This window comes from Mesoplodon mirus, assembly GCF_964341445.2.
Source record: "Mesoplodon mirus genome assembly, chromosome: 1".
NCBI classification, from domain to species: domain Eukaryota; kingdom Metazoa; phylum Chordata; class Mammalia; order Artiodactyla; family Ziphiidae; genus Mesoplodon; species Mesoplodon mirus.
Genome location: NC_138976.1, coordinates 97,455,286 through 97,598,764, shown reverse-complemented (window position 1 = coordinate 97,598,764; position 143,479 = coordinate 97,455,286).

Sequence of the window (143,479 nt, the reverse complement as noted above, 5' to 3'; positions counted from 1 at the left end):
GCCACCTGCTAAAGAAGAGGATGTGTCACCCATACCTTCCGTTGGAATTTCTCCCCGGGCAGAGGTGAGGAAGGAAAAAAGCAGTGGGGGCCGGGACAGGAGGAGTATCTCAGGCAGGGAAATGGAAAGCTTCCAGAAGAGCGCCCGGGGCCAGGACCATCCTGGCTGGCCTGCAGGCACCAAGTCGGCCTGCGTGCTGTCGCTGCTGTGGCGCCACGGCCCTTCCTCTAGGCTTTCAAGTCCTTGGACATATTCAGGTGTTTTACCTGGGAAGGGTGGGAACAGTTCAGCAGCAGCTGGCCTGGGGCTCGGCTCACGTTTACTCACAGACGCCTCGGCACGGTCCCCCAGCTTTGCAATGAGGACGCTCCTTGTGGGGGTGTGGGGGCTGCTGGCTGCACGGGAGATGATTCCCCACCTCTGACCAACTTCAGAATTGTTTTGCTGCTGGAGCCAGTGCCCTGATAGGGTTTTCCTGTGTATAACTGGTGGGTTCTGTTTTTTTTTTTTTTTTCTTTTTTGGTTCAAGTTAGATTTTATTCCTCTTCTATGTATTTATAGATATAAGCATGGAAATAATTCATTCCTATAAATACATCTGTGTGAAGGGAAGAACTTTTTTTTCCGTTTTATTTTAAAATTTTATTTATTTTTAAAAATTTTGAAATTTAAGTTTATTTTTTTATTCAGCAGGATTATTATTAGTTATCTATTTTATGCATATACATGTATACAGGACAATCCCAATCTCCCGACTCATCCCACCACCAACAACCCATGGCTTCCCCCCTCTTGGTGTCCATACGTTTGTTCTCTACCTCTGTGTCTCTATTTCTGCCCTGCAAACCGGGTCATCTGTACCATCTTTCTAGGTTCCACATATATGCATTAATATACAATATTTGTTTTTCTCCTTCTGACTTACTTCACTCTGTATGACAGTCTCTAGATCCGTCGACGTCTCCACAGATGACCCAGTTTCGTTCCTTTTTATGGCTGAGTAATATTCCGTTTTATAGATGGACCACATCATTATCCGTTCGTCTGTCTGTGGGCATTTAGGTTGCTTCCATTACCTGGCTATTGTAAATAGTGCTGCAATGAACATTGTGGTGAATGTGTCTTTTTGATTTATGGTTTTCTCTGGCTATATGCCCAGAAGTGGGATTGCTGGATCCTATGGTAATTCTAGTTTTAGTTTTTTAAGGAACCTCCATGCTGTTCTCCATAGTGACTGTATCAATTTACATTCCCACCAATAGTGGAAGAGGGTTCCTTTGGTCCACACCCTCCCCAGCATTTGTTGTTTGTACATTTTCTGATGATGCCCATTCTAACAGGTGTGAGGTGATACCTCACTGTAGTTTTGATGTGCATTTCTCTAATGATGAGTGATGTTGAGCAGCTTTTCATGTGCGTCTTGGCCATCTCTGTGTCTTCTTTGAAGAAACGTCTATTTAGATCTTCTGCCCATTTTTGTATTGGGTTGTTTGTTTTTTTTTAATATTAAGCTGCATGAGCTGTTATATATATTGGAGATTAAACCTTTGTCCGTGGATTCGTTTGCAAATATTTTCTCCCATTCTGAGGGTTGCCTTTTACCATTCCCGTTTTTTTTTTTAACAATGAAAGAAAGAAAGAAAAAGAAGCAGAACCCTAATGTGCAGAACAAATATGCAGATCAAAATATGCCTCTTGAAAGTGTCGTTTTGAAATATGGACGTCTTTTGAATTTTTTGGTCGATATATGACCCCAGGATTTGTTTTCAGGGCAGGTGTCATTTACAGGCCTGCAATGATTTTGAATATCAACTGACCATTAGCGCTGGGATTAAAGGTGCTGTTGTGTGAAACGGCCACAAGGGGGCAGCCGTTCTCCCTTACCAAATCTGGTTACTAGGGCAGCAGAGCCTCAATGGAAGTCGTGTTCTAGGTTGTAATTTAGAATGGAATGTGCCAGGAGAAGGCCCCTTAAGTTTGTCTCACTACTTCTTGTTCGTTTTTTTAATTTAATTTTTTTTTATTTTTTTTTTATCACAGCGTGTTTGATTACAATGTTTGGCTTGTTGCAGGTGTGCAAGATGTGGTTCTTTTACACATATACATATGTCTGTTCTTGCTGGGATCCTTTTCCCATGTACGTTATGACAGAATGTTGAGTAGTCTTCTCTTGGTATTCTGTAGGTCTTTGGTGATTATATATTTCACCTGTGTTTGTATATGTCTGTTCACCCCAATCTCGTAATGTATCCAATCCTCACACCTTTCCGTTGGTGAACCATAAGTTTGTTTAATGAATCTGGGATTGCCCTTCTCTGTGGAAATATCTTCACTGGTATCAATTTCTAGGTAACACCTATAAGTGATATCATACGATACGTGTCTTTCTCTTTCTGACTTACTACAAGTCACGTGATCACCTCTAGACTCATCTACGGTGCTGCAAATGGCATGGTGTCCTTTTCTTCCTTGGCTAATATTCTGTCTGTACATGTACCAGTTCTTCTTTGTCCACTCATCTGTTGATGGACTTTGTGGTTGCTTCCACGTCATGGCTATTGTAATGCTGCGGCAATGCACATTTGCCTGCCTGTGTCTTTCCAATTCTGTCTTCTTAGGTTATAGGCCCAGGAGTGGGCCTGCTGGATCATATGGTAGCGGAATGTTTACCTTGTAGAGGCACCTCCAGTCTGTTCTCATTAGTGGCTCTTACCAGGTTACGTCCCGCTTAAAGTTGAGGGTATGCACTTCTCCACAACACCTTCAGCATTTTTTGTTTGTAGTTTTTTTGCTGATGTGTGTTCTGACTAGTGTGAGCCGATACCACTTTGTGGCTGCATTTGCATGCGTCTCATAATCCCTTGAAATTGAGCTTTCTGGCATGTCCTTCTTTTCTTCAACTGTGAGTACAGCTTACCTCTTCAAATTGTCTTCGTGAAGTGTGTGTGACATTTAGAAATATTTTGGCCATTACCTCCCTCAAGACGTTTTGAGGGCAGGTTTCATTCACAGCCCACCAGTACTGCTGCACATGAAGTGACCCTTAGCACAGGTCTTAAAGCTGCTGTTGCAGGTAACGGCCAGAGGGCGGCAGCATTTCTGCTTTTCCCAACCTGGGAACTAGGGAAACAGACCATCCGGGCAGTGGTGTTCCTCGGTTATATATTAGAGTGGAATGTGCCCCCAAAAGCTGATGTCTCCTTACTTATGTTTGTTTTATAAATTGTATTTATATATACTTTATATTGGAGTCATATTCCATTGTGTACATGGACCACTTCTTCTTTGTGCATTCCTCTGATGATGGACATTTTCGTAGCTTCCAAGTGTTGGCTATGGTAAATATTGCTGGAGTGGAGGATTGCCAGCCTGTGATTTTTTTGTGTTTTTTTTTTTTTTTTTGTGGTACGTGGGCCTCTCACTGCGGTGGACCCTCCCATTTCAGAGCACAGGCTCCGGACGCGCAGGCCCAGCAGCCCTAGCTCACGGGACAAGCCGCTCCGCGGCACGTGGGATCTTCCCGACCCGGAGCATGAACGCGTGTCCCCTGCATTGGCAGGCGGGCTCTCAACCACTGCGCCACCAGTAAAGCCCAGCCTGTGTTTTTTTGATTCTCATCCCCTCAGGCGATAGGCCCAGCAGTGGGTATGCTTGATTGAATGGTAGCTCAGTATTTACCTTTACAAGGCACCTCATTTTTGTTTTCATTACTGGCTCTTACCATGTCCCACTTTGGACCAAGGGTAGGCATTTCTCTAAAACCCCTTCAGCATTTACTTTGTGCAGAATTCTTGCTGATGGCCATTCTGACTGGTGTGAGCGGATAGGTTTTTGTAATTTGGATTTGAATATCTTTAATTATTCCTAATGTTCAGCATTTTTCCATGCCGTTTTAAATTTCTTTTTTTTGCCATTACACTATGCTTTTATTAGAAAAATATATATATGTATTGGGGAACATTAAATATCTTGGATGTGCTAATGAGGAAATCATTTTCTCTACATGGACTGAATTTTTACTTGGAGACATGTTTTCCTACTAAAGGGAAGAGTAAAGAAGGATTTTACTGTCGACCACGCAAGACACCTCCCCAAAGATGACAATGCCTTGGACAGTGTTTATGGCGGGCTGGGGCACCTGGAATCCTTGGCCCATACTGGCAGGTACTAACTGGAAACACACTCTTCCTGGGGGACAAGGATGGGAGGCACCTTAGGCCCAGCTGCTCATCGTCGAACCTTACACTTTTCAAACTATGTTGGTGTCTGACTTCCCTTTCCCTGACAGAACAACTCTGGCCCTTGGAGGTGGCTTTATGACTGCAGGCTGTAGAACCCATCATTCTCCCTTGCTCTGGGTAGGAGGTAAGCCTATGGTAGCAGAAACCCCCACATACTGGGACTTGGAATTCCACTCTGTGCTCATTTAACTTTGTGGCATGAAGTCCATGGTGAATTGCTCTTTTTTCTTCTACGATCTGTCCAACAGCTGTCATGAGTGCCTGACCCTCAGCAGTCTCACTCTTCTAGATTGATCTGTTTTTGACTGATCCGTGACTCCGGGCAGTGGCTGATATGGGCTTTTTTTTTTTTCTTTGCAGAGCATCTCGACCATTGACTTTTTTATTGGGGAAAATCCACTTTAAAAATAGCCTCATCCTTTTTCTGAAGAGGCTTTCTGGAGGGCTCTATTTCTTCTCTGGCATGAGCTGGAGACATCTGCTCCCAATAGAGTCTGTTATTCCCCTGACCTGGGCAGGGCGGCTCATACTTCCAGCTTGAGGGGTCCCTCATTCTTTAAACCTCTCTTCATGCTCTCCTGGTTTATGCCTCCTACGGTCCTCTCTTTTGTAAGTAGGGGCAATCATCTTGCTCTGGCTCTTCCATGAGGCTTGGAGTTTTGAAGTTTGGGGCTCCTGCTGCCCTAGGTTGCTCCTTTGGCCTTCCATAAGGCCACTTGGCTCCTGGGAAGCTAACGTGTCTCTGGTGGGGACTCTCTGGGGATGGCACTGAGGCACCTGAGAAGCCAAGTTGTCTGCAGCAAGGAACCTGTGTTTGAGAAAGTCCTGAAGCTGGTTGTCTGACTGTTCCTTTACTTTGGAGTTAAACTCACTAGCAACCTCCATGTTAAGGCATGGCTCACCTAGATGTTGGAAAACAGACATTCTAGGTAGTAGGAAACTTTTACTGGCCCCTGGCACCTCTGAACTCCTCATAGGTACGTTTGTGGTTTGGGATTTTGTCAACACTTTGGTTTCCAAGATAACACTAGACTGTGGTTGAAGAGCAGGAGACTCCTTGGCCTCCACAGCCTCCCTGGCCTCTTCACCTCTCAAAGATTGGGATCCTAAGTTCACCTCCATCACTGTTACCCTATGGCAGGGGTCTCCTGAGGCCTGACCACCACTCTCCTCTCTTGGCTCGTTCCTGACCATTGCTGAACTTGGACCTGGCTCTAGGCTGTCCCTCTTGACCCATTCCACAGTCTCACTCTTCCAGGTTCTGCCCACAAGGCTGAGTGTGAGGGACTGAGAAGGTGGCCTGCCCTGCTGTGCAGTCAGAGAAGCCTTTGAGGGCCCATGGTGGTCACCAGGTGGAACCGCTCCCAGGGCACTCTGGATTTCCTTACCCACAGTGGAGGGGACAAGGAGAGGCCTCTTCAGGGCAGGAACGGACCCTTCTGTTCTCACCTTCTCTCCTGAATGAGCCTGAGGAGGTTTCTCCGGGAACTCAGCAAACGTGACTGTTGAGTGGGACCCAGATACACAGGTGGCTGAAGGGGACGAGGCTAACCGCAGGGTGGTGGAGGGTTGGAACTTTGTCGACTTCAAGAGATTGATGGGCTTGAGGACCTTGAGGGGTAGGGTCCACCCGTGCTTTACCCAAAACCTTGTAATATGTGCTTCCAGCACCTCTCGAGTGTCTTGAACCAGGAAGGAAACCCTACAGGAGGTGTTCCTGCAGGGTTCCCAACCCTTCAAGCAGTATCCTCCACAGGCTCCAGCAGGCACTGCTTTGCACATCTCACCAGGAGGGTCTTGCCATGAGAGCTGATGAAAGTTGCCCTTGCCAGGAAGCCTCCCCAGGCAGCTCCGCAGAGGTGAAGCCAGGTTGTGAGTCCCCTCCAGTTCTTCCAGGCAATCTCTGCAAGCTTTCAAAGATCGACTTTTCTTCCTACTCCTGCTCCTCCCCTTCAGCTCTACTTGATGCTTCCTGATGTTTCTAGGTTTCCTAGGTGGTGCTAAGAATGGATTACTCTGGAAGCAGGGGAGTAACACGAGGAAGAGCCCCAGTCCACACAGGAAGCCAAGGATGATATCAATCACCCAGGAAGTTGGGCTGGATCTCAGCCAGATAGCAACAGTGTTTTTCAAAGAAAAGAGATTCTCCGTCTTCTGAACTGCATTGCCGCCCTCAGGCAACAGAGCCCTGGGAGTTCACTTGATGGCAGAACCCCAGGCCTGCATCACAGAGCTGTGGCCTTGTCACAAAGGGCTCCTGAGTGTGGGGGAGGGGCACTAAGAGCAATAGGCTGAATCACTGCCCCTCCTTCCCATCCAGACCTTTATCCAGCTTTATCCGGAGAGAGCTGCGGAGAGCCACACTGGCGGACAGGTGGCGGCACCGCGGCTGGGCGCCGGTGGGGCCGGCCAGGTGCAGGTGGAGGGGCTCGCGGGCCGCACGGACGGCCCCCGGGCCCGCGGCGGAGTCTGGGTCCGGGCCAGCCACCCCCGGAGCGTCGGGTGTGCCGCTGCCTTCCAGGGCCGCCTTCGGGCCGCATGGAGCGGCCCCTCTGGCGCTCTGTGGTGGTGGTGGGGGGGCGCGGAGGAGGTGGGGCCTGCAGTGGTGCCCGGCGGGGGGCGGAGCTGGTGGCCACCGCCGCGGGCGACTAAAGGAGAAGGCGGAGCCGCAGCGGGAGGCCAAAAGCCTACAGCACCCGGTATTCCCAGGCGGTCTCCCATCCAAGTACTAACCAGGCCCGACCCTGCTTAGCTTCCGAGATCAGACGAGATCGGGTGCGTTCAGGGTGGTATGGCCGTAGACGGGGGCGGGGACCGCGGGCTGCCTCTTGAGGCCCAGCTTCGCTTGTCCTTGCGCCTTACCGCCATCCCCGCGGCCAGCCCGCCCCGGCAGCGCCCCGCCGCCCGCCCAGGCAGGGCAACGGAGGCCTCGGGTACCACGGCGTGGCGGAGGGGCCGTTTTAAATTTCTGGTACAGAAAAACAGAAAAAAACGGAGAGTACAATTAACCTCTTGAAATTGTCCTCTTGCATGGTTGCCCTCTTTAGAAGTTTTGGGTCCATTTTCGACCCCAGGATTGTTTTTCAGGGCAGGTGCCATTTACAGGCTGCAATGAGTGTGGATATTTAGCGACCATGAGCACTGGGTTTAAAGCTGCTGTTGTGGCAAACGGCCACAAGGCGGCAGCATTTCTCCATTCCCAAATCTGGTTACTAGGGCAGCAGAGTCTTTCGGGGACCAATGCAATAAAGAAGAAGGCATCACTGAAGTCTAATACAGAATACCGTGTCCTGGTGGATGGTAGAATGACCAGCAGGGTGTAGGAATTAGGAACTACCGGATGTATATCCTCGGTGGCTTCACTGACTGTCCCGACATCGTTTACCAGGTCCCCAGCAGCCCACGGGGTCCTCGTGGTCAGGGCAATCCCAGGATATGGAGCTCACCTGGGCAGGCCCCCCTCCCCAGCAGCCCATGGCGCTCTCGTGGTCAGGGCCCTCCCAGGATACGGAGCTGCCCTGGGCAGGTACCCCGGCAGGGCTGGGCACACAGGTACCGTGCACGTAGCCCTCATTGCAGAGCAGCCCAGATCACCTGTCACTCAGAGCTGACACAGAGCACCTCAGAGCAGGACTTGAGCTAACAAACAGCAGCTCCGACAGGTCTGTGACCCTGGGCATCACTCTGTGCGGCCTCCCTCTGCCTGGTCTTCCAGAGGCTTCCACCGCAGCCGGGGCACCAGGCCTCTGTCTCCACCCATCACCCCTCCTCTCCCTGACTCCTGGGTTCCTCTCATTACGAGAGGGTCTTCTTGAAGTTGTCTCCCACTCATGGGCCAGATAAAAGGATTAGAAAACAAGCCGGAGCTGCAGCCCCTTGTCTATCCAGACTCTCAGGAGCCCACACCTGTTCCTTGGACCTGGCCGGTTCAGCGAGGTCCATTTTCTGCAATGTGAGTCCCTGAGGGGTGAGGATGGGCTGACCTGGGCAGCCTGACCCTGCCGGCCAGCCCTCCCCAGGTGTGCCTGGCTTGAGGTCCATATAAACACGGCTCCAGGCAGCAAGAGCCCCTGCAGCTGTGCCTGACGCCATATTCTCTGCCCTGTCAGCAGTCTCGGGGCTGTGCTGGTGGGAGGGAGTGAGGGGCCACGGCTCTGTGGGTGGCCCGGTGTGAGTGGGGCTCTGCTGGACTTTCTGCAGGAGTTGCCGGGCTGCCACCTGCTAAAGAAGAGGATGTGTCACCCATACCTTCCGTTGGAATTTCTCCCCGGGCAGAGGTGAGGAAGGAAAAAAGCAGTGGGGGCCGGGACAGGAGGAGTATCTCAGGCAGGGAAATGGAAAGCTTCCAGAAGAGCGCCCGGGGCCAGGACCATCCTGGCTGGCCTGCAGGCACCAAGTCGGCCTGCGTGCTGTCGCTGCTGTGGCGCCACGGCCCTTCCTCTAGGCTTTCAAGTCCTTGGACATATTCAGGTGTTTTACCTGGGAAGGGTGGGAACAGTTCAGCAGCAGCTGGCCTGGGGCTCGGCTCACGTTTACTCACAGACGCCTCGGCACGGTCCCCCAGCTTTGCAATGAGGACGCTCCTTGTGGGGGTGTGGGGGCTGCTGGCTGCACGGGAGATGATTCCCCACCTCTGACCAACTTCAGAATTGTTTTGCTGCTGGAGCCAGTGCCCTGATAGGGTTTTCCTGTGTATAACTGGTGGGTTCTGTTTTTTTTTTTTTTTCTTTTTTGGTTCAAGTTAGATTTTAATCCTCTTCTATGTATTTATAGATATAAGCATGGAAATAATTCATTCCTATAAATACATCTGTGTGAAGGGAAGAACTTTTTTTCCGTTTTATTTTAAAATTTTATTTATTTTTAAAAATTTTGAAATTTAAGTTTATTTTTTTATTCAGCAGGATTATTATTAGTTATCTATTTTATGCATATACATGTATACAGGACAATCCCAATCTCCCGACTCATCCCACCACCAACAACCCATGGCTTCCCCCCTCTTGGTGTCCATACGTTTGTTCTCTACCTCTGTGTCTCTATTTCTGCCCTGCAAACCGGGTCATCTGTACCATCTTTCTAGGTTCCACATATATGCATTAATATACAATATTTGTTTTTCTCCTTCTGACTTACTTCACTCTGTATGACAGTCTCTAGATCCGTCGACGTCTCCACAGATGACCCAGTTTCGTTCCTTTTTATGGCTGAGTAATATTCCGTTTTATAGATGGACCACATCATTATCCGTTCGTCTGTCTGTGGGCATTTAGGTTGCTTCCATTACCTGGCTATTGTAAATAGTGCTGCAATGAACATTGTGGTGAATGTGTCTTTTTGATTTATGGTTTTCTCTGGCTATATGCCCAGAAGTGGGATTGCTGGATCCTATGGTAATTCTAGTTTTAGTTTTTTAAGGAACCCCCATGCTGTTCTCCATAGTGACTGTATCAATTTACATTCCCACCAATAGTGGAAGAGGGTTCCTTTGGTCCACACCCTCCCCAGCATTTGTTGTTTGTACATTTTCTGATGATGCCCATTCTAACAGGTGTGAGGTGATACCTCACTGTAGTTTTGATGTGCATTTCTCTAATGATGAGTGATGTTGAGCAGCTTTTCATGTGCGTCTTGGCCATCTCTGTGTCTTCTTTGAAGAAACGTCTATTTAGATCTTCTGCCCATTTTTGTATTGGGTTGTTTGTTTTTTTTTAATATTAAGCTGCATGAGCTGTTATATATATTGGAGATTAAACCTTTGTCCGTGGATTCGTTTGCAAATATTTTCTCCCATTCTGAGGGTTGCCTTTTACCATTCCCGTTTTTTTTTTTAACAATGAAAGAAAGAAAGAAAAAGAAGCAGAACCCTAATGTGCAGAACAAATATGCAGATCAAAATATGCCTCTTGAAAGTGTCGTTTTGAAATATGGACGTCTTTTGAATTTTTTGGTCGATATATGACCCCAGGATTTGTTTTCAGGGCAGGTGTCATTTACAGGCCTGCAATGATTTTGAATATCAACTGACCATTAGCGCTGGGATTAAAGGTGCTGTTGTGTGAAACGGCCACAAGGGGGCAGCCGTTCTCCCTTACCAAATCTGGTTACTAGGGCAGCAGAGCCTCAATGGAAGTCGTGTTCTAGGTTGTAATTTAGAATGGAATGTGCCAGGAGAAGGCCCCTTAAGTTTGTCTCACTACTTCTTGTTCGTTTTTTTAATTTAATTTTTTTAATTTTTTTTTTATCACAGCGTGTTTGATTACAATGTTTGGCTTGTTGCAGGTGTGCAAGATGTGGTTCTTTTACACATATACATATGTCTGTTCTTGCTGGGATCCTTTTCCCATGTACGTTATGACAGAATGTTGAGTAGTCTTCTCTTGGTATTCTGTAGGCCTTTGGTGATTATATATTTCACCTGTGTTTGTATATGTCTGTTCACCCCAATCTCGTAATGTATCCAATCCTCACACCTTTCCGTTGGTGAACCATAAGTTTGTTTAATGAATCTGGGATTGCCCTTCTCTGTGGAAATATCTTCACTGGTATCAATTTTTAGGTAACACCTATAAGTGATATCATACGATACGTGTCTTTCTCTTTCTGACTTACTACAAGTCACGTGATCACCTCTAGACTCATCTACGGTGCTGCAAATGGCATGGTGTCCTTTTCTTCCTTGGCTAATATTCTGTCTGTACATGTACCAGTTCTTCTTTGTCCCCTCATCTGTTGATGGACTTTTTGGTTGCTTCCACGTCATGGCTATTGTAATGCTGCGGCAATGCACATTTGCCTGCCTGTGTCTTTCCAATTCTGTCTTCTTAGGTTATAGGCCCAGGAGTGGGCCTGCTGGATCATATGGTAGCGGAATGTTTACCTTGTAGAGGCACCTCCAGTCTGTTCTCATTAGTGGCTCTTACCAGGTTACGTCCCGCTTAAAGTTGAGGGTATGCACTTCTCCACAACACCTTCAGCATTTTTTGTTTGTAGTTTTTTTGCTGATGTGTGTTCTGACTAGTGTGAGCCGATACCACTTTGTGGCTGCATTTGCATGCGTCTCATAATCCCTTGAAATTGAGCTTTCTGGCATGTCCTTCTTTTCTTCAACTGTGAGTACAGCTTACCTCTTCAAATTGTCTTCGTGAAGTGTGTGTGACATTTAGAAATATTTTGGCCATTACCTCCCTCAAGACGTTTTGAGGGCAGGTTTCATTCACAGCCCACCAGTACTGCTGCACATGAAGTGACCCTTAGCACAGGTCTTAAAGCTGCTGTTGCAGGTAACGGCCAGAGGGCGGCAGCATTTCTGCTTTTCCCAACCTGGGAACTAGGGAAACAGACCATCCGGGCAGTGGTGTTCCTCGGTTATATATTAGAGTGGAATGTGCCCCCAAAAGCTGATGTCTCCTTACTTATGTTTGTTTTATAAATTGTATTTATATATACTTTATATTGGAGTCATATTCCATTGTGTACATGGACCACTTCTTCTTTGTGCATTCCTCTGATGATGGACATTTTCGTAGCTTCCAAGTGTTGGCTATGGTAAATATTGCTGGAGTGGAGGATTGCCAGCCTGTGTTTTTTTTGTGTTTTTTTTTTTTTTGTGGTACGTGGGCCTCTCACTGCGGTGGACCCTCCCATTTCAGAGCACAGGCTCCGGACGCGCAGGCCCAGCAGCCCTAGCTCACGGGACAAGCCGCTCCGCGGCACGTGGGATCTTCCCGACCCGGAGCATGAACGCGTGTCCCCTGCATTGGCAGGCGGGCTCTCAACCACTGCGCCACCAGTAAAGCCCAGCCTGTGTTTTTTTGATTCTCATCCCCTCAGGCGATAGGCCCAGCAGTGGGTATGCTTGATTGAATGGTAGCTCAGTATTTACCTTTACAAGGCACCTCATTTTTGTTTTCATTACTGGCAATTACCATGTCCCACTTTGGACCAAGGGTAGGCATTTCTCTAAAACCCCTTCAGCATTTACTTTGTGCAGAATTCTTGCTGATGGCCATTCTGACTGGTGTGAGCGGATAGGTTTTTGTAATTTGGATTTGCATATCTTTAATTATTCCTAATGTTCAGCATTTTTCCATGCCGTTTTAAATTTCTTTTTTTTTTTGCCATTACACTATGCTTTTATTAGAAAAATATATATATGTATTGGGGAACATTAAATATCTTGGATGTGCTAATGAGGAAATCATTTTCTCTACATGGACTGAATTTTTACTTGGAGACATGTTTTCCTACTAAAGGGAAGAGTAAAGAAGGATTTTACTGTCGACCACGCAAGACACCTCCCCAAAGATGACAATGCCTTGGACAGTGTTTATGGCGGGCTGGGGCACCTGGAATCCTTGGCCCATACTGGCAGGTACTAACTGGAAACACACTCTTCCTGGGGGACAAGGATGGGAGGCACCTTAGGCCCAGCTGCTCATCGTCGAACCTTACACTTTTCAAACTATGTTGGTGTCTGACTTCCCTTTCCCTGACAGAACAACTCTGGCCCTTGGAGGTGGCTTTATGACTGCAGGCTGTAGAACCCATCATTCTCCCTTGCTCTGGGTAGGAGGTAAGCCTATGGTAGCAGAAACCCCCACATACTGGGACTTGGAATTCCACTCTGTGCTCATTTAACTTTGTGGCATGAAGTCCATGGTGAATTGCTCTTTTTTCTTCTACGATCTGTCCAACAGCTGTCATGAGTGCCTGACCCTCAGCAGTCTCACTCTTCTAGATTGATCTGTTTTTGACTGATCCGTGACTCCGGGCAGTGGCTGATATGGGCTTTTTTTTTTTTTCTTTGCAGAGCATCTCGACCATTGACTTTTTTATTGGGGAAAATCCACTTTAAAAATAGCCTCATCCTTTTTCTGAAGAGGCTTTCTGGAGGGCTCTATTTCTTCTCTGGCATGAGCTGGAGACATCTGCTCCCAATAGAGTCTGTTATTCCCCTGACCTGGGCAGGGCGGCTCATACTTCCAGCTTGAGGGGTCCCTCATTCTTTAAACCTCTCTTCATGCTCTCCTGGTTTATGCCTCCTACGGTCCTCTCTTTTGTAAGTAGGGGCAATCATCTTGCTCTGGCTCTTCCATGAGTCTTGGAGTTTTGAAGTTTGGGGCTCCTGCTGCCCTAGGTTGCTCCTTTGGCCTTCCATAAGGCCACTTGGCTCCTGGGAAGCTAACGTGTCTCTGGTGGGGACTCTCTGGGGATGGCACTGAGGCACCTGAGAAGCCAAGTTGTCTGCAGCAAGGAACCTGTGTTTGAGAAAGTCCTGAAGCTGGTTGTCTGACTGTTCCTTTACTTTGGAGTTAAACTCACTAGCAACCTCCATGTTAAGGCATGGCTCACCTAGATGTTGGAAAACAGACATTCTAGGTAGTAGGAAACTTTTACTGGCCCCTGGCACCTCTGAACTCCTCATAGGTACGTTTGTGGTTTGGGATTTTGTCAACACTTTGGTTTCCAAGATAACACTAGACTGTGGTTGAAGAGCAGGAGACTCCTTGGCCTCCACAGCCTCCCTGGCCTCTTCACCTCTCAAAGATTGGGATCCTAAGTTCACCTCCATCACTGTTACCCTATGGCAGGGGTCTCCTGAGGCCTGACCACCACTCTCCTCTCTTGGCTCGTTCCTGACCATTGCTGAACTTGGACCTGGCTCTAGGCTGTCCCTCTTGACCCATTCCACAGTCTCACTCTTCCAGGTTCTGCCCACAAGGCTGAGTGTGAGGGACTGAGAAGGTGGCCTGCCCTGCTGTGCAGTCAGAGAAGCCTTTGAGGGCCCATGGTGGTCACCAGGTGGAACCGCTCCCAGGGCACTCTGGATTTCCTTACACACAGTGGAGGGGACAAGGAGAGGCCTCTTCAGGGCAGGAACGGACCCTTCTGTTCTCACCTTCTCTCCTGAATGAGCCTGAGGAGGTTTCTCCGGGAACTCAGCAAACGTGACTGTTGAGTGGGACCCAGATACACAGGTGGCTGAAGGGGACGAGGCTAACCGCAGGGTGGTGGAGGGTTGGAACTTTGTCGACTTCAAGAGATTGATGGGCTTGAGGACCTTGAGGGGTAGGGTCCACCCGTGCTTTACCCAAAACCTTGTAATATGTGCTTCCAGCACCTCTCGAGTGTCTTGAACCAGGAAGGAAACCCTACAGGAGGTGTTCCTGCAGGGTTCCCAACCCTTCAAGCAGTATCCTCCACAGGCTCCAGCAGGCACTGCTTTGCACATCTCACCAGGAGGGTCTTGCCATGAGAGCTGATGAAAGTTGCCCTTGCCAGGAAGCCTCCCCAGGCAGCTCCGCAGAGGTGAAGCCAGGTTGTGAGTCCCCTCCAGTTCTTCCAGGCAATCTCTGCAAGCTTTCAAAGATCGACTTTTCTTCCTACTCCTGCTCCTCCCCTTCAGCTCTACTTGATGCTTCCTGATGTTTCTAGGTTTCCTAGGTGGTGCTAAGAATGGATTACTCTGGAAGCAGGGGAGTAACACGAGGAAGAGCCCCAGTCCACACAGGAAGCCAAGGATGATATCAATCACCCAGGAAGTTGGGCTGGATCTCAGCCAGATAGCAACAGTGTTTTTCAAAGAAAAGAGATTCTCCGTCTTCTGAACTGCATTGCCGCCCTCAGGCAACAGAGCCCTGGGAGTTCACTTGATGGCAGAACCCCAGGCCTGCATCACAGAGCTGTGGCCTTGTCACAAAGGGCTCCTGAGTGTGGGGGAGGGGCACTAAGAGCAATAGGCTGAATCACTGCCCCTCCTTCCCATCCAGACCTTTATCCAGCTTTATCCGGAGAGAGCTGCGGAGAGCCACACTGGCGGACAGGTGGCGGCGCCGGGGCTGGGCGCCGGTGGGGCCGGCCAGGTGCAGGTGGAGGGGCTCGCGGGCCGCACGGATGGCCCCCGGGCCTGCGGCGGAGTCTGGGTCCGGGCCAGCCACCCCCGGAGCGTCGGGTGTGCCGCTGCCTTCCAGGGCCGCCTTCGGGCCGCATGGAGCGGCCCCTCTGGCGCTCTGTGGTGGTGGTGGGGGGGCGCGGAGGAGGTGGGGCCTGCAGCGGTGCCCGGCGGGGGGCGGAGCTGGCGGCCACCGCCGCGGGCGACTAAAGGAGAAGGCGGAGCCGCAGCGGGAGGCCAAAAGCCTACAGCACCCGGTATTCCCAGGCGGTCTCCCATCCAAGTACTAACCAGGCCCGACCCTGCTTAGCTTCCGAGATCAGACGAGATCGGGCGCGTTCAGGGTGGTATGGCCGTAGACGGGGGCGGGGACCGCGGGCTGCCTCTTGAGGCCCAGCTTCGCTTGTCCTTGCGCCTTACCGCCATCCCCGCGGCCAGCCCGCCCCGGCAGCGCCCCGCCGCCCGCCCAGGCAGGGCAACGGAGGCCTCGGGTACCGGGGCGTGGCGGAGGGGCCTTTTTAAATTTCTGGTACAGAAAAACAGAAAAAAACGGAGAGTACAATTAACCTCTTGAAATTGTCCTCTTGCATGGTTGCCCTCTTTAGAAGTTTTGGGTCCATTTTCGACCCCAGGATTGTTTTTCAGGGCAGGTGCCATTTACAGGCTGCAATGAGTGTGGATATTTAGCGACCCTGAGCACTGGGTTTAAAGCTGCTGTTGTGGCAAACGGCCACAAGGCGGCAGCATTTCTCCATTCCCAAATCTGGTTACTAGGGCAGCAGAGTCTTTCGGGGACCAATGCAATAAAGAAGAAGGCATCACTGAAGTCTAATACAGAATACCGTGTCCTGGTGGATGGTAGAATGACCAGCAGGGTGTAGGAATTAGGAACTACCGGATGTATATCCTCAGTGGCTTCACTGACTGTCCCGACATCGTTTACCAGGTCCCCAGCAGCCCACGGGGTCCTCGTGGTCAGGGCAATCCCAGGATATGGAGCTCACCTGGGCAGGCCCCCCCTCCCCAGCAGCCCATGGCGCTCTCGTGGTCAGGGCCCTCCCAGGATACGGAGCTGCCCTGGGCAGGTACCCCGGCAGGGCTGGGCACACAGGTACCGTGCACGTAGCCCTCATTGCAGAGCAGCCCAGATCACCTGTCACTCAGAGCTGACACAGAGCACCTCAGAGCAGGACTTGAGCTAACAAACAGCAGCTCCGACAGGTCTGTGACCCTGGGCATCACTCTGTGCGGCCTCCCTCTGCCTGGTCTTCCAGAGGCTTCCACCGCAGCCGGGGCACCAGGCCTCTGTCTCCACCCATCACCCCTCCTCTCCCTGACTCCTGGGTTCCTCTCATTACGAGAGGGTCTTCTTGAAGTTGTCTCCCACTCATGGGCCAGATAAAAGGATTAGAAAACAAGCCGGAGCTGCAGCCCCTTGTCTATGCAGACTCTCAGGAGCCCACACCTGTTCCTTGGACCTGGCCGGTTCAGCGAGGTCCATTTTCTGCAATGTGAGTCCCTGAGGGGTGAGGATGGGCTGACCTGGGCAGCCTGACCCTGCCGGCCAGCCCTCCCCAGGTGTGCCTGGCTTGAGGTCCATATAAACACGGCTCCAGGCAGCAAGAGCCCCTGCAGCTGTGCCTGACGCCATATTCTCTGCCCTGTCAGCAGTCTCGGGGCTGTGCTGGTGGGAGGGAGTGAGGGGCCACGGCTCTGTGGGTGGCCCGGTGTGAGTGGGGCTCTGCTGGACTTTCTGCAGGAGTTGCCGGGCTGCCACCTGCTAAAGAAGAGGATGTGTCACCCATACCTTCCGTTGGAATTTCTCCCCGGGCAGAGGTGAGGAAGGAAAAAAGCAGTGGGGGCCGGGACAGGAGGAGTATCTCAGGCAGGGAAATGGAAAGCTTCCAGAAGAGCGCCCGGGGCCAGGACCATCCTGGCTGGCCTGCAGGCACCAAGTCGGCCTGCGTGCTGTCGCTGCTGTGGCTCCACGGCCCTTCCTCTAGGCTTTCAAGTCCTTGGACATATTCAGGTGTTTTACCTGGGAAGGGTGGGAACAGTTCAGCAGCAGCTGGCCTGGGGCTCGGCTCACGTTTACTCACAGACACCTCGGCACGGTCCCCCAGCTTTGCAATGAGGACGCTCCTTGTGGGGGTGTGGGGGCTGCTGGCTGCACGGGAGATGATTCCCCACCTCTGACCAACTTCAGAATTGTTTTGCTGCTGGAGCCAGTGCCCTGATAGGGTTTTCCTGTGTATAACTGGTGGGTTCTGTTTTTTTTTTTTTTCTTTTTTGGTTCAAGTTAGATTTTAATCCTCTTCTATGTATTTATAGATATAAGCATGGAAATAATTCATTCCTATAAATACATCTGTGTGAAGGGAAGAACTTTTTTTTCCGTTTTATTTTAAAATTTTATTTATTTTTAAAAATTTTGAAATTTAAGTTTATTTTTTTATTCAGCAGGATTATTATTAGTTATCTATTTTATGCATATACATGTATACAGGACAATCCCAATCTCCCGACTCATCCCACCACCAACAACCCATGGCTTCCCCCCTCTTGGTGTCCATACGTTTGTTCTCTACCTCTGTGTCTCTATTTCTGCCCTGCAAACCGGGTCATCTGTACCATCTTTCTAGGTTCCACATATATGCATTAATATACAATATTTGTTTTTCTCCTTCTGACTTACTTCACTCTGTATGACAGTCTCTAGATCCGTCGACGTCTCCACAGATGACCCAGTTTCGTTCCTTTTTATGGCTGAGTAATATTCCGTTTTATAGATGGACCACATCATTATCCGTTCGTCTGTCTGTGGGCATTTAGGTTGCTTCCATTACCTGGCTATTGTAAATAGTGCTGCAATGAACATTGTGGTGAATGTGTCTTTTTGATTTATGGTTTTCTCTGGCTATATGCCCAGAAGTGGGATTGCTGGATCCTATGGTAATTCTAGTTTTAGTTTTTTAAGGAACCTCCATGCTGTTCTCCATAGTGACTGTATCAATTTACATTCCCACCAATAGTGGAAGAGGGTTCCTTTGGTCCACACCCTCCCCAGCATTTGTTGTTTGTACATTTTCTGATGATGCCCATTCTAACAGGTGTGAGGTGATACCTCACTGTAGTTTTGATGTGCATTTCTCTAATGATGAGTGATGTTGAGCAGCTTTTCATGTGCGTCTTGGCCATCTCTGTGTCTTCTTTGAAGAAACGTCTATTTAGATCTTCTGCCCATTTTTGTATTGGGTTGTTTGTTTTTTTTTAATATTAAGCTGCATGAGCTGTTATATATATTGGAGATTAAACCTTTGTCCGTGGATTCGTTTGCAAATATTTTCTCCCATTCTGAGGGTTGCCTTTTACCATTCCCGTTTTTTTTTTTAACAATGAAAGAAAGAAAGAAAAAGAAGCAGAACCCTAATGTGCAGAACAAATATGCAGATCAAAATATGCCTCTTGAAAGTGTCGTTTTGAAATATGGACGTCTTTTGAATTTTTTGGTCGATATATGACCCCAGGATTTGTTTTCAGGGCAGGTGTCATTTACAGGCCTGCAATGATTTTGAATATCAACTGACCATTAGCGCTGGGATTAAAGGTGCTGTTGTGTGAAACGGCCACAAGGGGGCAGCCGTTCTCCCTTACCAAATCTGGTTACTAGGGCAGCAGAGCCTCAATGGAAGTCGTGTTCTAGGTTGTAATTTAGAATGGAATGTGCCAGGAGAAGGCCCCTTAAGTTTGTCTCACTACTTCTTGTTCGTTTTTTTAATTTAATTTTTTTTATTTTTTTTTTTATCACAGCGTGTTTGATTACAATGTTTGGCTTGTTGCAGGTGTGCAAGATGTGGTTCTTTTACACATATACATATGTCTGTTCTTGCTGGGATCCTTTTCCCATGTACGTTATGACAGAATGTTGAGTAGTCTTCTCTTGGTATTCTGTAGGTCTTTGGTGATTATATATTTCACCTGTGTTTGTATATGTCTGTTCACCCCAATCTCGTAATGTATCCAATCCTCACACCTTTCCGTTGGTGAACCATAAGTTTGTTTAATGAATCTGGGATTGCCCTTCTCTGTGGAAATATCTTCACTGGTATCAATTTCTAGGTAACACCTATAAGTGATATCATACGATACGTGTCTTTCTCTTTCTGACTTACTACAAGTCACGTGATCACCTCTAGACTCATCTACGGTGCTGCAAATGGCATGGTGTCCTTTTCTTCCTTGGCTAATATTCTGTCTGTACATGTACCAGTTCTTCTTTGTCCACTCATCTGTTGATGGACTTTGTGGTTGCTTCCACGTCATGGCTATTGTAATGCTGCGGCAATGCACATTTGCCTGCCTGTGTCTTTCCAATTCTGTCTTCTTAGGTTATAGGCCCAGGAGTGGGCCTGCTGGATCATATGGTAGCGGAATGTTTACCTTGTAGAGGCACCTCCAGTCTGTTCTCATTAGTGGCTCTTACCAGGTTACGTCCCGCTTAAAGTTGAGGGTATGCACTTCTCCACAACACCTTCAGCATTTTTTGTTTGTAGTTTTTTTGCTGATGTGTGTTCTGACTAGTGTGAGCCGATACCACTTTGTGGCTGCATTTGCATGCGTCTCATAATCCCTTGAAATTGAGCTTTCTGGCATGTCCTTCTTTTCTTCAACTGTGAGTACAGCTTACCTCTTCAAATTGTCTTCGTGAAGTGTGTGTGACATTTAGAAATATTTTGGCCATTACCTCCCTCAAGACGTTTTGAGGGCAGGTTTCATTCACAGCCCACCAGTACTGCTGCACATGAAGTGACCCTTAGCACAGGTCTTAAAGCTGCTGTTGCAGGTAACGGCCAGAGGGCGGCAGCATTTCTGCTTTTCCCAACCTGGGAACTAGGGAAACAGACCATCCGGGCAGTGGTGTTCCTCGGTTATATATTAGAGTGGAATGTGCCCCCAAAAGCTGATGTCTCCTTACTTATGTTTGTTTTATAAATTGTATTTATATATACTTTATATTGGAGTCATATTCCATTGTGTACATGGACCACTTCTTCTTTGTGCATTCCTCTGATGATGGACATTTTCGTAGCTTCCAAGTGTTGGCTATGGTAAATATTGCTGGAGTGGAGGATTGCCAGCCTGTGTTTTTTTTGTGTTTTTTTTTTTTTTTGTGGTACGTGGGCCTCTCACTGCGGTGGACCCTCCCATTTCAGAGCACAGGCTCCGGACGCGCAGGCCCAGCAGCCCTAGCTCACGGGACAAGCCGCTCCGCGGCACGTGGGATCTTCCCGACCCGGAGCATGAACGCGTGTCCCCTGCATTGGCAGGCGGGCTCTCAACCACTGCGCCACCAGTAAAGCCCAGCCTGTGTTTTTTTGATTCTCATCCCCTCAGGCGATAGGCCCAGCAGTGGGTATGCTTGATTGAATGGTAGCTCAGTATTTACCTTTACAAGGCACCTCATTTTTGTTTTCATTACTGGCAATTACCATGTCCCACTTTGGACCAAGGGTAGGCATTTCTCTAAAACCCCTTCAGCATTTACTTTGTGCAGAATTCTTGCTGATGGCCATTCTGACTGGTGTGAGCGGATAGGTTTTTGTAATTTGGATTTGCATATCTTTAATTATTCCTAATGTTCAGCATTTTTCCATGCCGTTTTAAATTTCTTTTTTTTTTGCCATTACACTATGCTTTTATTAGAAAAATATATATATGTATTGGGGAACATTAAATATCTTGGATGTGCTAATGAGGAAATCATTTTCTCTACATGGACTGAATTTTTACTTGGAGACATGTTTTCCTACTAAAGGGAAGAGTAAAGAAGGATTTTACTGTCGACCACGCAAGACACCTCCCCAAAGATGACAATGCCTTGGACAGTGTTTATGGCGGGCTGGGGCACCTGGAATCCTTGGCCCATACTGGCAGGTACTAACTGGAAACACACTCTTCCTGGGGGACAAGGATGGGAGGCACCTTAGGCCCAGCTGCTCATCGTCGAACCTTACACTTTTCAAACTATGTTGGTGTCTGACTTCCCTTTCCCTGACAGAACAACTCTGGCCCTTGGAGGTGGCTTTATGACTGCAGGCTGTAGAACCCATCATTCTCCCTTGCTCTGGGTAGGAGGTAAGCCTATGGTAGCAGAAACCCCCACATACTGGGACTTGGAATTCCACTCTGTGCTCATTTAACTTTGTGGCATGAAGTCCATGGTGAATTGCTCTTTTTTCTTCTACGATCTGTCCAACAGCTGTCATGAGTGCCTGACCCTCAGCAGTCTCACTCTTCTAGATTGATCTGTTTTTGACTGATCCGTGACTCCGGGCAGTGGCTGATATGGGCTTTTTTTTTTTTTCTTTGCAGAGCATCTCGACCATTGACTTTTTTATTGGGGAAAATCCACTTTAAAAATAGCCTCATCCTTTTTCTGAAGAGGCTTTCTGGAGGGCTCTATTTCTTCTCTGGCATGAGCTGGAGACATCTGCTCCCAATAGAGTCTGTTATTCCCCTGACCTGGGCAGGGCGGCTCATACTTCCAGCTTGAGGGGTCCCTCATTCTTTAAACCTCTCTTCATGCTCTCCTGGTTTATGCCTCCTACGGTCCTCTCTTTTGTAAGTAGGGGCAATCATCTTGCTCTGGCTCTTCCATGAGGCTTGGAGTTTTGAAGTTTGGGGCTCCTGCTGCCCTAGGTTGCTCCTTTGGCCTTCCATAAGGCCACTTGGCTCCTGGGAAGCTAACGTGTCTCTGGTGGGGACTCTCTGGGGATGGCACTGAGGCACCTGAGAAGCCAAGTTGTCTGCAGCAAGGAACCTGTGTTTGAGAAAGTCCTGAAGCTGGTTGTCTGACTGTTCCTTTACTTTGGAGTTAAACTCACTAGCAACCTCCATGTTAAGGCATGGCTCACCTAGATGTTGGAAAACAGACATTCTAGGTAGTAGGAAACTTTTACTGGCCCCTGGCACCTCTGAACTCCTCATAGGTACGTTTGTGGTTTGGGATTTTGTCAACACTTTGGTTTCCAAGATAACACTAGACTGTGGTTGAAGAGCAGGAGACTCCTTGGCCTCCACAGCCTCCCTGGCCTCTTCACCTCTCAAAGATTGGGATCCTAAGTTCACCTCCATCACTGTTACCCTATGGCAGGGGTCTCCTGAGGCCTGACCACCACTCTCCTCTCTTGGCTCGTTCCTGACCATTGCTGAACTTGGACCTGGCTCTAGGCTGTCCCTCTTGACCCATTCCACAGTCTCACTCTTCCAGGTTCTGCCCACAAGGCTGAGTGTGAGGGACTGAGAAGGTGGCCTGCCCTGCTGTGCAGTCAGAGAAGCCTTTGAGGGCCCATGGTGGTCACCAGGTGGAACCGCTCCCAGGGCACTCTGGATTTCCTTACACACAGTGGAGGGGACAAGGAGAGGCCTCTTCAGGGCAGGAACGGACCCTTCTGTTCTCACCTTCTCTCCTGAATGAGCCTGAGGAGGTTTCTCCGGGAACTCAGCAAACGTGACTGTTGAGTGGGACCCAGATACACAGGTGGCTGAAGGGGACGAGGCTAACCGCAGGGTGGTGGAGGGTTGGAACTTTGTCGACTTCAAGAGATTGATGGGCTTGAGGACCTTGAGGGGTAGGGTCCACCCGTGCTTTACCCAAAACCTTGTAATATGTGCTTCCAGCACCTCTCGAGTGTCTTGAACCAGGAAGGAAACCCTACAGGAGGTGTTCCTGCAGGGTTCCCAACCCTTCAAGCAGTATCCTCCACAGGCTCCAGCAGGCACTGCTTTGCACATCTCACCAGGAGGGTCTTGCCATGAGAGCTGATGAAAGTTGCCCTTGCCAGGAAGCCTCCCCAGGCAGCTCCGCAGAGGTGAAGCCAGGTTGTGAGTCCCCTCCAGTTCTTCCAGGCAATCTCTGCAAGCTTTCAAAGATCGACTTTTCTTCCTACTCCTGCTCCTCCCCTTCAGCTCTACTTGATGCTTCCTGATGTTTCTAGGTTTCCTAGGTGGTGCTAAGAATGGATTACTCTGGAAGCAGGGGAGTAACACGAGGAAGAGCCCCAGTCCACACAGGAAGCCAAGGATGATATCAATCACCCAGGAAGTTGGGCTGGATCTCAGCCAGATAGCAACAGTGTTTTTCAAAGAAAAGAGATTCTCCGTCTTCTGAACTGCATTGCCGCCCTCAGGCAACAGAGCCCTGGGAGTTCACTTGATGGCAGAACCCCAGGCCTGCATCACAGAGCTGTGGCCTTGTCACAAAGGGCTCCTGAGTGTGGGGGAGGGGCACTAAGAGCAATAGGCTGAATCACTGCCCCTCCTTCCCATCCAGACCTTTATCCAGCTTTATCCGGAGAGAGCTGCGGAGAGCCACACTGGCGGACAGGTGGCGGCGCCGGGGCTGGGCGCCGGTGGGGCCGGCCAGGTGCAGGTGGAGGGGCTCGCGGGCCGCACGGATGGCCCCCGGGCCTGCGGCGGAGTCTGGGTCCGGGCCAGCCACCCCCGGAGCGTCGGGTGTGCCGCTGCCTTCCAGGGCCGCCTTCGGGCCGCATGGAGCGGCCCCTCTGGCGCTCTGTGGTGGTGGGGGGGGGCGCGGAGGAGGTGGGGCCTGCAGCGGTGCCCGGCGGGGGGCGGAGCTGGCGGCCACCGCCGCGGGCGACTAAAGGAGAAGGCGGAGCCGCAGCGGGAGGCCAAAAGCCTACAGCACCCGGTATTCCCAGGCGGTCTCCCATCCAAGTACTAACCAGGCCCGACCCTGCTTAGCTTCCGAGATCAGACGAGATCGGGCGCGTTCAGGGTGGTATGGCCGTAGACGGGGGCGGGGACCGCGGGCTGCCTCTTGAGGCCCAGCTTCGCTTGTCCTTGCGCCTTACCGCCATCCCCGCGGCCAGCCCGCCCCGGCAGCGCCCCGCCGCCCGCCCAGGCAGGGCAACGGAGGCCTCGGGTACCGGGGCGTGGCGGAGGGGCCGTTTTAAATTTCTGGTACAGAAAAACAGAAAAAAACGGAGAGTACAATTAACCTCTTGAAATTGTCCTCTTGCATGGTTGCCCTCTTTAGAAGTTTTGGGTCCATTTTCGACCCCAGGATTGTTTTTCAGGGCAGGTGCCATTTACAGGCTGCAATGAGTGTGGATATTTAGCGACCCTGAGCACTGGGTTTAAAGCTGCTGTTGTGGCAAACGGCCACAAGGCGGCAGCATTTCTCCATTCCCAAATCTGGTTACTAGGGCAGCAGAGTCTTTCGGGGACCAATGCAATAAAGAAGAAGGCATCACTGAAGTCTAATACAGAATACCGTGTCCTGGTGGATGGTAGAATGACCAGCAGGGTGTAGGAATTAGGAACTACCGGATGTATATCCTCAGTGGCTTCACTGACTGTCCCGACATCGTTTACCAGGTCCCCAGCAGCCCACGGGGTCCTCGTGGTCAGGGCAATCCCAGGATATGGAGCTCACCTGGGCAGGCCCCCCCTCCCCAGCAGCCCATGGCGCTCTCGTGGTCAGGGCCCTCCCAGGATACGGAGCTGCCCTGGGCAGGTACCCCGGCAGGGCTGGGCACACAGGTACCGTGCACGTAGCCCTCATTGCAGAGCAGCCCAGATCACCTGTCACTCAGAGCTGACACAGAGCACCTCAGAGCAGGACTTGAGCTAACAAACAGCAGCTCCGACAGGTCTGTGACCCTGGGCATCACTCTGTGCGGCCTCCCTCTGCCTGGTCTTCCAGAGGCTTCCACCGCAGCCGGGGCACCAGGCCTCTGTCTCCACCCATCACCCCTCCTCTCCCTGACTCCTGGGTTCCTCTCATTACGAGAGGGTCTTCTTGAAGTTGTCTCCCACTCATGGGCCAGATAAAAGGATTAGAAAACAAGCCGGAGCTGCAGCCCCTTGTCTATGCAGACTCTCAGGAGCCCACACCTGTTCCTTGGACCTGGCCGGTTCAGCGAGGTCCATTTTCTGCAATGTGAGTCCCTGAGGGGTGAGGATGGGCTGACCTGGGCAGCCTGACCCTGCCGGCCAGCCCTCCCCAGGTGTGCCTGGCTTGAGGTCCATATAAACACGGCTCCAGGCAGCAAGAGCCCCTGCAGCTGTGCCTGACGCCATATTCTCTGCCCTGTCAGCAGTCTCGGGGCTGTGCTGGTGGGAGGGAGTGAGGGGCCACGGCTCTGTGGGTGGCCCGGTGTGAGTGGGGCTCTGCTGGACTTTCTGCAGGAGTTGCCGGGCTGCCACCTGCTAAAGAAGAGGATGTGTCACCCATACCTTCCGTTGGAATTTCTCCCCGGGCAGAGGTGAGGAAGGAAAAAAGCAGTGGGGGCCGGGACAGGAGGAGTATCTCAGGCAGGGAAATGGAAAGCTTCCAGAAGAGCGCCCGGGGCCAGGACCATCCTGGCTGGCCTGCAGGCACCAAGTCGGCCTGCGTGCTGTCGCTGCTGTGGCTCCACGGCCCTTCCTCTAGGCTTTCAAGTCCTTGGACATATTCAGGTGTTTTACCTGGGAAGGGTGGGAACAGTTCAGCAGCAGCTGGCCTGGGGCTCGGCTCACGTTTACTCACAGACGCCTCGGCACGGTCCCCCAGCTTTGCAATGAGGACGCTCCTTGTGGGGGTGTGGGGGCTGCTGGCTGCACGGGAGATGATTCCCCACCTCTGACCAACTTCAGAATTGTTTTGCTGCTGGAGCCAGTGCCCTGATAGGGTTTTCCTGTGTATAACTGGTGGGTTCTGTTTTTTTTTTTTTTTTCTTTTTTGGTTCAAGTTAGATTTTATTCCTCTTCTATGTATTTATAGATATAAGCATGGAAATAATTCATTCCTATAAATACATCTGTGTGAAGGGAAGAACTTTTTTTTCCGTTTTATTTTAAAATTTTATTTATTTTTAAAAATTTTGAAATTTAAGTTTATTTTTTTATTCAGCAGGATTATTATTAGTTATCTATTTTATGCATATACATGTATACAGGACAATCCCAATCTCCCAACTCATCCCACCACCAACAACCCATGGCTTCCCCCCTCTTGGTGTCCATACGTTTGTTCTCTACCTCTGTGTCTCTATTTCTGCCCTGCAAACCGGGTCATCTGTACCATCTTTCTAGGTTCCACATATATGCATTAATATACAATATTTGTTTTTCTCCTTCTGACTTACTTCACTCTGTATGACAGTCTCTAGATCCGTCGACGTCTCCACAGATGACCCAGTTTCGTTCCTTTTTATGGCTGAGTAATATTCCGTTTTATAGATGGACCACATCATTATCCGTTCGTCTGTCTGTGGGCATTTAGGTTGCTTCCATTACCTGGCTATTGTAAATAGTGCTGCAATGAACATTGTGGTGAATGTGTCTTTTTGATTTATGGTTTTCTCTGGCTATATGCCCAGAAGTGGGATTGCTGGATCCTATGGTAATTCTAGTTTTAGTTTTTTAAGGAACCTCCATGCTGTTCTCCATAGTGACTGTATCAATTTACATTCCCACCAATAGTGGAAGAGGGTTCCTTTGGTCCACACCCTCCCCAGCATTTGTTGTTTGTACATTTTCTGATGATGCCCATTCTAACAGGTGTGAGGTGATACCTCACTGTAGTTTTGATGTGCATTTCTCTAATGATGAGTGATGTTGAGCAGCTTTTCATGTGCGTCTTGGCCATCTCTGTGTCTTCTTTGAAGAAACGTCTATTTAGATCTTCTGCCCATTTTTGTATTGGGTTGTTTGTTTTTTTTTAATATTAAGCTGCATGAGCTGTTATATATATTGGAGATTAAACCTTTGTCCGTGGATTCGTTTGCAAATATTTTCTCCCATTCTGAGGGTTGCCTTTTACCATTCCCGTTTTTTTTTTTAACAATGAAAGAAAGAAAGAAAAAGAAGCAGAACCCTAATGTGCAGAACAAATATGCAGATCAAAATATGCCTCTTGAAAGTGTCGTTTTGAAATATGGACGTCTTTTGAATTTTTTGGTCGATATATGACCCCAGGATTTGTTTTCAGGGCAGGTGTCATTTACAGGCCTGCAATGATTTTGAATATCAACTGACCATTAGCGCTGGGATTAAAGGTGCTGTTGTGTGAAACGGCCACAAGGGGGCAGCCGTTCTCCCTTACCAAATCTGGTTACTAGGGCAGCAGAGCCTCAATGGAAGTCGTGTTCTAGGTTGTAATTTAGAATGGAATGTGCCAGGAGAAGGCCCCTTAAGTTTGTCTCACTACTTCTTGTTCGTTTTTTTAATTTAATTTTTTTAATTTTTTTTTTATCACAGCGTGTTTGATTACAATGTTTGGCTTGTTGCAGGTGTGCAAGATGTGGTTCTTTTACACATATACATATGTCTGTTCTTGCTGGGATCCTTTTCCCATGTACGTTATGACAGAATGTTGAGTAGTCTTCTCTTGGTATTCTGTAGGCCTTTGGTGATTATATATTTCACCTGTGTTTGTATATGTCTGTTCACCCCAATCTCGTAATGTATCCAATCCTCACACCTTTCCGTTGGTGAACCATAAGTTTGTTTAATGAATCTGGGATTGCCCTTCTCTGTGGAAATATCTTCACTGGTATCAATTTTTAGGTAACACCTATAAGTGATATCATACGATACGTGTCTTTCTCTTTCTGACTTACTACAAGTCACGTGATCACCTCTAGACTCATCTACGGTGCTGCAAATGGCATGGTGTCCTTTTCTTCCTTGGCTAATATTCTGTCTGTACATGTACCAGTTCTTCTTTGTCCCCTCATCTGTTGATGGACTTTTTGGTTGCTTCCACGTCATGGCTATTGTAATGCTGCGGCAATGCACATTTGCCTGCCTGTGTCTTTCCAATTCTGTCTTCTTAGGTTATAGGCCCAGGAGTGGGCCTGCTGGATCATATGGTAGCGGAATGTTTACCTTGTAGAGGCACCTCCAGTCTGTTCTCATTAGTGGCTCTTACCAGGTTACGTCCCGCTTAAAGTTGAGGGTGTGCACTTCTCCACAACACCTTCAGCATTTTTTGTTTGTAGTTTTTTTGCTGATGTGTGTTCTGACTAGTGTGAGCCGATACCACTTTGTGGCTGCATTTGCATGCGTCTCATAATCCCTTGAAATTGAGCTTTCTGGCATGTCCTTCTTTTCTTCAACTGTGAGTACAGCTTACCTCTTCAAATTGTCTTCGTGAAGTGTGTGTGACATTTAGAAATATTTTGGCCATTACCTCCCTCAAGACGTTTTGAGGGCAGGTTTCATTCACAGCCCACCAGTACTGCTGCATATGAAGTGACCCTTAGCACAGGTCTTAAAGCTGCTGTTGCAGGTAACGGCCAGAGGGCGGCAGCATTTCTGCTTTTCCCAACCTGGGAACTAGGGAAACAGACCATCCGGGCAGTGGTGTTCCTCGGTTATATATTAGAGTGGAATGTGCCCCCAAAAGCTGATGTCTCCTTACTTATGTTTGTTTTATAAATTGTATTTATATATACTTTATATTGGAGTCATATTCCATTGTGTACATGGACCACTTCTTCTTTGTGCATTCCTCTGATGATGGACATTTTCGTAGCTTCCAAGTGTTGGCTATGGTAAATATTGCTGGAGTGGAGGATTGCCAGCCTGTGTTTTTTTTGTGTTTTTTTTTTTTTTTTGTGGTACGTGGGCCTCTCACTGCGGTGGACCCTCCCATTTCAGAGCACAGGCTCCGGACGCGCAGGCCCAGCAGCCCTAGCTCACGGGACAAGCCGCTCCGCGGCACGTGGGATCTTCCCGACCCGGAGCATGAACGCGTGTCCCCTGCATTGGCAGACGGGCTCTCAACCACTGCGCCACCAGTAAAGCCCAGCCTGTGTTTTTTTGATTCTCATCCCCTCAGGCGATAGGCCCAGCAGTGGGTATGCTTGATTGAATGGTAGCTCAGTATTTACCTTTACAAGGCACCTCATTTTTGTTTTCATTACTGGCAATTACCATGTCCCACTTTGGACCAAGGGTAGGCATTTCTCTAAAACCCCTTCAGCATTTACTTTGTGCAGAATTCTTGCTGATGGCCATTCTGACTGGTGTGAGCGGATAGGTTTTTGTAATTTGGATTTGCATATCTTTAATTATTCCTAATGTTCAGCATTTTTCCATGCCGTTTTAAATTTCTTTTTTTTTTGCCATTACACTATGCTTTTATTAGAAAAATATATATATGTATTGGGGAACATTAAATATCTTGGATGTGCTAATGAGGAAATCATTTTCTCTACATGGACTGAATTTTTACTTGGAGACATGTTTTCCTACTAAAGGGAAGAGTAAAGAAGGATTTTACTGTCGACCACGCAAGACACCTCCCCAAAGATGACAATGCCTTGGACAGTGTTTATGGCGGGCTGGGGCACCTGGAATCCTTGGCCCATACTGGCAGGTACTAACTGGAAACACACTCTTCCTGGGGGACAAGGATGGGAGGCACCTTAGGCCCAGCTGCTCATCGTCGAACCTTACACTTTTCAAACTATGTTGGTGTCTGACTTCCCTTTCCCTGACAGAACAACTCTGGCCCTTGGAGGTGGCTTTATGACTGCAGGCTGTAGAACCCATCATTCTCCCTTGCTCTGGGTAGGAGGTAAGCCTATGGTAGCAGAAACCCCCACATACTGGGACTTGGAATTCCACTCTGTGCTCATTTAACTTTGTGGCATGAAGTCCATGGTGAATTGCTCTTTTTTCTTCTACGATCTGTCCAACAGCTGTCATGAGTGCCTGACCCTCAGCAGTCTCACTCTTCTAGATTGATCTGTTTTTGACTGATCCGTGACTCCGGGCAGTGGCTGATATGGGCTTTTTTTTTTTTTTTCTTTGCAGAGCATCTCGACCATTGACTTTTTTATTGGGGAAAATCCACTTTAAAAATAGCCTCATCCTTTTTCTGAAGAGGCTTTCTGGAGGGCTCTATTTCTTCTCTGGCATGAGCTGGAGACATCTGCTCCCAATAGAGTCTGTTATTCCCCTGACCTGGGCAGGGCGGCTCATACTTCCAGCTTGAGGGGTCCCTCATTCTTTAAACCTCTCTTCATGCTCTCCTGGTTTATGCCTCCTACGGTCCTCTCTTTTGTAAGTAGGGGCAATCATCTTGCTCTGGCTCTTCCATGAGGCTTGGAGTTTTGAAGTTTGGGGCTCCTGCTGCCCTAGGTTGCTCCTTTGGCCTTCCATAAGGCCACTTGGCTCCTGGGAAGCTAACGTGTCTCTGGTGGGGACTCTCTGGGGATGGCACTGAGGCACCTGAGAAGCCAAGTTGTCTGCAGCAAGGAACCTGTGTTTGAGAAAGTCCTGAAGCTGGTTGTCTGACTGTTCCTTTACTTTGGAGTTAAACTCACTAGCAACCTCCATATTAAGGCATGGCTCACCTAGATGTTGGAAAACAGACATTCTAGGTAGTAGGAAACTTTTACTGGCCCCTGGCACCTCTGAACTCCTCATAGGTACGTTTGTGGTTTGGGATTTTGTCAACACTTTGGTTTCCAAGATAACACTAGACTGTGGTTGAAGAGCAGGAGACTCCTTGGCCTCCACAGCCTCCCTGGCCTCTTCACCTCTCAAAGATTGGGATCCTAAGTTCACCTCCATCACTGTTACCCTATGGCAGGGGTCTCCTGAGGCCTGACCACCACTCTCCTCTCTTGGCTCGTTCCTGACCATTGCTGAACTTGGACCTGGCTCTAGGCTGTCCCTCTTGACCCATTCCACAGTCTCACTCTTCCAGGTTCTGCCCACAAGGCTGAGTGTGAGGGACTGAGAAGGTGGCCTGCCCTGCTGTGCAGTCAGAGAAGCCTTTGAGGGCCCATGGTGGTCACCAGGTGGAACCGCTCCCAGGGCACTCTGGATTTCCTTACCCACAGTGGAGGGGACAAGGAGAGGCCTCTTCAGGGCAGGAACGGACCCTTCTGTTCTCACCTTCTCTCCTGAATGAGCCTGAGGAGGTTTCTCCGGGAACTCAGCAAACGTGACTGTTGAGTGGGACCCAGATACACAGGTGGCTGAAGGGGACGAGGCTAACCGCAGGGTGGTGGAGGGTTGGAACTTTGTCGACTTCAAGAGATTGATGGGCTTGAGGACCTTGAGGGGTAGGGTCCACCCGTGCTTTACCCAAAACCTTGTAATATGTGCTTCCAGCACCTCTCGAGTGTCTTGAACCAGGAAGGAAACCCTACAGGAGGTGTTCCTGCAGGGTTCCCAACCCTTCAAGCAGTATCCTCCACAGGCTCCAGCAGGCACTGCTTTGCACATCTCACCAGGAGGGTCTTGCCATGAGAGCTGATGAAAGTTGCCCTTGCCAGGAAGCCTCCCCAGGCAGCTCCGCAGAGGTGAAGCCAGGTTGTGAGTCCCCTCCAGTTCTTCCAGGCAATCTCTGCAAGCTTTCAAAGATCGACTTTTCTTCCTACTCCTGCTCCTCCCCTTCAGCTCTACTTGATGCTTCCTGATGTTTCTAGGTTTCCTAGGTGGTGCTAAGAATGGATTACTCTGGAAGCAGGGGAGTAACACGAGGAAGAGCCCCAGTCCACACAGGAAGCCAAGGATGATATCAATCACCCAGGAAGTTGGGCTGGATCTCAGCCAGATAGCAACAGTGTTTTTCAAAGAAAAGAGATTCTCCGTCTTCTGAACTGCATTGCCGCCCTCAGGCAACAGAGCCCTGGGAGTTCACTTGATGGCAGAACCCCAGGCCTGCATCACAGAGCTGTGGCCTTGTCACAAAGGGCTCCTGAGTGTGGGGGAGGGGCACTAAGAGCAATAGGCTGAATCACTGCCCCTCCTTCCCATCCAGACCTTTATCCAGCTTTATCCGGAGAGAGCTGCGGAGAGCCACACTGGCGGACAGGTGGCGGCGCCGGGGCTGGGCGCCGGTGGGGCCGGCCAGGTGCAGGTGGAGGGGCTCGCGGGCCGCACGGATGGCCCCCGGGCCTGCGGCGGAGTCTGGGTCCGGGCCAGCCACCCCCGGAGCGTCGGGTGTGCCGCTGCCTTCCAGGGCCGCCTTCGGGCCGCATGGAGCGGCCCCTCTGGCGCTCTGTGGTGGTGGTGGGGGGGCGCGGAGGAGGTGGGGCCTGCAGCGGTGCCCGGCGGGGGGCGGAGCTGGCGGCCACCGCCGCGGGCGACTAAAGGAGAAGGCGGAGCCGCAGCGGGAGGCCAAAAGCCTACAGCACCCGGTATTCCCAGGCGGTCTCCCATCCAAGTACTAACCAGGCCCGACCCTGCTTAGCTTCCGAGATCAGACGAGATCGGGCGCGTTCAGGGTGGTATGGCCGTAGACAGGGGCGGGGACCGCGGGCTGCCTCTTGAGGCCCAGCTTCGCTTGTCCTTGCGCCTTACCGCCATCCCCGCGGCCAGCCCGCCCCGGCAGCGCCCCGCCGCCCGCCCAGGCAGGGCAACGGAGGCCTCGGGTACCGGGGCGTGGCGGAGGGGCCGTTTTAAATTTCTGGTACAGAAAAACAGAAAAAAACGGAGAGTACAATTAACCTCTTGAAATTGTCCTCTTGCATGGTTGCCCTCTTTAGAAGTTTTGGGTCCATTTTCGACCCCAGGATTGTTTTTCAGGGCAGGTGCCATTTACAGGCTGCAATGAGTGTGGATATTTAGCGACCCTGAGCACTGGGTTTAAAGCTGCTGTTGTGGCAAACGGCCACAAGGCGGCAGCATTTCTCCATTCCCAAATCTGGTTACTAGGGCAGCAGAGTCTTTCGGGGACCAATGCAATAAAGAAGAAGGCATCACTGAAGTCTAATACAGAATACCGTGTCCTGGTGGATGGTAGAATGACCAGCAGGGTGTAGGAATTAGGAACTACCGGATGTATATCCTCAGTGGCTTCACTGACTGTCCCGACATCGTTTACCAGGTCCCCAGCAGCCCACGGGGTCCTCGTGGTCAGGGCAATCCCAGGATATGGAGCTCACCTGGGCAGGCCCCCCCTCCCCAGCAGCCCATGGCGCTCTCGTGGTCAGGGCCCTCCCAGGATACGGAGCTGCCCTGGGCAGGTACCCCGGCAGGGCTGGGCACACAGGTACCGTGCACGTAGCCCTCATTGCAGAGCAGCCCAGATCACCTGTCACTCAGAGCTGACACAGAGCACCTCAGAGCAGGACTTGAGCTAACAAACAGCAGCTCCGACAGGTCTGTGACCCTGGGCATCACTCTGTGCGGCCTCCCTCTGCCTGGTCTTCCAGAGGCTTCCACCGCAGCCGGGGCACCAGGCCTCTGTCTCCACCCATCACCCCTCCTCTCCCTGACTCCTGGGTTCCTCTCATTACGAGAGGGTCTTCTTGAAGTTGTCTCCCACTCATGGGCCAGATAAAAGGATTAGAAAACAAGCCGGAGCTGCAGCCCCTTGTCTATGCAGACTCTCAGGAGCCCACACCTGTTCCTTGGACCTGGCCGGTTCAGCGAGGTCCATTTTCTGCAATGTGAGTCCCTGAGGGGTGAGGATGGGCTGACCTGGGCAGCCTGACCCTGCCGGCCAGCCCTCCCCAGGTGTGCCTGGCTTGAGGTCCATATAAACACGGCTCCAGGCAGCAAGAGCCCCTGCAGCTGTGCCTGACGCCATATTCTCTGCCCTGTCAGCAGTCTCGGGGCTGTGCTGGTGGGAGGGAGTGAGGGGCCACGGCTCTGTGGGTGGCCCGGTGTGAGTGGGGCTCTGCTGGACTTTCTGCAGGAGTTGCCGGGCTGCCACCTGCTAAAGAAGAGGATGTGTCACCCATACCTTCCGTTGGAATTTCTCCCCGGGCAGAGGTGAGGAAGGAAAAAAGCAGTGGGGGCCGGGACAGGAGGAGTATCTCAGGCAGGGAAATGGAAAGCTTCCAGAAGAGCGCCCGGGGCCAGGACCATCCTGGCTGGCCTGCAGGCACCAAGTCGGCCTGCGTGCTGTCGCTGCTGTGGCTCCACGGCCCTTCCTCTAGGCTTTCAAGTCCTTGGACATATTCAGGTGTTTTACCTGGGAAGGGTGGGAACAGTTCAGCAGCAGCTGGCCTGGGGCTCGGCTCACGTTTACTCACAGACGCCTCGGCACGGTCCCCCAGCTTTGCAATGAGGACGCTCCTTGTGGGGGTGTGGGGGCTGCTGGCTGCACGGGAGATGATTCCCCACCTCTGACCAACTTCAGAATTGTTTTGCTGCTGGAGCCAGTGCCCTGATAGGGTTTTCCTGTGTATAACTGGTGGGTTCTGTTTTTTTTTTTTTTTTCTTTTTTGGTTCAAGTTAGATTTTATTCCTCTTCTATGTATTTATAGATATAAGCATGGAAATAATTCATTCCTATAAATACATCTGTGTGAAGGGAAGAACTTTTTTTTCCGTTTTATTTTAAAATTTTATTTATTTTTAAAAATTTTGAAATTTAAGTTTATTTTTTTATTCAGCAGGATTATTATTAGTTATCTATTTTATGCATATACATGTATACAGGACAATCCCAATCTCCCGACTCATCCCACCACCAACAACCCATGGCTTCCCCCCTCTTGGTGTCCATACGTTTGTTCTCTACCTCTGTGTCTCTATTTCTGCCCTGCAAACCGGGTCATCTGTACCATCTTTCTAGGTTCCACATATATGCATTAATATACAATATTTGTTTTTCTCCTTCTGACTTACTTCACTCTGTATGACAGTCTCTAGATCCGTCGACGTCTCCACAGATGACCCAGTTTCGTTCCTTTTTATGGCTGAGTAATATTCCGTTTTATAGATGGACCACATCATTATCCGTTCGTCTGTCTGTGGGCATTTAGGTTGCTTCCATTACCTGGCTATTGTAAATAGTGCTGCAATGAACATTGTGGTGAATGTGTCTTTTTGATTTATGGTTTTCTCTGGCTATATGCCCAGAAGTGGGATTGCTGGATCCTATGGTAATTCTAGTTTTAGTTTTTTAAGGAACCTCCATGCTGTTCTCCATAGTGACTGTATCAATTTACATTCCCACCAATAGTGGAAGAGGGTTCCTTTGGTCCACACCCTCCCCAGCATTTGTTGTTTGTACATTTTCTGATGATGCCCATTCTAACAGGTGTGAGGTGATACCTCACTGTAGTTTTGATGTGCATTTCTCTAATGATGAGTGATGTTGAGCAGCTTTTCATGTGCGTCTTGGCCATCTCTGTGTCTTCTTTGAAGAAACGTCTATTTAGATCTTCTGCCCATTTTTGTATTGGGTTGTTTGTTTTTTTTTAATATTAAGCTGCATGAGCTGTTATATATATTGGAGATTAAACCTTTGTCCGTGGATTCGTTTGCAAATATTTTCTCCCATTCTGAGGGTTGCCTTTTACCATTCCCGTTTTTTTTTTTAACAATGAAAGAAAGAAAGAAAAAGAAGCAGAACCCTAATGTGCAGAACAAATATGCAGATCAAAATATGCCTCTTGAAAGTGTCGTTTTGAAATATGGACGTCTTTTGAATTTTTTGGTCGATATATGACCCCAGGATTTGTTTTCAGGGCAGGTGTCATTTACAGGCCTGCAATGATTTTGAATATCAACTGACCATTAGCGCTGGGATTAAAGGTGCTGTTGTGTGAAACGGCCACAAGGGGGCAGCCGTTCTCCCTTACCAAATCTGGTTACTAGGGCAGCAGAGCCTCAATGGAAGTCGTGTTCTAGGTTGTAATTTAGAATGGAATGTGCCAGGAGAAGGCCCCTTAAGTTTGTCTCACTACTTCTTGTTCGTTTTTTTAATTTAATTTTTTTAATTTTTTTTTTATCACAGCGTGTTTGATTACAATGTTTGGCTTGTTGCAGGTGTGCAAGATGTGGTTCTTTTACACATATACATATGTCTGTTCTTGCTGGGATCCTTTTCCCATGTACGTTATGACAGAATGTTGAGTAGTCTTCTCTTGGTATTCTGTAGGCCTTTGGTGATTATATATTTCACCTGTGTTTGTATATGTCTGTTCACCCCAATCTCGTAATGTATCCAATCCTCACACCTTTCTGTTGGTGAACCATAAGTTTGTTTAATGAATCTGGGATTGCCCTTCTCTGTGGAAATATCTTCACTGGTATCAATTTTTAGGTAACACCTATAAGTGATATCATACGATACGTGTCTTTCTCTTTCTGACTTACTACAAGTCACGTGATCACCTCTAGACTCATCTACGGTGCTGCAAATGGCATGGTGTCCTTTTCTTCCTTGGCTAATATTCTGTCTGTACATGTACCAGTTCTTCTTTGTCCCCTCATCTGTTGATGGACTTTTTGGTTGCTTCCACGTCATGGCTATTGTAATGCTGCGGCAATGCACATTTGCCTGCCTGTGTCTTTCCAATTCTGTCTTCTTAGGTTATAGGCCCAGGAGTGGGCCTGCTGGATCATATGGTAGCGGAATGTTTACCTTGTAGAGGCACCTCCAGTCTGTTCTCATTAGTGGCTCTTACCAGGTTACGTCCCGCTTAAAGTTGAGGGTGTGCACTTCTCCACAACACCTTCAGCATTTTTTGTTTGTAGTTTTTTTGCTGATGTGTGTTCTGACTAGTGTGAGCCGATACCACTTTGTGGCTGCATTTGCATGCGTCTCATAATCCCTTGAAATTGAGCTTTCTGGCATGTCCTTCTTTTCTTCAACTGTGAGTACAGCTTACCTCTTCAAATTGTCTTCGTGAAGTGTGTGTGACATTTAGAAATATTTTGGCCATTACCTCCCTCAAGACGTTTTGAGGGCAGGATTCATTCACAGCCCACCAGTACTGCTGCATATGAAGTGACCCTTAGCACAGGTCTTAAAGCTGCTGTTGCAGGTAACGGCCAGAGGGCGGCAGCATTTCTGCTTTTCCCAACCTGGGAACTAGGGAAACAGACCATCCGGGCAGTGGTGTTCCTCGGTTATATATTAGAGTGGAATGTGCCCCCAAAAGCTGATGTCTCCTTACTTATGTTTGTTTTATAAATTGTATTTATATATACTTTATATTGGAGTCATATTCCATTGTGTACATGGACCACTTCTTTGTGCATTCCTCTGATGATGGACATTTTCGTAGCTTCCAAGTGTTGGCTATGGTAAATATTGCTGGAGTGGAGGATTGCCAGCCTGTGTTTTTTTTGTGTTTTTTTTTTTTTTTTTTGTGGTACGTGGGCCTCTCACTGCGGTGGACCCTCCCATTTCAGAGCACAGGCTCCGGACGCGCAGGCCCAGCAGCCCTAGCTCACGGGACAAGCCGCTCCGCGGCACGTGGGATCTTCCCGACCCGGAGCATGAACGCATTTCCCCTGCATTGGCAGACGGGCTCTCAACCACTGCGCCACCAGTAAAGCCCAGCCTGTGTTTTCTTGATTCTCATCCCCTCAGGCGATAGGCCCAGCAGTGGGTATGCTTGATTGAATGGTAGCTCAGTATTTACCTTTACAAGGCACCTCATTTTTGTTTTCATTACTGGCAATTACCATGTCCCACTTTGGACCAAGGGTAGGCATTTCTCTAAAACCCCTTCAGCATTTACTTTGTGCAGAATTCTTGCTGATGGCCATTCTGACTGGTGTGAGCGGATAGGTTTTTGTAATTTGGATTTGAATATCTTTAATTATTCCTAATGTTCAGCATTTTTCCATGCCGTTTTAAATTTCTTTTTTTTGCCATTACACTATGCTTTTATTAGAAAAATATATATATGTATTGGGGAACATTAAATATCTTGGATGTGCTAATGAGGAAATCATTTTCTCTACATGGACTGAATTTTTACTTGGAGACATGTTTTCCTACTAAAGGGAAGAGTAAAGAAGGATTTTACTGTCGACCACGCAAGACACCTCCCCAAAGATGACAATGCCTTGGACAGTGTTTATGGCGGGCTGGGGCACCTGGAATCCTTGGCCCATACTGGCAGGTACTAACTGGAAACACACTCTTCCTGGGGGACAAGGATGGGAGGCACCTTAGGCCCAGCTGCTCATCGTCGAACCTTACACTTTTCAAACTATGTTGGTGTCTGACTTCCCTTTCCCTGACAGAACAACTCTGGCCCTTGGAGGTGGCTTTATGACTGCAGGCTGTAGAACCCATCATTCTCCCTTGCTCTGGGTAGGAGGTAAGCCTATGGTAGCAGAAACCCCCACATACTGGGACTTGGAATTCCACTCTGTGCTCATTTAACTTTGTGGCATGAAGTCCATGGTGAATTGCTCTTTTTTCTTCTACGATCTGTCCAACAGCTGTCATGAGTGCCTGACCCTCAGCAGTCTCACTCTTCTAGATTGATCTGTTTTTGACTGATCCGTGACTCCGGGCAGTGGCTGATATGGGCTTTTTTTTTTTTTCTTTGCAGAGCATCTCGACCATTGACTTTTTTATTGGGGAAAATCCACTTTAAAAATAGCCTCATCCTTTTTCTGAAGAGGCTTTCTGGAGGGCTCTATTTCTTCTCTGGCATGAGCTGGAGACATCTGCTCCCAATAGAGTCTGTTATTCCCCTGACCTGGGCAGGGCGGCTCATACTTCCAGCTTGAGGGGTCCCTCATTCTTTAAACCTCTCTTCATGCTCTCCTGGTTTATGCCTCCTACGGTCCTCTCTTTTGTAAGTAGGGGCAATCATCTTGCTCTGGCTCTTCCATGAGGCTTGGAGTTTTGAAGTTTGGGGCTCCTGCTGCCCTAGGTTGCTCCTTTGGCCTTCCATAAGGCCACTTGGCTCCTGGGAAGCTAACGTGTCTCTGGTGGGGACTCTCTGGGGATGGCACTGAGGCACCTGAGAAGCCAAGTTGTCTGCAGCAAGGAACCTGTGTTTGAGAAAGTCCTGAAGCTGGTTGTCTGACTGTTCCTTTACTTTGGAGTTAAACTCACTAGCAACCTCCATGTTAAGGCATGGCTCACCTAGATGTTGGAAAACAGACATTCTAGGTAGTAGGAAACTTTTACTGGCCCCTGGCACCTCTGAACTCCTCATAGGTACGTTTGTGGTTTGGGATTTTGTCAACACTTTGGTTTCCAAGATAACACTAGACTGTGGTTGAAGAGCAGGAGACTCCTTGGCCTCCACAGCCTCCCTGGCCTCTTCACCTCTCAAAGATTGGGATCCTAAGTTCACCTCCATCACTGTTACCCTATGGCAGGGGTCTCCTGAGGCCTGACCACCACTCTCCTCTCTTGGCTCGTTCCTGACCATTGCTGAACTTGGACCTGGCTCTAGGCTGTCCCTCTTGACCCATTCCACAGTCTCACTCTTCCAGGTTCTGCCCACAAGGCTGAGTGTGAGGGACTGAGAAGGTGGCCTGCCCTGCTGTGCAGTCAGAGAAGCCTTTGAGGGCCCATGGTGGTCACCAGGTGGAACCGCTCCCAGGGCACTCTGGATTTCCTTACCCACAGTGGAGGGGACAAGGAGAGGCCTCTTCAGGGCAGGAACGGACCCTTCTGTTCTCACCTTCTCTCCTGAATGAGCCTGAGGAGGTTTCTCCGGGAACTCAGCAAACGTGACTGTTGAGTGGGACCCAGATACACAGGTGGCTGAAGGGGACGAGGCTAACCGCAGGGTGGTGGAGGGTTGGAACTTTGTCGACTTCAAGAGATTGATGGGCTTGAGGACCTTGAGGGGTAGGGTCCACCCGTGCTTTACCCAAAACCTTGTAATATGTGCTTCCAGCACCTCTCGAGTGTCTTGAACCAGGAAGGAAACCCTACAGGAGGTGTTCCTGCAGGGTTCCCAACCCTTCAAGCAGTATCCTCCACAGGCTCCAGCAGGCACTGCTTTGCACATCTCACCAGGAGGGTCTTGCCATGAGAGCTGATGAAAGTTGCCCTTGCCAGGAAGCCTCCCCAGGCAGCTCCGCAGAGGTGAAGCCAGGTTGTGAGTCCCCTCCAGTTCTTCCAGGCAATCTCTGCAAGCTTTCAAAGATCGACTTTTCTTCCTACTCCTGCTCCTCCCCTTCAGCTCTACTTGATGCTTCCTGATGTTTCTAGGTTTCCTAGGTGGTGCTAAGAATGGATTACTCTGGAAGCAGGGGAGTAACACGAGGAAGAGCCCCAGTCCACACAGGAAGCCAAGGATGATATCAATCACCCAGGAAGTTGGGCTGGATCTCAGCCAGATAGCAACAGTGTTTTTCAAAGAAAAGAGATTCTCCGTCTTCTGAACTGCATTGCCGCCCTCAGGCAACAGAGCCCTGGGAGTTCACTTGATGGCAGAACCCCAGGCCTGCATCACAGAGCTGTGGCCTTGTCACAAAGGGCTCCTGAGTGTGGGGGAGGGGCACTAAGAGCAATAGGCTGAATCACTGCCCCTCCTTCCCATCCAGACCTTTATCCAGCTTTATCCGGAGAGAGCTGCGGAGAGCCACACTGGCGGACAGGTGGCGGCGCCGCGGCTGGGCGCCGGTGGGGCCGGCCAGGTGCAGGTGGAGGGGCTCGCGGGCCGCACGGACGGCCCCCGGGCCCGCGGCGGAGTCTGGGTCCGGGCCAGCCACCCCCGGAGCGTCGGGTGTGCCGCTGCCTTCCAGGGCCGCCTTCGGGCCGCATGGAGCGGCCCCTCTGGCGCTCTGTGGTGGTGGTGGGGGGGCGCGGAGGAGGTGGGGCCTGCAGCGGTGCCCGGCGGGGGGCGGAGCTGGTGGCCACCGCGGCGGGCGACTAAAGGAGAAGGCGGAGCCGCAGCGGGAGGCCAAAAGCCTACAGCACCCGGTATTCCCAGGCGGTCTCCCATCCAAGTACTAACCAGGCCCGACCCTGCTTAGCTTCCGAGATCAGACGAGATCGGGCGCGTTCAGGGTGGTATGGCCGTAGACGGGGGCGGGGACCGCGGGCTGCCTCTTGAGGCCCAGCTTCGCTTGTCCTTGCGCCTTACCGCCATCCCCGCGGCCAGCCCGCCCCGGCAGCGCCCCGCCGCCCGCCCAGGCAGGGCAACGGAGGCCTCGGGTACCGCGGCGTGGCGGAGGGGCCGTTTTAAATTTCTGGTACAGAAAAACAGAAAAAAACGGAGAGTACAATTAACCTCTTGAAATTGTCCTCTTGCATGGTTGCCCTCTTTAGAAGTTTTGGGTCCATTTTCGACCCCAGGATTGTTTTTCAGGGCAGGTGCCATTTACAGGCTGCAATGAGTGTGGATATTTAGCGACCATGAGCACTGGGTTTAAAGCTGCTGTTGTGGCAAACGGCCACAAGGCGGCAGCATTTCTCCATTCCCAAATCTGGTTACTAGGGCAGCAGAGTCTTTCGGGGACCAATGCAATAAAGAAGAAGGCATCACTGAAGTCTAATACAGAATACCGTGTCCTGGTGGATGGTAGAATGACCAGCAGGGTGTAGGAATTAGGAACTACCGGATGTATATCCTCGGTGGCTTCACTGACTGTCCCGACATCGTTTACCAGGTCCCCAGCAGCCCACGGGGTCCTCGTGGTCAGGGCAATCCCAGGATATGGAGCTCACCTGGGCAGGCCCCCCTCCCCAGCAGCCCATGGCGCTCTCGTGGTCAGGGCCCTCCCAGGATACGGAGCTGCCCTGGGCAGGTACCCCGGCAGGGCTGGGCACACAGGTACCGTGCACGTAGCCCTCATTGCAGAGCAGCCCAGATCACCTGTCACTCAGAGCTGACACAGAGCACCTCAGAGCAGGACTTGAGCTAACAAACAGCAGCTCCGACAGGTCTGTGACCCTGGGCATCACTCTGTGCGGCCTCCCTCTGCCTGGTCTTCCAGAGGCTTCCACCGCAGCCGGGGCACCAGGCCTCTGTCTCCACCCATCACCCCTCCTCTCCCTGACTCCTGGGTTCCTCTCATTACGAGAGGGTCTTCTTGAAGTTGTCTCCCACTCATGGGCCAGATAAAAGGATTAGAAAACAAGCCGGAGCTGCAGCCCCTTGTCTATGCAGACTCTCAGGAGCCCACACCTGTTCCTTGGACCTGGCCGGTTCAGCGAGGTCCATTTTCTGCAATGTGAGTCCCTGAGGGGTGAGGATGGGCTGACCTGGGCAGCCTGACCCTGCCGGCCAGCCCTCCCCAGGTGTGCCTGGCTTGAGGTCCATATAAACACGGCTCCAGGCAGCAAGAGCCCCTGCAGCTGTGCCTGACGCCATATTCTCTGCCCTGTCAGCAGTCTCGGGGCTGTGCTGGTGGGAGGGAGTGAGGGGCCACGGCTCTGTGGGTGGCCCGGTGTGAGTGGGGCTCTGCTGGACTTTCTGCAGGAGTTGCCGGGCTGCCACCTGCTAAAGAAGAGGATGTGTCACCCATACCTTCCGTTGGAATTTCTCCCCGGGCAGAGGTGAGGAAGGAAAAAAGCAGTGGGGGCCGGGACAGGAGGAGTATCTCAGGCAGGGAAATGGAAAGCTTCCAGAAGAGCGCCCGGGGCCAGGACCATCCTGGCTGGCCTGCAGGCACCAAGTCGGCCTGCGTGCTGTCGCTGCTGTGGCTCCACGGCCCTTCCTCTAGGCTTTCAAGTCCTTGGACATATTCAGGTGTTTTACCTGGGAAGGGTGGGAACAGTTCAGCAGCAGCTGGCCTGGGGCTCGGCTCACGTTTACTCACAGACGCCTCGGCACGGTCCCCCAGCTTTGCAATGAGGACGCTCCTTGTGGGGGTGTGGGGGCTGCTGGCTGCACGGGAGATGATTCCCCACCTCTGACCAACTTCAGAATTGTTTTGCTGCTGGAGCCAGTGCCCTGATAGGGTTTTCCTGTGTATAACTGGTGGGTTCTGTTTTTTTTTTTTTTTTCTTTTTTGGTTCAAGTTAGATTTTATTCCTCTTCTATGTATTTATAGATATAAGCATGGAAATAATTCATTCCTATAAATACATCTGTGTGAAGGGAAGAACTTTTTTTTCCGTTTTATTTTAAAATTTTATTTATTTTTAAAAATTTTGAAATTTAAGTTTATTTTTTTATTCAGCAGGATTATTATTAGTTATCTATTTTATGCATATACATGTATACAGGACAATCCCAATCTCCCGACTCATCCCACCACCAACAACCCATGGCTTCCCCCCTCTTGGTGTCCATACGTTTGTTCTCTACCTCTGTGTCTCTATTTCTGCCCTGCAAACCGGGTCATCTGTACCATCTTTCTAGGTTCCACATATATGCATTAATATACAATATTTGTTTTTCTCCTTCTGACTTACTTCACTCTGTATGACAGTCTCTAGATCCGTCGACGTCTCCACAGATGACCCAGTTTCGTTCCTTTTTATGGCTGAGTAATATTCCGTTTTATAGATGGACCACATCATTATCCGTTCGTCTGTCTGTGGGCATTTAGGTTGCTTCCATTACCTGGCTATTGTAAATAGTGCTGCAATGAACATTGTGGTGAATGTGTCTTTTTGATTTATGGTTTTCTCTGGCTATATGCCCAGAAGTGGGATTGCTGGATCCTATGGTAATTCTAGTTTTAGTTTTTTAAGGAACCTCCATGCTGTTCTCCATAGTGACTGTATCAATTTACATTCCCACCAATAGTGGAAGAGGGTTCCTTTGGTCCACACCCTCCCCAGCATTTGTTGTTTGTACATTTTCTGATGATGCCCATTCTAACAGGTGTGAGGTGATACCTCACTGTAGTTTTGATGTGCATTTCTCTAATGATGAGTGATGTTGAGCAGCTTTTCATGTGCGTCTTGGCCATCTCTGTGTCTTCTTTGAAGAAACGTCTATTTAGATCTTCTGCCCATTTTTGTATTGGGTTGTTTGTTTTTTTTTTAATATTAAGCTGCATGAGCTGTTATATATATTGGAGATTAAACCTTTGTCCGTGGATTCGTTTGCAAATATTTTCTCCCATTCTGAGGGTTGCCTTTTACCATTCCCGTTTTTTTTTTAACAATGAAAGAAAGAAAGAAAAAGAAGCAGAACCCTAATGTGCAGAACAAATATGCAGATCAAAATATGCCTCTTGAAAGTGTCGTTTTGAAATATGGACGTCTTTTGAATTTTTTGGTCGATATATGACCCCAGGATTTGTTTTCAGGGCAGGTGTCATTTACAGGCCTGCAATGATTTTGAATATCAACTGACCATTAGCGCTGGGATTAAAGGTGCTGTTGTGTGAAACGGCCACAAGGGGGCAGCCGTTCTCCCTTACCAAATCTGGTTACTAGGGCAGCAGAGCCTCAATGGAAGTCGTGTTCTAGGTTGTAATTTAGAATGGAATGTGCCAGGAGAAGGCCCCTTAAGTTTGTCTCACTACTTCTTGTTCGTTTTTTTAATTTAATTTTTTTAATTTTTTTTTTTATCACAGCGTGTTTGATTACAATGTTTGGCTTGTTGCAGGTGTGCAAGATGTGGTTCTTTTACACATATACATATGTCTGTTCTTGCTGGGATCCTTTTCCCATGTACGTTATGACAGAATGTTGAGTAGTCTTCTCTTGGTATTCTGTAGGCCTTTGGTGATTATATATTTCACCTGTGTTTGTATATGTCTGTTCACCCCAATCTCGTAATGTATCCAATCCTCACACCTTTCCGTTGGTGAACCATAAGTTTGTTTAATGAATCTGGGATTGCCCTTCTCTGTGGAAATATCTTCACTGGTATCAATTTTTAGGTAACACCTATAAGTGATATCATACGATACGTGTCTTTCTCTTTCTGACTTACTACAAGTCACGTGATCACCTCTAGACTCATCTACGGTGCTGCAAATGGCATGGTGTCCTTTTCTTCCTTGGCTAATATTCTGTCTGTACATGTACCAGTTCTTCTTTGTCCCCTCATCTGTTGATGGACTTTTTGGTTGCTTCCACGTCATGGCTATTGTAATGCTGCGGCAATGCACATTTGCCTGCCTGTGTCTTTCCAATTCTGTCTTCTTAGGTTATAGGCCCAGGAGTGGGCCTGCTGGATCATATGGTAGCGGAATGTTTACCTTGTAGAGGCACCTCCAGTCTGTTCTCATTAGTGGCTCTTACCAGGTTACGTCCCGCTTAAAGTTGAGGGTGTGCACTTCTCCACAACACCTTCAGCATTTTTTGTTTGTAGTTTTTTTGCTGATGTGTGTTCTGACTAGTGTGAGCCGATACCACTTTGTGGCTGCATTTGCATGCGTCTCATAATCCCTTGAAATTGAGCTTTCTGGCATGTCCTTCTTTTCTTCAACTGTGAGTACAGCTTACCTCTTCAAATTGTCTTCGTGAAGTGTGTGTGACATTTAGAAATATTTTGGCCATTACCTCCCTCAAGACGTTTTGAGGGCAGGATTCATTCACAGCCCACCAGTACTGCTGCATATGAAGTGACCCTTAGCACAGGTCTTAAAGCTGCTGTTGCAGGTAACGGCCAGAGGGCGGCAGCATTTCTGCTTTTCCCAACCTGGGAACTAGGGAAACAGACCATCCGGGCAGTGGTGTTCCTCGGTTATATATTAGAGTGGAATGTGCCCCCAAAAGCTGATGTCTCCTTACTTATGTTTGTTTTATAAATTGTATTTATATATACTTTATATTGGAGTCATATTCCATTGTGTACATGGACCACTTCTTTGTGCATTCCTCTGATGATGGACATTTTCGTAGCTTCCAAGTGTTGGCTATGGTAAATATTGCTGGAGTGGAGGATTGCCAGCCTGTGTTTTTTTTGTGTTTTTTTTTTTTTTTTGTGGTACGTGGGCCTCTCACTGCGGTGGACCCTCCCATTTCAGAGCACAGGCTCCGGACGCGCAGGCCCAGCAGCCCTAGCTCACGGGACAAGCCGCTCCGCGGCACGTGGGATCTTCCCGACCCGGAGCATGAACGCATTTCCCCTGCATTGGCAGACGGGCTCTCAACCACTGCGCCACCAGTAAAGCCCAGCCTGTGTTTTCTTGATTCTCATCCCCTCAGGCGATAGGCCCAGCAGTGGGTATGCTTGATTGAATGGTAGCTCAGTATTTACCTTTACAAGGCACCTCATTTTTGTTTTCATTACTGGCAATTACCATGTCCCACTTTGGACCAAGGGTAGGCATTTCTCTAAAACCCCTTCAGCATTTACTTTGTGCAGAATTCTTGCTGATGGCCATTCTGACTGGTGTGAGCGGATAGGTTTTTGTAATTTGGATTTGAATATCTTTAATTATTCCTAATGTTCAGCATTTTTCCATGCCGTTTTAAATTTCTTTTTTTTGCCATTACACTATGCTTTTATTAGAAAAATATATATATGTATTGGGGAACATTAAATATCTTGGATGTGCTAATGAGGAAATCATTTTCTCTACATGGACTGAATTTTTACTTGGAGACATGTTTTCCTACTAAAGGGAAGAGTAAAGAAGGATTTTACTGTCGACCACGCAAGACACCTCCCCAAAGATGACAATGCCTTGGACAGTGTTTATGGCGGGCTGGGGCACCTGGAATCCTTGGCCCATACTGGCAGGTACTAACTGGAAACACACTCTTCCTGGGGGACAAGGATGGGAGGCACCTTAGGCCCAGCTGCTCATCGTCGAACCTTACACTTTTCAAACTATGTTGGTGTCTGACTTCCCTTTCCCTGACAGAACAACTCTGGCCCTTGGAGGTGGCTTTATGACTGCAGGCTGTAGAACCCATCATTCTCCCTTGCTCTGGGTAGGAGGTAAGCCTATGGTAGCAGAAACCCCCACATACTGGGACTTGGAATTCCACTCTGTGCTCATTTAACTTTGTGGCATGAAGTCCATGGTGAATTGCTCTTTTTTCTTCTACGATCTGTCCAACAGCTGTCATGAGTGCCTGACCCTCAGCAGTCTCACTCTTCTAGATTGATCTGTTTTTGACTGATCCGTGACTCCGGGCAGTGGCTGATATGGGCTTTTTTTTTTTTTCTTTGCAGAGCATCTCGACCATTGACTTTTTTATTGGGGAAAATCCACTTTAAAAATAGCCTCATCCTTTTTCTGAAGAGGCTTTCTGGAGGGCTCTATTTCTTCTCTGGCATGAGCTGGAGACATCTGCTCCCAATAGAGTCTGTTATTCCCCTGACCTGGGCAGGGCGGCTCATACTTCCAGCTTGAGGGGTCCCTCATTCTTTAAACCTCTCTTCATGCTCTCCTGGTTTATGCCTCCTACGGTCCTCTCTTTTGTAAGTAGGGGCAATCATCTTGCTCTGGCTCTTCCATGAGGCTTGGAGTTTTGAAGTTTGGGGCTCCTGCTGCCCTAGGTTGCTCCTTTGGCCTTCCATAAGGCCACTTGGCTCCTGGGAAGCTAACGTGTCTCTGGTGGGGACTCTCTGGGGATGGCACTGAGGCACCTGAGAAGCCAAGTTGTCTGCAGCAAGGAACCTGTGTTTGAGAAAGTCCTGAAGCTGGTTGTCTGACTGTTCCTTTACTTTGGAGTTAAACTCACTAGCAACCTCCATGTTAAGGCATGGCTCACCTAGATGTTGGAAAACAGACATTCTAGGTAGTAGGAAACTTTTACTGGCCCCTGGCACCTCTGAACTCCTCATAGGTACGTTTGTGGTTTGGGATTTTGTCAACACTTTGGTTTCCAAGATAACACTAGACTGTGGTTGAAGAGCAGGAGACTCCTTGGCCTCCACAGCCTCCCTGGCCTCTTCACCTCTCAAAGATTGGGATCCTAAGTTCACCTCCATCACTGTTACCCTATGGCAGGGGTCTCCTGAGGCCTGACCACCACTCTCCTCTCTTGGCTCGTTCCTGACCATTGCTGAACTTGGACCTGGCTCTAGGCTGTCCCTCTTGACCCATTCCACAGTCTCACTCTTCCAGGTTCTGCCCACAAGGCTGAGTGTGAGGGACTGAGAAGGTGGCCTGCCCTGCTGTGCAGTCAGAGAAGCCTTTGAGGGCCCATGGTGGTCACCAGGTGGAACCGCTCCCAGGGCACTCTGGATTTCCTTACCCACAGTGGAGGGGACAAGGAGAGGCCTCTTCAGGGCAGGAACGGACCCTTCTGTTCTCACCTTCTCTCCTGAATGAGCCTGAGGAGGTTTCTCCGGGAACTCAGCAAACGTGACTGTTGAGTGGGACCCAGATACACAGGTGGCTGAAGGGGACGAGGCTAACCGCAGGGTGGTGGAGGGTTGGAACTTTGTCGACTTCAAGAGATTGATGGGCTTGAGGACCTTGAGGGGTAGGGTCCACCCGTGCTTTACCCAAAACCTTGTAATATGTGCTTCCAGCACCTCTCGAGTGTCTTGAACCAGGAAGGAAACCCTACAGGAGGTGTTCCTGCAGGGTTCCCAACCCTTCAAGCAGTATCCTCCACAGGCTCCAGCAGGCACTGCTTTGCACATCTCACCAGGAGGGTCTTGCCATGAGAGCTGATGAAAGTTGCCCTTGCCAGGAAGCCTCCCCAGGCAGCTCCGCAGAGGTGAAGCCAGGTTGTGAGTCCCCTCCAGTTCTTCCAGGCAATCTCTGCAAGCTTTCAAAGATCGACTTTTCTTCCTACTCCTGCTCCTCCCCTTCAGCTCTACTTGATGCTTCCTGATGTTTCTAGGTTTCCTAGGTGGTGCTAAGAATGGATTACTCTGGAAGCAGGGGAGTAACACGAGGAAGAGCCCCAGTCCACACAGGAAGCCAAGGATGATATCAATCACCCAGGAAGTTGGGCTGGATCTCAGCCAGATAGCAACAGTGTTTTTCAAAGAAAAGAGATTCTCCGTCTTCTGAACTGCATTGCCGCCCTCAGGCAACAGAGCCCTGGGAGTTCACTTGATGGCAGAACCCCAGGCCTGCATCACAGAGCTGTGGCCTTGTCACAAAGGGCTCCTGAGTGTGGGGGAGGGGCACTAAGAGCAATAGGCTGAATCACTGCCTCTCCTTCCCATCCAGACCTTTATCCAGCTTTATCCGGAGAGAGCTGCGGAGAGCCACACTGGCGGACAGGTGGCGGCGCCGCGGCTGGGCGCCGGTGGGGCCGGCCAGGTGCAGGTGGAGGGGCTCGCGGGCCGCACGGACGGCCCCCGGGCCCGCGGCGGAGTCTGGGTCCGGGCCAGCCACCCCCGGAGCGTCGGGTGTGCCGCTGCCTTCCAGGGCCGCCTTCGGGCCGCATGGAGCGGCCCCTCTGGCGCTCTGTGGTGGTGGTGGGGGGGCGCGGAGGAGGTGGGGCCTGCAGCGGTGCCCGGCGGGGGGCGGAGCTGGTGGCCACCGCGGCGGGCGACTAAAGGAGAAGGCGGAGCCGCAGCGGGAGGCCAAAAGCCTACAGCACCCGGTATTCCCAGGCGGTCTCCCATCCAAGTACTAACCAGGCCCGACCCTGCTTAGCTTCCGAGATCAGACGAGATCGGGCGCGTTCAGGGTGGTATGGCCGTAGACGGGGGCGGGGACCGCGGGCTGCCTCTTGAGGCCCAGCTTCGCTTGTCCTTGCGCCTTACCGCCATCCCCGCGGCCAGCCCGCCCCGGCAGCGCCCCGCCGCCCGCCCAGGCAGGGCAACGGAGGCCTCGGGTACCGGGGCGTGGCGGAGGGGCCGTTTTAAATTTCTGGTACAGAAAAACAGAAAAAAACGGAGAGTACAATTAACCTCTTGAAATTGTCCTCTTGCATGGTTGCCCTCTTTAGAAGTTTTGGGTCCATTTTCGACCCCAGGATTGTTTTTCAGGGCAGGTGCCATTTACAGGCTGCAATGAGTGTGGATATTTAGCGACCATGAGCACTGGGTTTAAAGCTGCTGTTGTGGCAAACGGCCACAAGGCGGCAGCATTTCTCCATTCCCAAATCTGGTTACTAGGGCAGCAGAGTCTTTCGGGGACCAATGCAATAAAGAAGAAGGCATCACTGAAGTCTAATACAGAATACCGTGTCCTGGTGGATGGTAGAATGACCAGCAGGGTGTAGGAATTAGGAACTACCGGATGTATATCCTCGGTGGCTTCACTGACTGTCCCGACATCGTTTACCAGGTCCCCAGCAGCCCACGGGGTCCTCGTGGTCAGGGCAATCCCAGGATATGGAGCTCACCTGGGCAGGCCCCCCTCCCCAGCAGCCCATGGCGCTCTCGTGGTCAGGGCCCTCCCAGGATACGGAGCTGCCCTGGGCAGGTACCCCGGCAGGGCTGGGCACACAGGTACCGTGCACGTAGCCCTCATTGCAGAGCAGCCCAGATCACCTGTCACTCAGAGCTGACACAGAGCACCTCAGAGCAGGACTTGAGCTAACAAACAGCAGCTCCGACAGGTCTGTGACCCTGGGCATCACTCTGTGCGGCCTCCCTCTGCCTGGTCTTCCAGAGGCTTCCACCGCAGCCGGGGCACCAGGCCTCTGTCTCCACCCATCACCCCTCCTCTCCCTGACTCCTGGGTTCCTCTCATTACGAGAGGGTCTTCTTGAAGTTGTCTCCCACTCATGGGCCAGATAAAAGGATTAGAAAACAAGCCGGAGCTGCAGCCCCTTGTCTATGCAGACTCTCAGGAGCCCACACCTGTTCCTTGGACCTGGCCGGTTCAGCGAGGTCCATTTTCTGCAATGTGAGTCCCTGAGGGGTGAGGATGGGCTGACCTGGGCAGCCTGACCCTGCCGGCCAGCCCTCCCCAGGTGTGCCTGGCTTGAGGTCCATATAAACACGGCTCCAGGCAGCAAGAGCCCCTGCAGCTGTGCCTGACGCCATATTCTCTGCCCTGTCAGCAGTCTCGGGGCTGTGCTGGTGGGAGGGAGTGAGGGGCCACGGCTCTGTGGGTGGCCCGGTGTGAGTGGGGCTCTGCTGGACTTTCTGCAGGAGTTGCCGGGCTGCCACCTGCTAAAGAAGAGGATGTGTCACCCATACCTTCCGTTGGAATTTCTCCCCGGGCAGAGGTGAGGAAGGAAAAAAGCAGTGGGGGCCGGGACAGGAGGAGTATCTCAGGCAGGGAAATGGAAAGCTTCCAGAAGAGCGCCCGGGGCCAGGACCATCCTGGCTGGCCTGCAGGCACCAAGTCGGCCTGCGTGCTGTCGCTGCTGTGGCTCCACGGCCCTTCCTCTAGGCTTTCAAGTCCTTGGACATATTCAGGTGTTTTACCTGGGAAGGGTGGGAACAGTTCAGCAGCAGCTGGCCTGGGGCTCGGCTCACGTTTACTCACAGACGCCTCGGCACGGTCCCCCAGCTTTGCAATGAGGACGCTCCTTGTGGGGGTGTGGGGGCTGCTGGCTGCACGGGAGATGATTCCCCACCTCTGACCAACTTCAGAATTGTTTTGCTGCTGGAGCCAGTGCCCTGATAGGGTTTTCCTGTGTATAACTGGTGGGTTCTGTTTTTTTTTTTTTTTTCTTTTTTGGTTCAAGTTAGATTTTATTCCTCTTCTATGTATTTATAGATATAAGCATGGAAATAATTCATTCCTATAAATACATCTGTGTGAAGGGAAGAACTTTTTTTTCCGTTTTATTTTAAAATTTTATTTATTTTTAAAAATTTTGAAATTTAAGTTTATTTTTTTATTCAGCAGGATTATTATTAGTTATCTATTTTATGCATATACATGTATACAGGACAATCCCAATCTCCCGACTCATCCCACCACCAACAACCCATGGCTTCCCCCCTCTTGGTGTCCATACGTTTGTTCTCTACCTCTGTGTCTCTATTTCTGCCCTGCAAACCGGGTCATCTGTACCATCTTTCTAGGTTCCACATATATGCATTAATATACAATATTTGTTTTTCTCCTTCTGACTTACTTCACTCTGTATGACAGTCTCTAGATCCGTCGACGTCTCCACAGATGACCCAGTTTCGTTCCTTTTTATGGCTGAGTAATATTCCGTTTTATAGATGGACCACATCATTATCCGTTCGTCTGTCTGTGGGCATTTAGGTTGCTTCCATTACCTGGCTATTGTAAATAGTGCTGCAATGAACATTGTGGTGAATGTGTCTTTTTGATTTATGGTTTTCTCTGGCTATATGCCCAGAAGTGGGATTGCTGGATCCTATGGTAATTCTAGTTTTAGTTTTTTAAGGAACCTCCATGCTGTTCTCCATAGTGACTGTATCAATTTACATTCCCACCAATAGTGGAAGAGGGTTCCTTTGGTCCACACCCTCCCCAGCATTTGTTGTTTGTACATTTTCTGATGATGCCCATTCTAACAGGTGTGAGGTGATACCTCACTGTAGTTTTGATGTGCATTTCTCTAATGATGAGTGATGTTGAGCAGCTTTTCATGTGCGTCTTGGCCATCTCTGTGTCTTCTTTGAAGAAACGTCTATTTAGATCTTCTGCCCATTTTTGTATTGGGTTGTTTGTTTTTTTTTAATATTAAGCTGCATGAGCTGTTATATATATTGGAGATTAAACCTTTGTCCGTGGATTCGTTTGCAAATATTTTCTCCCATTCTGAGGGTTGCCTTTTACCATTCCCGTTTTTTTTTTTAACAATGAAAGAAAGAAAGAAAAAGAAGCAGAACCCTAATGTGCAGAACAAATATGCAGATCAAAATATGCCTCTTGAAAGTGTCGTTTTGAAATATGGACGTCTTTTGAATTTTTTGGTCGATATATGACCCCAGGATTTGTTTTCAGGGCAGGTGTCATTTACAGGCCTGCAATGATTTTGAATATCAACTGACCATTAGCGCTGGGATTAAAGGTGCTGTTGTGTGAAACGGCCACAAGGGGGCAGCCGTTCTCCCTTACCAAATCTGGTTACTAGGGCAGCAGAGCCTCAATGGAAGTCGTGTTCTAGGTTGTAATTTAGAATGGAATGTGCCAGGAGAAGGCCCCTTAAGTTTGTCTCACTACTTCTTGTTCGTTTTTTTAATTTAATTTTTTTAATTTTTTTTTTATCACAGCGTGTTTGATTACAATGTTTGGCTTGTTGCAGGTGTGCAAGATGTGGTTCTTTTACACATATACATATGTCTGTTCTTGCTGGGATCCTTTTCCCATGTACGTTATGACAGAATGTTGAGTAGTCTTCTCTTGGTATTCTGTAGGCCTTTGGTGATTATATATTTCACCTGTGTTTGTATATGTCTGTTCACCCCAATCTCGTAATGTATCCAATCCTCACACCTTTCTGTTGGTGAACCATAAGTTTGTTTAATGAATCTGGGATTGCCCTTCTCTGTGGAAATATCTTCACTGGTATCAATTTTTAGGTAACACCTATAAGTGATATCATACGATACGTGTCTTTCTCTTTCTGACTTACTACAAGTCACGTGATCACCTCTAGACTCATCTACGGTGCTGCAAATGGCATGGTGTCCTTTTCTTCCTTGGCTAATATTCTGTCTGTACATGTACCAGTTCTTCTTTGTCCCCTCATCTGTTGATGGACTTTTTGGTTGCTTCCACGTCATGGCTATTGTAATGCTGCGGCAATGCACATTTGCCTGCCTGTGTCTTTCCAATTCTGTCTTCTTAGGTTATAGGCCCAGGAGTGGGCCTGCTGGATCATATGGTAGCGGAATGTTTACCTTGTAGAGGCACCTCCAGTCTGTTCTCATTAGTGGCTCTTACCAGGTTACGTCCCGCTTAAAGTTGAGGGTGTGCACTTCTCCACAACACCTTCAGCATTTTTTGTTTGTAGTTTTTTTGCTGATGTGTGTTCTGACTAGTGTGAGCCGATACCACTTTGTGGCTGCATTTGCATGCGTCTCATAATCCCTTGAAATTGAGCTTTCTGGCATGTCCTTCTTTTCTTCAACTGTGAGTACAGCTTACCTCTTCAAATTGTCTTCGTGAAGTGTGTGTGACATTTAGAAATATTTTGGCCATTACCTCCCTCAAGACGTTTTGAGGGCAGGATTCATTCACAGCCCACCAGTACTGCTGCATATGAAGTGACCCTTAGCACAGGTCTTAAAGCTGCTGTTGCAGGTAACGGCCAGAGGGCGGCAGCATTTCTGCTTTTCCCAACCTGGGAACTAGGGAAACAGACCATCCGGGCAGTGGTGTTCCTCGGTTATATATTAGAGTGGAATGTGCCCCCAAAAGCTGATGTCTCCTTACTTATGTTTGTTTTATAAATTGTATTTATATATACTTTATATTGGAGTCATATTCCATTGTGTACATGGACCACTTCTTTGTGCATTCCTCTGATGATGGACATTTTCGTAGCTTCCAAGTGTTGGCTATGGTAAATATTGCTGGAGTGGAGGATTGCCAGCCTGTGTTTTTTTTGTGTTTTTTTTTTTTTTTTTGTGGTACGTGGGCCTCTCACTGCGGTGGACCCTCCCATTTCAGAGCACAGGCTCCGGACGCGCAGGCCCAGCAGCCCTAGCTCACGGGACAAGCCGCTCCGCGGCACGTGGGATCTTCCCGACCCGGAGCATGAACGCATTTCCCCTGCATTGGCAGACGGGCTCTCAACCACTGCGCCACCAGTAAAGCCCAGCCTGTGTTTTCTTGATTCTCATCCCCTCAGGCGATAGGCCCAGCAGTGGGTATGCTTGATTGAATGGTAGCTCAGTATTTACCTTTACAAGGCACCTCATTTTTGTTTTCATTACTGGCAATTACCATGTCCCACTTTGGACCAAGGGTAGGCATTTCTCTAAAACCCCTTCAGCATTTACTTTGTGCAGAATTCTTGCTGATGGCCATTCTGACTGGTGTGAGCGGATAGGTTTTTGTAATTTGGATTTGAATATCTTTAATTATTCCTAATGTTCAGCATTTTTCCATGCCGTTTTAAATTTCTTTTTTTTGCCATTACACTATGCTTTTATTAGAAAAATATATATATGTATTGGGGAACATTAAATATCTTGGATGTGCTAATGAGGAAATCATTTTCTCTACATGGACTGAATTTTTACTTGGAGACATGTTTTCCTACTAAAGGGAAGAGTAAAGAAGGATTTTACTGTCGACCACGCAAGACACCTCCCCAAAGATGACAATGCCTTGGACAGTGTTTATGGCGGGCTGGGGCACCTGGAATCCTTGGCCCATACTGGCAGGTACTAACTGGAAACACACTCTTCCTGGGGGACAAGGATGGGAGGCACCTTAGGCCCAGCTGCTCATCGTCGAACCTTACACTTTTCAAACTATGTTGGTGTCTGACTTCCCTTTCCCTGACAGAACAACTCTGGCCCTTGGAGGTGGCTTTATGACTGCAGGCTGTAGAACCCATCATTCTCCCTTGCTCTGGGTAGGAGGTAAGCCTATGGTAGCAGAAACCCCCACATACTGGGACTTGGAATTCCACTCTGTGCTCATTTAACTTTGTGGCATGAAGTCCATGGTGAATTGCTCTTTTTTCTTCTACGATCTGTCCAACAGCTGTCATGAGTGCCTGACCCTCAGCAGTCTCACTCTTCTAGATTGATCTGTTTTTGACTGATCCGTGACTCCGGGCAGTGGCTGATATGGGCTTTTTTTTTTTTTCTTTGCAGAGCATCTCGACCATTGACTTTTTTATTGGGGAAAATCCACTTTAAAAATAGCCTCATCCTTTTTCTGAAGAGGCTTTCTGGAGGGCTCTATTTCTTCTCTGGCATGAGCTGGAGACATCTGCTCCCAATAGAGTCTGTTATTCCCCTGACCTGGGCAGGGCGGCTCATACTTCCAGCTTGAGGGGTCCCTCATTCTTTAAACCTCTCTTCATGCTCTCCTGGTTTATGCCTCCTACGGTCCTCTCTTTTGTAAGTAGGGGCAATCATCTTGCTCTGGCTCTTCCATGAGGCTTGGAGTTTTGAAGTTTGGGGCTCCTGCTGCCCTAGGTTGCTCCTTTGGCCTTCCATAAGGCCACTTGGCTCCTGGGAAGCTAACGTGTCTCTGGTGGGGACTCTCTGGGGATGGCACTGAGGCACCTGAGAAGCCAAGTTGTCTGCAGCAAGGAACCTGTGTTTGAGAAAGTCCTGAAGCTGGTTGTCTGACTGTTCCTTTACTTTGGAGTTAAACTCACTAGCAACCTCCATGTTAAGGCATGGCTCACCTAGATGTTGGAAAACAGACATTCTAGGTAGTAGGAAACTTTTACTGGCCCCTGGCACCTCTGAACTCCTCATAGGTACGTTTGTGGTTTGGGATTTTGTCAACACTTTGGTTTCCAAGATAACACTAGACTGTGGTTGAAGAGCAGGAGACTCCTTGGCCTCCACAGCCTCCCTGGCCTCTTCACCTCTCAAAGATTGGGATCCTAAGTTCACCTCCATCACTGTTACCCTATGGCAGGGGTCTCCTGAGGCCTGACCACCACTCTCCTCTCTTGGCTCGTTCCTGACCATTGCTGAACTTGGACCTGGCTCTAGGCTGTCCCTCTTGACCCATTCCACAGTCTCACTCTTCCAGGTTCTGCCCACAAGGCTGAGTGTGAGGGACTGAGAAGGTGGCCTGCCCTGCTGTGCAGTCAGAGAAGCCTTTGAGGGCCCATGGTGGTCACCAGGTGGAACCGCTCCCAGGGCACTCTGGATTTCCTTACCCACAGTGGAGGGGACAAGGAGAGGCCTCTTCAGGGCAGGAACGGACCCTTCTGTTCTCACCTTCTCTCCTGAATGAGCCTGAGGAGGTTTCTCCGGGAACTCAGCAAACGTGACTGTTGAGTGGGACCCAGATACACAGGTGGCTGAAGGGGACGAGGCTAACCGCAGGGTGGTGGAGGGTTGGAACTTTGTCGACTTCAAGAGATTGATGGGCTTGAGGACCTTGAGGGGTAGGGTCCACCCGTGCTTTACCCAAAACCTTGTAATATGTGCTTCCAGCACCTCTCGAGTGTCTTGAACCAGGAAGGAAACCCTACAGGAGGTGTTCCTGCAGGGTTCCCAACCCTTCAAGCAGTATCCTCCACAGGCTCCAGCAGGCACTGCTTTGCACATCTCACCAGGAGGGTCTTGCCATGAGAGCTGATGAAAGTTGCCCTTGCCAGGAAGCCTCCCCAGGCAGCTCCGCAGAGGTGAAGCCAGGTTGTGAGTCCCCTCCAGTTCTTCCAGGCAATCTCTGCAAGCTTTCAAAGATCGACTTTTCTTCCTACTCCTGCTCCTCCCCTTCAGCTCTACTTGATGCTTCCTGATGTTTCTAGGTTTCCTAGGTGGTGCTAAGAATGGATTACTCTGGAAGCAGGGGAGTAACACGAGGAAGAGCCCCAGTCCACACAGGAAGCCAAGGATGATATCAATCACCCAGGAAGTTGGGCTGGATCTCAGCCAGATAGCAACAGTGTTTTTCAAAGAAAAGAGATTCTCCGTCTTCTGAACTGCATTGCCGCCCTCAGGCAACAGAGCCCTGGGAGTTCACTTGATGGCAGAACCCCAGGCCTGCATCACAGAGCTGTGGCCTTGTCACAAAGGGCTCCTGAGTGTGGGGGAGGGGCACTAAGAGCAATAGGCTGAATCACTGCCCCTCCTTCCCATCCAGACCTTTATCCAGCTTTATCCGGAGAGAGCTGCGGAGAGCCACACTGGCGGACAGGTGGCGGCGCCGCGGCTGGGCGCCGGTGGGGCCGGCCAGGTGCAGGTGGAGGGGCTCGCGGGCCGCACGGACGGCCCCCGGGCCCGCGGCGGAGTCTGGGTCCGGGCCAGCCACCCCCGGAGCGTCGGGTGTGCCGCTGCCTTCCAGGGCCGCCTTCGGGCCGCATGGAGCGGCCCCTCTGGCGCTCTGTGGTGGTGGTGGGGGGGCGCGGAGGAGGTGGGGCCTGCAGCGGTGCCCGGCGGGGGGCGGAGCTGGTGGCCACCGCGGCGGGCGACTAAAGGAGAAGGCGGAGCCGCAGCGGGAGGCCAAAAGCCTACAGCACCCGGTATTCCCAGGCGGTCTCCCATCCAAGTACTAACCAGGCCCGACCCTGCTTAGCTTCCGAGATCAGACGAGATCGGGCGCGTTCAGGGTGGTATGGCCGTAGACGGGGGCGGGGACCGCGGGCTGCCTCTTGAGGCCCAGCTTCGCTTGTCCTTGCGCCTTACCGCCATCCCCGCGGCCAGCCCGCCCCGGCAGCGCCCCGCCGCCCGCCCAGGCAGGGCAACGGAGGCCTCGGGTACCGCGGCGTGGCGGAGGGGCCGTTTTAAATTTCTGGTACAGAAAAACAGAAAAAAACGGAGAGTACAATTAACCTCTTGAAATTGTCCTCTTGCATGGTTGCCCTCTTTAGAAGTTTTGGGTCCATTTTCGACCCCAGGATTGTTTTTCAGGGCAGGTGCCATTTACAGGCTGCAATGAGTGTGGATATTTAGCGACCATGAGCACTGGGTTTAAAGCTGCTGTTGTGGCAAACGGCCACAAGGCGGCAGCATTTCTCCATTCCCAAATCTGGTTACTAGGGCAGCAGAGTCTTTCGGGGACCAATGCAATAAAGAAGAAGGCATCACTGAAGTCTAATACAGAATACCGTGTCCTGGTGGATGGTAGAATGACCAGCAGGGTGTAGGAATTAGGAACTACCGGATGTATATCCTCGGTGGCTTCACTGACTGTCCCGACATCGTTTACCAGGTCCCCAGCAGCCCACGGGGTCCTCGTGGTCAGGGCAATCCCAGGATATGGAGCTCACCTGGGCAGGCCCCCCTCCCCAGCAGCCCATGGCGCTCTCGTGGTCAGGGCCCTCCCAGGATACGGAGCTGCCCTGGGCAGGTACCCCGGCAGGGCTGGGCACACAGGTACCGTGCACGTAGCCCTCATTGCAGAGCAGCCCAGATCACCTGTCACTCAGAGCTGACACAGAGCACCTCAGAGCAGGACTTGAGCTAACAAACAGCAGCTCCGACAGGTCTGTGACCCTGGGCATCACTCTGTGCGGCCTCCCTCTGCCTGGTCTTCCAGAGGCTTCCACCGCAGCCGGGGCACCAGGCCTCTGTCTCCACCCATCACCCCTCCTCTCCCTGACTCCTGGGTTCCTCTCATTACGAGAGGGTCTTCTTGAAGTTGTCTCCCACTCATGGGCCAGATAAAAGGATTAGAAAACAAGCCGGAGCTGCAGCCCCTTGTCTATGCAGACTCTCAGGAGCCCACACCTGTTCCTTGGACCTGGCCGGTTCAGCGAGGTCCATTTTCTGCAATGTGAGTCCCTGAGGGGTGAGGATGGGCTGACCTGGGCAGCCTGACCCTGCCGGCCAGCCCTCCCCAGGTGTGCCTGGCTTGAGGTCCATATAAACACGGCTCCAGGCAGCAAGAGCCCCTGCAGCTGTGCCTGACGCCATATTCTCTGCCCTGTCAGCAGTCTCGGGGCTGTGCTGGTGGGAGGGAGTGAGGGGCCACGGCTCTGTGGGTGGCCCGGTGTGAGTGGGGCTCTGCTGGACTTTCTGCAGGAGTTGCCGGGCTGCCACCTGCTAAAGAAGAGGATGTGTCACCCATACCTTCCGTTGGAATTTCTCCCCGGGCAGAGGTGAGGAAGGAAAAAAGCAGTGGGGGCCGGGACAGGAGGAGTATCTCAGGCAGGGAAATGGAAAGCTTCCAGAAGAGCGCCCGGGGCCAGGACCATCCTGGCTGGCCTGCAGGCACCAAGTCGGCCTGCGTGCTGTCGCTGCTGTGGCTCCACGGCCCTTCCTCTAGGCTTTCAAGTCCTTGGACATATTCAGGTGTTTTACCTGGGAAGGGTGGGAACAGTTCAGCAGCAGCTGGCCTGGGGCTCGGCTCACGTTTACTCACAGACGCCTCGGCACGGTCCCCCAGCTTTGCAATGAGGACGCTCCTTGTGGGGGTGTGGGGGCTGCTGGCTGCACGGGAGATGATTCCCCACCTCTGACCAACTTCAGAATTGTTTTGCTGCTGGAGCCAGTGCCCTGATAGGGTTTTCCTGTGTATAACTGGTGGGTTCTGTTTTTTTTTTTTTTTTCTTTTTTGGTTCAAGTTAGATTTTATTCCTCTTCTATGTATTTATAGATATAAGCATGGAAATAATTCATTCCTATAAATACATCTGTGTGAAGGGAAGAACTTTTTTTTCCGTTTTATTTTAAAATTTTATTTATTTTTAAAAATTTTGAAATTTAAGTTTATTTTTTTATTCAGCAGGATTATTATTAGTTATCTATTTTATGCATATACATGTATACAGGACAATCCCAATCTCCCGACTCATCCCACCACCAACAACCCATGGCTTCCCCCCTCTTGGTGTCCATACGTTTGTTCTCTACCTCTGTGTCTCTATTTCTGCCCTGCAAACCGGGTCATCTGTACCATCTTTCTAGGTTCCACATATATGCATTAATATACAATATTTGTTTTTCTCCTTCTGACTTACTTCACTCTGTATGACAGTCTCTAGATCCGTCGACGTCTCCACAGATGACCCAGTTTCGTTCCTTTTTATGGCTGAGTAATATTCCGTTTTATAGATGGACCACATCATTATCCGTTCGTCTGTCTGTGGGCATTTAGGTTGCTTCCATTACCTGGCTATTGTAAATAGTGCTGCAATGAACATTGTGGTGAATGTGTCTTTTTGATTTATGGTTTTCTCTGGCTATATGCCCAGAAGTGGGATTGCTGGATCCTATGGTAATTCTAGTTTTAGTTTTTTAAGGAACCTCCATGCTGTTCTCCATAGTGACTGTATCAATTTACATTCCCACCAATAGTGGAAGAGGGTTCCTTTGGTCCACACCCTCCCCAGCATTTGTTGTTTGTACATTTTCTGATGATGCCCATTCTAACAGGTGTGAGGTGATACCTCACTGTAGTTTTGATGTGCATTTCTCTAATGATGAGTGATGTTGAGCAGCTTTTCATGTGCGTCTTGGCCATCTCTGTGTCTTCTTTGAAGAAACGTCTATTTAGATCTTCTGCCCATTTTTGTATTGGGTTGTTTGTTTTTTTTTAATATTAAGCTGCATGAGCTGTTATATATATTGGAGATTAAACCTTTGTCCGTGGATTCGTTTGCAAATATTTTCTCCCATTCTGAGGGTTGCCTTTTACCATTCCCGTTTTTTTTTTAACAATGAAAGAAAGAAAGAAAAAGAAGCAGAACCCTAATGTGCAGAACAAATATGCAGATCAAAATATGCCTCTTGAAAGTGTCGTTTTGAAATATGGACGTCTTTTGAATTTTTTGGTCGATATATGACCCCAGGATTTGTTTTCAGGGCAGGTGTCATTTACAGGCCTGCAATGATTTTGAATATCAACTGACCATTAGCGCTGGGATTAAAGGTGCTGTTGTGTGAAACGGCCACAAGGGGGCAGCCGTTCTCCCTTACCAAATCTGGTTACTAGGGCAGCAGAGCCTCAATGGAAGTCGTGTTCTAGGTTGTAATTTAGAATGGAATGTGCCAGGAGAAGGCCCCTTAAGTTTGTCTCACTACTTCTTGTTCGTTTTTTTAATTTAATTTTTTTTATTTTTTTTTTATCACAGCGTGTTTGATTACAATGTTTGGCTTGTTGCAGGTGTGCAAGATGTGGTTCTTTTACACATATACATATGTCTGTTCTTGCTGGGATCCTTTTCCCATGTACGTTATGACAGAATGTTGAGTAGTCTTCTCTTGGTATTCTGTAGGCCTTTGGTGATTATATATTTCACCTGTGTTTGTATATGTCTGTTCACCCCAATCTCGTAATGTATCCAATCCTCACACCTTTCCGTTGGTGAACCATAAGTTTGTTTAATGAATCTGGGATTGCCCTTCTCTGTGGAAATATCTTCACTGGTATCAATTTTTAGGTAACACCTATAAGTGATATCATACGATACGTGTCTTTCTCTTTCTGACTTACTACAAGTCACGTGATCACCTCTAGACTCATCTACGGTGCTGCAAATGGCATGGTGTCCTTTTCTTCCTTGGCTAATATTCTGTCTGTACATGTACCAGTTCTTCTTTGTCCCCTCATCTGTTGATGGACTTTTTGGTTGCTTCCACGTCATGGCTATTGTAATGCTGCGGCAATGCACATTTGCCTGCCTGTGTCTTTCCAATTCTGTCTTCTTAGGTTATAGGCCCAGGAGTGGGCCTGCTGGATCATATGGTAGCGGAATGTTTACCTTGTAGAGGCACCTCCAGTCTGTTCTCATTAGTGGCTCTTACCAGGTTACGTCCCGCTTAAAGTTGAGGGTGTGCACTTCTCCACAACACCTTCAGCATTTTTTGTTTGTAGTTTTTTTGCTGATGTGTGTTCTGACTAGTGTGAGCCGATACCACTTTGTGGCTGGATTTGCATGCGTCTCATAATCCCTTGAAATTGAGCTTTCTGGCATGTCCTTCTTTTCTTCAACTGTGAGTACAGCTTACCTCTTCAAATTGTCTTCGTGAAGTGTGTGTGACATTTAGAAATATTTTGGCCATTACCTCCCTCAAGACGTTTTGAGGGCAGGATTCATTCACAGCCCACCAGTACTGCTGCATATGAAGTGACCCTTAGCACAGGTCTTAAAGCTGCTGTTGCAGGTAACGGCCAGAGGGCGGCAGCATTTCTGCTTTTCCCAACCTGGGAACTAGGGAAACAGACCATCCGGGCAGTGGTGTTCCTCGGTTATATATTAGAGTGGAATGTGCCCCCAAAAGCTGATGTCTCCTTACTTATGTTTGTTTTATAAATTGTATTTATATATACTTTATATTGGAGTCATATTCCATTGTGTACATGGACCACTTCTTTGTGCATTCCTCTGATGATGGACATTTTCGTAGCTTCCAAGTGTTGGCTATGGTAAATATTGCTGGAGTGGAGGATTGCCAGCCTGTGTTTTTTTTGTGTTTTTTTTTTTTTTTGTGGTACGTGGGCCTCTCACTGCGGTGGACCCTCCCATTTCAGAGCACAGGCTCCGGACGCGCAGGCCCAGCAGCCCTAGCTCACGGGACAAGCCGCTCCGCGGCACGTGGGATCTTCCCGACCCGGAGCATGAACGCATTTCCCCTGCATTGGCAGACGGGCTCTCAACCACTGCGCCACCAGTAAAGCCCAGCCTGTGTTTTCTTGATTCTCATCCCCTCAGGCGATAGGCCCAGCAGTGGGTATGCTTGATTGAATGGTAGCTCAGTATTTACCTTTACAAGGCACCTCATTTTTGTTTTCATTACTGGCAATTACCATGTCCCACTTTGGACCAAGGGTAGGCATTTCTCTAAAACCCCTTCAGCATTTACTTTGTGCAGAATTCTTGCTGATGGCCATTCTGACTGGTGTGAGCGGATAGGTTTTTGTAATTTGGATTTGAATATCTTTAATTATTCCTAATGTTCAGCATTTTTCCATGCCGTTTTAAATTTCTTTTTTTTGCCATTACACTATGCTTTTATTAGAAAAATATATATATGTATTGGGGAACATTAAATATCTTGGATGTGCTAATGAGGAAATCATTTTCTCTACATGGACTGAATTTTTACTTGGAGACATGTTTTCCTACTAAAGGGAAGAGTAAAGAAGGATTTTACTGTCGACCACGCAAGACACCTCCCCAAAGATGACAATGCCTTGGACAGTGTTTATGGCGGGCTGGGGCACCTGGAATCCTTGGCCCATACTGGCAGGTACTAACTGGAAACACACTCTTCCTGGGGGACAAGGATGGGAGGCACCTTAGGCCCAGCTGCTCATCGTCGAACCTTACACTTTTCAAACTATGTTGGTGTCTGACTTCCCTTTCCCTGACAGAACAACTCTGGCCCTTGGAGGTGGCTTTATGACTGCAGGCTGTAGAACCCATCATTCTCCCTTGCTCTGGGTAGGAGGTAAGCCTATGGTAGCAGAAACCCCCACATACTGGGACTTGGAATTCCACTCTGTGCTCATTTAACTTTGTGGCATGAAGTCCATGGTGAATTGCTCTTTTTTCTTCTACGATCTGTCCAACAGCTGTCATGAGTGCCTGACCCTCAGCAGTCTCACTCTTCTAGATTGATCTGTTTTTGACTGATCCGTGACTCCGGGCAGTGGCTGATATGGGCTTTTTTTTTTTTTCTTTGCAGAGCATCTCGACCATTGACTTTTTTATTGGGGAAAATCCACTTTAAAAATAGCCTCATCCTTTTTCTGAAGAGGCTTTCTGGAGGGCTCTATTTCTTCTCTGGCATGAGCTGGAGACATCTGCTCCCAATAGAGTCTGTTATTCCCCTGACCTGGGCAGGGCGGCTCATACTTCCAGCTTGAGGGGTCCCTCATTCTTTAAACCTCTCTTCATGCTCTCCTGGTTTATGCCTCCTACGGTCCTCTCTTTTGTAAGTAGGGGCAATCATCTTGCTCTGGCTCTTCCATGAGGCTTGGAGTTTTGAAGTTTGGGGCTCCTGCTGCCCTAGGTTGCTCCTTTGGCCTTCCATAAGGCCACTTGGCTCCTGGGAAGCTAACGTGTCTCTGGTGGGGACTCTCTGGGGATGGCACTGAGGCACCTGAGAAGCCAAGTTGTCTGCAGCAAGGAACCTGTGTTTGAGAAAGTCCTGAAGCTGGTTGTCTGACTGTTCCTTTACTTTGGAGTTAAACTCACTAGCAACCTCCATGTTAAGGCATGGCTCACCTAGATGTTGGAAAACAGACATTCTAGGTAGTAGGAAACTTTTACTGGCCCCTGGCACCTCTGAACTCCTCATAGGTACGTTTGTGGTTTGGGATTTTGTCAACACTTTGGTTTCCAAGATAACACTAGACTGTGGTTGAAGAGCAGGAGACTCCTTGGCCTCCACAGCCTCCCTGGCCTCTTCACCTCTCAAAGATTGGGATCCTAAGTTCACCTCCATCACTGTTACCCTATGGCAGGGGTCTCCTGAGGCCTGACCACCACTCTCCTCTCTTGGCTCGTTCCTGACCATTGCTGAACTTGGACCTGGCTCTAGGCTGTCCCTCTTGACCCATTCCACAGTCTCACTCTTCCAGGTTCTGCCCACAAGGCTGAGTGTGAGGGACTGAGAAGGTGGCCTGCCCTGCTGTGCAGTCAGAGAAGCCTTTGAGGGCCCATGGTGGTCACCAGGTGGAACCGCTCCCAGGGCACTCTGGATTTCCTTACCCACAGTGGAGGGGACAAGGAGAGGCCTCTTCAGGGCAGGAACGGACCCTTCTGTTCTCACCTTCTCTCCTGAATGAGCCTGAGGAGGTTTCTCCGGGAACTCAGCAAACGTGACTGTTGAGTGGGACCCAGATACACAGGTGGCTGAAGGGGACGAGGCTAACCGCAGGGTGGTGGAGGGTTGGAACTTTGTCGACTTCAAGAGATTGATGGGCTTGAGGACCTTGAGGGGTAGGGTCCACCCGTGCTTTACCCAAAACCTTGTAATATGTGCTTCCAGCACCTCTCGAGTGTCTTGAACCAGGAAGGAAACCCTACAGGAGGTGTTCCTGCAGGGTTCCCAACCCTTCAAGCAGTATCCTCCACAGGCTCCAGCAGGCACTGCTTTGCACATCTCACCAGGAGGGTCTTGCCATGAGAGCTGATGAAAGTTGCCCTTGCCAGGAAGCCTCCCCAGGCAGCTCCGCAGAGGTGAAGCCAGGTTGTGAGTCCCCTCCAGTTCTTCCAGGCAATCTCTGCAAGCTTTCAAAGATCGACTTTTCTTCCTACTCCTGCTCCTCCCCTTCAGCTCTACTTGATGCTTCCTGATGTTTCTAGGTTTCCTAGGTGGTGCTAAGAATGGATTACTCTGGAAGCAGGGGAGTAACACGAGGAAGAGCCCCAGTCCACACAGGAAGCCAAGGATGATATCAATCACCCAGGAAGTTGGGCTGGATCTCAGCCAGATAGCAACAGTGTTTTTCAAAGAAAAGAGATTCTCCGTCTTCTGAACTGCATTGCCGCCCTCAGGCAACAGAGCCCTGGGAGTTCACTTGATGGCAGAACCCCAGGCCTGCATCACAGAGCTGTGGCCTTGTCACAAAGGGCTCCTGAGTGTGGGGGAGGGGCACTAAGAGCAATAGGCTGAATCACTGCCTCTCCTTCCCATCCAGACCTTTATCCAGCTTTATCCGGAGAGAGCTGCGGAGAGCCACACTGGCGGACAGGTGGCGGCGCCGCGGCTGGGCGCCGGTGGGGCCGGCCAGGTGCAGGTGGAGGGGCTCGCGGGCCGCACGGACGGCCCCCGGGCCCGCGGCGGAGTCTGGGTCCGGGCCAGCCACCCCCGGAGCGTCGGGTGTGCCGCTGCCTTCCAGGGCCGCCTTCGGGCCGCATGGAGCGGCCCCTCTGGCGCTCTGTGGTGGTGGTGGGGGGGCGCGGAGGAGGTGGGGCCTGCAGCGGTGCCCGGCGGGGGGCGGAGCTGGTGGCCACCGCGGCGGGCGACTAAAGGAGAAGGCGGAGCCGCAGCGGGAGGCCAAAAGCCTACAGCACCCGGTATTCCCAGGCGGTCTCCCATCCAAGTACTAACCAGGCCCGACCCTGCTTAGCTTCCGAGATCAGACGAGATCGGGCGCGTTCAGGGTGGTATGGCCGTAGACGGGGGCGGGGACCGCGGGCTGCCTCTTGAGGCCCAGCTTCGCTTGTCCTTGCGCCTTACCGCCATCCCCGCGGCCAGCCCGCCCCGGCAGCGCCCCGCCGCCCGCCCAGGCAGGGCAACGGAGGCCTCGGGTACCGCGGCGTGGCGGAGGGGCCGTTTTAAATTTCTGGTACAGAAAAACAGAAAAAAACGGAGAGTACAATTAACCTCTTGAAATTGTCCTCTTGCATGGTTGCCCTCTTTAGAAGTTTTGGGTCCATTTTCGACCCCAGGATTGTTTTTCAGGGCAGGTGCCATTTACAGGCTGCAATGAGTGTGGATATTTAGCGACCATGAGCACTGGGTTTAAAGCTGCTGTTGTGGCAAACGGCCACAAGGCGGCAGCATTTCTCCATTCCCAAATCTGGTTACTAGGGCAGCAGAGTCTTTCGGGGACCAATGCAATAAAGAAGAAGGCATCACTGAAGTCTAATACAGAATACCGTGTCCTGGTGGATGGTAGAATGACCAGCAGGGTGTAGGAATTAGGAACTACCGGATGTATATCCTCGGTGGCTTCACTGACTGTCCCGACATCGTTTACCAGGTCCCCAGCAGCCCACGGGGTCCTCGTGGTCAGGGCAATCCCAGGATATGGAGCTCACCTGGGCAGGCCCCCCTCCCCAGCAGCCCATGGCGCTCTCGTGGTCAGGGCCCTCCCAGGATACGGAGCTGCCCTGGGCAGGTACCCCGGCAGGGCTGGGCACACAGGTACCGTGCACGTAGCCCTCATTGCAGAGCAGCCCAGATCACCTGTCACTCAGAGCTGACACAGAGCACCTCAGAGCAGGACTTGAGCTAACAAACAGCAGCTCCGACAGGTCTGTGACCCTGGGCATCACTCTGTGCGGCCTCCCTCTGCCTGGTCTTCCAGAGGCTTCCACCGCAGCCGGGGCACCAGGCCTCTGTCTCCACCCATCACCCCTCCTCTCCCTGACTCCTGGGTTCCTCTCATTACGAGAGGGTCTTCTTGAAGTTGTCTCCCACTCATGGGCCAGATAAAAGGATTAGAAAACAAGCCGGAGCTGCAGCCCCTTGTCTATGCAGACTCTCAGGAGCCCACACCTGTTCCTTGGACCTGGCCGGTTCAGCGAGGTCCATTTTCTGCAATGTGAGTCCCTGAGGGGTGAGGATGGGCTGACCTGGGCAGCCTGACCCTGCCGGCCAGCCCTCCCCAGGTGTGCCTGGCTTGAGGTCCATATAAACACGGCTCCAGGCAGCAAGAGCCCCTGCAGCTGTGCCTGACGCCATATTCTCTGCCCTGTCAGCAGTCTCGGGGCTGTGCTGGTGGGAGGGAGTGAGGGGCCACGGCTCTGTGGGTGGCCCGGTGTGAGTGGGGCTCTGCTGGACTTTCTGCAGGAGTTGCCGGGCTGCCACCTGCTAAAGAAGAGGATGTGTCACCCATACCTTCCGTTGGAATTTCTCCCCGGGCAGAGGTGAGGAAGGAAAAAAGCAGTGGGGGCCGGGACAGGAGGAGTATCTCAGGCAGGGAAATGGAAAGCTTCCAGAAGAGCGCCCGGGGCCAGGACCATCCTGGCTGGCCTGCAGGCACCAAGTCGGCCTGCGTGCTGTCGCTGCTGTGGCTCCACGGCCCTTCCTCTAGGCTTTCAAGTCCTTGGACATATTCAGGTGTTTTACCTGGGAAGGGTGGGAACAGTTCAGCAGCAGCTGGCCTGGGGCTCGGCTCACGTTTACTCACAGACGCCTCGGCACGGTCCCCCAGCTTTGCAATGAGGACGCTCCTTGTGGGGGTGTGGGGGCTGCTGGCTGCACGGGAGATGATTCCCCACCTCTGACCAACTTCAGAATTGTTTTGCTGCTGGAGCCAGTGCCCTGATAGGGTTTTCCTGTGTATAACTGGTGGGTTCTGTTTTTTTTTTTTTTTTTCTTTTTTGGTTCAAGTTAGATTTTATTCCTCTTCTATGTATTTATAGATATAAGCATGGAAATAATTCATTCCTATAAATACATCTGTGTGAAGGGAAGAACTTTTTTTTCCGTTTTATTTTAAAATTTTATTTATTTTTAAAAATTTTGAAATTTAAGTTTATTTTTTTATTCAGCAGGATTATTATTAGTTATCTATTTTATGCATATACATGTATACAGGACAATCCCAATCTCCCGACTCATCCCACCACCAACAACCCATGGCTTCCCCCCTCTTGGTGTCCATACGTTTGTTCTCTACCTCTGTGTCTCTATTTCTGCCCTGCAAACCGGGTCATCTGTACCATCTTTCTAGGTTCCACATATATGCATTAATATACAATATTTGTTTTTCTCCTTCTGACTTACTTCACTCTGTATGACAGTCTCTAGATCCGTCGACGTCTCCACAGATGACCCAGTTTCGTTCCTTTTTATGGCTGAGTAATATTCCGTTTTATAGATGGACCACATCATTATCCGTTCGTCTGTCTGTGGGCATTTAGGTTGCTTCCATTACCTGGCTATTGTAAATAGTGCTGCAATGAACATTGTGGTGAATGTGTCTTTTTGATTTATGGTTTTCTCTGGCTATATGCCCAGAAGTGGGATTGCTGGATCCTATGGTAATTCTAGTTTTAGTTTTTTAAGGAACCTCCATGCTGTTCTCCATAGTGACTGTATCAATTTACATTCCCACCAATAGTGGAAGAGGGTTCCTTTGGTCCACACCCTCCCCAGCATTTGTTGTTTGTACATTTTCTGATGATGCCCATTCTAACAGGTGTGAGGTGATACCTCACTGTAGTTTTGATGTGCATTTCTCTAATGATGAGTGATGTTGAGCAGCTTTTCATGTGCGTCTTGGCCATCTCTGTGTCTTCTTTGAAGAAACGTCTATTTAGATCTTCTGCCCATTTTTGTATTGGGTTGTTTGTTTTTTTTTAATATTAAGCTGCATGAGCTGTTATATATATTGGAGATTAAACCTTTGTCCGTGGATTCGTTTGCAAATATTTTCTCCCATTCTGAGGGTTGCCTTTTACCATTCCCGTTTTTTTTTTAACAATGAAAGAAAGAAAGAAAAAGAAGCAGAACCCTAATGTGCAGAACAAATATGCAGATCAAAATATGCCTCTTGAAAGTGTCGTTTTGAAATATGGACGTCTTTTGAATTTTTTGGTCGATATATGACCCCAGGATTTGTTTTCAGGGCAGGTGTCATTTACAGGCCTGCAATGATTTTGAATATCAACTGACCATTAGCGCTGGGATTAAAGGTGCTGTTGTGTGAAACGGCCACAAGGGGGCAGCCGTTCTCCCTTACCAAATCTGGTTACTAGGGCAGCAGAGCCTCAATGGAAGTCGTGTTCTAGGTTGTAATTTAGAATGGAATGTGCCAGGAGAAGGCCCCTTAAGTTTGTCTCACTACTTCTTGTTCGTTTTTTTAATTTAATTTTTTTTATTTTTTTTTTATCACAGCGTGTTTGATTACAATGTTTGGCTTGTTGCAGGTGTGCAAGATGTGGTTCTTTTACACATATACATATGTCTGTTCTTGCTGGGATCCTTTTCCCATGTACGTTATGACAGAATGTTGAGTAGTCTTCTCTTGGTATTCTGTAGGCCTTTGGTGATTATATATTTCACCTGTGTTTGTATATGTCTGTTCACCCCAATCTCGTAATGTATCCAATCCTCACACCTTTCCGTTGGTGAACCATAAGTTTGTTTAATGAATCTGGGATTGCCCTTCTCTGTGGAAATATCTTCACTGGTATCAATTTTTAGGTAACACCTATAAGTGATATCATACGATACGTGTCTTTCTCTTTCTGACTTACTACAAGTCACGTGATCACCTCTAGACTCATCTACGGTGCTGCAAATGGCATGGTGTCCTTTTCTTCCTTGGCTAATATTCTGTCTGTACATGTACCAGTTCTTCTTTGTCCCCTCATCTGTTGATGGACTTTTTGGTTGCTTCCACGTCATGGCTATTGTAATGCTGCGGCAATGCACATTTGCCTGCCTGTGTCTTTCCAATTCTGTCTTCTTAGGTTATAGGCCCAGGAGTGGGCCTGCTGGATCATATGGTAGCGGAATGTTTACCTTGTAGAGGCACCTCCAGTCTGTTCTCATTAGTGGCTCTTACCAGGTTACGTCCCGCTTAAAGTTGAGGGTGTGCACTTCTCCACAACACCTTCAGCATTTTTTGTTTGTAGTTTTTTTGCTGATGTGTGTTCTGACTAGTGTGAGCCGATACCACTTTGTGGCTGCATTTGCATGCGTCTCATAATCCCTTGAAATTGAGCTTTCTGGCATGTCCTTCTTTTCTTCAACTGTGAGTACAGCTTACCTCTTCAAATTGTCTTCGTGAAGTGTGTGTGACATTTAGAAATATTTTGGCCATTACCTCCCTCAAGACGTTTTGAGGGCAGGATTCATTCACAGCCCACCAGTACTGCTGCATATGAAGTGACCCTTAGCACAGGTCTTAAAGCTGCTGTTGCAGGTAACGGCCAGAGGGCGGCAGCATTTCTGCTTTTCCCAACCTGGGAACTAGGGAAACAGACCATCCGGGCAGTGGTGTTCCTCGGTTATATATTAGAGTGGAATGTGCCCCCAAAAGCTGATGTCTCCTTACTTATGTTTGTTTTATAAATTGTATTTATATATACTTTATATTGGAGTCATATTCCATTGTGTACATGGACCACTTCTTTGTGCATTCCTCTGATGATGGACATTTTCGTAGCTTCCAAGTGTTGGCTATGGTAAATATTGCTGGAGTGGAGGATTGCCAGCCTGTGTTTTTTTTGTGTTTTTTTTTTTTTTTTGTGGTACGTGGGCCTCTCACTGCGGTGGACCCTCCCATTTCAGAGCACAGGCTCCGGACGCGCAGGCCCAGCAGCCCTAGCTCACGGGACAAGCCGCTCCGCGGCACGTGGGATCTTCCCGACCCGGAGCATGAACGCATTTCCCCTGCATTGGCAGACGGGCTCTCAACCACTGCGCCACCAGTAAAGCCCAGCCTGTGTTTTCTTGATTCTCATCCCCTCAGGCGATAGGCCCAGCAGTGGGTATGCTTGATTGAATGGTAGCTCAGTATTTACCTTTACAAGGCACCTCATTTTTGTTTTCATTACTGGCAATTACCATGTCCCACTTTGGACCAAGGGTAGGCATTTCTCTAAAACCCCTTCAGCATTTACTTTGTGCAGAATTCTTGCTGATGGCCATTCTGACTGGTGTGAGCGGATAGGTTTTTGTAATTTGGATTTGAATATCTTTAATTATTCCTAATGTTCAGCATTTTTCCATGCCGTTTTAAATTTCTTTTTTTTGCCATTACACTATGCTTTTATTAGAAAAATATATATATGTATTGGGGAACATTAAATATCTTGGATGTGCTAATGAGGAAATCATTTTCTCTACATGGACTGAATTTTTACTTGGAGACATGTTTTCCTACTAAAGGGAAGAGTAAAGAAGGATTTTACTGTCGACCACGCAAGACACCTCCCCAAAGATGACAATGCCTTGGACAGTGTTTATGGCGGGCTGGGGCACCTGGAATCCTTGGCCCATACTGGCAGGTACTAACTGGAAACACACTCTTCCTGGGGGACAAGGATGGGAGGCACCTTAGGCCCAGCTGCTCATCGTCGAACCTTACACTTTTCAAACTATGTTGGTGTCTGACTTCCCTTTCCCTGACAGAACAACTCTGGCCCTTGGAGGTGGCTTTATGACTGCAGGCTGTAGAACCCATCATTCTCCCTTGCTCTGGGTAGGAGGTAAGCCTATGGTAGCAGAAACCCCCACATACTGGGACTTGGAATTCCACTCTGTGCTCATTTAACTTTGTGGCATGAAGTCCATGGTGAATTGCTCTTTTTTCTTCTACGATCTGTCCAACAGCTGTCATGAGTGCCTGACCCTCAGCAGTCTCACTCTTCTAGATTGATCTGTTTTTGACTGATCCGTGACTCCGGGCAGTGGCTGATATGGGCTTTTTTTTTTTTTCTTTGCAGAGCATCTCGACCATTGACTTTTTTATTGGGGAAAATCCACTTTAAAAATAGCCTCATCCTTTTTCTGAAGAGGCTTTCTGGAGGGCTCTATTTCTTCTCTGGCATGAGCTGGAGACATCTGCTCCCAATAGAGTCTGTTATTCCCCTGACCTGGGCAGGGCGGCTCATACTTCCAGCTTGAGGGGTCCCTCATTCTTTAAACCTCTCTTCATGCTCTCCTGGTTTATGCCTCCTACGGTCCTCTCTTTTGTAAGTAGGGGCAATCATCTTGCTCTGGCTCTTCCATGAGGCTTGGAGTTTTGAAGTTTGGGGCTCCTGCTGCCCTAGGTTGCTCCTTTGGCCTTCCATAAGGCCACTTGGCTCCTGGGAAGCTAACGTGTCTCTGGTGGGGACTCTCTGGGGATGGCACTGAGGCACCTGAGAAGCCAAGTTGTCTGCAGCAAGGAACCTGTGTTTGAGAAAGTCCTGAAGCTGGTTGTCTGACTGTTCCTTTACTTTGGAGTTAAACTCACTAGCAACCTCCATGTTAAGGCATGGCTCACCTAGATGTTGGAAAACAGACATTCTAGGTAGTAGGAAACTTTTACTGGCCCCTGGCACCTCTGAACTCCTCATAGGTACGTTTGTGGTTTGGGATTTTGTCAACACTTTGGTTTCCAAGATAACACTAGACTGTGGTTGAAGAGCAGGAGACTCCTTGGCCTCCACAGCCTCCCTGGCCTCTTCACCTCTCAAAGATTGGGATCCTAAGTTCACCTCCATCACTGTTACCCTATGGCAGGGGTCTCCTGAGGCCTGACCACCACTCTCCTCTCTTGGCTCGTTCCTGACCATTGCTGAACTTGGACCTGGCTCTAGGCTGTCCCTCTTGACCCATTCCACAGTCTCACTCTTCCAGGTTCTGCCCACAAGGCTGAGTGTGAGGGACTGAGAAGGTGGCCTGCCCTGCTGTGCAGTCAGAGAAGCCTTTGAGGGCCCATGGTGGTCACCAGGTGGAACCGCTCCCAGGGCACTCTGGATTTCCTTACCCACAGTGGAGGGGACAAGGAGAGGCCTCTTCAGGGCAGGAACGGACCCTTCTGTTCTCACCTTCTCTCCTGAATGAGCCTGAGGAGGTTTCTCCGGGAACTCAGCAAACGTGACTGTTGAGTGGGACCCAGATACACAGGTGGCTGAAGGGGACGAGGCTAACCGCAGGGTGGTGGAGGGTTGGAACTTTGTCGACTTCAAGAGATTGATGGGCTTGAGGACCTTGAGGGGTAGGGTCCACCCGTGCTTTACCCAAAACCTTGTAATATGTGCTTCCAGCACCTCTCGAGTGTCTTGAACCAGGAAGGAAACCCTACAGGAGGTGTTCCTGCAGGGTTCCCAACCCTTCAAGCAGTATCCTCCACAGGCTCCAGCAGGCACTGCTTTGCACATCTCACCAGGAGGGTCTTGCCATGAGAGCTGATGAAAGTTGCCCTTGCCAGGAAGCCTCCCCAGGCAGCTCCGCAGAGGTGAAGCCAGGTTGTGAGTCCCCTCCAGTTCTTCCAGGCAATCTCTGCAAGCTTTCAAAGATCGACTTTTCTTCCTACTCCTGCTCCTCCCCTTCAGCTCTACTTGATGCTTCCTGATGTTTCTAGGTTTCCTAGGTGGTGCTAAGAATGGATTACTCTGGAAGCAGGGGAGTAACACGAGGAAGAGCCCCAGTCCACACAGGAAGCCAAGGATGATATCAATCACCCAGGAAGTTGGGCTGGATCTCAGCCAGATAGCAACAGTGTTTTTCAAAGAAAAGAGATTCTCCGTCTTCTGAACTGCATTGCCGCCCTCAGGCAACAGAGCCCTGGGAGTTCACTTGATGGCAGAACCCCAGGCCTGCATCACAGAGCTGTGGCCTTGTCACAAAGGGCTCCTGAGTGTGGGGGAGGGGCACTAAGAGCAATAGGCTGAATCACTGCCTCTCCTTCCCATCCAGACCTTTATCCAGCTTTATCCGGAGAGAGCTGCGGAGAGCCACACTGGCGGACAGGTGGCGGCGCCGCGGCTGGGCGCCGGTGGGGCCGGCCAGGTGCAGGTGGAGGGGCTCGCGGGCCGCACGGACGGCCCCCGGGCCCGCGGCGGAGTCTGGGTCCGGGCCAGCCACCCCCGGAGCGTCGGGTGTGCCGCTGCCTTCCAGGGCCGCCTTCGGGCCGCATGGAGCGGCCCCTCTGGCGCTCTGTGGTGGTGGTGGGGGGGCGCGGAGGAGGTGGGGCCTGCAGCGGTGCCCGGCGGGGGGCGGAGCTGGTGGCCACCGCGGCGGGCGACTAAAGGAGAAGGCGGAGCCGCAGCGGGAGGCCAAAAGCCTACAGCACCCGGTATTCCCAGGCGGTCTCCCATCCAAGTACTAACCAGGCCCGACCCTGCTTAGCTTCCGAGATCAGACGAGATCGGGCGCGTTCAGGGTGGTATGGCCGTAGACGGGGGCGGGGACCGCGGGCTGCCTCTTGAGGCCCAGCTTCGCTTGTCCTTGCGCCTTACCGCCATCCCCGCGGCCAGCCCGCCCCGGCAGCGCCCCGCCGCCCGCCCAGGCAGGGCAACGGAGGCCTCGGGTACCGCGGCGTGGCGGAGGGGCCGTTTTAAATTTCTGGTACAGAAAAACAGAAAAAAACGGAGAGTACAATTAACCTCTTGAAATTGTCCTCTTGCATGGTTGCCCTCTTTAGAAGTTTTGGGTCCATTTTCGACCCCAGGATTGTTTTTCAGGGCAGGTGCCATTTACAGGCTGCAATGAGTGTGGATATTTAGCGACCATGAGCACTGGGTTTAAAGCTGCTGTTGTGGCAAACGGCCACAAGGCGGCAGCATTTCTCCATTCCCAAATCTGGTTACTAGGGCAGCAGAGTCTTTCGGGGACCAATGCAATAAAGAAGAAGGCATCACTGAAGTCTAATACAGAATACCGTGTCCTGGTGGATGGTAGAATGACCAGCAGGGTGTAGGAATTAGGAACTACCGGATGTATATCCTCGGTGGCTTCACTGACTGTCCCGACATCGTTTACCAGGTCCCCAGCAGCCCACGGGGTCCTCGTGGTCAGGGCAATCCCAGGATATGGAGCTCACCTGGGCAGGCCCCCCTCCCCAGCAGCCCATGGCGCTCTCGTGGTCAGGGCCCTCCCAGGATACGGAGCTGCCCTGGGCAGGTACCCCGGCAGGGCTGGGCACACAGGTACCGTGCACGTAGCCCTCATTGCAGAGCAGCCCAGATCACCTGTCACTCAGAGCTGACACAGAGCACCTCAGAGCAGGACTTGAGCTAACAAACAGCAGCTCCGACAGGTCTGTGACCCTGGGCATCACTCTGTGCGGCCTCCCTCTGCCTGGTCTTCCAGAGGCTTCCACCGCAGCCGGGGCACCAGGCCTCTGTCTCCACCCATCACCCCTCCTCTCCCTGACTCCTGGGTTCCTCTCATTACGAGAGGGTCTTCTTGAAGTTGTCTCCCACTCATGGGCCAGATAAAAGGATTAGAAAACAAGCCGGAGCTGCAGCCCCTTGTCTATGCAGACTCTCAGGAGCCCACACCTGTTCCTTGGACCTGGCCGGTTCAGCGAGGTCCATTTTCTGCAATGTGAGTCCCTGAGGGGTGAGGATGGGCTGACCTGGGCAGCCTGACCCTGCCGGCCAGCCCTCCCCAGGTGTGCCTGGCTTGAGGTCCATATAAACACGGCTCCAGGCAGCAAGAGCCCCTGCAGCTGTGCCTGACGCCATATTCTCTGCCCTGTCAGCAGTCTCGGGGCTGTGCTGGTGGGAGGGAGTGAGGGGCCACGGCTCTGTGGGTGGCCCGGTGTGAGTGGGGCTCTGCTGGACTTTCTGCAGGAGTTGCCGGGCTGCCACCTGCTAAAGAAGAGGATGTGTCACCCATACCTTCCGTTGGAATTTCTCCCCGGGCAGAGGTGAGGAAGGAAAAAAGCAGTGGGGGCCGGGACAGGAGGAGTATCTCAGGCAGGGAAATGGAAAGCTTCCAGAAGAGCGCCCGGGGCCAGGACCATCCTGGCTGGCCTGCAGGCACCAAGTCGGCCTGCGTGCTGTCGCTGCTGTGGCTCCACGGCCCTTCCTCTAGGCTTTCAAGTCCTTGGACATATTCAGGTGTTTTACCTGGGAAGGGTGGGAACAGTTCAGCAGCAGCTGGCCTGGGGCTCGGCTCACGTTTACTCACAGACGCCTCGGCACGGTCCCCCAGCTTTGCAATGAGGACGCTCCTTGTGGGGGTGTGGGGGCTGCTGGCTGCACGGGAGATGATTCCCCACCTCTGACCAACTTCAGAATTGTTTTGCTGCTGGAGCCAGTGCCCTGATAGGGTTTTCCTGTGTATAACTGGTGGGTTCTGTTTTTTTTTTTTTTTTTCTTTTTTGGTTCAAGTTAGATTTTATTCCTCTTCTATGTATTTATAGATATAAGCATGGAAATAATTCATTCCTATAAATACATCTGTGTGAAGGGAAGAACTTTTTTTTCCGTTTTATTTTAAAATTTTATTTATTTTTAAAAATTTTGAAATTTAAGTTTATTTTTTTATTCAGCAGGATTATTATTAGTTATCTATTTTATGCATATACATGTATACAGGACAATCCCAATCTCCCGACTCATCCCACCACCAACAACCCATGGCTTCCCCCCTCTTGGTGTCCATACGTTTGTTCTCTACCTCTGTGTCTCTATTTCTGCCCTGCAAACCGGGTCATCTGTACCATCTTTCTAGGTTCCACATATATGCATTAATATACAATATTTGTTTTTCTCCTTCTGACTTACTTCACTCTGTATGACAGTCTCTAGATCCGTCGACGTCTCCACAGATGACCCAGTTTCGTTCCTTTTTATGGCTGAGTAATATTCCGTTTTATAGATGGACCACATCATTATCCGTTCGTCTGTCTGTGGGCATTTAGGTTGCTTCCATTACCTGGCTATTGTAAATAGTGCTGCAATGAACATTGTGGTGAATGTGTCTTTTTGATTTATGGTTTTCTCTGGCTATATGCCCAGAAGTGGGATTGCTGGATCCTATGGTAATTCTAGTTTTAGTTTTTTAAGGAACCTCCATGCTGTTCTCCATAGTGACTGTATCAATTTACATTCCCACCAATAGTGGAAGAGGGTTCCTTTGGTCCACACCCTCCCCAGCATTTGTTGTTTGTACATTTTCTGATGATGCCCATTCTAACAGGTGTGAGGTGATACCTCACTGTAGTTTTGATGTGCATTTCTCTAATGATGAGTGATGTTGAGCAGCTTTTCATGTGCGTCTTGGCCATCTCTGTGTCTTCTTTGAAGAAACGTCTATTTAGATCTTCTGCCCATTTTTGTATTGGGTTGTTTGTTTGTTTTTAATATTAAGCTGCATGAGCTGTTATATATATTGGAGATTAAACCTTTGTCCGTGGATTCGTTTGCAAATATTTTCTCCCATTCTGAGGGTTGCCTTTTACCATTCCCGTTTTTTTTTTTAACAATGAAAGAAAGAAAGAAAAAGAAGCAGAACCCTAATGTGCAGAACAAATATGCAGATCAAAATATGCCTCTTGAAAGTGTCGTTTTGAAATATGGACGTCTTTTGAATTTTTTGGTCGATATATGACCCCAGGATTTGTTTTCAGGGCAGGTGTCATTTACAGGCCTGCAATGATTTTGAATATCAACTGACCATTAGCGCTGGGATTAAAGGTGCTGTTGTGTGAAACGGCCACAAGGGGGCAGCCGTTCTCCCTTACCAAATCTGGTTACTAGGGCAGCAGAGCCTCAATGGAAGTCGTGTTCTAGGTTGTAATTTAGAATGGAATGTGCCAGGAGAAGGCCCCTTAAGTTTGTCTCACTACTTCTTGTTCGTTTTTTTAATTTAATTTTTTTAATTTTTTTTTTATCACAGCGTGTTTGATTACAATGTTTGGCTTGTTGCAGGTGTGCAAGATGTGGTTCTTTTACACATATACATATGTCTGTTCTTGCTGGGATCCTTTTCCCATGTACGTTATGACAGAATGTTGAGTAGTCTTCTCTTGGTATTCTGTAGGCCTTTGGTGATTATATATTTCACCTGTGTTTGTATATGTCTGTTCACCCCAATCTCGTAATGTATCCAATCCTCACACCTTTCCGTTGGTGAACCATAAGTTTGTTTAATGAATCTGGGATTGCCCTTCTCTGTGGAAATATCTTCACTGGTATCAATTTTTAGGTAACACCTATAAGTGATATCATACGATACGTGTCTTTCTCTTTCTGACTTACTACAAGTCACGTGATCACCTCTAGACTCATCTACGGTGCTGCAAATGGCATGGTGTCCTTTTCTTCCTTGGCTAATATTCTGTCTGTACATGTACCAGTTCTTCTTTGTCCCCTCATCTGTTGATGGACTTTTTGGTTGCTTCCACGTCATGGCTATTGTAATGCTGCGGCAATGCACATTTGCCTGCCTGTGTCTTTCCAATTCTGTCTTCTTAGGTTATAGGCCCAGGAGTGGGCCTGCTGGATCATATGGTAGCGGAATGTTTACCTTGTAGAGGCACCTCCAGTCTGTTCTCATTAGTGGCTCTTACCAGGTTACGTCCCGCTTAAAGTTGAGGGTGTGCACTTCTCCACAACACCTTCAGCATTTTTTGTTTGTAGTTTTTTTGCTGATGTGTGTTCTGACTAGTGTGAGCCGATACCACTTTGTGGCTGGATTTGCATGCGTCTCATAATCCCTTGAAATTGAGCTTTCTGGCATGTCCTTCTTTTCTTCAACTGTGAGTACAGCTTACCTCTTCAAATTGTCTTCGTGAAGTGTGTGTGACATTTAGAAATATTTTGGCCATTACCTCCCTCAAGACGTTTTGAGGGCAGGATTCATTCACAGCCCACCAGTACTGCTGCATATGAAGTGACCCTTAGCACAGGTCTTAAAGCTGCTGTTGCAGGTAACGGCCAGAGGGCGGCAGCATTTCTGCTTTTCCCAACCTGGGAACTAGGGAAACAGACCATCCGGGCAGTGGTGTTCCTCGGTTATATATTAGAGTGGAATGTGCCCCCAAAAGCTGATGTCTCCTTACTTATGTTTGTTTTATAAATTGTATTTATATATACTTTATATTGGAGTCATATTCCATTGTGTACATGGACCACTTCTTCTTTGTGCATTCCTCTGATGATGGACATTTTCGTAGCTTCCAAGTGTTGGCTATGGTAAATATTGCTGGAGTGGAGGATTGCCAGCCTGTGTTTTTTTTGTGTTTTTTTTTTTTTTGTGGTACGTGGGCCTCTCACTGCGGTGGACCCTCCCATTTCAGAGCACAGGCTCCGGACGCGCAGGCCCAGCAGCCCTAGCTCACGGGACAAGCCGCTCCGCGGCACGTGGGATCTTCCCGACCCGGAGCATGAACGCGTGTCCCCTGCATTGGCAGACGGGCTCTCAACCACTGCGCCACCAGTAAAGCCCAGCCTGTGTTTTTTTGATTCTCATCCCCTCAGGCGATAGGCCCAGCAGTGGGTATGCTTGATTGAATGGTAGCTCAGTATTTACCTTTACAAGGCACCTCATTTTTGTTTTCATTACTGGCAATTACCATGTCCCACTTTGGACCAAGGGTAGGCATTTCTCTAAAACCCCTTCAGCATTTACTTTGTGCAGAATTCTTGCTGATGGCCATTCTGACTGGTGTGAGCGGATAGGTTTTTGTAATTTGGATTTGCATATCTTTAATTATTCCTAATGTTCAGCATTTTTCCATGCCGTTTTAAATTTCTTTTTTTTTTGCCATTACACTATGCTTTTATTAGAAAAATATATATATGTATTGGGGAACATTAAATATCTTGGATGTGCTAATGAGGAAATCATTTTCTCTACATGGACTGAATTTTTACTTGGAGACATGTTTTCCTACTAAAGGGAAGAGTAAAGAAGGATTTTACTGTCGACCACGCAAGACACCTCCCCAAAGATGACAATGCCTTGGACAGTGTTTATGGCGGGCTGGGGCACCTGGAATCCTTGGCCCATACTGGCAGGTACTAACTGGAAACACACTCTTCCTGGGGGACAAGGATGGGAGGCACCTTAGGCCCAGCTGCTCATCGTCGAACCTTACACTTTTCAAACTATGTTGGTGTCTGACTTCCCTTTCCCTGACAGAACAACTCTGGCCCTTGGAGGTGGCTTTATGACTGCAGGCTGTAGAACCCATCATTCTCCCTTGCTCTGGGTAGGAGGTAAGCCTATGGTAGCAGAAACCCCCACATACTGGGACTTGGAATTCCACTCTGTGCTCATTTAACTTTGTGGCATGAAGTCCATGGTGAATTGCTCTTTTTTCTTCTACGATCTGTCCAACAGCTGTCATGAGTGCCTGACCCTCAGCAGTCTCACTCTTCTAGATTGATCTGTTTTTGACTGATCCGTGACTCCGGGCAGTGGCTGATATGGGCTTTTTTTTTTTTTTTCTTTGCAGAGCATCTCGACCATTGACTTTTTTATTGGGGAAAATCCACTTTAAAAATAGCCTCATCCTTTTTCTGAAGAGGCTTTCTGGAGGGCTCTATTTCTTCTCTGGCATGAGCTGGAGACATCTGCTCCCAATAGAGTCTGTTATTCCCCTGACCTGGGCAGGGCGGCTCATACTTCCAGCTTGAGGGGTCCCTCATTCTTTAAACCTCTCTTCATGCTCTCCTGGTTTATGCCTCCTACGGTCCTCTCTTTTGTAAGTAGGGGCAATCATCTTGCTCTGGCTCTTCCATGAGGCTTGGAGTTTTGAAGTTTGGGGCTCCTGCTGCCCTAGGTTGCTCCTTTGGCCTTCCATAAGGCCACTTGGCTCCTGGGAAGCTAACGTGTCTCTGGTGGGGACTCTCTGGGGATGGCACTGAGGCACCTGAGAAGCCAAGTTGTCTGCAGCAAGGAACCTGTGTTTGAGAAAGTCCTGAAGCTGGTTGTCTGACTGTTCCTTTACTTTGGAGTTAAACTCACTAGCAACCTCCATGTTAAGGCATGGCTCACCTAGATGTTGGAAAACAGACATTCTAGGTAGTAGGAAACTTTTACTGGCCCCTGGCACCTCTGAACTCCTCATAGGTACGTTTGTGGTTTGGGATTTTGTCAACACTTTGGTTTCCAAGATAACACTAGACTGTGGTTGAAGAGCAGGAGACTCCTTGGCCTCCACAGCCTCCCTGGCCTCTTCACCTCTCAAAGATTGGGATCCTAAGTTCACCTCCATCACTGTTACCCTATGGCAGGGGTCTCCTGAGGCCTGACCACCACTCTCCTCTCTTGGCTCGTTCCTGACCATTGCTGAACTTGGACCTGGCTCTAGGCTGTCCCTCTTGACCCATTCCACAGTCTCACTCTTCCAGGTTCTGCCCACAAGGCTGAGTGTGAGGGACTGAGAAGGTGGCCTGCCCTGCTGTGCAGTCAGAGAAGCCTTTGAGGGCCCATGGTGGTCACCAGGTGGAACCGCTCCCAGGGCACTCTGGATTTCCTTACCCACAGTGGAGGGGACAAGGAGAGGCCTCTTCAGGGCAGGAACGGACCCTTCTGTTCTCACCTTCTCTCCTGAATGAGCCTGAGGAGGTTTCTCCGGGAACTCAGCAAACGTGACTGTTGAGTGGGACCCAGATACACAGGTGGCTGAAGGGGACGAGGCTAACCGCAGGGTGGTGGAGGGTTGGAACTTTGTCGACTTCAAGAGATTGATGGGCTTGAGGACCTTGAGGGGTAGGGTCCACCCGTGCTTTACCCAAAACCTTGTAATATGTGCTTCCAGCACCTCTCGAGTGTCTTGAACCAGGAAGGAAACCCTACAGGAGGTGTTCCTGCAGGGTTCCCAACCCTTCAAGCAGTATCCTCCACAGGCTCCAGCAGGCACTGCTTTGCACATCTCACCAGGAGGGTCTTGCCATGAGAGCTGATGAAAGTTGCCCTTGCCAGGAAGCCTCCCCAGGCAGCTCCGCAGAGGTGAAGCCAGGTTGTGAGTCCCCTCCAGTTCTTCCAGGCAATCTCTGCAAGCTTTCAAAGATCGACTTTTCTTCCTACTCCTGCTCCTCCCCTTCAGCTCTACTTGATGCTTCCTGATGTTTCTAGGTTTCCTAGGTGGTGCTAAGAATGGATTACTCTGGAAGCAGGGGAGTAACACGAGGAAGAGCCCCAGTCCACACAGGAAGCCAAGGATGATATCAATCACCCAGGAAGTTGGGCTGGATCTCAGCCAGATAGCAACAGTGTTTTTCAAAGAAAAGAGATTCTCCGTCTTCTGAACTGCATTGCCGCCCTCAGGCAACAGAGCCCTGGGAGTTCACTTGATGGCAGAACCCCAGGCCTGCATCACAGAGCTGTGGCCTTGTCACAAAGGGCTCCTGAGTGTGGGGGAGGGGCACTAAGAGCAATAGGCTGAATCACTGCCCCTCCTTCCCATCCAGACCTTTATCCAGCTTTATCCGGAGAGAGCTGCGGAGAGCCACACTGGCGGACAGGTGGCGGCGCCGGGGCTGGGCGCCGGTGGGGCCGGCCAGGTGCAGGTGGAGGGGCTCGCGGGCCGCACGGATGGCCCCCGGGCCTGCGGCGGAGTCTGGGTCCGGGCCAGCCACCCCCGGAGCGTCGGGTGTGCCGCTGCCTTCCAGGGCCGCCTTCGGGCCGCATGGAGCGGCCCCTCTGGCGCTCTGTGGTGGTGGTGGGGGGGCGCGGAGGAGGTGGGGCCTGCAGCGGTGCCCGGCGGGGGGCGGAGCTGGCGGCCACCGCCGCGGGCGACTAAAGGAGAAGGCGGAGCCGCAGCGGGAGGCCAAAAGCCTACAGCACCCGGTATTCCCAGGCGGTCTCCCATCCAAGTACTAACCAGGCCCGACCCTGCTTAGCTTCCGAGATCAGACGAGATCGGGCGCGTTCAGGGTGGTATGGCCGTAGACAGGGGCGGGGACCGCGGGCTGCCTCTTGAGGCCCAGCTTCGCTTGTCCTTGCGCCTTACCGCCATCCCCGCGGCCAGCCCGCCCCGGCAGCGCCCCGCCGCCCGCCCAGGCAGGGCAACGGAGGCCTCGGGTACCGGGGCGTGGCGGAGGGGCCGTTTTAAATTTCTGGTACAGAAAAACAGAAAAAAACGGAGAGTACAATTAACCTCTTGAAATTGTCCTCTTGCATGGTTGCCCTCTTTAGAAGTTTTGGGTCCATTTTCGACCCCAGGATTGTTTTTCAGGGCAGGTGCCATTTACAGGCTGCAATGAGTGTGGATATTTAGCGACCCTGAGCACTGGGTTTAAAGCTGCTGTTGTGGCAAACGGCCACAAGGCGGCAGCATTTCTCCATTCCCAAATCTGGTTACTAGGGCAGCAGAGTCTTTCGGGGACCAATGCAATAAAGAAGAAGGCATCACTGAAGTCTAATACAGAATACCGTGTCCTGGTGGATGGTAGAATGACCAGCAGGGTGTAGGAATTAGGAACTACCGGATGTATATCCTCAGTGGCTTCACTGACTGTCCCGACATCGTTTACCAGGTCCCCAGCAGCCCACGGGGTCCTCGTGGTCAGGGCAATCCCAGGATATGGAGCTCACCTGGGCAGGCCCCCCCTCCCCAGCAGCCCATGGCGCTCTCGTGGTCAGGGCCCTCCCAGGATACGGAGCTGCCCTGGGCAGGTACCCCGGCAGGGCTGGGCACACAGGTACCGTGCACGTAGCCCTCATTGCAGAGCAGCCCAGATCACCTGTCACTCAGAGCTGACACAGAGCACCTCAGAGCAGGACTTGAGCTAACAAACAGCAGCTCCGACAGGTCTGTGACCCTGGGCATCACTCTGTGCGGCCTCCCTCTGCCTGGTCTTCCAGAGGCTTCCACCGCAGCCGGGGCACCAGGCCTCTGTCTCCACCCATCACCCCTCCTCTCCCTGACTCCTGGGTTCCTCTCATTACGAGAGGGTCTTCTTGAAGTTGTCTCCCACTCATGGGCCAGATAAAAGGATTAGAAAACAAGCCGGAGCTGCAGCCCCTTGTCTATGCAGACTCTCAGGAGCCCACACCTGTTCCTTGGACCTGGCCGGTTCAGCGAGGTCCATTTTCTGCAATGTGAGTCCCTGAGGGGTGAGGATGGGCTGACCTGGGCAGCCTGACCCTGCCGGCCAGCCCTCCCCAGGTGTGCCTGGCTTGAGGTCCATATAAACACGGCTCCAGGCAGCAAGAGCCCCTGCAGCTGTGCCTGACGCCATATTCTCTGCCCTGTCAGCAGTCTCGGGGCTGTGCTGGTGGGAGGGAGTGAGGGGCCACGGCTCTGTGGGTGGCCCGGTGTGAGTGGGGCTCTGCTGGACTTTCTGCAGGAGTTGCCGGGCTGCCACCTGCTAAAGAAGAGGATGTGTCACCCATACCTTCCGTTGGAATTTCTCCCCGGGCAGAGGTGAGGAAGGAAAAAAGCAGTGGGGGCCGGGACAGGAGGAGTATCTCAGGCAGGGAAATGGAAAGCTTCCAGAAGAGCGCCCGGGGCCAGGACCATCCTGGCTGGCCTGCAGGCACCAAGTCGGCCTGCGTGCTGTCGCTGCTGTGGCTCCACGGCCCTTCCTCTAGGCTTTCAAGTCCTTGGACATATTCAGGTGTTTTACCTGGGAAGGGTGGGAACAGTTCAGCAGCAGCTGGCCTGGGGCTCGGCTCACGTTTACTCACAGACGCCTCGGCACGGTCCCCCAGCTTTGCAATGAGGACGCTCCTTGTGGGGGTGTGGGGGCTGCTGGCTGCACGGGAGATGATTCCCCACCTCTGACCAACTTCAGAATTGTTTTGCTGCTGGAGCCAGTGCCCTGATAGGGTTTTCCTGTGTATAACTGGTGGGTTCTGTTTTTTTTTTTTTTTTTCTTTTTTGGTTCAAGTTAGATTTTATTCCTCTTCTATGTATTTATAGATATAAGCATGGAAATAATTCATTCCTATAAATACATCTGTGTGAAGGGAAGAACTTTTTTTTCCGTTTTATTTTAAAATTTTATTTATTTTTAAAAATTTTGAAATTTAAGTTTATTTTTTTATTCAGCAGGATTATTATTAGTTATCTATTTTATGCATATACATGTATACAGGACAATCCCAATCTCCCGACTCATCCCACCACCAACAACCCATGGCTTCCCCCCTCTTGGTGTCCATACGTTTGTTCTCTACCTCTGTGTCTCTATTTCTGCCCTGCAAACCGGGTCATCTGTACCATCTTTCTAGGTTCCACATATATGCATTAATATACAATATTTGTTTTTCTCCTTCTGACTTACTTCACTCTGTATGACAGTCTCTAGATCCGTCGACGTCTCCACAGATGACCCAGTTTCGTTCCTTTTTATGGCTGAGTAATATTCCGTTTTATAGATGGACCACATCATTATCCGTTCGTCTGTCTGTGGGCATTTAGGTTGCTTCCATTACCTGGCTATTGTAAATAGTGCTGCAATGAACATTGTGGTGAATGTGTCTTTTTGATTTATGGTTTTCTCTGGCTATATGCCCAGAAGTGGGATTGCTGGATCCTATGGTAATTCTAGTTTTAGTTTTTTAAGGAACCTCCATGCTGTTCTCCATAGTGACTGTATCAATTTACATTCCCACCAATAGTGGAAGAGGGTTCCTTTGGTCCACACCCTCCCCAGCATTTGTTGTTTGTACATTTTCTGATGATGCCCATTCTAACAGGTGTGAGGTGATACCTCACTGTAGTTTTGATGTGCATTTCTCTAATGATGAGTGATGTTGAGCAGCTTTTCATGTGCGTCTTGGCCATCTCTGTGTCTTCTTTGAAGAAACGTCTATTTAGATCTTCTGCCCATTTTTGTATTGGGTTGTTTGTTTGTTTTTAATATTAAGCTGCATGAGCTGTTATATATATTGGAGATTAAACCTTTGTCCGTGGATTCGTTTGCAAATATTTTCTCCCATTCTGAGGGTTGCCTTTTACCATTCCCGTTTTTTTTTTTAACAATGAAAGAAAGAAAGAAAAAGAAGCAGAACCCTAATGTGCAGAACAAATATGCAGATCAAAATATGCCTCTTGAAAGTGTCGTTTTGAAATATGGACGTCTTTTGAATTTTTTGGTCGATATATGACCCCAGGATTTGTTTTCAGGGCAGGTGTCATTTACAGGCCTGCAATGATTTTGAATATCAACTGACCATTAGCGCTGGGATTAAAGGTGCTGTTGTGTGAAACGGCCACAAGGGGGCAGCCGTTCTCCCTTACCAAATCTGGTTACTAGGGCAGCAGAGCCTCAATGGAAGTCGTGTTCTAGGTTGTAATTTAGAATGGAATGTGCCAGGAGAAGGCCCCTTAAGTTTGTCTCACTACTTCTTGTTCGTTTTTTTAATTTAATTTTTTTAATTTTTTTTTTATCACAGCGTGTTTGATTACAATGTTTGGCTTGTTGCAGGTGTGCAAGATGTGGTTCTTTTACACATATACATATGTCTGTTCTTGCTGGGATCCTTTTCCCATGTACGTTATGACAGAATGTTGAGTAGTCTTCTCTTGGTATTCTGTAGGCCTTTGGTGATTATATATTTCACCTGTGTTTGTATATGTCTGTTCACCCCAATCTCGTAATGTATCCAATCCTCACACCTTTCCGTTGGTGAACCATAAGTTTGTTTAATGAATCTGGGATTGCCCTTCTCTGTGGAAATATCTTCACTGGTATCAATTTTTAGGTAACACCTATAAGTGATATCATACGATACGTGTCTTTCTCTTTCTGACTTACTACAAGTCACGTGATCACCTCTAGACTCATCTACGGTGCTGCAAATGGCATGGTGTCCTTTTCTTCCTTGGCTAATATTCTGTCTGTACATGTACCAGTTCTTCTTTGTCCCCTCATCTGTTGATGGACTTTTTGGTTGCTTCCACGTCATGGCTATTGTAATGCTGCGGCAATGCACATTTGCCTGCCTGTGTCTTTCCAATTCTGTCTTCTTAGGTTATAGGCCCAGGAGTGGGCCTGCTGGATCATATGGTAGCGGAATGTTTACCTTGTAGAGGCACCTCCAGTCTGTTCTCATTAGTGGCTCTTACCAGGTTACGTCCCGCTTAAAGTTGAGGGTGTGCACTTCTCCACAACACCTTCAGCATTTTTTGTTTGTAGTTTTTTTGCTGATGTGTGTTCTGACTAGTGTGAGCCGATACCACTTTGTGGCTGCATTTGCATGCGTCTCATAATCCCTTGAAATTGAGCTTTCTGGCATGTCCTTCTTTTCTTCAACTGTGAGTACAGCTTACCTCTTCAAATTGTCTTCGTGAAGTGTGTGTGACATTTAGAAATATTTTGGCCATTACCTCCCTCAAGACGTTTTGAGGGCAGGATTCATTCACAGCCCACCAGTACTGCTGCATATGAAGTGACCCTTAGCACAGGTCTTAAAGCTGCTGTTGCAGGTAACGGCCAGAGGGCGGCAGCATTTCTGCTTTTCCCAACCTGGGAACTAGGGAAACAGACCATCCGGGCAGTGGTGTTCCTCGGTTATATATTAGAGTGGAATGTGCCCCCAAAAGCTGATGTCTCCTTACTTATGTTTGTTTTATAAATTGTATTTATATATACTTTATATTGGAGTCATATTCCATTGTGTACATGGACCACTTCTTCTTTGTGCATTCCTCTGATGATGGACATTTTCGTAGCTTCCAAGTGTTGGCTATGGTAAATATTGCTGGAGTGGAGGATTGCCAGCCTGTGTTTTTTTTGTGTTTTTTTTTTTTTTGTGGTACGTGGGCCTCTCACTGCGGTGGACCCTCCCATTTCAGAGCACAGGCTCCGGACGCGCAGGCCCAGCAGCCCTAGCTCACGGGACAAGCCGCTCCGCGGCACGTGGGATCTTCCCGACCCGGAGCATGAACGCGTGTCCCCTGCATTGGCAGACGGGCTCTCAACCACTGCGCCACCAGTAAAGCCCAGCCTGTGTTTTTTTGATTCTCATCCCCTCAGGCGATAGGCCCAGCAGTGGGTATGCTTGATTGAATGGTAGCTCAGTATTTACCTTTACAAGGCACCTCATTTTTGTTTTCATTACTGGCAATTACCATGTCCCACTTTGGACCAAGGGTAGGCATTTCTCTAAAACCCCTTCAGCATTTACTTTGTGCAGAATTCTTGCTGATGGCCATTCTGACTGGTGTGAGCGGATAGGTTTTTGTAATTTGGATTTGCATATCTTTAATTATTCCTAATGTTCAGCATTTTTCCATGCCGTTTTAAATTTCTTTTTTTTTTGCCATTACACTATGCTTTTATTAGAAAAATATATATATGTATTGGGGAACATTAAATATCTTGGATGTGCTAATGAGGAAATCATTTTCTCTACATGGACTGAATTTTTACTTGGAGACATGTTTTCCTACTAAAGGGAAGAGTAAAGAAGGATTTTACTGTCGACCACGCAAGACACCTCCCCAAAGATGACAATGCCTTGGACAGTGTTTATGGCGGGCTGGGGCACCTGGAATCCTTGGCCCATACTGGCAGGTACTAACTGGAAACACACTCTTCCTGGGGGACAAGGATGGGAGGCACCTTAGGCCCAGCTGCTCATCGTCGAACCTTACACTTTTCAAACTATGTTGGTGTCTGACTTCCCTTTCCCTGACAGAACAACTCTGGCCCTTGGAGGTGGCTTTATGACTGCAGGCTGTAGAACCCATCATTCTCCCTTGCTCTGGGTAGGAGGTAAGCCTATGGTAGCAGAAACCCCCACATACTGGGACTTGGAATTCCACTCTGTGCTCATTTAACTTTGTGGCATGAAGTCCATGGTGAATTGCTCTTTTTTCTTCTACGATCTGTCCAACAGCTGTCATGAGTGCCTGACCCTCAGCAGTCTCACTCTTCTAGATTGATCTGTTTTTGACTGATCCGTGACTCCGGGCAGTGGCTGATATGGGCTTTTTTTTTTTTTTTCTTTGCAGAGCATCTCGACCATTGACTTTTTTATTGGGGAAAATCCACTTTAAAAATAGCCTCATCCTTTTTCTGAAGAGGCTTTCTGGAGGGCTCTATTTCTTCTCTGGCATGAGCTGGAGACATCTGCTCCCAATAGAGTCTGTTATTCCCCTGACCTGGGCAGGGCGGCTCATACTTCCAGCTTGAGGGGTCCCTCATTCTTTAAACCTCTCTTCATGCTCTCCTGGTTTATGCCTCCTACGGTCCTCTCTTTTGTAAGTAGGGGCAATCATCTTGCTCTGGCTCTTCCATGAGGCTTGGAGTTTTGAAGTTTGGGGCTCCTGCTGCCCTAGGTTGCTCCTTTGGCCTTCCATAAGGCCACTTGGCTCCTGGGAAGCTAACGTGTCTCTGGTGGGGACTCTCTGGGGATGGCACTGAGGCACCTGAGAAGCCAAGTTGTCTGCAGCAAGGAACCTGTGTTTGAGAAAGTCCTGAAGCTGGTTGTCTGACTGTTCCTTTACTTTGGAGTTAAACTCACTAGCAACCTCCATGTTAAGGCATGGCTCACCTAGATGTTGGAAAACAGACATTCTAGGTAGTAGGAAACTTTTACTGGCCCCTGGCACCTCTGAACTCCTCATAGGTACGTTTGTGGTTTGGGATTTTGTCAACACTTTGGTTTCCAAGATAACACTAGACTGTGGTTGAAGAGCAGGAGACTCCTTGGCCTCCACAGCCTCCCTGGCCTCTTCACCTCTCAAAGATTGGGATCCTAAGTTCACCTCCATCACTGTTACCCTATGGCAGGGGTCTCCTGAGGCCTGACCACCACTCTCCTCTCTTGGCTCGTTCCTGACCATTGCTGAACTTGGACCTGGCTCTAGGCTGTCCCTCTTGACCCATTCCACAGTCTCACTCTTCCAGGTTCTGCCCACAAGGCTGAGTGTGAGGGACTGAGAAGGTGGCCTGCCCTGCTGTGCAGTCAGAGAAGCCTTTGAGGGCCCATGGTGGTCACCAGGTGGAACCGCTCCCAGGGCACTCTGGATTTCCTTACCCACAGTGGAGGGGACAAGGAGAGGCCTCTTCAGGGCAGGAACGGACCCTTCTGTTCTCACCTTCTCTCCTGAATGAGCCTGAGGAGGTTTCTCCGGGAACTCAGCAAACGTGACTGTTGAGTGGGACCCAGATACACAGGTGGCTGAAGGGGACGAGGCTAACCGCAGGGTGGTGGAGGGTTGGAACTTTGTCGACTTCAAGAGATTGATGGGCTTGAGGACCTTGAGGGGTAGGGTCCACCCGTGCTTTACCCAAAACCTTGTAATATGTGCTTCCAGCACCTCTCGAGTGTCTTGAACCAGGAAGGAAACCCTACAGGAGGTGTTCCTGCAGGGTTCCCAACCCTTCAAGCAGTATCCTCCACAGGCTCCAGCAGGCACTGCTTTGCACATCTCACCAGGAGGGTCTTGCCATGAGAGCTGATGAAAGTTGCCCTTGCCAGGAAGCCTCCCCAGGCAGCTCCGCAGAGGTGAAGCCAGGTTGTGAGTCCCCTCCAGTTCTTCCAGGCAATCTCTGCAAGCTTTCAAAGATCGACTTTTCTTCCTACTCCTGCTCCTCCCCTTCAGCTCTACTTGATGCTTCCTGATGTTTCTAGGTTTCCTAGGTGGTGCTAAGAATGGATTACTCTGGAAGCAGGGGAGTAACACGAGGAAGAGCCCCAGTCCACACAGGAAGCCAAGGATGATATCAATCACCCAGGAAGTTGGGCTGGATCTCAGCCAGATAGCAACAGTGTTTTTCAAAGAAAAGAGATTCTCCGTCTTCTGAACTGCATTGCCGCCCTCAGGCAACAGAGCCCTGGGAGTTCACTTGATGGCAGAACCCCAGGCCTGCATCACAGAGCTGTGGCCTTGTCACAAAGGGCTCCTGAGTGTGGGGGAGGGGCACTAAGAGCAATAGGCTGAATCACTGCCCCTCCTTCCCATCCAGACCTTTATCCAGCTTTATCCGGAGAGAGCTGCGGAGAGCCACACTGGCGGACAGGTGGCGGCGCCGGGGCTGGGCGCCGGTGGGGCCGGCCAGGTGCAGGTGGAGGGGCTCGCGGGCCGCACGGATGGCCCCCGGGCCTGCGGCGGAGTCTGGGTCCGGGCCAGCCACCCCCGGAGCGTCGGGTGTGCCGCTGCCTTCCAGGGCCGCCTTCGGGCCGCATGGAGCGGCCCCTCTGGCGCTCTGTGGTGGTGGTGGGGGGGCGCGGAGGAGGTGGGGCCTGCAGCGGTGCCCGGCGGGGGGCGGAGCTGGCGGCCACCGCCGCGGGCGACTAAAGGAGAAGGCGGAGCCGCAGCGGGAGGCCAAAAGCCTACAGCACCCGGTATTCCCAGGCGGTCTCCCATCCAAGTACTAACCAGGCCCGACCCTGCTTAGCTTCCGAGATCAGACGAGATCGGGCGCGTTCAGGGTGGTATGGCCGTAGACAGGGGCGGGGACCGCGGGCTGCCTCTTGAGGCCCAGCTTCGCTTGTCCTTGCGCCTTACCGCCATCCCCGCGGCCAGCCCGCCCCGGCAGCGCCCCGCCGCCCGCCCAGGCAGGGCAACGGAGGCCTCGGGTACCGGGGCGTGGCGGAGGGGCCGTTTTAAATTTCTGGTACAGAAAAACAGAAAAAAACGGAGAGTACAATTAACCTCTTGAAATTGTCCTCTTGCATGGTTGCCCTCTTTAGAAGTTTTGGGTCCATTTTCGACCCCAGGATTGTTTTTCAGGGCAGGTGCCATTTACAGGCTGCAATGAGTGTGGATATTTAGCGACCCTGAGCACTGGGTTTAAAGCTGCTGTTGTGGCAAACGGCCACAAGGCGGCAGCATTTCTCCATTCCCAAATCTGGTTACTAGGGCAGCAGAGTCTTTCGGGGACCAATGCAATAAAGAAGAAGGCATCACTGAAGTCTAATACAGAATACCGTGTCCTGGTGGATGGTAGAATGACCAGCAGGGTGTAGGAATTAGGAACTACCGGATGTATATCCTCAGTGGCTTCACTGACTGTCCCGACATCGTTTACCAGGTCCCCAGCAGCCCACGGGGTCCTCGTGGTCAGGGCAATCCCAGGATATGGAGCTCACCTGGGCAGGCCCCCCCTCCCCAGCAGCCCATGGCGCTCTCGTGGTCAGGGCCCTCCCAGGATACGGAGCTGCCCTGGGCAGGTACCCCGGCAGGGCTGGGCACACAGGTACCGTGCACGTAGCCCTCATTGCAGAGCAGCCCAGATCACCTGTCACTCAGAGCTGACACAGAGCACCTCAGAGCAGGACTTGAGCTAACAAACAGCAGCTCCGACAGGTCTGTGACCCTGGGCATCACTCTGTGCGGCCTCCCTCTGCCTGGTCTTCCAGAGGCTTCCACCGCAGCCGGGGCACCAGGCCTCTGTCTCCACCCATCACCCCTCCTCTCCCTGACTCCTGGGTTCCTCTCATTACGAGAGGGTCTTCTTGAAGTTGTCTCCCACTCATGGGCCAGATAAAAGGATTAGAAAACAAGCCGGAGCTGCAGCCCCTTGTCTATGCAGACTCTCAGGAGCCCACACCTGTTCCTTGGACCTGGCCGGTTCAGCGAGGTCCATTTTCTGCAATGTGAGTCCCTGAGGGGTGAGGATGGGCTGACCTGGGCAGCCTGACCCTGCCGGCCAGCCCTCCCCAGGTGTGCCTGGCTTGAGGTCCATATAAACACGGCTCCAGGCAGCAAGAGCCCCTGCAGCTGTGCCTGACGCCATATTCTCTGCCCTGTCAGCAGTCTCGGGGCTGTGCTGGTGGGAGGGAGTGAGGGGCCACGGCTCTGTGGGTGGCCCGGTGTGAGTGGGGCTCTGCTGGACTTTCTGCAGGAGTTGCCGGGCTGCCACCTGCTAAAGAAGAGGATGTGTCACCCATACCTTCCGTTGGAATTTCTCCCCGGGCAGAGGTGAGGAAGGAAAAAAGCAGTGGGGGCCGGGACAGGAGGAGTATCTCAGGCAGGGAAATGGAAAGCTTCCAGAAGAGCGCCCGGGGCCAGGACCATCCTGGCTGGCCTGCAGGCACCAAGTCGGCCTGCGTGCTGTCGCTGCTGTGGCTCCACGGCCCTTCCTCTAGGCTTTCAAGTCCTTGGACATATTCAGGTGTTTTACCTGGGAAGGGTGGGAACAGTTCAGCAGCAGCTGGCCTGGGGCTCGGCTCACGTTTACTCACAGACGCCTCGGCACGGTCCCCCAGCTTTGCAATGAGGACGCTCCTTGTGGGGGTGTGGGGGCTGCTGGCTGCACGGGAGATGATTCCCCACCTCTGACCAACTTCAGAATTGTTTTGCTGCTGGAGCCAGTGCCCTGATAGGGTTTTCCTGTGTATAACTGGTGGGTTCTGTTTTTTTTTTTTTTTTTCTTTTTTGGTTCAAGTTAGATTTTATTCCTCTTCTATGTATTTATAGATATAAGCATGGAAATAATTCATTCCTATAAATACATCTGTGTGAAGGGAAGAACTTTTTTTTCCGTTTTATTTTAAAATTTTATTTATTTTTAAAAATTTTGAAATTTAAGTTTATTTTTTTATTCAGCAGGATTATTATTAGTTATCTATTTTATGCATATACATGTATACAGGACAATCCCAATCTCCCGACTCATCCCACCACCAACAACCCATGGCTTCCCCCCTCTTGGTGTCCATACGTTTGTTCTCTACCTCTGTGTCTCTATTTCTGCCCTGCAAACCGGGTCATCTGTACCATCTTTCTAGGTTCCACATATATGCATTAATATACAATATTTGTTTTTCTCCTTCTGACTTACTTCACTCTGTATGACAGTCTCTAGATCCGTCGACGTCTCCACAGATGACCCAGTTTCGTTCCTTTTTATGGCTGAGTAATATTCCGTTTTATAGATGGACCACATCATTATCCGTTCGTCTGTCTGTGGGCATTTAGGTTGCTTCCATTACCTGGCTATTGTAAATAGTGCTGCAATGAACATTGTGGTGAATGTGTCTTTTTGATTTATGGTTTTCTCTGGCTATATGCCCAGAAGTGGGATTGCTGGATCCTATGGTAATTCTAGTTTTAGTTTTTTAAGGAACCTCCATGCTGTTCTCCATAGTGACTGTATCAATTTACATTCCCACCAATAGTGGAAGAGGGTTCCTTTGGTCCACACCCTCCCCAGCATTTGTTGTTTGTACATTTTCTGATGATGCCCATTCTAACAGGTGTGAGGTGATACCTCACTGTAGTTTTGATGTGCATTTCTCTAATGATGAGTGATGTTGAGCAGCTTTTCATGTGCGTCTTGGCCATCTCTGTGTCTTCTTTGAAGAAACGTCTATTTAGATCTTCTGCCCATTTTTGTATTGGGTTGTTTGTTTGTTTTTAATATTAAGCTGCATGAGCTGTTATATATATTGGAGATTAAACCTTTGTCCGTGGATTCGTTTGCAAATATTTTCTCCCATTCTGAGGGTTGCCTTTTACCATTCCCGTTTTTTTTTTAACAATGAAAGAAAGAAAGAAAAAGAAGCAGAACCCTAATGTGCAGAACAAATATGCAGATCAAAATATGCCTCTTGAAAGTGTCGTTTTGAAATATGGACGTCTTTTGAATTTTTTGGTCGATATATGACCCCAGGATTTGTTTTCAGGGCAGGTGTCATTTACAGGCCTGCAATGATTTTGAATATCAACTGACCATTAGCGCTGGGATTAAAGGTGCTGTTGTGTGAAACGGCCACAAGGGGGCAGCCGTTCTCCCTTACCAAATCTGGTTACTAGGGCAGCAGAGCCTCAATGGAAGTCGTGTTCTAGGTTGTAATTTAGAATGGAATGTGCCAGGAGAAGGCCCCTTAAGTTTGTCTCACTACTTCTTGTTCGTTTTTTTAATTTAATTTTTTTTATTTTTTTTTTATCACAGCGTGTTTGATTACAATGTTTGGCTTGTTGCAGGTGTGCAAGATGTGGTTCTTTTACACATATACATATGTCTGTTCTTGCTGGGATCCTTTTCCCATGTACGTTATGACAGAATGTTGAGTAGTCTTCTCTTGGTATTCTGTAGGCCTTTGGTGATTATATATTTCACCTGTGTTTGTATATGTCTGTTCACCCCAATCTCGTAATGTATCCAATCCTCACACCTTTCCGTTGGTGAACCATAAGTTTGTTTAATGAATCTGGGATTGCCCTTCTCTGTGGAAATATCTTCACTGGTATCAATTTTTAGGTAACACCTATAAGTGATATCATACGATACGTGTCTTTCTCTTTCTGACTTACTACAAGTCACGTGATCACCTCTAGACTCATCTACGGTGCTGCAAATGGCATGGTGTCCTTTTCTTCCTTGGCTAATATTCTGTCTGTACATGTACCAGTTCTTCTTTGTCCCCTCATCTGTTGATGGACTTTTTGGTTGCTTCCACGTCATGGCTATTGTAATGCTGCGGCAATGCACATTTGCCTGCCTGTGTCTTTCCAATTCTGTCTTCTTAGGTTATAGGCCCAGGAGTGGGCCTGCTGGATCATATGGTAGCGGAATGTTTACCTTGTAGAGGCACCTCCAGTCTGTTCTCATTAGTGGCTCTTACCAGGTTACGTCCCGCTTAAAGTTGAGGGTGTGCACTTCTCCACAACACCTTCAGCATTTTTTGTTTGTAGTTTTTTTGCTGATGTGTGTTCTGACTAGTGTGAGCCGATACCACTTTGTGGCTGCATTTGCATGCGTCTCATAATCCCTTGAAATTGAGCTTTCTGGCATGTCCTTCTTTTCTTCAACTGTGAGTACAGCTTACCTCTTCAAATTGTCTTCGTGAAGTGTGTGTGACATTTAGAAATATTTTGGCCATTACCTCCCTCAAGACGTTTTGAGGGCAGGATTCATTCACAGCCCACCAGTACTGCTGCATATGAAGTGACCCTTAGCACAGGTCTTAAAGCTGCTGTTGCAGGTAACGGCCAGAGGGCGGCAGCATTTCTGCTTTTCCCAACCTGGGAACTAGGGAAACAGACCATCCGGGCAGTGGTGTTCCTCGGTTATATATTAGAGTGGAATGTGCCCCCAAAAGCTGATGTCTCCTTACTTATGTTTGTTTTATAAATTGTATTTATATATACTTTATATTGGAGTCATATTCCATTGTGTACATGGACCACTTCTTTGTGCATTCCTCTGATGATGGACATTTTCGTAGCTTCCAAGTGTTGGCTATGGTAAATATTGCTGGAGTGGAGGATTGCCAGCCTGTGTTTTTTTTGTGTTTTTTTTTTTTTTTTGTGGTACGTGGGCCTCTCACTGCGGTGGACCCTCCCATTTCAGAGCACAGGCTCCGGACGCGCAGGCCCAGCAGCCCTAGCTCACGGGACAAGCCGCTCCGCGGCACGTGGGATCTTCCCGACCCGGAGCATGAACGCATTTCCCCTGCATTGGCAGACGGGCTCTCAACCACTGCGCCACCAGTAAAGCCCAGCCTGTGTTTTCTTGATTCTCATCCCCTCAGGCGATAGGCCCAGCAGTGGGTATGCTTGATTGAATGGTAGCTCAGTATTTACCTTTACAAGGCACCTCATTTTTGTTTTCATTACTGGCAATTACCATGTCCCACTTTGGACCAAGGGTAGGCATTTCTCTAAAACCCCTTCAGCATTTACTTTGTGCAGAATTCTTGCTGATGGCCATTCTGACTGGTGTGAGCGGATAGGTTTTTGTAATTTGGATTTGCATATCTTTAATTATTCCTAATGTTCAGCATTTTTCCATGCCGTTTTAAATTTCTTTTTTTTGCCATTACACTATGCTTTTATTAGAAAAATATATATATGTATTGGGGAACATTAAATATCTTGGATGTGCTAATGAGGAAATCATTTTCTCTACATGGACTGAATTTTTACTTGGAGACATGTTTTCCTACTAAAGGGAAGAGTAAAGAAGGATTTTACTGTCGACCACGCAAGACACCTCCCCAAAGATGACAATGCCTTGGACAGTGTTTATGGCGGGCTGGGGCACCTGGAATCCTTGGCCCATACTGGCAGGTACTAACTGGAAACACACTCTTCCTGGGGGACAAGGATGGGAGGCACCTTAGGCCCAGCTGCTCATCGTCGAACCTTACACTTTTCAAACTATGTTGGTGTCTGACTTCCCTTTCCCTGACAGAACAACTCTGGCCCTTGGAGGTGGCTTTATGACTGCAGGCTGTAGAACCCATCATTCTCCCTTGCTCTGGGTAGGAGGTAAGCCTATGGTAGCAGAAACCCCCACATACTGGGACTTGGAATTCCACTCTGTGCTCATTTAACTTTGTGGCATGAAGTCCATGGTGAATTGCTCTTTTTTCTTCTACGATCTGTCCAACAGCTGTCATGAGTGCCTGACCCTCAGCAGTCTCACTCTTCTAGATTGATCTGTTTTTGACTGATCCGTGACTCCGGGCAGTGGCTGATATGGGCTTTTTTTTTTTTTTCTTTGCAGAGCATCTCGACCATTGACTTTTTTATTGGGGAAAATCCACTTTAAAAATAGCCTCATCCTTTTTCTGAAGAGGCTTTCTGGAGGGCTCTATTTCTTCTCTGGCATGAGCTGGAGACATCTGCTCCCAATAGAGTCTGTTATTCCCCTGACCTGGGCAGGGCGGCTCATACTTCCAGCTTGAGGGGTCCCTCATTCTTTAAACCTCTCTTCATGCTCTCCTGGTTTATGCCTCCTACGGTCCTCTCTTTTGTAAGTAGGGGCAATCATCTTGCTCTGGCTCTTCCATGAGGCTTGGAGTTTTGAAGTTTGGGGCTCCTGCTGCCCTAGGTTGCTCCTTTGGCCTTCCATAAGGCCACTTGGCTCCTGGGAAGCTAACGTGTCTCTGGTGGGGACTCTCTGGGGATGGCACTGAGGCACCTGAGAAGCCAAGTTGTCTGCAGCAAGGAACCTGTGTTTGAGAAAGTCCTGAAGCTGGTTGTCTGACTGTTCCTTTACTTTGGAGTTAAACTCACTAGCAACCTCCATGTTAAGGCATGGCTCACCTAGATGTTGGAAAACAGACATTCTAGGTAGTAGGAAACTTTTACTGGCCCCTGGCACCTCTGAACTCCTCATAGGTACGTTTGTGGTTTGGGATTTTGTCAACACTTTGGTTTCCAAGATAACACTAGACTGTGGTTGAAGAGCAGGAGACTCCTTGGCCTCCACAGCCTCCCTGGCCTCTTCACCTCTCAAAGATTGGGATCCTAAGTTCACCTCCATCACTGTTACCCTATGGCAGGGGTCTCCTGAGGCCTGACCACCACTCTCCTCTCTTGGCTCGTTCCTGACCATTGCTGAACTTGGACCTGGCTCTAGGCTGTCCCTCTTGACCCATTCCACAGTCTCACTCTTCCAGGTTCTGCCCACAAGGCTGAGTGTGAGGGACTGAGAAGGTGGCCTGCCCTGCTGTGCAGTCAGAGAAGCCTTTGAGGGCCCATGGTGGTCACCAGGTGGAACCGCTCCCAGGGCACTCTGGATTTCCTTACCCACAGTGGAGGGGACAAGGAGAGGCCTCTTCAGGGCAGGAACGGACCCTTCTGTTCTCACCTTCTCTCCTGAATGAGCCTGAGGAGGTTTCTCCGGGAACTCAGCAAACGTGACTGTTGAGTGGGACCCAGATACACAGGTGGCTGAAGGGGACGAGGCTAACCGCAGGGTGGTGGAGGGTTGGAACTTTGTCGACTTCAAGAGATTGATGGGCTTGAGGACCTTGAGGGGTAGGGTCCACCCGTGCTTTACCCAAAACCTTGTAATATGTGCTTCCAGCACCTCTCGAGTGTCTTGAACCAGGAAGGAAACCCTACAGGAGGTGTTCCTGCAGGGTTCCCAACCCTTCAAGCAGTATCCTCCACAGGCTCCAGCAGGCACTGCTTTGCACATCTCACCAGGAGGGTCTTGCCATGAGAGCTGATGAAAGTTGCCCTTGCCAGGAAGCCTCCCCAGGCAGCTCCGCAGAGGTGAAGCCAGGTTGTGAGTCCCCTCCAGTTCTTCCAGGCAATCTCTGCAAGCTTTCAAAGATCGACTTTTCTTCCTACTCCTGCTCCTCCCCTTCAGCTCTACTTGATGCTTCCTGATGTTTCTAGGTTTCCTAGGTGGTGCTAAGAATGGATTACTCTGGAAGCAGGGGAGTAACACGAGGAAGAGCCCCAGTCCACACAGGAAGCCAAGGATGATATCAATCACCCAGGAAGTTGGGCTGGATCTCAGCCAGATAGCAACAGTGTTTTTCAAAGAAAAGAGATTCTCCGTCTTCTGAACTGCATTGCCGCCCTCAGGCAACAGAGCCCTGGGAGTTCACTTGATGGCAGAACCCCAGGCCTGCATCACAGAGCTGTGGCCTTGTCACAAAGGGCTCCTGAGTGTGGGGGAGGGGCACTAAGAGCAATAGGCTGAATCACTGCCCCTCCTTCCCATCCAGACCTTTATCCAGCTTTATCCGGAGAGAGCTGCGGAGAGCCACACTGGCGGACAGGTGGCGGCGCCGGGGCTGGGCGCCGGTGGGGCCGGCCAGGTGCAGGTGGAGGGGCTCGCGGGCCGCACGGATGGCCCCCGGGCCTGCGGCGGAGTCTGGGTCCGGGCCAGCCACCCCCGGAGCGTCGGGTGTGCCGCTGCCTTCCAGGGCCGCCTTCGGGCCGCATGGAGCGGCCCCTCTGGCGCTCTGTGGTGGTGGTGGGGGGGCGCGGAGGAGGTGGGGCCTGCAGCGGTGCCCGGCGGGGGGCGGAGCTGGCGGCCACCGCCGCGGGCGACTAAAGGAGAAGGCGGAGCCGCAGCGGGAGGCCAAAAGCCTACAGCACCCGGTATTCCCAGGCGGTCTCCCATCCAAGTACTAACCAGGCCCGACCCTGCTTAGCTTCCGAGATCAGACGAGATCGGGCGCGTTCAGGGTGGTATGGCCGTAGACAGGGGCGGGGACCGCGGGCTGCCTCTTGAGGCCCAGCTTCGCTTGTCCTTGCGCCTTACCGCCATCCCCGCGGCCAGCCCGCCCCGGCAGCGCCCCGCCGCCCGCCCAGGCAGGGCAACGGAGGCCTCGGGTACCGGGGCGTGGCGGAGGGGCCGTTTTAAATTTCTGGTACAGAAAAACAGAAAAAAACGGAGAGTACAATTAACCTCTTGAAATTGTCCTCTTGCATGGTTGCCCTCTTTAGAAGTTTTGGGTCCATTTTCGACCCCAGGATTGTTTTTCAGGGCAGGTGCCATTTACAGGCTGCAATGAGTGTGGATATTTAGCGACCCTGAGCACTGGGTTTAAAGCTGCTGTTGTGGCAAACGGCCACAAGGCGGCAGCATTTCTCCATTCCCAAATCTGGTTACTAGGGCAGCAGAGTCTTTCGGGGACCAATGCAATAAAGAAGAAGGCATCACTGAAGTCTAATACAGAATACCGTGTCCTGGTGGATGGTAGAATGACCAGCAGGGTGTAGGAATTAGGAACTACCGGATGTATATCCTCAGTGGCTTCACTGACTGTCCCGACATCGTTTACCAGGTCCCCAGCAGCCCACGGGGTCCTCGTGGTCAGGGCAATCCCAGGATATGGAGCTCACCTGGGCAGGCCCCCCCTCCCCAGCAGCCCATGGCGCTCTCGTGGTCAGGGCCCTCCCAGGATACGGAGCTGCCCTGGGCAGGTACCCCGGCAGGGCTGGGCACACAGGTACCGTGCACGTAGCCCTCATTGCAGAGCAGCCCAGATCACCTGTCACTCAGAGCTGACACAGAGCACCTCAGAGCAGGACTTGAGCTAACAAACAGCAGCTCCGACAGGTCTGTGACCCTGGGCATCACTCTGTGCGGCCTCCCTCTGCCTGGTCTTCCAGAGGCTTCCACCGCAGCCGGGGCACCAGGCCTCTGTCTCCACCCATCACCCCTCCTCTCCCTGACTCCTGGGTTCCTCTCATTACGAGAGGGTCTTCTTGAAGTTGTCTCCCACTCATGGGCCAGATAAAAGGATTAGAAAACAAGCCGGAGCTGCAGCCCCTTGTCTATCCAGACTCTCAGGAGCCCACACCTGTTCCTTGGACCTGGCCGGTTCAGCGAGGTCCATTTTCTGCAATGTGAGTCCCTGAGGGGTGAGGATGGGCTGACCTGGGCAGCCTGACCCTGCCGGCCAGCCCTCCCCAGGTGTGCCTGGCTTGAGGTCCATATAAACACGGCTCCAGGCAGCAAGAGCCCCTGCAGCTGTGCCTGACGCCATATTCTCTGCCCTGTCAGCAGTCTCGGGGCTGTGCTGGTGGGAGGGAGTGAGGGGCCACGGCTCTGTGGGTGGCCCGGTGTGAGTGGGGCTCTGCTGGACTTTCTGCAGGAGTTGCCGGGCTGCCACCTGCTAAAGAAGAGGATGTGTCACCCATACCTTCCGTTGGAATTTCTCCCCGGGCAGAGGTGAGGAAGGAAAAAAGCAGTGGGGGCCGGGACAGGAGGAGTATCTCAGGCAGGGAAATGGAAAGCTTCCAGAAGAGCGCCCGGGGCCAGGACCATCCTGGCTGGCCTGCAGGCACCAAGTCGGCCTGCGTGCTGTCGCTGCTGTGGCTCCACGGCCCTTCCTCTAGGCTTTCAAGTCCTTGGACATATTCAGGTGTTTTACCTGGGAAGGGTGGGAACAGTTCAGCAGCAGCTGGCCTGGGGCTCGGCTCACGTTTACTCACAGACGCCTCGGCACGGTCCCCCAGCTTTGCAATGAGGACGCTCCTTGTGGGGATGTGGGGGCTGCTGGCTGCACGGGAGATGATTCCCCACCTCTGACCAACTTCAGAATTGTTTTGCTGCTGGAGCCAGTGCCCTGATAGGGTTTTCCTGTGTATAACTGGTGGGTTCTGTTTTTTTTTTTTTTTTCTTTTTTGGTTCAAGTTAGATTTTATTCCTCTTCTATGTATTTATAGATATAAGCATGGAAATAATTCATTCCTATAAATACATCTGTGTGAAGGGAAGAACTTTTTTTTCCGTTTTATTTTAAAATTTTATTTATTTTTAAAAATTTTGAAATTTAAGTTTATTTTTTTATTCAGCAGGATTATTATTAGTTATCTATTTTATGCATATACATGTATACAGGACAATCCCAATCTCCCGACTCATCCCACCACCAACAACCCATGGCTTCCCCCCTCTTGGTGTCCATACGTTTGTTCTCTACCTCTGTGTCTCTATTTCTGCCCTGCAAACCGGGTCATCTGTACCATCTTTCTAGGTTCCACATATATGCATTAATATACAATATTTGTTTTTCTCCTTCTGACTTACTTCACTCTGTATGACAGTCTCTAGATCCGTCGACGTCTCCACAGATGACCCAGTTTCGTTCCTTTTTATGGCTGAGTAATATTCCGTTTTATAGATGGACCACATCATTATCCGTTCGTCTGTCTGTGGGCATTTAGGTTGCTTCCATTACCTGGCTATTGTAAATAGTGCTGCAATGAACATTGTGGTGAATGTGTCTTTTTGATTTATGGTTTTCTCTGGCTATATGCCCAGAAGTGGGATTGCTGGATCCTATGGTAATTCTAGTTTTAGTTTTTTAAGGAACCTCCATGCTGTTCTCCATAGTGACTGTATCAATTTACATTCCCACCAATAGTGGAAGAGGGTTCCTTTGGTCCACACCCTCCCCAGCATTTGTTGTTTGTACATTTTCTGATGATGCCCATTCTAACAGGTGTGAGGTGATACCTCACTGTAGTTTTGATGTGCATTTCTCTAATGATGAGTGATGTTGAGCAGCTTTTCATGTGCGTCTTGGCCATCTCTGTGTCTTCTTTGAAGAAACGTCTATTTAGATCTTCTGCCCATTTTTGTATTGGGTTGTTTGTTTTTTTTTAATATTAAGCTGCATGAGCTGTTATATATATTGGAGATTAAACCTTTGTCCGTGGATTCGTTTGCAAATATTTTCTCCCATTCTGAGGGTTGCCTTTTTCCATTCCCGTTTTTTTTTTTTAACAATGAAAGAAAGAAAGAAAAAGAAGCAGAACCCTAATGTGCAGAACAAATATGCAGATCAAAATATGCCTCTTGAAAGTGTCGTTTTGAAATATGGACGTCTTTTGAATTTTTTGGTCGATATATGACCCCAGGATTTGTTTTCAGGGCAGGTGTCATTTACAGGCCTGCAATGATTTTGAATATCAACTGACCATTAGCGCTGGGATTAAAGGTGCTGTTGTGTGAAACGGCCACAAGGGGGCAGCCGTTCTCCCTTACCAAATCTGCTTACTAGGGCAGCAGAGCCTCAATGGAAGTCGTGTTCTAGGTTGTAATTTAGAATGGAATGTGCCAGGAGAAGGCCCCTTAAGTTTGTCTCACTACTTCTTGTTCGTTTTTTTAATTTAATTTTTTTATTTTTTTTTTATCACAGCGTGTTTGATTACAATGTTTGGCTTGTTGCAGGTGTGCAAGATGTGGTTCTTTTACACATATACATATGTCTGTTCTTGCTGGGATCCTTTTCCCATGTACGTTATGACAGAATGTTGAGTAGTCTTCTCTTGGTATTCTGTAGGCCTTTGGTGATTATATATTTCACCTGTGTTTGTATATGTCTGTTCACCCCAATCTCGTAATGTATCCAATCCTCACACCTTTCCGTTGGTGAACCATAAGTTTGTTTAATGAATCTGGGATTGCCCTTCTCTGTGGAAATATCTTCACTGGTATCAATTTTTAGGTAACACCTATAAGTGATATCATACGATACGTGTCTTTCTCTTTCTGACTTACTACAAGTCACGTGATCACCTCTAGACTCATCTACGGTGCTGCAAATGGCATGGTGTCCTTTTCTTCCTTGGCTAATATTCTGTCTGTACATGTACCAGTTCTTCTTTGTCCCCTCATCTGTTGATGGACTTTTTGGTTGCTTCCACGTCATGGCTATTGTAATGCTGCGGCAATGCACATTTGCCTGCCTGTGTCTTTCCAATTCTGTCTTCTTAGGTTATAGGCCCAGGAGTGGGCCTGCTGGATCATATGGTAGCGGAATGTTTACCTTGTAGAGGCACCTCCAGTCTGTTCTCATTAGTGGCTCTTACCAGGTTACGTCCCGCTTAAAGTTGAGGGTGTGCACTTCTCCACAACACCTTCAGCATTTTTTGTTTGTAGTTTTTTTGCTGATGTGTGTTCTGACTAGTGTGAGCCGATACCACTTTGTGGCTGCATTTGCATGCGTCTCATAATCCCTTGAAATTGAGCTTTCTGGCATGTCCTTCTTTTCTTCAACTGTGAGTACAGCTTACCTCTTCAAATTGTCTTCGTGAAGTGTGTGTGACATTTAGAAATATTTTGGCCATTACCTCCCTCAAGACGTTTTGAGGGCAGGATTCATTCACAGCCCACCAGTACTGCTGCATATGAAGTGACCCTTAGCACAGGTCTTAAAGCTGCTGTTGCAGGTAACGGCCAGAGGGCGGCAGCATTTCTGCTTTTCCCAACCTGGGAACTAGGGAAACAGACCATCCGGGCAGTGGTGTTCCTCGGTTATATATTAGAGTGGAATGTGCCCCCAAAAGCTGATGTCTCCTTACTTATGTTTGTTTTATAAATTGTATTTATATATACTTTATATTGGAGTCATATTCCATTGTGTACATGGACCACTTCTTTGTGCATTCCTCTGATGATGGACATTTTCGTAGCTTCCAAGTGTTGGCTATGGTAAATATTGCTGGAGTGGAGGATTGCCAGCCTGTGTTTTTTTTGTGTTTTTTTTTTTTTTTGTGGTACGTGGGCCTCTCACTGCGGTGGACCCTCCCATTTCAGAGCACAGGCTCCGGACGCGCAGGCCCAGCAGCCCTAGCTCACGGGACAAGCCGCTCCGCGGCACGTGGGATCTTCCCGACCCGGAGCATGAACGCATTTCCCCTGCATTGGCAGACGGGCTCTCAACCACTGCGCCACCAGTAAAGCCCAGCCTGTGTTTTCTTGATTCTCATCCCCTCAGGCGATAGGCCCAGCAGTGGGTATGCTTGATTGAATGGTAGCTCAGTATTTACCTTTACAAGGCACCTCATTTTTGTTTTCATTACTGGCAATTACCATGTCCCACTTTGGACCAAGGGTAGGCATTTCTCTAAAACCCCTTCAGCATTTACTTTGTGCAGAATTCTTGCTGATGGCCATTCTGACTGGTGTGAGCGGATAGGTTTTTGTAATTTGGATTTGAATATCTTTAATTATTCCTAATGTTCAGCATTTTTCCATGCCGTTTTAAATTTCTTTTTTTTGCCATTACACTATGCTTTTATTAGAAAAATATATATATGTATTGGGGAACATTAAATATCTTGGATGTGCTAATGAGGAAATCATTTTCTCTACATGGACTGAATTTTTACTTGGAGACATGTTTTCCTACTAAAGGGAAGAGTAAAGAAGGATTTTACTGTCGACCACGCAAGACACCTCCCCAAAGATGACAATGCCTTGGACAGTGTTTATGGCGGGCTGGGGCACCTGGAATCCTTGGCCCATACTGGCAGGTACTAACTGGAAACACACTCTTCCTGGGGGACAAGGATGGGAGGCACCTTAGGCCCAGCTGCTCATCGTCGAACCTTACACTTTTCAAACTATGTTGGTGTCTGACTTCCCTTTCCCTGACAGAACAACTCTGGCCCTTGGAGGTGGCTTTATGACTGCAGGCTGTAGAACCCATCATTCTCCCTTGCTCTGGGTAGGAGGTAAGCCTATGGTAGCAGAAACCCCCACATACTGGGACTTGGAATTCCACTCTGTGCTCATTTAACTTTGTGGCATGAAGTCCATGGTGAATTGCTCTTTTTTCTTCTACGATCTGTCCAACAGCTGTCATGAGTGCCTGACCCTCAGCAGTCTCACTCTTCTAGATTGATCTGTTTTTGACTGATCCGTGACTCCGGGCAGTGGCTGATATGGGCTTTTTTTTTTTTTCTTTGCAGAGCATCTCGACCATTGACTTTTTTATTGGGGAAAATCCACTTTAAAAATAGCCTCATCCTTTTTCTGAAGAGGCTTTCTGGAGGGCTCTATTTCTTCTCTGGCATGAGCTGGAGACATCTGCTCCCAATAGAGTCTGTTATTCCCCTGACCTGGGCAGGGCGGCTCATACTTCCAGCTTGAGGGGTCCCTCATTCTTTAAACCTCTCTTCATGCTCTCCTGGTTTATGCCTCCTACGGTCCTCTCTTTTGTAAGTAGGGGCAATCATCTTGCTCTGGCTCTTCCATGAGGCTTGGAGTTTTGAAGTTTGGGGCTCCTGCTGCCCTAGGTTGCTCCTTTGGCCTTCCATAAGGCCACTTGGCTCCTGGGAAGCTAACGTGTCTCTGGTGGGGACTCTCTGGGGATGGCACTGAGGCACCTGAGAAGCCAAGTTGTCTGCAGCAAGGAACCTGTGTTTGAGAAAGTCCTGAAGCTGGTTGTCTGACTGTTCCTTTACTTTGGAGTTAAACTCACTAGCAACCTCCATGTTAAGGCATGGCTCACCTAGATGTTGGAAAACAGACATTCTAGGTAGTAGGAAACTTTTACTGGCCCCTGGCACCTCTGAACTCCTCATAGGTACGTTTGTGGTTTGGGATTTTGTCAACACTTTGGTTTCCAAGATAACACTAGACTGTGGTTGAAGAGCAGGAGACTCCTTGGCCTCCACAGCCTCCCTGGCCTCTTCACCTCTCAAAGATTGGGATCCTAAGTTCACCTCCATCACTGTTACCCTATGGCAGGGGTCTCCTGAGGCCTGACCACCACTCTCCTCTCTTGGCTCGTTCCTGACCATTGCTGAACTTGGACCTGGCTCTAGGCTGTCCCTCTTGACCCATTCCACAGTCTCACTCTTCCAGGTTCTGCCCACAAGGCTGAGTGTGAGGGACTGAGAAGGTGGCCTGCCCTGCTGTGCAGTCAGAGAAGCCTTTGAGGGCCCATGGTGGTCACCAGGTGGAACCGCTCCCAGGGCACTCTGGATTTCCTTACACACAGTGGAGGGGACAAGGAGAGGCCTCTTCAGGGCAGGAACGGACCCTTCTGTTCTCACCTTCTCTCCTGAATGAGCCTGAGGAGGTTTCTCCGGGAACTCAGCAAACGTGACTGTTGAGTGGGACCCAGATACACAGGTGGCTGAAGGGGACGAGGCTAACCGCAGGGTGGTGGAGGGTTGGAACTTTGTCGACTTCAAGAGATTGATGGGCTTGAGGACCTTGAGGGGTAGGGTCCACCCGTGCTTTACCCAAAACCTTGTAATATGTGCTTCCAGCACCTCTCGAGTGTCTTGAACCAGGAAGGAAACCCTACAGGAGGTGTTCCTGCAGGGTTCCCAACCCTTCAAGCAGTATCCTCCACAGGCTCCAGCAGGCACTGCTTTGCACATCTCACCAGGAGGGTCTTGCCATGAGAGCTGATGAAAGTTGCCCTTGCCAGGAAGCCTCCCCAGGCAGCTCCGCAGAGGTGAAGCCAGGTTGTGAGTCCCCTCCAGTTCTTCCAGGCAATCTCTGCAAGCTTTCAAAGATCGACTTTTCTTCCTACTCCTGCTCCTCCCCTTCAGCTCTACTTGATGCTTCCTGATGTTTCTAGGTTTCCTAGGTGGTGCTAAGAATGGATTACTCTGGAAGCAGGGGAGTAACACGAGGAAGAGCCCCAGTCCACACAGGAAGCCAAGGATGATATCAATCACCCAGGAAGTTGGGCTGGATCTCAGCCAGATAGCAACAGTGTTTTTCAAAGAAAAGAGATTCTCCGTCTTCTGAACTGCATTGCCGCCCTCAGGCAACAGAGCCCTGGGAGTTCACTTGATGGCAGAACCCCAGGCCTGCATCACAGAGCTGTGGCCTTGTCACAAAGGGCTCCTGAGTGTGGGGGAGGGGCACTAAGAGCAATAGGCTGAATCACTGCCCCTCCTTCCCATCCAGACCTTTATCCAGCTTTATCCGGAGAGAGCTGCGGAGAGCCACACTGGCGGACAGGTGGCGGCGCCGCGGCTGGGCGCCGGTGGGGCCGGCCAGGTGCAGGTGGAGGGGCTCGCGGGCCGCACGGATGGCCCCCGGGCCTGCGGCGGAGTCTGGGTCCGGGCCAGCCACCCCCGGAGCGTCGGGTGTGCCGCTGCCTTCCAGGGCCGCCTTCGGGCCGCATGGAGCGGCCCCTCTGGCGCTCTGTGGTGGTGGTGGGGGGGCGCGGAGGAGGTGGGGCCTGCAGCGGTGCCCGGCGGGGGGCGGAGCTGGCGGCCACCGCGGCGGGCGACTAAAGGAGAAGGCGGAGCCGCAGCGGGAGGCCAAAAGCCTACAGCACCCGGTATTCCCAGGCGGTCTCCCATCCAAGTACTAACCAGGCCCGACCCTGCTTAGCTTCCGAGATCAGACGAGATCGGGCGCGTTCAGGGTGGTATGGCCGTAGACGGGGGCGGGGACCGCGGGCTGCCTCTTGAGGCCCAGCTTCGCTTGTCCTTGCGCCTTACCGCCATCCCCGCGGCCAGCCCGCCCCGGCAGCGCCCCGCCGCCCGCCCAGGCAGGGCAACGGAGGCCTCGGGTACCGCGGCGTGGCGGAGGGGCCGTTTTAAATTTCTGGTACAGAAAAACAGAAAAAAACGGAGAGTACAATTAACCTCTTGAAATTGTCCTCTTGCATGGTTGCCCTCTTTAGAAGTTTTGGGTCCATTTTCGACCCCAGGATTGTTTTTCAGGGCAGGTGCCATTTACAGGCTGCAATGAGTGTGGATATTTAGCGACCATGAGCACTGGGTTTAAAGCTGCTGTTGTGGCAAACGGCCACAAGGCGGCAGCATTTCTCCATTCCCAAATCTGGTTACTAGGGCAGCAGAGTCTTTCGGGGACCAATGCAATAAAGAAGAAGGCATCACTGAAGTCTCATACAGAATACCGTGTCCTGGTGGATGGTAGAATGACCAGCAGGGTGTAGGAATTAGGAACTACCGGATGTATATCCTCGGTGGCTTCACTGACTGTCCCGACATCGTTTACCAGGTCCCCAGCAGCCCACGGGGTCCTCGTGGTCAGGGCAATCCCAGGATATGGAGCTCACCTGGGCAGGCGCCCCCTCCCCAGCAGCCCATGGCGCTCTCGTGGTCAGGGCCCTCCCAGGATACGGAGCTGCCCTGGGCAGGTACCCCGGCAGGGCTGGGCACACAGGTACCGTGCACGTAGCCCTCATTGCAGAGCAGCCCAGATCACCTGTCACTCAGAGCTGACACAGAGCACCTCAGAGCAGGACTTGAGCTAACAAACAGCAGCTCCGACAGGTCTGTGACCCTGGGCATCACTCTGTGCGGCCTCCCTCTGCCTGGTCTTCCAGAGGCTTCCACCGCAGCCGGGGCACCAGGCCTCTGTCTCCACCCATCACCCCTCCTCTCCCTGACTCCTGGGTTCCTCTCATTAGGAGAGGGTCTTCTTGAAGTTGTCTCCCACTCATGGGCCAGATAAAAGGATTAGAAAACAAGCCGGAGCTGCAGCCCCTTGTCTATGCAGACTCTCAGGAGCCCACACCTGTTCCTTGGACCTGGCCGGTTCAGCGAGGTCCATTTTCTGCAATGTGAGTCCCTGAGGGGTGAGGATGGGCTGACCTGGGCAGCCTGACCCTGCCGGCCAGCCCTCCCCAGGTGTGCCTGGCTTGAGGTCCATATAAACACGGCTCCAGGCAGCAAGAGCCCCTGCAGCTGTGCCTGACGCCATATTCTCTGCCCTGTCAGCAGTCTCGGGGCTGTGCTGGTGGGAGGGAGTGAGGGGCCACGGCTCTGTGGGTGGCCCGGTGTGAGTGGGGCTCTGCTGGACTTTCTGCAGGAGTTGCCGGGCTGCCACCTGCTAAAGAAGAGGATGTGTCACCCATACCTTCCGTTGGAATTTCTCCCCGGGCAGAGGTGAGGAAGGAAAAAAGCAGTGGGGGCCGGGACAGGAGGAGTATCTCAGGCAGGGAAATGGAAAGCTTCCAGAAGAGCGCCCGGGGCCAGGACCATCCTGGCTGGCCTGCAGGCACCAAGTCGGCCTGCGTGCTGTCGCTGCTGTGGCTCCACGGCCCTTCCTCTAGGCTTTCAAGTCCTTGGACATATTCAGGTGTTTTACCTGGGAAGGGTGGGAACAGTTCAGCAGCAGCTGGCCTGGGGCTCGGCTCACGTTTACTCACAGACGCCTCGGCACGGTCCCCCAGCTTTGCAATGAGGACGCTCCTTGTGGGGGTGTGGGGGCTGCTGGCTGCACGGGAGATGATTCCCCACCTCTGACCAACTTCAGAATTGTTTTGCTGCTGGAGCCAGTGCCCTGATAGGGTTTTCCTGTGTATAACTGGTGGGTTCTGTTTTTTTTTTTTTCTTTTTTGGTTCAAGTTAGATTTTAATCCTCTTCTATGTATTTATAGATATAAGCATGGAAATAATTCATTCCTATAAATACATCTGTGTGAAGGGAAGAACTTTTTTTCCGTTTTATTTTAAAATTTTATTTATTTTTAAAAATTTTGAAATTTAAGTTTATTTTTTTATTCAGCAGGATTATTATTAGTTATCTATTTTATGCATATACATGTATACAGGACAATCCCAATCTCCCGACTCATCCCACCACCAACAACCCATGGCTTCCCCCCTCTTGGTGTCCATACGTTTGTTCTCTACCTCTGTGTCTCTATTTCTGCCCTGCAAACCGGGTCATCTGTACCATCTTTCTAGGTTCCACATATATGCATTAATATACAATATTTGTTTTTCTCCTTCTGACTTACTTCACTCTGTATGACAGTCTCTAGATCCGTCGACGTCTCCACAGATGACCCAGTTTCGTTCCTTTTTATGGCTGAGTAATATTCCGTTTTATAGATGGACCACATCATTATCCGTTCGTCTGTCTGTGGGCATTTAGGTTGCTTCCATTACCTGGCTATTGTAAATAGTGCTGCAATGAACATTGTGGTGAATGTGTCTTTTTGATTTATGGTTTTCTCTGGCTATATGCCCAGAAGTGGGATTGCTGGATCCTATGGTAATTCTAGTTTTAGTTTTTTAAGGAACCTCCATGCTGTTCTCCATAGTGACTGTATCAATTTACATTCCCACCAATAGTGGAAGAGGGTTCCTTTGGTCCACACCCTCCCCAGCATTTGTTGTTTGTACATTTTCTGATGATGCCCATTCTAACAGGTGTGAGGTGATACCTCACTGTAGTTTTGATGTGCATTTCTCTAATGATGAGTGATGTTGAGCAGCTTTTCATGTGCGTCTTGGCCATCTCTGTGTCTTCTTTGAAGAAACGTCTATTTAGATCTTCTGCCCATTTTTGTATTGGGTTGTTTGTTTTTTTTTAATATTAAGCTGCATGAGCTGTTATATATATTGGAGATTAAACCTTTGTCCGTGGATTCGTTTGCAAATATTTTCTCCCATTCTGAGGGTTGCCTTTTACCATTCCCGTTTTTTTTTTTAACAATGAAAGAAAGAAAGAAAAAGAAGCAGAACCCTAATGTGCAGAACAAATATGCAGATCAAAATATGCCTCTTGAAAGTGTCGTTTTGAAATATGGACGTCTTTTGAATTTTTTGGTCGATATATGACCCCAGGATTTGTTTTCAGGGCAGGTGTCATTTACAGGCCTGCAATGATTTTGAATATCAACTGACCATTAGCGCTGGGATTAAAGGTGCTGTTGTGTGAAACGGCCACAAGGGGGCAGCCGTTCTCCCTTACCAAATCTGGTTACTAGGGCAGCAGAGCCTCAATGGAAGTCGTGTTCTAGGTTGTAATTTAGAATGGAATGTGCCAGGAGAAGGCCCCTTAAGTTTGTCTCACTACTTCTTGTTCGTTTTTTTAATTTAATTTTTTTTATTTTTTTTTTATCACAGCGTGTTTGATTACAATGTTTGGCTTGTTGCAGGTGTGCAAGATGTGGTTCTTTTACACATATACATATGTCTGTTCTTGCTGGGATCCTTTTCCCATGTACGTTATGACAGAATGTTGAGTAGTCTTCTCTTGGTATTCTGTAGGTCTTTGGTGATTATATATTTCACCTGTGTTTGTATATGTCTGTTCACCCCAATCTCGTAATGTATCCAATCCTCACACCTTTCCGTTGGTGAACCATAAGTTTGTTTAATGAATCTGGGATTGCCCTTCTCTGTGGAAATATCTTCACTGGTATCAATTTCTAGGTAACACCTATAAGTGATATCATACGATACGTGTCTTTCTCTTTCTGACTTACTACAAGTCACGTGATCACCTCTAGACTCATCTACGGTGCTGCAAATGGCATGGTGTCCTTTTCTTCCTTGGCTAATATTCTGTCTGTACATGTACCAGTTCTTCTTTGTCCACTCATCTGTTGATGGACTTTGTGGTTGCTTCCACGTCATGGCTATTGTAATGCTGCGGCAATGCACATTTGCCTGCCTGTGTCTTTCCAATTCTGTCTTCTTAGGTTATAGGCCCAGGAGTGGGCCTGCTGGATCATATGGTAGCGGAATGTTTACCTTGTAGAGGCACCTCCAGTCTGTTCTCATTAGTGGCTCTTACCAGGTTACGTCCCGCTTAAAGTTGAGGGTATGCACTTCTCCACAACACCTTCAGCATTTTTTGTTTGTAGTTTTTTTGCTGATGTGTGTTCTGACTAGTGTGAGCCGATACCACTTTGTGGCTGCATTTGCATGCGTCTCATAATCCCTTGAAATTGAGCTTTCTGGCATGTCCTTCTTTTCTTCAACTGTGAGTACAGCTTACCTCTTCAAATTGTCTTCGTGAAGTGTGTGTGACATTTAGAAATATTTTGGCCATTACCTCCCTCAAGACGTTTTGAGGGCAGGTTTCATTCACAGCCCACCAGTACTGCTGCACATGAAGTGACCCTTAGCACAGGTCTTAAAGCTGCTGTTGCAGGTAACGGCCAGAGGGCGGCAGCATTTCTGCTTTTCCCAACCTGGGAACTAGGGAAACAGACCATCCGGGCAGTGGTGTTCCTCGGTTATATATTAGAGTGGAATGTGCCCCCAAAAGCTGATGTCTCCTTACTTATGTTTGTTTTATAAATTGTATTTATATATACTTTATATTGGAGTCATATTCCATTGTGTACATGGACCACTTCTTCTTTGTGCATTCCTCTGATGATGGACATTTTCGTAGCTTCCAAGTGTTGGCTATGGTAAATATTGCTGGAGTGGAGGATTGCCAGCCTGTGTTTTTTTTGTGTTTTTTTTTTTTTTTTGTGGTACGTGGGCCTCTCACTGCGGTGGACCCTCCCATTTCAGAGCACAGGCTCCGGACGCGCAGGCCCAGCAGCCCTAGCTCACGGGACAAGCCGCTCCGCGGCACGTGGGATCTTCCCGACCCGGAGCATGAACGCGTGTCCCCTGCATTGGCAGGCGGGCTCTCAACCACTGCGCCACCAGTAAAGCCCAGCCTGTGTTTTTTTGATTCTCATCCCCTCAGGCGATAGGCCCAGCAGTGGGTATGCTTGATTGAATGGTAGCTCAGTATTTACCTTTACAAGGCACCTCATTTTTGTTTTCATTACTGGCAATTACCATGTCCCACTTTGGACCAAGGGTAGGCATTTCTCTAAAACCCCTTCAGCATTTACTTTGTGCAGAATTCTTGCTGATGGCCATTCTGACTGGTGTGAGCGGATAGGTTTTTGTAATTTGGATTTGCATATCTTTAATTATTCCTAATGTTCAGCATTTTTCCATGCCGTTTTAAATTTCTTTTTTTTTGCCATTACACTATGCTTTTATTAGAAAAATATATATATGTATTGGGGAACATTAAATATCTTGGATGTGCTAATGAGGAAATCATTTTCTCTACATGGACTGAATTTTTACTTGGAGACATGTTTTCCTACTAAAGGGAAGAGTAAAGAAGGATTTTACTGTCGACCACGCAAGACACCTCCCCAAAGATGACAATGCCTTGGACAGTGTTTATGGCGGGCTGGGGCACCTGGAATCCTTGGCCCATACTGGCAGGTACTAACTGGAAACACACTCTTCCTGGGGGACAAGGATGGGAGGCACCTTAGGCCCAGCTGCTCATCGTCGAACCTTACACTTTTCAAACTATGTTGGTGTCTGACTTCCCTTTCCCTGACAGAACAACTCTGGCCCTTGGAGGTGGCTTTATGACTGCAGGCTGTAGAACCCATCATTCTCCCTTGCTCTGGGTAGGAGGTAAGCCTATGGTAGCAGAAACCCCCACATACTGGGACTTGGAATTCCACTCTGTGCTCATTTAACTTTGTGGCATGAAGTCCATGGTGAATTGCTCTTTTTTCTTCTACGATCTGTCCAACAGCTGTCATGAGTGCCTGACCCTCAGCAGTCTCACTCTTCTAGATTGATCTGTTTTTGACTGATCCGTGACTCCGGGCAGTGGCTGATATGGGCTTTTTTTTTTTTTCTTTGCAGAGCATCTCGACCATTGACTTTTTTATTGGGGAAAATCCACTTTAAAAATAGCCTCATCCTTTTTCTGAAGAGGCTTTCTGGAGGGCTCTATTTCTTCTCTGGCATGAGCTGGAGACATCTGCTCCCAATAGAGTCTGTTATTCCCCTGACCTGGGCAGGGCGGCTCATACTTCCAGCTTGAGGGGTCCCTCATTCTTTAAACCTCTCTTCATGCTCTCCTGGTTTATGCCTCCTACGGTCCTCTCTTTTGTAAGTAGGGGCAATCATCTTGCTCTGGCTCTTCCATGAGTCTTGGAGTTTTGAAGTTTGGGGCTCCTGCTGCCCTAGGTTGCTCCTTTGGCCTTCCATAAGGCCACTTGGCTCCTGGGAAGCTAACGTGTCTCTGGTGGGGACTCTCTGGGGATGGCACTGAGGCACCTGAGAAGCCAAGTTGTCTGCAGCAAGGAACCTGTGTTTGAGAAAGTCCTGAAGCTGGTTGTCTGACTGTTCCTTTACTTTGGAGTTAAACTCACTAGCAACCTCCATGTTAAGGCATGGCTCACCTAGATGTTGGAAAACAGACATTCTAGGTAGTAGGAAACTTTTACTGGCCCCTGGCACCTCTGAACTCCTCATAGGTACGTTTGTGGTTTGGGATTTTGTCAACACTTTGGTTTCCAAGATAACACTAGACTGTGGTTGAAGAGCAGGAGACTCCTTGGCCTCCACAGCCTCCCTGGCCTCTTCACCTCTCAAAGATTGGGATCCTAAGTTCACCTCCATCACTGTTACCCTATGGCAGGGGTCTCCTGAGGCCTGACCACCACTCTCCTCTCTTGGCTCGTTCCTGACCATTGCTGAACTTGGACCTGGCTCTAGGCTGTCCCTCTTGACCCATTCCACAGTCTCACTCTTCCAGGTTCTGCCCACAAGGCTGAGTGTGAGGGACTGAGAAGGTGGCCTGCCCTGCTGTGCAGTCAGAGAAGCCTTTGAGGGCCCATGGTGGTCACCAGGTGGAACCGCTCCCAGGGCACTCTGGATTTCCTTACACACAGTGGAGGGGACAAGGAGAGGCCTCTTCAGGGCAGGAACGGACCCTTCTGTTCTCACCTTCTCTCCTGAATGAGCCTGAGGAGGTTTCTCCGGGAACTCAGCAAACGTGACTGTTGAGTGGGACCCAGATACACAGGTGGCTGAAGGGGACGAGGCTAACCGCAGGGTGGTGGAGGGTTGGAACTTTGTCGACTTCAAGAGATTGATGGGCTTGAGGACCTTGAGGGGTAGGGTCCACCCGTGCTTTACCCAAAACCTTGTAATATGTGCTTCCAGCACCTCTCGAGTGTCTTGAACCAGGAAGGAAACCCTACAGGAGGTGTTCCTGCAGGGTTCCCAACCCTTCAAGCAGTATCCTCCACAGGCTCCAGCAGGCACTGCTTTGCACATCTCACCAGGAGGGTCTTGCCATGAGAGCTGATGAAAGTTGCCCTTGCCAGGAAGCCTCCCCAGGCAGCTCCGCAGAGGTGAAGCCAGGTTGTGAGTCCCCTCCAGTTCTTCCAGGCAATCTCTGCAAGCTTTCAAAGATCGACTTTTCTTCCTACTCCTGCTCCTCCCCTTCAGCTCTACTTGATGCTTCCTGATGTTTCTAGGTTTCCTAGGTGGTGCTAAGAATGGATTACTCTGGAAGCAGGGGAGTAACACGAGGAAGAGCCCCAGTCCACACAGGAAGCCAAGGATGATATCAATCACCCAGGAAGTTGGGCTGGATCTCAGCCAGATAGCAACAGTGTTTTTCAAAGAAAAGAGATTCTCCGTCTTCTGAACTGCATTGCCGCCCTCAGGCAACAGAGCCCTGGGAGTTCACTTGATGGCAGAACCCCAGGCCTGCATCACAGAGCTGTGGCCTTGTCACAAAGGGCTCCTGAGTGTGGGGGAGGGGCACTAAGAGCAATAGGCTGAATCACTGCCCCTCCTTCCCATCCAGACCTTTATCCAGCTTTATCCGGAGAGAGCTGCGGAGAGCCACACTGGCGGACAGGTGGCGGCGCCGGGGCTGGGCGCCGGTGGGGCCGGCCAGGTGCAGGTGGAGGGGCTCGCGGGCCGCACGGATGGCCCCCGGGCCTGCGGCGGAGTCTGGGTCCGGGCCAGCCACCCCCGGAGCGTCGGGTGTGCCGCTGCCTTCCAGGGCCGCCTTCGGGCCGCATGGAGCGGCCCCTCTGGCGCTCTGTGGTGGTGGTGGGGGGGCGCGGAGGAGGTGGGGCCTGCAGCGGTGCCCGGCGGGGGGCGGAGCTGGCGGCCACCGCCGCGGGCGACTAAAGGAGAAGGCGGAGCCGCAGCGGGAGGCCAAAAGCCTACAGCACCCGGTATTCCCAGGCGGTCTCCCATCCAAGTACTAACCAGGCCCGACCCTGCTTAGCTTCCGAGATCAGACGAGATCGGGCGCGTTCAGGGTGGTATGGCCGTAGACGGGGGCGGGGACCGCGGGCTGCCTCTTGAGGCCCAGCTTCGCTTGTCCTTGCGCCTTACCGCCATCCCCGCGGCCAGCCCGCCCCGGCAGCGCCCCGCCGCCCGCCCAGGCAGGGCAACGGAGGCCTCGGGTACCGGGGCGTGGCGGAGGGGCCGTTTTAAATTTCTGCTACAGAAAAACAGAAAAAAACGGAGAGTACAATTAACCTCTTGAAATTGTCCTCTTGCATGGTTGCCCTCTTTAGAAGTTTTGGGTCCATTTTCGACCCCAGGATTGTTTTTCAGGGCAGGTGCCATTTACAGGCTGCAATGAGTGTGGATATTTAGCGACCCTGAGCACTGGGTTTAAAGCTGCTGTTGTGGCAAACGGCCACAAGGCGGCAGCATTTCTCCATTCCCAAATCTGGTTACTAGGGCAGCAGAGTCTTTCGGGGACCAATGCAATAAAGAAGAAGGCATCACTGAAGTCTAATACAGAATACCGTGTCCTGGTGGATGGTAGAATGACCAGCAGGGTGTAGGAATTAGGAACTACCGGATGTATATCCTCAGTGGCTTCACTGACTGTCCCGACATCGTTTACCAGGTCCCCAGCAGCCCACGGGGTCCTCGTGGTCAGGGCAATCCCAGGATATGGAGCTCACCTGGGCAGGCCCCCCCTCCCCAGCAGCCCATGGCGCTCTCGTGGTCAGGGCCCTCCCAGGATACGGAGCTGCCCTGGGCAGGTACCCCGGCAGGGCTGGGCACACAGGTACCGTGCACGTAGCCCTCATTGCAGAGCAGCCCAGATCACCTGTCACTCAGAGCTGACACAGAGCACCTCAGAGCAGGACTTGAGCTAACAAACAGCAGCTCCGACAGGTCTGTGACCCTGGGCATCACTCTGTGCGGCCTCCCTCTGCCTGGTCTTCCAGAGGCTTCCACCGCAGCCGGGGCACCAGGCCTCTGTCTCCACCCATCACCCCTCCTCTCCCTGACTCCTGGGTTCCTCTCATTACGAGAGGGTCTTCTTGAAGTTGTCTCCCACTCATGGGCCAGATAAAAGGATTAGAAAACAAGCCGGAGCTGCAGCCCCTTGTCTATCCAGACTCTCAGGAGCCCACACCTGTTCCTTGGACCTGGCCGGTTCAGCGAGGTCCATTTTCTGCAATGTGAGTCCCTGAGGGGTGAGGATGGGCTGACCTGGGCAGCCTGACCCTGCCGGCCAGCCCTCCCCAGGTGTGCCTGGCTTGAGGTCCATATAAACACGGCTCCAGGCAGCAAGAGCCCCTGCAGCTGTGCCTGACGCCATATTCTCTGCCCTGTCAGCAGTCTCGGGGCTGTGCTGGTGGGAGGGAGTGAGGGGCCACGGCTCTGTGGGTGGCCCGGTGTGAGTGGGGCTCTGCTGGACTTTCTGCAGGAGTTGCCGGGCTGCCACCTGCTAAAGAAGAGGATGTGTCACCCATACCTTCCGTTGGAATTTCTCCCCGGGCAGAGGTGAGGAAGGAAAAAAGCAGTGGGGGCCGGGACAGGAGGAGTATCTCAGGCAGGGAAATGGAAAGCTTCCAGAAGAGCGCCCGGGGCCAGGACCATCCTGGCTGGCCTGCAGGCACCAAGTCGGCCTGCGTGCTGTCGCTGCTGTGGCTCCACGGCCCTTCCTCTAGGCTTTCAAGTCCTTGGACATATTCAGGTGTTTTACCTGGGAAGGGTGGGAACAGTTCAGCAGCAGCTGGCCTGGGGCTCGGCTCACGTTTACTCACAGACGCCTCGGCACGGTCCCCCAGCTTTGCAATGAGGACGCTCCTTGTGGGGGTGTGGGGGCTGCTGGCTGCACGGGAGATGATTCCCCACCTCTGACCAACTTCAGAATTGTTTTGCTGCTGGAGCCAGTGCCCTGATAGGGTTTTCCTGTGTATAACTGGTGGGTTCTGTTTTTTTTTTTTTTTTCTTTTTTGGTTCAAGTTAGATTTTATTCCTCTTCTATGTATTTATAGATATAAGCATGGAAATAATTCATTCCTATAAATACATCTGTGTGAAGGGAAGAACATTTTTTTCCGTTTTATTTTAAAATTTTATTTATTTTTAAAAATTTTGAAATTTAAGTTTATTTTTTTATTCAGCAGGATTATTATTAGTTATCTATTTTATGCATATACATGTATACAGGACAATCCCAATCTCCCGACTCATCCCACCACCAACAACCCATGGCTTCCCCCCTCTTGGTGTCCATACGTTTGTTCTCTACCTCTGTGTCTCTATTTCTGCCCTGCAAACCGGGTCATCTGTACCATCTTTCTAGGTTCCACATATATGCATTAATATACAATATTTGTTTTTCTCCTTCTGACTTACTTCACTCTGTATGACAGTCTCTAGATCCGTCGACGTCTCCACAGATGACCCAGTTTCGTTCCTTTTTATGGCTGAGTAATATTCCGTTTTATAGATGGACCACATCATTATCCGTTCGTCTGTCTGTGGGCATTTAGGTTGCTTCCATTACCTGGCTATTGTAAATAGTGCTGCAATGAACATTGTGGTGAATGTGTCTTTTTGATTTATGGTTTTCTCTGGCTATATGCCCAGAAGTGGGATTGCTGGATCCTATGGTAATTCTAGTTTTAGTTTTTTAAGGAACCTCCATGCTGTTCTCCATAGTGACTGTATCAATTTACATTCCCACCAATAGTGGAAGAGGGTTCCTTTGGTCCACACCCTCCCCAGCATTTGTTGTTTGTACATTTTCTGATGATGCCCATTCTAACAGGTGTGAGGTGATACCTCACTGTAGTTTTGATGTGCATTTCTCTAATGATGAGTGATGTTGAGCAGCTTTTCATGTGCGTCTTGGCCATCTCTGTGTCTTCTTTGAAGAAACGTCTATTTAGATCTTCTGCCCATTTTTGTATTGGGTTGTTTGTTTGTTTTTAATATTAAGCTGCATGAGCTGTTATATATATTGGAGATTAAACCTTTGTCCGTGGATTCGTTTGCAAATATTTTCTCCCATTCTGAGGGTTGCCTTTTACCATTCCCGTTTTTTTTTTAACAATGAAAGAAAGAAAGAAAAAGAAGCAGAACCCTAATGTGCAGAACAAATATGCAGATCAAAATATGCCTCTTGAAAGTGTCGTTTTGAAATATGGACGTCTTTTGAATTTTTTGGTCGATATATGACCCCAGGATTTGTTTTCAGGGCAGGTGTCATTTACAGGCCTGCAATGATTTTGAATATCAACTGACCATTAGCGCTGGGATTAAAGGTGCTGTTGTGTGAAACGGCCACAAGGGGGCAGCCGTTCTCCCTTACCAAATCTGGTTACTAGGGCAGCAGAGCCTCAATGGAAGTCGTGTTCTAGGTTGTAATTTAGAATGGAATGTGCCAGGAGAAGGCCCCTTAAGTTTGTCTCACTACTTCTTGTTCGTTTTTTTAATTTAATTTTTTTTATTTTTTTTTTATCACAGCGTGTTTGATTACAATGTTTGGCTTGTTGCAGGTGTGCAAGATGTGGTTCTTTTACACATATACATATGTCTGTTCTTGCTGGGATCCTTTTCCCATGTACGTTATGACAGAATGTTGAGTAGTCTTCTCTTGGTATTCTGTAGGTCTTTGGTGATTATATATTTCACCTGTGTTTGTATATGTCTGTTCACCCCAATCTCGTAATGTATCCAATCCTCACACCTTTCCGTTGGTGAACCATAAGTTTGTTTAATGAATCTGGGATTGCCCTTCTCTGTGGAAATATCTTCACTGGTATCAATTTCTAGGTAACACCTATAAGTGATATCATACGATACGTGTCTTTCTCTTTCTGACTTACTACAAGTCACGTGATCACCTCTAGACTCATCTACGGTGCTGCAAATGGCATGGTGTCCTTTTCTTCCTTGGCTAATATTCTGTCTGTACATGTACCAGTTCTTCTTTGTCCACTCATCTGTTGATGGACTTTGTGGTTGCTTCCACGTCATGGCTATTGTAATGCTGCGGCAATGCACATTTGCCTGCCTGTGTCTTTCCAATTCTGTCTTCTTAGGTTATAGGCCCAGGAGTGGGCCTGCTGGATCATATGGTAGCGGAATGTTTACCTTGTAGAGGCACCTCCAGTCTGTTCTCATTAGTGGCTCTTACCAGGTTACGTCCCGCTTAAAGTTGAGGGTATGCACTTCTCCACAACACCTTCAGCATTTTTTGTTTGTAGTTTTTTTGCTGATGTGTGTTCTGACTAGTGTGAGCCGATACCACTTTGTGGCTGCATTTGCATGCGTCTCATAATCCCTTGAAATTGAGCTTTCTGGCATGTCCTTCTTTTCTTCAACTGTGAGTACAGCTTACCTCTTCAAATTGTCTTCGTGAAGTGTGTGTGACATTTAGAAATATTTTGGCCATTACCTCCCTCAAGACGTTTTGAGGGCAGGTTTCATTCACAGCCCACCAGTACTGCTGCATATGAAGTGACCCTTAGCACAGGTCTTAAAGCTGCTGTTGCAGGTAACGGCCAGAGGGCGGCAGCATTTCTGCTTTTCCCAACCTGGGAACTAGGGAAACAGACCATCCGGGCAGTGGTGTTCCTCGGTTATATATTAGAGTGGAATGTGCCCCCAAAAGCTGATGTCTCCTTACTTATGTTTGTTTTATAAATTGTATTTATATATACTTTATATTGGAGTCATATTCCATTGTGTACATGGACCACTTCTTCTTTGTGCATTCCTCTGATGATGGACATTTTCGTAGCTTCCAAGTGTTGGCTATGGTAAATATTGCTGGAGTGGAGGATTGCCAGCCTGTGTTTTTTTTGTGTTTTTTTTTTTTTTTGTGGTACGTGGGCCTCTCACTGCGGTGGACCCTCCCATTTCAGAGCACAGGCTCCGGACGCGCAGGCCCAGCAGCCCTAGCTCACGGGACAAGCCGCTCCGCGGCACGTGGGATCTTCCCGACCCGGAGCATGAACGCGTGTCCCCTGCATTGGCAGACGGGCTCTCAACCACTGCGCCACCAGTAAAGCCCAGCCTGTGTTTTTTTGATTCTCATCCCCTCAGGCGATAGGCCCAGCAGTGGGTATGCTTGATTGAATGGTAGCTCAGTATTTACCTTTACAAGGCACCTCATTTTTGTTTTCATTACTGGCAATTACCATGTCCCACTTTGGACCAAGGGTAGGCATTTCTCTAAAACCCCTTCAGCATTTACTTTGTGCAGAATTCTTGCTGATGGCCATTCTGACTGGTGTGAGCGGATAGGTTTTTGTAATTTGGATTTGCATATCTTTAATTATTCCTAATGTTCAGCATTTTTCCATGCCGTTTTAAATTTCTTTTTTTTTGCCATTACACTATGCTTTTATTAGAAAAATATATATATGTATTGGGGAACATTAAATATCTTGGATGTGCTAATGAGGAAATCATTTTCTCTACATGGACTGAATTTTTACTTGGAGACATGTTTTCCTACTAAAGGGAAGAGTAAAGAAGGATTTTACTGTCGACCACGCAAGACACCTCCCCAAAGATGACAATGCCTTGGACAGTGTTTATGGCGGGCTGGGGCACCTGGAATCCTTGGCCCATACTGGCAGGTACTAACTGGAAACACACTCTTCCTGGGGGACAAGGATGGGAGGCACCTTAGGCCCAGCTGCTCATCGTCGAACCTTACACTTTTCAAACTATGTTGGTGTCTGACTTCCCTTTCCCTGACAGAACAACTCTGGCCCTTGGAGGTGGCTTTATGACTGCAGGCTGTAGAACCCATCATTCTCCCTTGCTCTGGGTAGGAGGTAAGCCTATGGTAGCAGAAACCCCCACATACTGGGACTTGGAATTCCACTCTGTGCTCATTTAACTTTGTGGCATGAAGTCCATGGTGAATTGCTCTTTTTTCTTCTACGATCTGTCCAACAGCTGTCATGAGTGCCTGACCCTCAGCAGTCTCACTCTTCTAGATTGATCTGTTTTTGACTGATCCGTGACTCCGGGCAGTGGCTGATATGGGCTTTTTTTTTTTTTCTTTGCAGAGCATCTCGACCATTGACTTTTTTATTGGGGAAAATCCACTTTAAAAATAGCCTCATCCTTTTTCTGAAGAGGCTTTCTGGAGGGCTCTATTTCTTCTCTGGCATGAGCTGGAGACATCTGCTCCCAATAGAGTCTGTTATTCCCCTGACCTGGGCAGGGCGGCTCATACTTCCAGCTTGAGGGGTCCCTCATTCTTTAAACCTCTCTTCATGCTCTCCTGGTTTATGCCTCCTACGGTCCTCTCTTTTGTAAGTAGGGGCAATCATCTTGCTCTGGCTCTTCCATGAGGCTTGGAGTTTTGAAGTTTGGGGCTCCTGCTGCCCTAGGTTGCTCCTTTGGCCTTCCATAAGGCCACTTGGCTCCTGGGAAGCTAACGTGTCTCTGGTGGGGACTCTCTGGGGATGGCACTGAGGCACCTGAGAAGCCAAGTTGTCTGCAGCAAGGAACCTGTGTTTGAGAAAGTCCTGAAGCTGGTTGTCTGACTGTTCCTTTACTTTGGAGTTAAACTCACTAGCAACCTCCATGTTAAGGCATGGCTCACCTAGATGTTGGAAAACAGACATTCTAGGTAGTAGGAAACTTTTACTGGCCCCTGGCACCTCTGAACTCCTCATAGGTACGTTTGTGGTTTGGGATTTTGTCAACACTTTGGTTTCCAAGATAACACTAGACTGTGGTTGAAGAGCAGGAGACTCCTTGGCCTCCACAGCCTCCCTGGCCTCTTCACCTCTCAAAGATTGGGATCCTAAGTTCACCTCCATCACTGTTACCCTATGGCAGGGGTCTCCTGAGGCCTGACCACCACTCTCCTCTCTTGGCTCGTTCCTGACCATTGCTGAACTTGGACCTGGCTCTAGGCTGTCCCTCTTGACCCATTCCACAGTCTCACTCTTCCAGGTTCTGCCCACAAGGCTGAGTGTGAGGGACTGAGAAGGTGGCCTGCCCTGCTGTGCAGTCAGAGAAGCCTTTGAGGGCCCATGGTGGTCACCAGGTGGAACCGCTCCCAGGGCACTCTGGATTTCCTTACCCACAGTGGAGGGGACAAGGAGAGGCCTCTTCAGGGCAGGAACGGACCCTTCTGTTCTCACCTTCTCTCCTGAATGAGCCTGAGGAGGTTTCTCCGGGAACTCAGCAAACGTGACTGTTGAGTGGGACCCAGATACACAGGTGGCTGAAGGGGACGAGGCTAACCGCAGGGTGGTGGAGGGTTGGAACTTTGTCGACTTCAAGAGATTGATGGGCTTGAGGACCTTGAGGGGTAGGGTCCACCCGTGCTTTACCCAAAACCTTGTAATATGTGCTTCCAGCACCTCTCGAGTGTCTTGAACCAGGAAGGAAACCCTACAGGAGGTGTTCCTGCAGGGTTCCCAACCCTTCAAGCAGTATCCTCCACAGGCTCCAGCAGGCACTGCTTTGCACATCTCACCAGGAGGGTCTTGCCATGAGAGCTGATGAAAGTTGCCCTTGCCAGGAAGCCTCCCCAGGCAGCTCCGCAGAGGTGAAGCCAGGTTGTGAGTCCCCTCCAGTTCTTCCAGGCAATCTCTGCAAGCTTTCAAAGATCGACTTTTCTTCCTACTCCTGCTCCTCCCCTTCAGCTCTACTTGATGCTTCCTGATGTTTCTAGGTTTCCTAGGTGGTGCTAAGAATGGATTACTCTGGAAGCAGGGGAGTAACACGAGGAAGAGCCCCAGTCCACACAGGAAGCCAAGGATGATATCAATCACCCAGGAAGTTGGGCTGGATCTCAGCCAGATAGCAACAGTGTTTTTCAAAGAAAAGAGATTCTCCGTCTTCTGAACTGCATTGCCGCCCTCAGGCAACAGAGCCCTGGGAGTTCACTTGATGGCAGAACCCCAGGCCTGCATCACAGAGCTGTGGCCTTGTCACAAAGGGCTCCTGAGTGTGGGGGAGGGGCACTAAGAGCAATAGGCTGAATCACTGCCCCTCCTTCCCATCCAGACCTTTATCCAGCTTTATCCGGAGAGAGCTGCGGAGAGCCACACTGGCGGACAGGTGGCGGCGCCGGGGCTGGGCGCCGGTGGGGCCGGCCAGGTGCAGGTGGAGGGGCTCGCGGGCCGCACGGATGGCCCCCGGGCCTGCGGCGGAGTCTGGGTCCGGGCCAGCCACCCCCGGAGCGTCGGGTGTGCCGCTGCCTTCCAGGGCCGCCTTCGGGCCGCATGGAGCGGCCCCTCTGGCGCTCTGTGGTGGTGGGGGGGGGGCGCGGAGGAGGTGGGGCCTGCAGCGGTGCCCGGCGGGGGGCGGAGCTGGCGGCCACCGCGGCGGGCGACTAAAGGAGAAGGCGGAGCCGCAGCGGGAGGCCAAAAGCCTACAGCACCCGGTATTCCCAGGCGGTCTCCCATCCAAGTACTAACCAGGCCCGACCCTGCTTAGCTTCCGAGATCAGACGAGATCGGGCGCGTTCAGGGTGGTATGGCCGTAGACGGGGGCGGGGACCGCGGGCTGCCTCTTGAGGCCCAGCTTCGCTTGTCCTTGCGCCTTACCGCCATCCCCGCGGCCAGCCCGCCCCGGCAGCGCCCCGCCGCCCGCCCAGGCAGGGCAACGGAGGCCTCGGGTACCGGGGCGTGGCGGAGGGGCCGTTTTAAATTTCTGGTACAGAAAAACAGAAAAAAACGGAGAGTACAATTAACCTCTTGAAATTGTCCTCTTGCATGGTTGCCCTCTTTAGAAGTTTTGGGTCCATTTTCGACCCCAGGATTGTTTTTCAGGGCAGGTGCCATTTACAGGCTGCAATGAGTGTGGATATTTAGCGACCCTGAGCACTGGGTTTAAAGCTGCTGTTGTGGCAAACGGCCACAAGGCGGCAGCATTTCTCCATTCCCAAATCTGGTTACTAGGGCAGCAGAGTCTTTCGGGGACCAATGCAATAAAGAAGAAGGCATCACTGAAGTCTAATACAGAATACCGTGTCCTGGTGGATGGTAGAATGACCAGCAGGGTGTAGGAATTAGGAACTACCGGATGTATATCCTCAGTGGCTTCACTGACTGTCCCGACATCGTTTACCAGGTCCCCAGCAGCCCACGGGGTCCTCGTGGTCAGGGCAATCCCAGGATATGGAGCTCACCTGGGCAGGCCCCCCCTCCCCAGCAGCCCATGGCGCTCTCGTGGTCAGGGCCCTCCCAGGATACGGAGCTGCCCTGGGCAGGTACCCCGGCAGGGCTGGGCACACAGGTACCGTGCACGTAGCCCTCATTGCAGAGCATCCCAGATCACCTGTCACTCAGAGCTGACACAGAGCACCTCAGAGCAGGACTTGAGCTAACAAACAGCAGCTCCGACAGGTCTGTGACCCTGGGCATCACTCTGTGCGGCCTCCCTCTGCCTGGTCTTCCAGAGGCTTCCACCGCAGCCGGGGCACCAGGCCTCTGTCTCCACCCATCACCCCTCCTCTCCCTGACTCCTGGGTTCCTCTCATTACGAGAGGGTCTTCTTGAAGTTGTCTCCCACTCATGGGCCAGATAAAAGGATTAGAAAACAAGCCGGAGCTGCAGCCCCTTGTCTATCCAGACTCTCAGGAGCCCACACCTGTTCCTTGGACCTGGCCGGTTCAGCGAGGTCCATTTTCTGCAATGTGAGTCCCTGAGGGGTGAGGATGGGCTGACCTGGGCAGCCTGACCCTGCCGGCCAGCCCTCCCCAGGTGTGCCTGGCTTGAGGTCCATATAAACACGGCTCCAGGCAGCAAGAGCCCCTGCAGCTGTGCCTGACGCCATATTCTCTGCCCTGTCAGCAGTCTCGGGGCTGTGCTGGTGGGAGGGAGTGAGGGGCCACGGCTCTGTGGGTGGCCCGGTGTGAGTGGGGCTCTGCTGGACTTTCTGCAGGAGTTGCCGGGCTGCCACCTGCTAAAGAAGAGGATGTGTCACCCATACCTTCCGTTGGAATTTCTCCCCGGGCAGAGGTGAGGAAGGAAAAAAGCAGTGGGGGCCGGGACAGGAGGAGTATCTCAGGCAGGGAAATGGAAAGCTTCCAGAAGAGCGCCCGGGGCCAGGACCATCCTGGCTGGCCTGCAGGCACCAAGTCGGCCTGCGTGCTGTCGCTGCTGTGGCTCCACGGCCCTTCCTCTAGGCTTTCAAGTCCTTGGACATATTCAGGTGTTTTACCTGGGAAGGGTGGGAACAGTTCAGCAGCAGCTGGCCTGGGGCTCGGCTCACGTTTACTCACAGACGCCTCGGCACGGTCCCCCAGCTTTGCAATGAGGACGCTCCTTGTGGGGGTGTGGGGGCTGCTGGCTGCACGGGAGATGATTCCCCACCTCTGACCAACTTCAGAATTGTTTTGCTGCTGGAGCCAGTGCCCTGATAGGGTTTTCCTGTGTATAACTGGTGGGTTCTGTTTTTTTTTTTTTTCTTTTTTGGTTCAAGTTAGATTTTATTCCTCTTCTATGTATTTATAGATATAAGCATGGAAATAATTCATTCCTATAAATACATCTGTGTGAAGGGAAGAACTTTTTTTTCCGTTTTATTTTAAAATTTTATTTATTTTTAAAAATTTTGAAATTTAAGTTTATTTTTTTATTCAGCAGGATTATTATTAGTTATCTATTTTATGCATATACATGTATACAGGACAATCCCAATCTCCCGACTCATCCCACCACCAACAACCCATGGCTTCCCCCCTCTTGGTGTCCATACGTTTGTTCTCTACCTCTGTGTCTCTATTTCTGCCCTGCAAACCGGGTCATCTGTACCATCTTTCTAGGTTCCACATATATGCATTAATATACAATATTTGTTTTTCTCCTTCTGACTTACTTCACTCTGTATGACAGTCTCTAGATCCGTCGACGTCTCCACAGATGACCCAGTTTCGTTCCTTTTTATGGCTGAGTAATATTCCGTTTTATAGATGGACCACATCATTATCCGTTCGTCTGTCTGTGGGCATTTAGGTTGCTTCCATTACCTGGCTATTGTAAATAGTGCTGCAATGAACATTGTGGTGAATGTGTCTTTTTGATTTATGGTTTTCTCTGGCTATATGCCCAGAAGTGGGATTGCTGGATCCTATGGTAATTCTAGTTTTAGTTTTTTAAGGAACCTCCATGCTGTTCTCCATAGTGACTGTATCAATTTACATTCCCACCAATAGTGGAAGAGGGTTCCTTTGGTCCACACCCTCCCCAGCATTTGTTGTTTGTACATTTTCTGATGATGCCCATTCTAACAGGTGTGAGGTGATACCTCACTGTAGTTTTGATGTGCATTTCTCTAATGATGAGTGATGTTGAGCAGCTTTTCATGTGCGTCTTGGCCATCTCTGTGTCTTCTTTGAAGAAACGTCTATTTAGATCTTCTGCCCATTTTTGTATTGGGTTGTTTGTTTTTTTTTAATATTAAGCTGCATGAGCTGTTATATATATTGGAGATTAAACCTTTGTCCGTGGATTCGTTTGCAAATATTTTCTCCCATTCTGAGGGTTGCCTTTTACCATTCCCGTTTTTTTTTTTAACAATGAAAGAAAGAAAGAAAAAGAAGCAGAACCCTAATGTGCAGAACAAATATGCAGATCAAAATATGCCTCTTGAAAGTGTCGTTTTGAAATATGGACGTCTTTTGAATTTTTTGGTCGATATATGACCCCAGGATTTGTTTTCAGGGCAGGTGTCATTTACAGGCCTGCAATGATTTTGAATATCAACTGACCATTAGCGCTGGGATTAAAGGTGCTGTTGTGTGAAACGGCCACAAGGGGGCAGCCGTTCTCCCTTACCAAATCTGGTTACTAGGGCAGCAGAGCCTCAATGGAAGTCGTGTTCTAGGTTGTAATTTAGAATGGAATGTGCCAGGAGAAGGCCCCTTAAGTTTGTCTCACTACTTCTTGTTCGTTTTTTTAATTTAATTTTTTTTATTTTTTTTTATCACAGCGTGTTTGATTACAATGTTTGGCTTGTTGCAGGTGTGCAAGATGTGGTTCTTTTACACATATACATATGTCTGTTCTTGCTGGGATCCTTTTCCCATGTACGTTATGACAGAATGTTGAGTAGTCTTCTCTTGGTATTCTGTAGGTCTTTGGTGATTATATATTTCACCTGTGTTTGTATATGTCTGTTCACCCCAATCTCGTAATGTATCCAATCCTCACACCTTTCCGTTGGTGAACCATAAGTTTGTTTAATGAATCTGGGATTGCCCTTCTCTGTGGAAATATCTTCACTGGTATCAATTTCTAGGTAACACCTATAAGTGATATCATACGATACGTGTCTTTCTCTTTCTGACTTACTACAAGTCACGTGATCACCTCTAGACTCATCTACGGTGCTGCAAATGGCATGGTGTCCTTTTCTTCCTTGGCTAATATTCTGTCTGTACATGTACCAGTTCTTCTTTGTCCACTCATCTGTTGATGGACTTTGTGGTTGCTTCCACGTCATGGCTATTGTAATGCTGCGGCAATGCACATTTGCCTGCCTGTGTCTTTCCAATTCTGTCTTCTTAGGTTATAGGCCCAGGAGTGGGCCTGCTGGATCATATGGTAGCGGAATGTTTACCTTGTAGAGGCACCTCCAGTCTGTTCTCATTAGTGGCTCTTACCAGGTTACGTCCCGCTTAAAGTTGAGGGTATGCACTTCTCCACAACACCTTCAGCATTTTTTGTTTGTAGTTTTTTTGCTGATGTGTGTTCTGACTAGTGTGAGCCGATACCACTTTGTGGCTGCATTTGCATGCGTCTCATAATCCCTTGAAATTGAGCTTTCTGGCATGTCCTTCTTTTCTTCAACTGTGAGTACAGCTTACCTCTTCAAATTGTCTTCGTGAAGTGTGTGTGACATTTAGAAATATTTTGGCCATTACCTCCCTCAAGACGTTTTGAGGGCAGGTTTCATTCACAGCCCACCAGTACTGCTGCACATGAAGTGACCCTTAGCACAGGTCTTAAAGCTGCTGTTGCAGGTAACGGCCAGAGGGCGGCAGCATTTCTGCTTTTCCCAACCTGGGAACTAGGGAAACAGACCATCCGGGCAGTGGTGTTCCTCGGTTATATATTAGAGTGGAATGTGCCCCCAAAAGCTGATGTCTCCTTACTTATGTTTGTTTTATAAATTGTATTTATATATACTTTATATTGGAGTCATATTCCATTGTGTACATGGACCACTTCTTCTTTGTGCATTCCTCTGATGATGGACATTTTCGTAGCTTCCAAGTGTTGGCTATGGTAAATATTGCTGGAGTGGAGGATTGCCAGCCTGTGTTTTTTTTGTGTTTTTTTTTTTTTTTTGTGGTACGTGGGCCTCTCACTGCGGTGGACCCTCCCATTTCAGAGCACAGGCTCCGGACGCGCAGGCCCAGCAGCCCTAGCTCACGGGACAAGCCGCTCCGCGGCACGTGGGATCTTCCCGACCCGGAGCATGAACGCGTGTCCCCTGCATTGGCAGACGGGCTCTCAACCACTGCGCCACCAGTAAAGCCCAGCCTGTGTTTTTTTGATTCTCATCCCCTCAGGCGATAGGCCCAGCAGTGGGTATGCTTGATTGAATGGTAGCTCAGTATTTACCTTTACAAGGCACCTCATTTTTGTTTTCATTACTGGCAATTACCATGTCCCACTTTGGACCAAGGGTAGGCATTTCTCTAAAACCCCTTCAGCATTTACTTTGTGCAGAATTCTTGCTGATGGCCATTCTGACTGGTGTGAGCGGATAGGTTTTTGTAATTTGGATTTGCATATCTTTAATTATTCCTAATGTTCAGCATTTTTCCATGCCGTTTTAAATTTCTTTTTTTTTTGCCATTACACTATGCTTTTATTAGAAAAATATATATATGTATTGGGGAACATTAAATATCTTGGATGTGCTAATGAGGAAATCATTTTCTCTACATGGACTGAATTTTTACTTGGAGACATGTTTTCCTACTAAAGGGAAGAGTAAAGAAGGATTTTACTGTCGACCACGCAAGACACCTCCCCAAAGATGACAATGCCTTGGACAGTGTTTATGGCGGGCTGGGGCACCTGGAATCCTTGGCCCATACTGGCAGGTACTAACTGGAAACACACTCTTCCTGGGGGACAAGGATGGGAGGCACCTTAGGCCCAGCTGCTCATCGTCGAACCTTACACTTTTCAAACTATGTTGGTGTCTGACTTCCCTTTCCCTGACAGAACAACTCTGGCCCTTGGAGGTGGCTTTATGACTGCAGGCTGTAGAACCCATCATTCTCCCTTGCTCTGGGTAGGAGGTAAGCCTATGGTAGCAGAAACCCCCACATACTGGGACTTGGAATTCCACTCTGTGCTCATTTAACTTTGTGGCATGAAGTCCATGGTGAATTGCTCTTTTTTCTTCTACGATCTGTCCAACAGCTGTCATGAGTGCCTGACCCTCAGCAGTCTCACTCTTCTAGATTGATCTGTTTTTGACTGATCCGTGACTCCGGGCAGTGGCTGATATGGGCTTTTTTTTTTTTTCTTTGCAGAGCATCTCGACCATTGACTTTTTTATTGGGGAAAATCCACTTTAAAAATAGCCTCATCCTTTTTCTGAAGAGGCTTTCTGGAGGGCTCTATTTCTTCTCTGGCATGAGCTGGAGACATCTGCTCCCAATAGAGTCTGTTATTCCCCTGACCTGGGCAGGGCGGCTCATACTTCCAGCTTGAGGGGTCCCTCATTCTTTAAACCTCTCTTCATGCTCTCCTGGTTTATGCCTCCTACGGTCCTCTCTTTTGTAAGTAGGGGCAATCATCTTGCTCTGGCTCTTCCATGAGGCTTGGAGTTTTGAAGTTTGGGGCTCCTGCTGCCCTAGGTTGCTCCTTTGGCCTTCCATAAGGCCACTTGGCTCCTGGGAAGCTAACGTGTCTCTGGTGGGGACTCTCTGGGGATGGCACTGAGGCACCTGAGAAGCCAAGTTGTCTGCAGCAAGGAACCTGTGTTTGAGAAAGTCCTGAAGCTGGTTGTCTGACTGTTCCTTTACTTTGGAGTTAAACTCACTAGCAACCTCCATGTTAAGGCATGGCTCACCTAGATGTTGGAAAACAGACATTCTAGGTAGTAGGAAACTTTTACTGGCCCCTGGCACCTCTGAACTCCTCATAGGTACGTTTGTGGTTTGGGATTTTGTCAACACTTTGGTTTCCAAGATAACACTAGACTGTGGTTGAAGAGCAGGAGACTCCTTGGCCTCCACAGCCTCCCTGGCCTCTTCACCTCTCAAAGATTGGGATCCTAAGTTCACCTCCATCACTGTTACCCTATGGCAGGGGTCTCCTGAGGCCTGACCACCACTCTCCTCTCTTGGCTCGTTCCTGACCATTGCTGAACTTGGACCTGGCTCTAGGCTGTCCCTCTTGACCCATTCCACAGTCTCACTCTTCCAGGTTCTGCCCACAAGGCTGAGTGTGAGGGACTGAGAAGGTGGCCTGCCCTGCTGTGCAGTCAGAGAAGCCTTTGAGGGCCCATGGTGGTCACCAGGTGGAACCGCTCCCAGGGCACTCTGGATTTCCTTACACAGTGGAGGGGACAAGGAGAGGCCTCTTCAGGGCAGGAACGGACCCTTCTGTTCTCACCTTCTCTCCTGAATGAGCCTGAGGAGGTTTCTCCGGGAACTCAGCAAACGTGACTGTTGAGTGGGACCCAGATACACAGGTGGCTGAAGGGGACGAGGCTAACCGCAGGGTGGTGGAGGGTTGGAACTTTGTCGACTTCAAGAGATTGATGGGCTTGAGGACCTTGAGGGGTAGGGTCCACCCGTGCTTTACCCAAAACCTTGTAATATGTGCTTCCAGCACCTCTCGAGTGTCTTGAACCAGGAAGGAAACCCTACAGGAGGTGTTCCTGCAGGGTTCCCAACCCTTCAAGCAGTATCCTCCACAGGCTCCAGCAGGCACTGCTTTGCACATCTCACCAGGAGGGTCTTGCCATGAGAGCTGATGAAAGTTGCCCTTGCCAGGAAGCCTCCCCAGGCAGCTCCGCAGAGGTGAAGCCAGGTTGTGAGTCCCCTCCAGTTCTTCCAGGCAATCTCTGCAAGCTTTCAAAGATCGACTTTTCTTCCTACTCCTGCTCCTCCCCTTCAGCTCTACTTGATGCTTCCTGATGTTTCTAGGTTTCCTAGGTGGTGCTAAGAATGGATTACTCTGGAAGCAGGGGAGTAACACGAGGAAGAGCCCCAGTCCACACAGGAAGCCAAGGATGATATCAATCACCCAGGAAGTTGGGCTGGATCTCAGCCAGATAGCAACAGTGTTTTTCAAAGAAAAGAGATTCTCCGTCTTCTGAACTGCATTGCCGCCCTCAGGCAACAGAGCCCTGGGAGTTCACTTGATGGCAGAACCCCAGGCCTGCATCACAGAGCTGTGGCCTTGTCACAAAGGGCTCCTGAGTGTGGGGGAGGGGCACTAAGAGCAATAGGCTGAATCACTGCCCCTCCTTCCCATCCAGACCTTTATCCAGCTTTATCCGGAGAGAGCTGCGGAGAGCCACACTGGCGGACAGGTGGCGGCGCCGGGGCTGGGCGCCAGTGGGGCCGGCCAGGTGCAGGTGGAGGGGCTCGCGGGCCGCACGGATGGCCCCCGGGCCTGCGGCGGAGTCTGGGTCCGGGCCAGCCACCCCCGGAGCGTCGGGTGTGCCGCTGCCTTCCAGGGCCGCCTTCGGGCCGCATGGAGCGGCCCCTCTGGCGCTCTGTGGTGGTGGTGGGGGGGCGCGGAGGAGGTGGGGCCTGCAGCGGTGCCCGGCGGGGGGCGGAGCTGGCGGCCACCGCGGCGGGCGACTAAAGGAGAAGGCGGAGCCGCAGCGGGAGGCCAAAAGCCTACAGCACCCGGTATTCCCAGGCGGTCTCCCATCCAAGTACTAACCAGGCCCGACCCTGCTTAGCTTCCGAGATCAGACGAGATCGGGCGCGTTCAGGGTGGTATGGCCGTAGACGGGGGCGGGGACCGCGGGCTGCCTCTTGAGGCCCAGCTTCGCTTGTCCTTGCGCCTTACCGCCATCCCCGCGGCCAGCCCGCCCCGGCAGCGCCCCGCCGCCCGCCCAGGCAGGGCAACGGAGGCCTCGGGTACCGGGGCGTGGCGGAGGGGCCGTTTTAAATTTCTGGTACAGAAAAACAGAAAAAAACGGAGAGTACAATTAACCTCTTGAAATTGTCCTCTTGCATGGTTGCCCTCTTTAGAAGTTTTGGGTCCATTTTCGACCCCAGGATTGTTTTTCAGGGCAGGTGCCATTTACAGGCTGCAATGAGTGTGGATATTTAGCGACCCTGAGCACTGGGTTTAAAGCTGCTGTTGTGGCAAACGGCCACAAGGCGGCAGCATTTCTCCATTCCCAAATCTGGTTACTAGGGCAGCAGAGTCTTTCGGGGACCAATGCAATAAAGAAGAAGGCATCACTGAAGTCTAATACAGAATACCGTGTCCTGGTGGATGGTAGAATGACCAGCAGGGTGTAGGAATTAGGAACTACCGGATGTATATCCTCAGTGGCTTCACTGACTGTCCCGACATCGTTTACCAGGTCCCCAGCAGCCCACGGGGTCCTCGTGGTCAGGGCAATCCCAGGATATGGAGCTCACCTGGGCAGGCCCCCCCTCCCCAGCAGCCCATGGCGCTCTCGTGGTCAGGGCCCTCCCAGGATACGGAGCTGCCCTGGGCAGGTACCCCGGCAGGGCTGGGCACACAGGTACCGTGCACGTAGCCCTCATTGCAGAGCAGCCCAGATCACCTGTCACTCAGAGCTGACACAGAGCACCTCAGAGCAGGACTTGAGCTAACAAACAGCAGCTCCGACAGGTCTGTGACCCTGGGCATCACTCTGTGCGGCCTCCCTCTGCCTGGTCTTCCAGAGGCTTCCACCGCAGCCGGGGCACCAGGCCTCTGTCTCCACCCATCACCCCTCCTCTCCCTGACTCCTGGGTTCCTCTCATTACGAGAGGGTCTTCTTGAAGTTGTCTCCCACTCATGGGCCAGATAAAAGGATTAGAAAACAAGCCGGAGCTGCAGCCCCTTGTCTATCCAGACTCTCAGGAGCCCACACCTGTTCCTTGGACCTGGCCGGTTCAGCGAGGTCCATTTTCTGCAATGTGAGTCCCTGAGGGGTGAGGATGGGCTGACCTGGGCAGCCTGACCCTGCCGGCCAGCCCTCCCCAGGTGTGCCTGGCTTGAGGTCCATATAAACACGGCTCCAGGCAGCAAGAGCCCCTGCAGCTGTGCCTGACGCCATATTCTCTGCCCTGTCAGCAGTCTCGGGGCTGTGCTGGTGGGAGGGAGTGAGGGGCCACGGCTCTGTGGGTGGCCCGGTGTGAGTGGGGCTCTGCTGGACTTTCTGCAGGAGTTGCCGGGCTGCCACCTGCTAAAGAAGAGGATGTGTCACCCATACCTTCCGTTGGAATTTCTCCCCGGGCAGAGGTGAGGAAGGAAAAAAGCAGTGGGGGCCGGGACAGGAGGAGTATCTCAGGCAGGGAAATGGAAAGCTTCCAGAAGAGCGCCCGGGGCCAGGACCATCCTGGCTGGCCTGCAGGCACCAAGTCGGCCTGCGTGCTGTCGCTGCTGTGGCTCCACGGCCCTTCCTCTAGGCTTTCAAGTCCTTGGACATATTCAGGTGTTTTACCTGGGAAGGGTGGGAACAGTTCAGCAGCAGCTGGCCTGGGGCTCGGCTCACGTTTACTCACAGACGCCTCGGCACGGTCCCCCAGCTTTGCAATGAGGACGCTCCTTGTGGGGGTGTGGGGGCTGCTGGCTGCACGGGAGATGATTCCCCACCTCTGACCAACTTCAGAATTGTTTTGCTGCTGGAGCCAGTGCCCTGATAGGGTTTTCCTGTGTATAACTGGTGGGTTCTGTTTTTTTTTTTTTTTTCTTTTTTGGTTCAAGTTAGATTTTATTCCTCTTCTATGTATTTATAGATATAAGCATGGAAATAATTCATTCCTATAAATACATCTGTGTGAAGGGAAGAACTTTTTTTTCCGTTTTATTTTAAAATTTTATTTATTTTTAAAAATTTTGAAATTTAAGTTTATTTTTTTATTCAGCAGGATTATTATTAGTTATCTATTTTATGCATATACATGTATACAGGACAATCCCAATCTCCCGACTCATCCCACCACCAACAACCCATGGCTTCCCCCCTCTTGGTGTCCATACGTTTGTTCTCTACCTCTGTGTCTCTATTTCTGCCCTGCAAACCGGGTCATCTGTACCATCTTTCTAGGTTCCACATATATGCATTAATATACAATATTTGTTTTTCTCCTTCTGACTTACTTCACTCTGTATGACAGTCTCTAGATCCGTCGACGTCTCCACAGATGACCCAGTTTCGTTCCTTTTTATGGCTGAGTAATATTCCGTTTTATAGATGGACCACATCATTATCCGTTCGTCTGTCTGTGGGCATTTAGGTTGCTTCCATTACCTGGCTATTGTAAATAGTGCTGCAATGAACATTGTGGTGAATGTGTCTTTTTGATTTATGGTTTTCTCTGGCTATATGCCCAGAAGTGGGATTGCTGGATCCTATGGTAATTCTAGTTTTAGTTTTTTAAGGAACCTCCATGCTGTTCTCCATAGTGACTGTATCAATTTACATTCCCACCAATAGTGGAAGAGGGTTCCTTTGGTCCACACCCTCCCCAGCATTTGTTGTTTGTACATTTTCTGATGATGCCCATTCTAACAGGTGTGAGGTGATACCTCACTGTAGTTTTGATGTGCATTTCTCTAATGATGAGTGATGTTGAGCAGCTTTTCATGTGCGTCTTGGCCATCTCTGTGTCTTCTTTGAAGAAACGTCTATTTAGATCTTCTGCCCATTTTTGTATTGGGTTGTTTGTTTTTTTTTAATATTAAGCTGCATGAGCTGTTATATATATTGGAGATTAAACCTTTGTCCGTGGATTCGTTTGCAAATATTTTCTCCCATTCTGAGGGTTGCCTTTTACCATTCCCGTTTTTTTTTTAACAATGAAAGAAAGAAAGAAAAAGAAGCAGAACCCTAATGTGCAGAACAAATATGCAGATCAAAATATGCCTCTTGAAAGTGTCGTTTTGAAATATGGACGTCTTTTGAATTTTTTGGTCGATATATGACCCCAGGATTTGTTTTCAGGGCAGGTGTCATTTACAGGCCTGCAATGATTTTGAATATCAACTGACCATTAGCGCTGGGATTAAAGGTGCTGTTGTGTGAAACGGCCACAAGGGGGCAGCCGTTCTCCCTTACCAAATCTGGTTACTAGGGCAGCAGAGCCTCAATGGAAGTCGTGTTCTAGGTTGTAATTTAGAATGGAATGTGCCAGGAGAAGGCCCCTTAAGTTTGTCTCACTACTTCTTGTTCGTTTTTTTAATTTAATTTTTTTTATTTTTTTTTTATCACAGCGTGTTTGATTACAATGTTTGGCTTGTTGCAGGTGTGCAAGATGTGGTTCTTTTACACATATACATATGTCTGTTCTTGCTGGGATCCTTTTCCCATGTACGTTATGACAGAATGTTGAGTAGTCTTCTCTTGGTATTCTGTAGGTCTTTGGTGATTATATATTTCACCTGTGTTTGTATATGTCTGTTCACCCCAATCTCGTAATGTATCCAATCCTCACACCTTTCCGTTGGTGAACCATAAGTTTGTTTAATGAATCTGGGATTGCCCTTCTCTGTGGAAATATCTTCACTGGTATCAATTTCTAGGTAACACCTATAAGTGATATCATACGATACGTGTCTTTCTCTTTCTGACTTACTACAAGTCACGTGATCACCTCTAGACTCATCTACGGTGCTGCAAATGGCATGGTGTCCTTTTCTTCCTTGGCTAATATTCTGTCTGTACATGTACCAGTTCTTCTTTGTCCACTCATCTGTTGATGGACTTTGTGGTTGCTTCCACGTCATGGCTATTGTAATGCTGCGGCAATGCACATTTGCCTGCCTGTGTCTTTCCAATTCTGTCTTCTTAGGTTATAGGCCCAGGAGTGGGCCTGCTGGATCATATGGTAGCGGAATGTTTACCTTGTAGAGGCACCTCCAGTCTGTTCTCATTAGTGGCTCTTACCAGGTTACGTCCCGCTTAAAGTTGAGGGTATGCACTTCTCCACAACACCTTCAGCATTTTTTGTTTGTAGTTTTTTTGCTGATGTGTGTTCTGACTAGTGTGAGCCGATACCACTTTGTGGCTGCATTTGCATGCGTCTCATAATCCCTTGAAATTGAGCTTTCTGGCATGTCCTTCTTTTCTTCAACTGTGAGTACAGCTTACCTCTTCAAATTGTCTTCGTGAAGTGTGTGTGACATTTAGAAATATTTTGGCCATTACCTCCCTCAAGACGTTTTGAGGGCAGGTTTCATTCACAGCCCACCAGTACTGCTGCACATGAAGTGACCCTTAGCACAGGTCTTAAAGCTGCTGTTGCAGGTAACGGCCAGAGGGCGGCAGCATTTCTGCTTTTCCCAACCTGGGAACTAGGGAAACAGACCATCCGGGCAGTGGTGTTCCTCGGTTATATATTAGAGTGGAATGTGCCCCCAAAAGCTGATGTCTCCTTACTTATGTTTGTTTTATAAATTGTATTTATATATACTTTATATTGGAGTCATATTCCATTGTGTACATGGACCACTTCTTCTTTGTGCATTCCTCTGATGATGGACATTTTCGTAGCTTCCAAGTGTTGGCTATGGTAAATATTGCTGGAGTGGAGGATTGCCAGCCTGTGTTTTTTTTGTGTTTTTTTTTTTTTTTGTGGTACGTGGGCCTCTCACTGCGGTGGACCCTCCCATTTCAGAGCACAGGCTCCGGACGCGCAGGCCCAGCAGCCCTAGCTCACGGGACAAGCCGCTCCGCGGCACGTGGGATCTTCCCGACCCGGAGCATGAACGCGTGTCCCCTGCATTGGCAGACGGGCTCTCAACCACTGCGCCACCAGTAAAGCCCAGCCTGTGTTTTTTTGATTCTCATCCCCTCAGGCGATAGGCCCAGCAGTGGGTATGCTTGATTGAATGGTAGCTCAGTATTTACCTTTACAAGGCACCTCATTTTTGTTTTCATTACTGGCAATTACCATGTCCCACTTTGGACCAAGGGTAGGCATTTCTCTAAAACCCCTTCAGCATTTACTTTGTGCAGAATTCTTGCTGATGGCCATTCTGACTGGTGTGAGCGGATAGGTTTTTGTAATTTGGATTTGCATATCTTTAATTATTCCTAATGTTCAGCATTTTTCCATGCCGTTTTAAATTTCTTTTTTTTGCCATTACACTATGCTTTTATTAGAAAAATATATATATGTATTGGGGAACATTAAATATCTTGGATGTGCTAATGAGGAAATCATTTTCTCTACATGGACTGAATTTTTACTTGGAGACATGTTTTCCTACTAAAGGGAAGAGTAAAGAAGGATTTTACTGTCGACCACGCAAGACACCTCCCCAAAGATGACAATGCCTTGGACAGTGTTTATGGCGGGCTGGGGCACCTGGAATCCTTGGCCCATACTGGCAGGTACTAACTGGAAACACACTCTTCCTGGGGGACAAGGATGGGAGGCACCTTAGGCCCAGCTGCTCATCGTCGAACCTTACACTTTTCAAACTATGTTGGTGTCTGACTTCCCTTTCCCTGACAGAACAACTCTGGCCCTTGGAGGTGGCTTTATGACTGCAGGCTGTAGAACCCATCATTCTCCCTTGCTCTGGGTAGGAGGTAAGCCTATGGTAGCAGAAACCCCCACATACTGGGACTTGGAATTCCACTCTGTGCTCATTTAACTTTGTGGCATGAAGTCCATGGTGAATTGCTCTTTTTTCTTCTACGATCTGTCCAACAGCTGTCATGAGTGCCTGACCCTCAGCAGTCTCACTCTTCTAGATTGATCTGTTTTTGACTGATCCGTGACTCCGGGCAGTGGCTGATATGGGCTTTTTTTTTTTTTCTTTGCAGAGCATCTCGACCATTGACTTTTTTATTGGGGAAAATCCACTTTAAAAATAGCCTCATCCTTTTTCTGAAGAGGCTTTCTGGAGGGCTCTATTTCTTCTCTGGCATGAGCTGGAGACATCTGCTCCCAATAGAGTCTGTTATTCCCCTGACCTGGGCAGGGCGGCTCATACTTCCAGCTTGAGGGGTCCCTCATTCTTTAAACCTCTCTTCATGCTCTCCTGGTTTATGCCTCCTACGGTCCTCTCTTTTGTAAGTAGGGGCAATCATCTTGCTCTGGCTCTTCCATGAGGCTTGGAGTTTTGAAGTTTGGGGCTCCTGCTGCCCTAGGTTGCTCCTTTGGCCTTCCATAAGGCCACTTGGCTCCTGGGAAGCTAACGTGTCTCTGGTGGGGACTCTCTGGGGATGGCACTGAGGCACCTGAGAAGCCAAGTTGTCTGCAGCAAGGAACCTGTGTTTGAGAAAGTCCTGAAGCTGGTTGTCTGACTGTTCCTTTACTTTGGAGTTAAACTCACTAGCAACCTCCATGTTAAGGCATGGCTCACCTAGATGTTGGAAAACAGACATTCTAGGTAGTAGGAAACTTTTACTGGCCCCTGGCACCTCTGAACTCCTCATAGGTACGTTTGTGGTTTGGGATTTTGTCAACACTTTGGTTTCCAAGATAACACTAGACTGTGGTTGAAGAGCAGGAGACTCCTTGGCCTCCACAGCCTCCCTGGCCTCTTCACCTCTCAAAGATTGGGATCCTAAGTTCACCTCCATCACTGTTACCCTATGGCAGGGGTCTCCTGAGGCCTGACCACCACTCTCCTCTCTTGGCTCGTTCCTGACCATTGCTGAACTTGGACCTGGCTCTAGGCTGTCCCTCTTGACCCATTCCACAGTCTCACTCTTCCAGGTTCTGCCCACAAGGCTGAGTGTGAGGGACTGAGAAGGTGGCCTGCCCTGCTGTGCAGTCAGAGAAGCCTTTGAGGGCCCATGGTGGTCACCAGGTGGAACCGCTCCCAGGGCACTCTGGATTTCCTTACACACAGTGGAGGGGACAAGGAGAGGCCTCTTCAGGGCAGGAACGGACCCTTCTGTTCTCACCTTCTCTCCTGAATGAGCCTGAGGAGGTTTCTCCGGGAACTCAGCAAACGTGACTGTTGAGTGGGACCCAGATACACAGGTGGCTGAAGGGGACGAGGCTAACCGCAGGGTGGTGGAGGGTTGGAACTTTGTCGACTTCAAGAGATTGATGGGCTTGAGGACCTTGAGGGGTAGGGTCCACCCGTGCTTTACCCAAAACCTTGTAATATGTGCTTCCAGCACCTCTCGAGTGTCTTGAACCAGGAAGGAAACCCTACAGGAGGTGTTCCTGCAGGGTTCCCAACCCTTCAAGCAGTATCCTCCACAGGCTCCAGCAGGCACTGCTTTGCACATCTCACCAGGAGGGTCTTGCCATGAGAGCTGATGAAAGTTGCCCTTGCCAGGAAGCCTCCCCAGGCAGCTCCGCAGAGGTGAAGCCAGGTTGTGAGTCCCCTCCAGTTCTTCCAGGCAATCTCTGCAAGCTTTCAAAGATCGACTTTTCTTCCTACTCCTGCTCCTCCCCTTCAGCTCTACTTGATGCTTCCTGATGTTTCTAGGTTTCCTAGGTGGTGCTAAGAATGGATTACTCTGGAAGCAGGGGAGTAACACGAGGAAGAGCCCCAGTCCACACAGGAAGCCAAGGATGATATCAATCACCCAGGAAGTTGGGCTGGATCTCAGCCAGATAGCAACAGTGTTTTTCAAAGAAAAGAGATTCTCCGTCTTCTGAACTGCATTGCCGCCCTCAGGCAACAGAGCCCTGGGAGTTCACTTGATGGCAGAACCCCAGGCCTGCATCACAGAGCTGTGGCCTTGTCACAAAGGGCTCCTGAGTGTGGGGGAGGGGCACTAAGAGCAATAGGCTGAATCACTGCCCCTCCTTCCCATCCAGACCTTTATCCAGCTTTATCCGGAGAGAGCTGCGGAGAGCCACACTGGCGGACAGGTGGCGGCGCCGGGGCTGGGCGCCGGTGGGGCCGGCCAGGTGCAGGTGGAGGGGCTCGCGGGCCGCACGGATGGCCCCCGGGCCTGCGGCGGAGTCTGGGTCCGGGCCAGCCACCCCCGGAGCGTCGGGTGTGCCGCTGCCTTCCAGGGCCGCCTTCGGGCCGCATGGAGCGGCCCCTCTGGCGCTCTGTGGTGGTGGGGGGGGGGCGCGGAGGAGGTGGGGCCTGCAGCGGTGCCCGGCGGGGGGCGGAGCTGGCGGCCACCGCGGCGGGCGACTAAAGGAGAAGGCGGAGCCGCAGCGGGAGGCCAAAAGCCTACAGCACCCGGTATTCCCAGGCGGTCTCCCATCCAAGTACTAACCAGGCCCGACCCTGCTTAGCTTCCGAGATCAGACGAGATCGGGCGCGTTCAGGGTGGTATGGCCGTAGACGGGGGCGGGGACCGCGGGCTGCCTCTTGAGGCCCAGCTTCGCTTGTCCTTGCGCCTTACCGCCATCCCCGCGGCCAGCCCGCCCCGGCAGCGCCCCGCCGCCCGCCCAGGCAGGGCAACGGAGGCCTCGGGTACCGGGGCGTGGCGGAGGGGCCGTTTTAAATTTCTGGTACAGAAAAACAGAAAAAAACGGAGAGTACAATTAACCTCTTGAAATTGTCCTCTTGCATGGTTGCCCTCTTTAGAAGTTTTGGGTCCATTTTCGACCCCAGGATTGTTTTTCAGGGCAGGTGCCATTTACAGGCTGCAATGAGTGTGGATATTTAGCGACCCTGAGCACTGGGTTTAAAGCTGCTGTTGTGGCAAACGGCCACAAGGCGGCAGCATTTCTCCATTCCCAAATCTGGTTACTAGGGCAGCAGAGTCTTTCGGGGACCAATGCAATAAAGAAGAAGGCATCACTGAAGTCTAATACAGAATACCGTGTCCTGGTGGATGGTAGAATGACCAGCAGGGTGTAGGAATTAGGAACTACCGGATGTATATCCTCAGTGGCTTCACTGACTGTCCCGACATCGTTTACCAGGTCCCCAGCAGCCCACGGGGTCCTCGTGGTCAGGGCAATCCCAGGATATGGAGCTCACCTGGGCAGGCCCCCCCTCCCCAGCAGCCCATGGCGCTCTCGTGGTCAGGGCCCTCCCAGGATACGGAGCTGCCCTGGGCAGGTACCCCGGCAGGGCTGGGCACACAGGTACCGTGCACGTAGCCCTCATTGCAGAGCATCCCAGATCACCTGTCACTCAGAGCTGACACAGAGCACCTCAGAGCAGGACTTGAGCTAACAAACAGCAGCTCCGACAGGTCTGTGACCCTGGGCATCACTCTGTGCGGCCTCCCTCTGCCTGGTCTTCCAGAGGCTTCCACCGCAGCCGGGGCACCAGGCCTCTGTCTCCACCCATCACCCCTCCTCTCCCTGACTCCTGGGTTCCTCTCATTACGAGAGGGTCTTCTTGAAGTTGTCTCCCACTCATGGGCCAGATAAAAGGATTAGAAAACAAGCCGGAGCTGCAGCCCCTTGTCTATCCAGACTCTCAGGAGCCCACACCTGTTCCTTGGACCTGGCCGGTTCAGCGAGGTCCATTTTCTGCAATGTGAGTCCCTGAGGGGTGAGGATGGGCTGACCTGGGCAGCCTGACCC